At 43.3% G+C, this 124,239-nt stretch overlaps 5 protein-coding genes and 1 non-coding gene across 13 annotated transcripts; 5 read left to right on the plus strand and 1 right to left on the minus strand.

The window, feature by feature from the left end:
- Nucleotides 1-3,351: 3,351 nt before the first annotated feature.
- Nucleotides 3,352-3,433, minus strand: trnas-aga (transfer RNA serine (anticodon AGA)). Its single transcript has one exon. It is a non-coding gene; the product is annotated as a tRNA-Ser (tRNA).
- Nucleotides 3,434-4,153: 720 nt separating this feature from the next.
- On the plus strand, nucleotides 4,154-31,451 carry LOC147332047 (nucleosome-remodeling factor subunit BPTF-like). Of its 6 annotated transcripts, none has more exons than XM_086288448.1 (32): nucleotides 4,154-4,877; nucleotides 6,728-7,550; nucleotides 9,090-9,310; nucleotides 12,121-12,306; nucleotides 12,515-12,697; nucleotides 14,594-14,806; nucleotides 14,892-14,971; nucleotides 15,105-15,457; nucleotides 15,585-15,716; nucleotides 15,917-16,046; nucleotides 16,145-16,280; nucleotides 16,378-16,647; nucleotides 16,747-18,274; nucleotides 18,551-18,675; nucleotides 18,772-18,900; nucleotides 19,018-19,168; nucleotides 19,257-19,380; nucleotides 19,488-19,731; nucleotides 20,182-20,334; nucleotides 20,742-20,881; nucleotides 20,974-21,082; nucleotides 21,166-21,401; nucleotides 21,497-22,661; nucleotides 22,768-24,293; nucleotides 24,448-24,530; nucleotides 24,615-24,840; nucleotides 24,949-25,478; nucleotides 25,575-25,751; nucleotides 25,911-26,103; nucleotides 27,961-28,045; nucleotides 28,314-28,500; nucleotides 29,561-31,451. In XM_086288448.1, the coding sequence occupies exons 1-32, from the start codon at nucleotides 4,382-4,384 to the stop codon at nucleotides 29,574-29,576; spliced, it is 10,350 nt and encodes a 3,449-aa protein (XP_086144574.1). In that variant the 5' UTR covers nucleotides 4,154-4,381; the 3' UTR covers nucleotides 29,577-31,451. The 6 variants fall into 6 exon arrangements, with proteins under 6 accessions (XP_086144574.1, XP_086144572.1, XP_086144573.1 ...); XM_086288446.1 differs by having other exon boundaries at nucleotides 30,555-31,451; XM_086288447.1 differs by having other exon boundaries at nucleotides 20,745-20,881; nucleotides 30,555-31,451.
- A 1,804-nt stretch (nucleotides 31,452-33,255) lies between these two features.
- Nucleotides 33,256-36,732, plus strand: kpna2 (karyopherin alpha 2 (RAG cohort 1, importin alpha 1)). Its single transcript, XM_086288452.1, has 11 exons — nucleotides 33,256-33,384; nucleotides 33,610-33,733; nucleotides 33,827-33,967; nucleotides 34,404-34,492; nucleotides 34,607-34,875; nucleotides 35,009-35,097; nucleotides 35,260-35,523; nucleotides 35,631-35,864; nucleotides 35,961-36,143; nucleotides 36,233-36,382; nucleotides 36,480-36,732. The coding sequence occupies exons 2-11, from the start codon at nucleotides 33,677-33,679 to the stop codon at nucleotides 36,567-36,569; spliced, it is 1,566 nt and encodes a 521-aa protein (XP_086144578.1). The 5' UTR covers nucleotides 33,256-33,384; nucleotides 33,610-33,676; the 3' UTR covers nucleotides 36,570-36,732.
- Nucleotides 36,733-45,672: 8,940 nt separating this feature from the next.
- LOC147332049 (pleckstrin homology domain-containing family F member 2-like) lies at nucleotides 45,673-47,281 on the plus strand. The gene is made up of 2 exons (XM_086290551.1): nucleotides 45,673-45,934; nucleotides 46,203-47,281. Exons 1-2 carry the CDS (start codon nucleotides 45,688-45,690, stop codon nucleotides 46,796-46,798), a joined length of 843 nt encoding a protein of 280 aa, XP_086146677.1. The 5' UTR covers nucleotides 45,673-45,687; the 3' UTR covers nucleotides 46,799-47,281.
- A 4,994-nt stretch (nucleotides 47,282-52,275) lies between these two features.
- Nucleotides 52,276-104,922, plus strand: LOC147332050 (E3 ubiquitin-protein ligase SMURF2). Of its 2 annotated transcripts, XM_086288454.1 has the most exons (20): nucleotides 52,277-52,558; nucleotides 52,742-52,836; nucleotides 75,093-75,131; nucleotides 77,021-77,129; nucleotides 83,670-83,803; nucleotides 87,345-87,410; nucleotides 87,982-88,066; nucleotides 88,231-88,314; nucleotides 88,708-88,922; nucleotides 91,160-91,244; nucleotides 92,193-92,351; nucleotides 92,442-92,489; nucleotides 97,642-97,843; nucleotides 99,268-99,371; nucleotides 99,527-99,641; nucleotides 100,346-100,524; nucleotides 100,959-101,217; nucleotides 101,326-101,527; nucleotides 102,524-102,599; nucleotides 102,707-104,922. In XM_086288454.1, exons 2-20 carry the CDS (start codon nucleotides 52,785-52,787, stop codon nucleotides 102,804-102,806), a joined length of 2,313 nt encoding a protein of 770 aa, XP_086144580.1. In that variant the 5' UTR covers nucleotides 52,277-52,558; nucleotides 52,742-52,784; the 3' UTR covers nucleotides 102,807-104,922. The 2 variants fall into 2 exon arrangements, with proteins under 2 accessions (XP_086144579.1, XP_086144580.1); XM_086288453.1 differs by having other exon boundaries at nucleotides 52,276-52,836.
- Nucleotides 104,923-107,342: 2,420 nt separating this feature from the next.
- On the plus strand, nucleotides 107,343-112,756 carry LOC147332051 (putative ATP-dependent RNA helicase DDX5). 2 transcript variants are annotated; one of them, XM_086288456.1, is made up of 13 exons: nucleotides 107,343-107,508; nucleotides 108,234-108,405; nucleotides 108,517-108,613; nucleotides 108,696-108,829; nucleotides 108,947-109,012; nucleotides 109,153-109,294; nucleotides 109,393-109,553; nucleotides 109,658-109,830; nucleotides 109,920-110,030; nucleotides 110,121-110,182; nucleotides 110,275-110,334; nucleotides 111,599-111,820; nucleotides 111,998-112,756. In XM_086288456.1, exons 1-13 carry the CDS (start codon nucleotides 107,462-107,464, stop codon nucleotides 112,423-112,425), a joined length of 1,875 nt encoding a protein of 624 aa, XP_086144582.1. In that variant the 5' UTR covers nucleotides 107,343-107,461; the 3' UTR covers nucleotides 112,426-112,756. The 2 variants fall into 2 exon arrangements, with proteins under 2 accessions (XP_086144582.1, XP_086144583.1); XM_086288457.1 differs by having other exon boundaries at nucleotides 111,599-111,833; nucleotides 111,998-112,164.
- The last annotated feature ends 11,483 nt before the right edge of the window (nucleotides 112,757-124,239 follow it).

Raw genomic sequence — 124,239 nt, forward strand, 5'->3', positions numbered from 1 at the left:
TGATGTTTGATTCGGTGACACCAAGTTGCTCGGTCCCTGTACTGTAAGTCAGCAAACAATGTTAACTGCAACATTTCAACTGTGGTGTCTTAAAGAAAACAGGGCTCATTGTCCTGAAGGCAGGGATTCACTGGTAATCAGACATACCGACTCACTTTTGGACCGATGGGCACCGATAGCAGCCCATTCGTTCATTTTCATTACTGACACTGGATTGCCCAATCAAATCTCTTCACGCGACCGGCCCCTCCCCTACCTTCGCTTTGCTCTGACGCACCTTGTCGAAACAATTTAGTGAGAAAGAATTGGCGAAAAGATGGAGTTGAAAAACTGAGAGAAAACAATAAGAAGAAACTAATAATTGATGTAGCAAAATGTGTCGAATTAACCGACATGTTAGCTGGACCAGCAGTAGTACCAGCAACCAGAGGTGGGAATTAACAAAGTACAAATACTTTGTTCCTGTAATGAAGTAGAATTTTCAGGTACTGTACTTTATTTGAGTATTTATTCACGGATACTCCATACATTTTAAAACAAATATAATAAAACACAACACCATCACAATAATCTAGCTAAGTGTAAATTACAGTAAATACTAAATATTGAATGTTATTGTGCAGCATGCAAGACTGACAGTGCACAATGTGCTTTGAGGTAGCAGCCAAGAAAGGTGTAGTTTGTGTCTGTGAACACCCGTGCATACACCTGTGTGCACACCTGTGTGGATGAGCGTGCTTGTATTCAAAAGGTTTCTCCATGTAACGATCTGCTCGAGCGTATGAGGAACCATAGCCCAGTCCCCCAGCAAATGAAGCAGGCATGGAGGAGATCCAGGCCCCAGACATCCAGAGGCCCTCAGAGTGCGAGAGCCCAAGGAGGACCATCAGAAGGGCAACCATGCCACCCTCCTAGGAAGAGCTGAGGAGAGCCCCAGACGAGGGGTCACCTAGCAGCCACGGTGCAGAAGCCAGAGGGGGCTGCAGTGACGTGCCCACGGGCTCTGCTGGCAGCCAAAGTGGACCCCAGAGGCCAGAGGCCCGACCTGACATATAGACACAGACGTACAGGCACACACAGACACAAATGTGCATTCCCACCCTCATGCACACATATACAAATACTCGGCACTCACCCAACGTGGAGACAGACACAAATGGACACTGTACACACAATCACATTCCCCAAACATACTCTATGCCCCAGGTCAAGGGGGAAACCGCACCTATAGACCCAGGAGATGTTACCCTTTTCCCTGGGGTTGAGACAAGCAGACGCTGCTGGCTCCGTAGTAGCAAAGAGACCCCGCATCCCAGACCCCAATCAGACAGCCAACTGCTCCTCCCAGTCCCTCCGCCCCAATGGCTAACAGAGAATGGGGGTGTGTGAAGAGCCTCCCTCTGCCAGCTGTAGTGTTGCTGCATGCTGTTCTAAAGTGCATTTAAAACACTCGAGGGCAATGTGGTTCCTACCAGAGTGCAGCAGGTGTCAGCACAGCCCCTCCTGAAGACCTTCAATGTCTGCATGCATTTAAAATTGAGAAGTGGGCACCGGCGCCAGATGTGAGGTTGAATACACAGAGCTTTCTCTGGACGCCATATAACATGCCCACCCCCAAGGCCCTATATGTATGTGTTATGAGTGTGAGTAATGTGGATGTCAGGGTTGTGGAATAAAATTTATGTAGCATTGAGTGCAGGTGTCCTATGTTGTAGTCAGTATCCACTGCAGAAGAGGAGGAGCACAAGGGAAGTGAGGTTTCACTACAACATAATGTTTCAGCTGTTTTTCTATCGGCTCAAAAAACTGTGTCACAGTGTGTTGGTAGCTAAAGCTCCAGCTTTACCTTTTATCTCACAGGGGCATAAAATAAAGAAAGCTAACTTCACTATCAAAGAAAGCTAACTTATCTATCAGGCCGCAAGAAAGACAGGACCTGGGGGGAAGAAGAGAGGTTAGATTTAAAGATAATGACTGCTCAGTGATACCTGATAAACTGCTAAAACTATTTTTTATCACATATTTGATTTGTATGTGCAATACTAGCTTTGTGTTATTCAAAAGCTGCATGAAAATGCTGTGTAGGTTTGTGCAGGCTAACAGATTAGTTTGCAGTAGTGTGGTGAATTCACAGTAAAGCACTGCGATGGACTGATAGACAGTGGCTGTGGTGGTCAGTCTTTGGTTACATCATAAAGCAGATAATGATCTACATTTAGGCTGATGATGCTTAGATTCATTTACTGAATTGAATCGTTATACCAACGTATACTGTCTAGTATAAAGACACTGTACAGTATAATGTTGGTGTAGGAAATGGAACTCAGTCGAGAAAACTCTGAATCATCTGCTTACATCTTGTTGAATTCAGTTGTATAAATCCACAAAGAGCAGCAGGTTAGCTGATCACAGTATGAGTTGTTTGTATTTTCCCCACACCGAGCCACTGCAACAGATCTTTGTGTTCCCACGAAATGTTCAAATCTCACTGTGACCGTTCTCATTTTTCTGTTTAGATGGCAAAGTCACATTCTGCAATGTAGGCAACAGAATATATATTCTGTTAAGATGAGTATATTCATTAAAAATAGAAATTAAATTAAAGTGGTAGTGCCAGCCAGATGTTTGTAGCTGTGGGTGTCTGGACTTTTAAAGCACTTTTAAGAAAGTTAATGTTCAATTTTAGAGAACGACTGGATGGTTCGAGTAACAGTATAATTTTAGCACTTACAGATCTGACAGTGAGTGGTTCCCGTTACTCATCCAGTCTCAGAAAGCACTGGTTAAAGTGTTTGTGTATTTATTGATTTATTTTAAGTAATTGTGTTTTATGTATATTATGGTTTTATATTTTTACAAATGCTTTATATACTTATTTATATACATATATATATTTAATGGTTTATACCTTGTGTCGTGGGGGGGGGGGGGGGGTAGTTGTGTGTGTGTTTCTTGTTTCTTGTCTTGTTTTTATGGACATGAAGTCTGCCAATAAAGATTGAATTGAATTGAATTGAATAACATTTACATTCTCATGTACCACTATTATTGTTGTCTCATCAGATAAAATGACAAAAAAAATCCCTCAGAATTTTAAACTACAGCATCCATCTGCGTGTCCGCATGTGCAAACGATTCAAAGTTCCGAGTTTTATATGTGATGTGCGATTTGTTAAAGTGCGGTGGTTATGAGAATCACTGTGTGGCGGGGCGCTGCATTTCATTAAGCGCGTGTTCTGAACGCGACACGTCGTATTCAAATGGCTTGATTTTCGTGAAAATTCTCCGCTTTTGTGCCACGGCATGAGGTAATACACGTCGAAGATATCTTTGTTGAAATGAAAAAGATGACGTTGTCGGCAGGATTCGAACCTGCGCGGGGAGACCCCAATGGATTTCTAGTCCATCGCCTTAACCACTCGGCCACGACAACTCGTACATCCCAATCACACAGACGTCAACTCATAACAAAATTTCCGTTATACTACTAGTTACACAAATAAAGCATGTTTTGAAGAGTATCTATAAGGCACTGGAAGCTGGAACAAGCAGGGAAACAAGAGCCAATCTTAACTCAGTTTACCGCTTTATACTCGCCTTAATATAACCTCATCGGCTTTTTAAATCTATTTAATCGTGCCATATAAATAGATTTGCTGAATATTTTCTCTATGTAGTTATTAGAGTATCCTCTCCCCTTTTATTAATACCAAGTGTTTGTATTTGTTCAGTTCTTACGACTTAATATATTAGCACTGCACGTATATAAACTATTGCAATCTCTGAAAGTATGCATCAGCTGAAATCCTCCACACATGCATATGAGCTCATTGTCCAGTTTACAGCTCGTCGTAACGTGTAGTTTTACATTAGGTGCATTACTTTCGATTATTTTGTTGCCGTTTATCTCCCATCTTAACAAAACCTAAAGGGCGGCACTGAGCCATGGAGATGCAGAAAAACAGATGGCCTCAGTTATGTTCGGTTAAAATTAAAATGTGCGCTTATTTCTATAAACTAAACAAAAACAGAAGTGTGACTTTTAACATGAGACTAATTTGGAGTAATTGTCATTTCGGTCATTGTTGCCACTGAGCTGGAAGCAGTGACATCACGTGACTCCCGTAGCGAGGGCCTGCTGTTTGTTCAGCCAGAGAGGCAGAGGAGAAGAAAAAATGGCGGCTCTCGGCGCACCAGAACGGGACGCCGGGCTAACGTTTTGAGCTTTCACACCCGAAAAAGACACGGGGGCTTTACGGGGCCTATTGCACCGTCTGAATCCTCGCCAGTTCAGCTTTGTGGCGGTCCCGCTTTCGCTCGCGTTCGTGCAGGCTAAAGAGACGCAAACATTGGGAGCGTAAAATAATAGATTTCGCCTATCATGAGAGGGAAAAGGGGCAGGCCGCCCAAACCGCTACAAACCGAGGAGCCATCTCCAGCTGCGGCCCGGGGCTTGCGACCTAGGAGGAATTTGAAGCCCAGGCTAAGGGATAGCGGGGACGAGGACGCTGAGAGCCCCACAAGGGAGACCGTAAAGACGCCGAAAAAGAGAAGAGGGGGACCGTCGACACGGGGCAGGGGACGAGGGAGAGGTGCTGGTGCTAGAGGAGGCAGGGGTGGTCGTGGAGGAAGGCGGACGCCTGCATCCAAAGCGGTTGTGTACGATGACCACGAGAGCGAGGAGGACGACGATGCTGTCAGCCTGAGGTCGGAGGAAGATGAGTTTATTGAGGAGGAACCTCAGTCCGAGGAGGAAGAGGCCCTCAAGGAGGACTCTGACTGCCTGGAAGATGATATGCTTGAGGAGGAGGAGGATAATGCCAGCTACTGCACAGAGAGTAGTTTTCGGAGTCAGAGCACACACGCCAGCACTCCGGGTAAATAAGCACTTAAATATTGCCACGGGCACGGTGTCTGCACACACTTTGCAGGGGTTTGAAAATGCATCCCGAAATGTTGCTGATGAGTGCAGGAAGCAGTTAGGTTATTGTTCAAAATGGAGAATGCACACAGGCCGCAGTCCCCTCATTAAGGCTACTGCAGGTAGAGCGAGGCGGCAGCGGGATCACCAGCTTACCTGGTTGTCACAAACGTCTGTCACCAAATAGCTCACATATATTTCACCTGTAACACCACCGGCCTCTGGCTCCAAGTATCAAATCTGCAAATGCATTCATCTTAGCTGCTAACGTGCTAACTTTAGCAGGAAATATTAGCTTCTAGCTAATGTCTTAATAAGTCTGCGTTGGTTAAAGAACGACACCTGTATGTTTTTTAATCAGTGTTCGTAACATCCAGTGCTTTTTATGAGAGCAGTATGTTCTACTTTCTACTTTGAGTGTTTTATTAGGAGTACACAAAAGAGACTGCTAACTAACCTAGCCCACGAAGCTAGCATGCTTGTCATTTTTTTTGACAGCTTGGCTAACTGTAAATCAATCAAGTTCAAACTCATGAAAACACCGACAGCAACTGTTCTCGTGGTGCAACCGAGCCAGGAAACATTGTATTGGGATTCTTAAGTAGATGTAACAATATTAGCCAGGTGACAGTCACTGTTTTCCTCAGTGCAGGGAGGTGGAGGTTCCCTCATTTAGCTAATAATGACACTGGCCATGTGTCGACCCGGCTATGCCAAAGTATCGCTCTAAAAAGTTTCCCACCACTGCAGGATTCTCAAAAAGGTGTGCCGCTGTGTATAATGTAGATAGAAAGTAGTGAAAATAAAAAAAATCAACTATCTAAATTTGATTTTTAACACAAAAAAAGGGACATTTAAAAAAACAAAAAACCAGTTGCTCGTTTTGAGTTTGAATCTGGGTTCTCAGTGTTGTGTTGAATCGCAGCTTCTTTTTAATACTCGGTAAACCTGAGGAGAGCAAATGCTGTAGTTTTGAAAGTAAAACCATTCCCCATCCCTGCTTGGCACGGGGTTTCAGGGGTAGCCCTGCACAGCTGCCCGTGTTTTCTGTTTCACAATGAACCATGGGGTTTCTAGTGGGGAGCTTTATTATAGAGCCATGCTGCTATAATAAGGCTACTTCTCGGTTTTACATTGTCTTACTAAAAATATAGACCTTCCCTTAGAAAGATAGACAGTGATTTCTTTCCTTTCTATTCTCATTGAGCACTCAAAGCACCGTGTACATGCACCATATGTTGTTCCATAATCTGCATACGTATGTATCATTCATAGTCAATGTAGCCTTTAAAGATGCGCAGGTTCACTAAATTCTCCATAGAAAAGCAGAGAACCCCTTCCCATCATAAGCCAAAGGCTGAGGAACGGCCTAAACGGCGAGAGTCTAATTAACACGTTACAGCAGGTGTATTGCATAGGGGTTCTCCTGACTTTTTGTTGCCAGTATCGACTAAAATGATGGATGCAAGGTTTTACTTTTTGAACCAGACTTGGAAAGTTAACTTTTTTTCACATTTAGGGTAAAATGTTCTATTTTGTCTTTTTATTTGATTTTTTTTCTGGCACATAAGTTTCACAGGCATATTTGAAAACAATAATAGTTAGAACTACCTTAAAAAATACTACAGGTGAGCATTGTAATATATTGCAAATGTATGACAATTCAAAAGCTGGTAATATCCTTAACATAGTTATTACCATGACAGCTTTAAAAGTAATTGTGTTACTTTTTTCTTTTGTTACGTTGTACTTGGTACTTTGAGGTGCCGTATTTCTCGTTCACAAATCTCATCGTGTTTCCCACAGGGAGGAAAAAAGGCCGAACTCCCCGACCTCGAACTCCCATTCTTGAAGAGAAGGAGATCCCTCCTCTTGAGCTTCCCGACACCTCTGAGGACCTCCTGGTGGTTAATGAGGAGCTACTCAATGCCATCTCCATCTACGAGGTGCTACGGAACTTCAGCACGGTGCTGCGTCTCTCCCCCTTCCGCTTCGAGGACTTCTGTGCAGCACTGGTAGGCCAGGAGCAATGCACTTTAATTGCCGAGACCCATATTTCCCTGTTGAAGGCCATCCTGCATGAGGAGGACTCCTCCAACACTACCTTTGGCCCTGCTGACCTCAAGGACAGTGTCAACTCTACTCTGTACTTTATTGACGGCATGACGTGGCCCGAGGTGTTGCGGGCATACTGTGAGAGCGATGTGGAGTACCATCATGTTCTGAAATACCAGGAGGTGGATGATTACCCTTACAGTCCTCTTGGAAGTAAGATTAAGGTGCTGCAGTTTTTGGTGGACCAGTTCCTGACCACCAACATCGCCCGCGAGGAGCTCATGTCTGACGGCAGCATGCAGTACGACGACCACTGCCGCGTGTGTCACCGCCTGGGTGACCTGCTGTGCTGTGAGACCTGCTCGGCAGTCTACCACCTGGAGTGCGTGAAACCGCCACTGGAAGCAGTTCCAGAGGACGAGTGGCAGTGTGAGATTTGTGTGGCGCACAAGGTGTCCGGTGTCACAGACTGTGTGCCTGAGGCGCAGAAATGTAGGCCCTACGTCCGCCAGGAGCCCATTGGATATGACCGCCACCAAAGGAAATACTGGTTCCTCAACAGAAGGATTATTGTGTAAGTCGGAGCCCTCGTTTCCCTCAGTATTATTCTGTGCTGGTCTCTTTGGCTCCGGCAGCTTATTTCCAAGCAGCAAGCATTTGATCATTGTTATTTAAGGTGGTCAAAATCTATTCAGATTGTTATTCTCAAATCTGACTTTGCCCAATTGTAACTTGAATGATGTAACACCAGAGATATTATCAAACCAACCACTTTGCAACTTATTCAGAGAAAAGACTGAAGCACAGTTCGATGAAATGAGTGTCTGTTCGGTTATCTCAGTTGCACTGTAGATTAGATATGGCCGATTTGCAACATCTAGTTATTTTACAGTTTTAAATGTCCTAATAAGTTCAGTCATCCTTGGTTTTCTGGCTAATTTTTAGCTAAACAAATGTACTTACATCTACATGGTCTAAGTATAAATGGTACATTACAAGCTATTAATGAATGATACCATAAGCAGACAGGCCCCAGCTTTGAGCATACAATAAAAAAAGACCATGCAGACATAAATGTATAAAGTTGCATACCATTTTCTAAAAGATGATCCCTCATTAATCGCCCTTTTGTTTTCTAACCTTTAGAGTGAACAGCTGCAGAGAGAAAGTGAAAGTTGTTGGGAAATAATATAAGCTTTCATATATTCAGTCCTTTGTTTGTCAAGAAATTATAGAAGAGCCCTGCAATCCAAGCCCTTTATCTTTTAGTGCCAGTCATGCTTTTCCTGATTGCATCTCATGCCCGGAAATGATGTTGTTTGAGCATAGCCTTTACAAACAACAGGTGAAATCAATCTCAGTGCCAGGCAGTATTTGCCATAATCTTTTTAATCCCTTTGACTCAGGGGAAAGAAACTTTATACTTGAGCTGAACGCATGATAAAAGCAAAGAATCGAAACCTATTTAACACCTGGTAGTCATCATTTCTGGTGTGTGGTCTGGTGGTTAGCCCTGTTGCCTCACAGCAAGAAAGTCCTGGGTTCGAATCCACCATCTGGTCGGGGCATTTCTGTGTGGAGATTGCATATTCTGCCTAATGTCTGCGTGGGTTCTCTCCAGGTGCTCTGGCTTCCTCCAACAGTCCAAAGGTTAATGTAAACTGGCTGTAGGTGTGAATGTGAGTGCTAGCACTCTCTGTGTTACCATGGTGTGACCTGTCTTGTGTGTAACCTGCCTTTCACCCTATGGCAGCTGCTACACCTGAAGAAGATGCAGTGATGATGTTTCAGTTATTCTTTATCTTTATTCTAGCAGTCCAGAATGCCCACCCACCTGCTGTTCAAAGCTTCTGTTTACAAGAGGCAGCCAATCAGCACAAAGCTTCCTTGAAGGGGAAGGAGTTAAAACAGCTTGTTTCAGACTCTGTGTAAGACGCATAAGGATTACTGTGAACTTTGACTCATGCAAAGCTGCTCTATTGGAGCCCAAAAGAAAAATGTGCAATTGGAGTTCAGCCCCTTTAAATTATATTCTATTTAAACGTTGCACTGTCATAGCCAAGGAAATAATGTTTTTTTTTAATCTAATGGTTAGCCTTTTCTCTCTTCCTAGTGAGGAGGATGGGGAGCATGAGAAGAAAAAGATCTGGTACTACAGCACCAAGGCTCAGCTGGAGGAGCTCATGGAGTTCCTGGATAAGGAGTACTGGGAGATGGACCTGCATGCAACCCTCGAGGAGATGAAGGAGGAAGTCCAGGCTCACATGGACATCACAGAGGACCTTACCAACAAAGCCCGTGGAAACAATAAAGCCTACCTCACTGCAGCCAACGGTACACATCATGGATTTTTTACTTTTGTGCGATAGCTGCAAATGGAGGGAGCTCAGGCTCATAGTAGTGGATTTTCATGCTATAGAGATGTAGAATGTAGCGACGCTTAGCTTGAAATCATTGATTTGACAGTGATCAGAGCACGTGCGACTCGAGCTGTGATACGCTTGCATCCTTGCGCGTTTAGGTCCCGCAGGGTTGCACTCTGAAACACGTCGATGCTTCAGACGATGCTCTGCAGGCAGCAGCACTTTGCATCTCTGACAGTTGGCGCAGAAATGTTAGGTGCTGCCTTTTCTTCCTGCGTCGTGTTCTCTCAGACAGCAAGCAACTGTTTTCCCCTTCTGTTTTCCTCCAGGGAGGCAGTGGTTAGAAGACTTTTGATTACTTAGCCAGCAGTTTCCGTTTGAGTTTGACAGGCTGCCATGTCTGTCCTGTGTTTTCTAACAGTTTTCCTGTGTATGTCAGAAACTGCTAGATGCTGTGTATTATTAAGGATCTGCCAAAAGATAGAGGTTTTTGTCGGTATTCTGAAGCCTGAAGAGGAAGAAAATGTTTTGTTTTTTTTAAGCCACTGCAGACAAAAGAGAGTTATGAGTAAAGCTGGTGTTTTTCATCAGTTAAAAGCTTTCTGCAGCTGCACGGTGAGGCCTGCACCTGGTTCGTGTCAGTGGGGACGCAGTTGTCTCTGTCCCAGTGAAAACTAGGTTTATGACACATGATGTCTTTGAGATGTTGAACATTTGATAAAGGAAATTCCACTCCATCTTAAATCTTTATTTATGGGAATAACTTAATTTTTGCTGGATTAGTGAAGTTATAGAAACATAATGCGGGTTATACTGGAACTGAAAAGTATGATATGGATGCCTTATTCTGTAGTGGACTCTGGAGGATACTATTAGGGCTGCACGATTTTGCATAAAATGAGAATCACGATTTTTTGGCTTAGAATTGAGATCACGATTCTCTCACAATTCTCTTTTCCAATATAAATATTTATTGCACTTATTAACTGCACATCAACTTCGTAACAGTTGAGACTGAACATAAAAACAATAAATAAACATAAAAACAACAAATGTCTCACATTTTGTCGTTGCCACAAAATGTTGTACTGCTTGAAATTCCGTCTCCACCGTTGCTCGACGCTGCGTGTATAGAGCAGGTAGTGCAACAATAGAAAAATAGTTGCGGGACGGCACCGTGTTGCGTTTGTCTAGGGTGTTGATCATTTTCCTAAATCCCTCGTTTGCACAGTGTTGATGGGAGCCATATCTTTGGTCAGGTGATAAGTGATAGCCTCCGTAATTTCTTTGTGCCTGCGGGAGTTCGACGTGTATAGGGAAGCGCTGTATAAGGTTCCCATTATTGATGTTTGGGTGGTTGACCGGGACGGATTTTCTCCTGTCACTTTCTCGTCATCCCTGACGTGCTCTCCGTTGTTTTTTCCCTGCTAATTTTAGCATCACACGGCACAGCTTCTGTATCACGTGGTATAAGGCTCCGCCCTTGTCATTTGTTGAGCAGGAAGAGTGAGCGCTTGTTTTCATGCGGAAGATGAAGATGTCTGTCTAATAACTCATATATGAAATAATTAGTCAAGAAAATGATCATGAGATAACTCAATAAGGGAAATGTCAGACAGGCATGCATTGATTGTGATCTCCTGATACAGATTTTTCTTTGTGAGAACTACAACTGACTGCATGACATCTTTTCTTTAATTAACCTTATTATGTTCATAATAAAACCATTTGTTAAACTTTACCATTTCTCTCAAGCTGCAGTAAAAGTTACAGGATCTTCGTTTACTTAAACAACCCTGAAAATAAAGCGCTCACCTCCTAGAAAGTGGTACAAAGACCTGAAAATGAGTTGCTGTACGCTCACCTTTACCTGATATATTTCACCTACCACACAAAAGCAAAAGAAGGGCAAAACAAATGTCAGTGCTTGCATAATTTTCCATTGTCTTTATAACTTCACTAAATAAAAGCCTTTTCTCTTTTTCCACTCTTCGCCATAATTTTCTTTGAACCTTTGCTCATACCGAGGCTGCTGGCTTGTGGCGGGCCTTCACCTTTGGCTGGTTTTAACCACTTTTGCCTTTGTTAGCTTCTTTGAAATATTCATGTTCAGCTGGATGAAGGTGGTTTACGTGTCTGATTAGCTCTGTTGTTCCGAAACTTCGTGGTTAACCTTTTTCATTTTTGTTTTACTGTAAGTACACCACAAATGTAGTGGAGTACAGTAGGCAAAAAGAGAAGCTATTTTAATGCCATTTATACTTGCAGAATTTTTATTTCTATGCCATTCATTCATTATCCTTTTTTTTTTTCTTTTGTTTTGGTCTGCTGCACTATATTTGTCGGCTCGTTATATCTTCTGTCTTTTAAGAAACGATCAAGGAAATGCTAGAGCCTCTATGCATAATTTCTTTAACGCGGTTTTTAATTATTTATTATTTCAGTGATGCTGGAATGTAAGCCTCCTGTAAACAATGACTATCTGCACGTAAACATCTCACAAACATTGGTGGGGTTTGGTTAGATGCTGGTCTGCTCCTCACTGCTATTTAGTACGTCTAACAACATGTTGTCAGACTGTGACAGGCTGGCCGTAGTACATGTTTGTTTATTTATCCCTCGTGCCCCAGAGCAGCAGCTCTGAAATACCTCTTATTTTACTTTTAATGCTTTAGATTTAAGACTTAACAGTTTTAAAGTATTACTTTTCTACGTCATTTGCACATATGTGTAATTGTTGCCTTCCATGTCGAATGAATGAATGTTTCCGTTTGTTTGTAGAAGTTGTCGTGGAGCGTTTGAAGGTCAGGCGGGAGGCACGGGAAGCAAAGACTCGAGCAGAGGAGCCAAAGCAGGATTCAGATAAAGGCTCTGTAAATGCAGCTGACGCTACTGCCGAGTCCACATCGCAGCCCGACAACGCAGAGAGCAAAGCAGTTAAACCGATGGGAGAAGCTGGTTCACAAGGTAAAAAGTTTCTCCGATGTATTTTTATTTTTTTTATTTTTTTGTTCAACTGCCCACTGGAACTTTCTCCAATTCCTCAAAGTAAAGAGCTAGCCTCCTACACGCAGAAGCTGAAATTCTGTCTGCAGCATTATCAAAGCAAATTCATTTTTACCTCTACTTGACCCATTTTGACTCTTCCGGTGCTGTTCGTCTTGTCGCACCACAGCGGCTAGCGCTCCGCCTGCTGCAGAAGAGAGCCGCGCGTCAGATCCTGACCCGGGCTCTGCCGCGCTGGACACAGCCCTGCCTAAAACAGAATCCATTGAATCAAACAAGGAAGCGCAAGTTTCCCATTCTGGGAGCCAGGAGAGCAGCGAGTCAGCTCCAGATGCGAAGCGGGAAAGGACAGGTACTCAGACTCATGTTTGGTCTGCAGTCCAGCTGTCGTCCTGCACTTCACGCCTTGCTGCTGGGCTGTGCATCCATTATCATCTGTCGCTTTGTTTCCGCTGTTTCTTGCTCACCCTGCCTTCATTTTACCCCGCTCATCTGTTTTGTTGGATTTAAGGGTTCGTCTCAAACCTCGTCGATCACCCGTAAGAACTTTTTTTTTTTTTAAGGAGCAGAACTGGTCTGATTTCGTCTGAGCAGGCATTTAAACCAGAGAAAGAGTTTTAGTATCATTATATTTTACAGGCTACACCAGTTACCATCTACATGTGTCTGACCTGATTTATATCAGCAGATATGAGAAGGACCCTGCCCTAACATCAGCCATCATACTGGGCTCCAGTGTCACCATACCTGTGCACAGTAAAATCTTTTCATATATTGCACACATTTGGTTACGTTTATCAAACACTTGCAAATGTAGGAATAGAACTGTGGTTTTGTTATACTATAATATAAAAACTAATTCCTTCCTTAATATACTTAAGTTTTTTAACCATGCAGCTCAGCTGCAACACTTTTTCTGGTCTCCATTTATTTTTTTTCCACTTATAGCTTATTTGTAGTGTTGGCTGTCCGCTCTGTTACGGTTTGCCCTGACTTTAACGGGCTAGTGTGAAACGCTGTGATGCATATTTCCTAGCGGAGGCCGCTCTGGTGCATTCCATGCGTCTCGGTGGGTGTGAAAGAAAACACTGAAGATCTGGACACAGGGAAACATTTCAAACAAAAAAAAGCCTCAGTGGCAGTTTTTACACATCCATCTGTCTCTGAACATTCAAGACCTGACGACACTGGAGTGGCCATAACTGTGAGAAGATGATTTCTCCTTTCACGTCACTGCACAGAAACCCTTCCGTGTGTTTTGCTCCTACGCTTAGCTTTAAAAGAAGGCAGGTGCATTAAGCGCTGCTAGCAAGCTCTCCCAGTTATTCCTGGTGCATTTAAGTACTTATCCTGTGCTTTGTGTTGTCTGCTGCACGCTTGGTCTTGAAAAGCAAGTCGTTTTTTTCCCCTCTCTCTCTTTTTTTTTGTTTTTGGCACTGTGATAAACGGCGTCCCTGGCAGCAGCTACCACGCCATGTCTGTCACAAGCAGCTCCTTATTCTCTTTCCAATTTATGGCCATTTGGTCGGGTTCTTGTCGCTCAAGACAAAAGGCTCTTTCCGCCGTTTCCCCACCTGCTACCTCGTCAACAAAGAGCTCCATGTGTGTGCGCGCAACGCTCTCCCGTCACGACTCTGAGGCAGAGCCGACGTTTTAGGTTGCCGCAGGTGTTCGCCTCATTTTGGAAGTGTCATAGATTTCAGTTATTTTAGGTCTGAGGAAGCTTTGAATTGTCGACTAAGCATTCTTCTTTTATAACAGTTTGTTGGGCATATGCTAATTCACATATACATTTCTTTTTTTTCACCTTTTTTTGAGGATTTAATAATTGTTATTTTTGGTTTGTTCTTTTTGTTCACCAATGTTGTGTACATTTTTCTTTTTTTGATCAATTATTTACACACAGTTACCACTTACAGCTCACCGTCACTACCTGAGCTGCACCATGGGCTCTTTCTGAGGCTACCCTTCACAATAAAAGCTTTAGGCAGATGCTAAGATGAAAAAGACGTCTTTGTAGAAGCAAGCATAAATATGTGGCTTACATTTCTGATGGCGATGTGAATATAATAAGCACATTTCATAAATTTCCACATGCATGCACGGTATTTTAATACTTTAGTAGTGATGGGAGCAGGCACATTTTCCCACATGCATAGAGGAACTTTTACTTCCTAACACCTCGCACTGCTGATGCTGTTATTGTTATTGTTAACTGCACTCAGTCTTTTTTGGCATATTTCTGTAGACGAGGACTCGAAAGAGTCTAGCAGCGAAGTCAGGCGAGCTGGTGATCTGCAGGCACCAACTAAAAATCAACCACAACAGCCGCAGTCGTCTCAAGCGGAGGCAAATGGTGGCAGCAGCCAGGTTCCTGGATCGGCGAGTTCCAAGAAACCCGAGCCACCTGACCTGGCCGATAGGTCCTCTCAGTCCTCTTTTACCAGCCAGGATGGGACAGGTGATAATTAAATGGGCTTTTTCATTTGTGGTGAATTGCCTTTGCCTTGGTGATACTGATAGTGAGTGTGTGTTCTGAATAACAGAGGAGTATAACGAAAGGGTCAAGAATGAGCGAGGAGCGGCGCAGGAGTCTAATAACCATACGCCCAGAGGGAGCAAGGAGGTGAGGAAGAGGTTTGGTCCAGCTTCACTGCTGAAAAGTGAAATGTGCCGCTTTAGTCTGTTGCAACTGTCATTCTGTTTTTTAAATATAAAAACGGGTTTTTATGTGCCTTTGTCCTCTGCTCGTGTTTCAGTCATCGCCCGTTCGCTCAGACGTCGAGTCCTTGCGTCTCAGCTTCTTGAAACGGGACCTGACGGTGAATTTGAACAACTTGTTCAAACTTGGCCAAGAGGGTAAATACAGGGTCTACCAAAACCAGTACAGCACCAATGTCCTGGCCCTCAACAAACATCAGCACCGGGAGGACCACGACAAGAAGCGTCACCTCTCCCACAAGTTTAGCTTGACCACCGCGTCGGAGTTCAAATGGAACGGCTCCATCTACGGCTCGAGAAGCCTGACAATCTCCACCCTGCGTCTTACCATCATCCAGCTGGAGACGAACATCCCTGGACCGTTTATGCATCCCAACTGGGCATCACACAGGTACACCTGGGACCAGTGGAAACGCCCCCCGTGTAGTTCTTAGACGTGCTACGTTTGGGCAGAGTCGCATTTCAGATATGAACATCACTATCAGTAGTTTTATGCTGCTTGTGTTTGGTGTTTCTAGGACCAACTGGAACAAAGCAGTGCAGATGTGCAGCAAGGCCAGAGAATTTGCTTTGGCCTTGGCTATACTGGAGTGTGCCATCAAACCAGTGGTCATGCTGTCTGTATGGAAGGAATCCCTTGGACACACAAGGTAAACAAAACTAACGTGGCGCTGTGAAAATGTCTGTACAAACAGTAAAACACAACTAAAGGGTTATTTGTGAGTCACTGCACCTGGGATTTCTTCATTTTTCCTTTTTGGAGTGCACGGCTGACAAACTCGGTAATGACTTTCCTGTTTCCAATACGGTCCTTGTGCTTTATGTCTTTGCTCATGTTTTTTTAATACAGGCTACATCGTATGACCTCCATGGAGCGGGAAGAGAAGGAGAAGGTGAAAAAACGAGAGAAAAAACTGGAAGATGAGGAAACACTGCAGCAGGCCACATGGGTGAAATACACCATCCCCATCAAACACCAGGTACAAACAGCAGCATCTTAACTCTTCTCTGTGTTAATGTGTAAACTACCTCGTCTGAAAACTACTTTTTAACCTCCTCGTAATTTTTTCCAAACAAGGTGTGGAAGCAGAAGGGGGAGGAGTACAGAGTGACGGGGTATGGCGGGTGGTGCTGGGTCAGTAGGACGCACGTGGCCCATTTTGTTCCGAGGCTCCCGGGAAACACAAACGTAAACTACCGCAAAGAACTGGAAGGTAAGAGATGAAGTAGCTTAATTTCTTAATGGTACTTGATATGTTCTCCTGCGGCTGACGCTTTGGGTGCATAAACTATTTTTGCTGTCTTCATTAGCGGCTAAAATGAGGAAGGAAAATGCAGCAGACTGTACAAATAAGCAGAAAATGCCAACAGAAATGGAGACTCAGGCAATTCAAAAGATAGCCGACAAGGCCAAAGAACAAGCATCCGTCACAGAGTCATCTCAGAGGGCCTCGTGCGAGGAGGACCGTAAATCTGAGAACTCCACAGAGGAGGAGAAGCCTGCAGAAGAGGCGCAGGGAAAAAATTCTGAAGCAAAAAGAGAAGATGAGAAAACAGAGGTTTCTTCAAACAACAAGCAGGGTAAGTTTAATTTAAGGTTTTTTTTTTTTTGTTTGCCTCTATGCTGTCCATGAATGTGCATCTCCATCATCCACTAACCCCTGCTCTTCTTTGTCATAGATAATCCTGATGGCAAAGGCCCTTCCTCACCTGCTGCACATCCTGAGAGGGATGAACCAACCCAGAAACTCGAGCAACCCAAGGAGGAGCCTGCAACATCGAAACTCTTCGCTGACGTCGTGAACGTCAGTGAGGGCTTCCAGCTGCGCACAGTTTATAAGAAGAAAGTAAAGCCTTCCAAGCTGGACGGGCTCCTGGAGCGCCGGGTGAAGCAGTTCACCTTGGAGGAGAAGCAGAGACTTGAGAAGTTAAGACAGGCAGCCGCAAAACCTGCTCCTGTTATTAAGACTGAAGGATCAACCAGACAGCAGACAGCTACGACTCCGTGCGTTAAAGTAGAAGAGAAGGACGAAAGCCTACAAGTGAAAGATGGCATGGTTAAAAAGCTTGACTTCGATCAAGAGGACATAAAAGCAAAGACGGACGGCCTGGAGGTCAAATCAGAGGAGTTAGGACCCGACAGAGGTCAACAGGGGGAATTAAATTCTGTGCACGGAAACAGCGGGGAGGTTTGTGCCCATAAAGAGGTGAATGGAGGACCCTTAACTAACCCTGGCCTTAACAATAAAAACAACTGTATAACAGAGACATTAGAAAACAGTGAAAAAACACAGAAGTCTGAGAATTCAAAGAAACGTGCCTATGAGGAAGTTGAGAAAGACTCTGAACAGAGTGACACAGAGAGCATGGAGGTAACCCAAAGCAAGACCAGTCCAGTACAGGTGAATGGGAAAACTATGGTCACAGAACCCGTGCACTCAAACCCAGAAACCCGAGATCAAGGTGACGTCAAAGAGCCCGTCAAGTCCCTGATGAATGGAAACCTCTCGCAAAATGATGTATCCGATATATGTCACCCCCCTCCTATGAAAGTCCCAAAATTAGAGAACCATGTTGGAGAGAAAGGAGACTCTGTTAGTAAGAGTGAGGATGTGGCCATGGATACCAAGGAGGCAGTGCCTGTTACGCTTCAGTCTTCAAGCCCTTCTTGCCAGAATAATAAAACTACAGATAATTGCTCTAGTGGTGAAGGTTTGAAGTCCTCTGCCACCAATGACGTTGTCACGAAAGTATCTCAGAACTCCCTGATACCAGACACGCCCAGCAGCACCAGCAAGCTCGATGTGCCCGCAGGAAGTAGCGCCGTTTCCAGCTCCGCCACCCAGCCCAGCTCCGGAACGCCCGTTTCCCAGAAGACTAAACTTCCAGCTGCTGACACCAAAACGGGCGCCTCTGGTTCAGCCAGCTCCATGACAATAAGTAAAGAGTACTCCACCAAAAATAGAGTCAGCCTTCTAAGGTTCTCCAAAACTAAGAAGGCCCGCTCGGGCACAGCCCTGCCGTCTTACCGCAAATTTGTCACCAAGAGCAGCAAGAAGAGCATCTTTGTCCTCCCGAACGATGACCTTAAGAGACTGGCGAGGAAGGCAGGCTTCAGAGAAGTTCCCATCTTCAACTACAATGCCAAGCCTGCTCCAGATATATGGCCGTACCCTTCACCTCGGCCCACCTTTGGAATCACGTGGAGGTCCGTAACACATTTAACCTTTTCTTGAAATTACCTTTAGATCTGCTGCTACAGTATGATGTCATTGCAATAGCCAGGTTGCCATAGACTCAATCCCTCAAATAATTTAGCTGCTTCTTTAATGAAAGGCTCTCGTCTCACAGTTGGCTGTAGTAGTAGTGGCCTCTCAGCCACTGTGATGAACCCCAGTGAATAAGAGAGCAGCTGAAAAAAGTTTAATATAAACTGAATTACTGTTGGAAGATTTACTAACTAACAGCTTTGGTGACTGTTCAGGTACCGTCTTCAGACTGTGAGGTCGCTGGCAGGGGTCAGTCTAATGCTGAGGCTGCTGTGGGCCTGCCTGAGGTGGGACGACATGGCTGTGAAGCCCTCTGCTGCTGTAGGGACAACGCGAAAAGGTTAGAAAATTCTGAGCACATGTTATGTACAGTTTTCTGCTGTTTTTTTTATTTAAAATATGAAAATGTGGCAATGTGTTTTATCTTTCACCAAAGAAACAACGGAGACAGACATCACCACAACTGAGATTATAAAACGAAGAGACGTGGGGCCCTATGGCATCCGCTCTGAATACTGCATCAGGAAGATCATCTGCCCCCTCGGAAACAGAGACACTCCCAAAGGTAGAAAACGAAAGTCTGTTTGGGCATGATGTAGGATCTTTGACAAGCTGTTAATGGTCCACTTGAAGAAGATTTCTAAACATAATTAATTGTTGCTTTCTGACTTTTTGTGAGCAGAAACCCCCACTCCACAGAGGAAAGGCCTGCGCTCAAGTGCTCTGAGGCCTAAGAAGCAGGAGCCCACTAAACCGACTGGTCCTGTTGCTGTGGAAACGTGGGTGCCCGAGGAGGAGCTGGAGCTGTGGGAGATCAGAGCCTTTGCAGAGAGGTGAGGAACTCCCTCAGCGTCGCCTCTGTATGTTTCTTCATAGCGTCACTGTGTTAGTGAACACTTTACCTTCTTTGTGGTGCCACAGGTTGGAGAGGGAGAAGTCACAGGGCGGTGATCCCTCCAAGACCGGCAGTAGTCTGAAGACAGCGGAGGAGGTCAAGGCCCATTTAGAGAACCAGCTGAAGCAGGCCAGACTGGCAGCCCAGCAGGTAGAAACTCGGCGCAATGCAGTTACACGGGTGTAATCAGAGATTCTGGCTCTGGGTAAAGCGCCGCACCAGCAGCACATTTAAATGGTTGGACACATTTCTTTCAGAAACGTCTCGAGCAGCAGAGACCGACCACAACTGCCACAACAACCACGACAATGTGCACCACCACCTCAGCCGGCACTCCCGGCACCCCAGTATCGGTGGGCCAGAAGACAAGTCAAATAACTTCAGGAACCAAGATGGTGTTGGCCTCCAAACTGAGCTCTCCAGTCCCGTTCCAGCAAGACAAGAACTTCCATCAGTCTTTTGCTTCCTGGGTCAAGCAGGGTCAGGCTAACAACAGCTCAGGTGAGCAGCTGGAAGATGAGGAGAGGTTTAGTCATCTTCCTTTTTACTCATCATCCTCATCATCATCTGTAAGATGGAGGAACCGAGGAGGGTGCCATAAGATTTCTTCTGTTTTTTCTATTTAAGTAATATTGGCATCCATAAAAAATACATCATCTGCACGACTTCAGCGTTTTCATTATGAGTACGATTCGCATGCCAAAAGAATTTTGTGGTTCGTGGTGTCCACTTTGAATCCTGCAAAAATTCTCAATTCTGTATATCCTTTGAGGCATTCATGCAATACCGTGTGTCATTAGACTCTAAACCAATATACCCGATACCAAAATATTCAAAACATCAGCCTCCTTATATTGACTCCCAACAGTGGACACCACAGCCGTAGACTGGCTGTTGTGGTGGTCCTTCTTGGGTTACCCATGACCACAGGTGGCGTGGTGTGTCTTGCAGCCTCCACTGTGGCTGGTAGCATCACCACCTCAGAGCAAGCCTTCCAGATCGCTGGTAGCCCAGTGACTGTGGCTGGCCAGGTCCTCGCCGCCAAACTGCCACTGCCCGCTAACAGCAAGATTGTCACCTTGAACATGCCCACTACTCAAGGAGGTAGGGAGCACGAGAATGACATCCATTCCTGCCGTTTTTGGCGTATGTGTGCCCAAAAATGGATGGTGAAGTATTATGTGAAAATGTCAGACTTGCGTTGAAGTATTGATGCTGAGCTTAGATAATGCCACATTTTCTGTGTGTGTGTGTGTGTGTGTGTGTGTGTGTGTGTGTGTTTGTATTCTGAAAAGGTTCTCTGGCTAAAAGCTGATCGCTGTTTTGTAAAATCGTTTTTTTCTGGTCTTTGGCTTGTGTGTATAAACTACTTTAATCTAGTTAACTGAGTGAGGAAGACTTTCAGACACGCATACTCAGTGCATGCTTTTCCCTTCTGTTCTTGTTTACCTGTATCTATGTTCCTAGCACATTTCTGCTTTTTCTCCTTTTAACATAAATGTTCCTGTCAGCAGGTGTAGTGCAGCAAAAAGTCCTGGGTATATTCCCCTCTGGGCCTCCTGCGAACCTTAGGACATACAGCACACTACATCCTACAACTGGCAACATCAACCTCAGAGCCACAACCTCCACCTCAACCACCCAGCAACAGGTCTTTTGTCCTTCACCCTGCATTTTTCACTTATTAACTAAAGACACTAAGCATGATTACTGATGTTTTCACCCTTGGGTTTGTTTTTCTAGGTCACCACAGCAGGAGGCCAAACACAGCCCAGTACCGCAGTGAATCAGCCACTCACTCAGTCTACCTCTGTAGGCACAGCAGGGGTCAGAAGTTCAGCAGCTCAGCCAGGTTTGTGTCTGAATGCTACTTTTTATTCTCAGGTTAACATCCCCAACATTTCAATACAAATAATAAATCTTGATCCCTTCCAGGTCAGGTTCATCAGGCTGTGGCTCCGATGGGCCGTGGCCAGCCTGCAGCTGTGCCTGGTTCTACACCTGTGCAGGCAGCTTTGGGTCAGAGGGCTGCAGGTCCTGCACCATCACCGTGTGCTGCCTCCACAGCTCCTGGACAGTCTCCCGGAGCTCCTCCCCAGACACAAAGACCGCAGCAGGGTCAAGTTAAACTCACTATGGCACAGCTCATGCAGCTTACACAGAGTGCACAGGTTTCCCTTACTCTTTCTCTCTAAAAGTAATTTATAATATCTTAATCTTACAAATATAAAAAAAAAAAAAAATCCTTTTGTGTGCAACTCCACAGGGAGGAAACCCAGGTCTGACAGTGGTGATCCAGGGTCAAGGCCAGACCCAGGGACAGCTGCAGATCATCCCGCAGGGTGTAACAGTCATCCCCGGCCCCGGTCAACAACTAATGCAGGCAGCTATGCCCAATGGCCAGGTCCAGCGCTTCCTCTTCACTCCGATTCCACCATCATCTTCAGCTCCAACTTCAGCACCTGCTCCTGCTACCCCTGCCAAACCCACTGCAGTCCAGACCCCCCAAACCCAAATGTCAACTCCTCTTCAACCCAGAGCTTCTGCACAAGTCCAGACGACTCCCTCATCTGTAGCCCAAACCCAAATGACGGCCCCTTTGCCTGCCCCAACGCATGTTGCAGGCCCGACACAGATGCCAAGTTTAGCCCCCACTCCAGCTCCAGTCCCCATGCAAACCCAAGTCGCAGCCCCCGTGCCCACTTCCCCACAGGCTGTCGTCCAGGCTGCATCTCAAATGCACCTTTCAGCCGCTACCCCGTCACCTGTCCCTGCACTCTCGCAAATATCCACTCCCATGACTGCTTTGCCACAAGTTGCAACCCACTCCTCCACACAGATGTTGCCCTCCACACCAGCCTCAGCTGTTGCACAGCCCCAGCTGGCATCATCGGTTCCAGCCCTCCCAGCACCAAATGCAGGCCCGTCTATAACTCAGAAACAGGTTTTGACCTCAGCATCATCACAAGCTGACCTCCAACCTGTGGTCCAAACCCTCGTCTCCAGCCTCGCACCCAGTTCTCTACCTACACAAACCCAAACTGCAGGCTCACCACCAGGACAAGCTGTCCCCAGATCCCAAGTCCAGGCACACGCCTTCAGTTCTGCTCCAGGGTTATCCTCCACCCCAGTTCAGGTGCATGCTGCTGATCCCCTGCTCCCCCAGGTTGCTGGTGTAGCAGCAGCTGGTCCTAACTCTGTTCCAGTGCCCATTTCTGCCTCTCTTCCTTCACCTGTCCAAGCTCCCACCCCGGCCCTTGCACCCGTCTCTGCTCCCGTCATAGCCGTCATGTCCACGCAGATCGCTGTCCCGTCCCCAGCCAAAGCTCTTACTCAAATCCAAGCCACAGGTCCTGTCCCCCTCCATGCTGCTGTGGCAAACGCTGTTGTCACACCAGTTACTGCCACCTCAACAACACCTTCAGTGCCAGGTAAAGTGCCCACCATCATCAGCACTGTCCTGTTGTAGTGGACCTTAGAATGGTTTTGCTTTAGTTGACTTTAAAATTTTCTGTTTGCTTCTCTGTCTCGTTGTAGCTTTGACAGAGCAGAGGGCAGCTCAGCCTTCAGGATGGACTCCCACCTCGCCTCAAGCGCAGACTCCAGTTCAGCCAGCTCTACAGGCAGCAGATGCTGTTCAGCCACCCGCTCTGGCTGCTGTACCCGCCTCTGCCCCTGCTCCAATCGCCACTCACTCCCCCCCTGCTCCAATCGCCACTCACTCCCCCGTTACTCCGCTGCCTCAGGCATCTCTGACTCCTCAGTCTCAAGCACAAGTCCAGCACCCGGTCGTTGTGTCCGTGCAGCAGGTGGCACAAATACCGGTCTCAGCAGTGCAGGTTCATATGACGGGATTGCCGGTTTCCTCTGTCGTGACCACCATGAGACCCGCTCAGTCTCAGCTTCAGCCCCAAACCCGCACTCAGCTTCAGCCCCAGTTTCAAGGCCAAATCTGTGCACAGGTTCAGGTTCAGCCTCGCGGCCAAGTCCAACAGTTGCCACACATTCAGGCTCAAGCGCATCTGCAAGCACAACCTCAAAGTCACCCCCAGGTCAGAGTTCAGTTTCAGCCACGAGCACAGATCCAACCACAAACTCAGCAGCCACCCCAAGGGCAAGTACCCCCTCATGCTCAGATTCAACCTCAGGTGCAGTTTCAATCCCAAACAAAAACCTTGCCTCATGTTCAGGCTTCAACCCAGGCCCAGATCCAACCGAGGGTCCAACCTCAGTACCACCACCAGGTACAAGCTTCATTCCAAACGCAGCCGCAAACCCAACCTCAGGCTCAGCAACAGCCTCAGGTCCAACCGCAACCCCAGGTTCAGCCCCAGCCTCAGGTTCAGTCTCAGGCCCAAAGTCAGCTTCAACAGCAGCCTCAGATCCAAACCCAACTCCACCCGCAGGTTCAGGTTCAGTTCCAGCAACAAAGCCAGATTCAAACTCAGGCCTCTCAGCCGCCCCAGGTCCATATTCAGTCACAAGTTCAAACTCAAGTCCAAACCCAACCCCAGTTTCAAGTCCAGTCATCGCAACCAACTCAAGTCCCACAACAGCTTCAGGTCCAAGCCCAACCTCAAGTCCAAGCAAAGCTCCAAGTCCAGTTCCAACCTCAGAACCAAACTCAAGTTCAAACACAGCCTCAGATTCAGGTCCAGTCTCCAATCAGGCATCAGCTCATCACAGTTCCAGGTCTCCAGCAGCCCGTGCAGCTGCTGTCAGCTCTGCCGCCCCACGTTGCAGCCCAGATCCAAGCCCAGATCCAGGCGCAAGCGCAGCAGCAGGGTGGCACGGTTCCTCAGCAGATCAAACTGCAGCTTCCGATCCAGATCCAGCAAACCGGGGGACAGATTCAAGCCCACCAGATCCAGAATATGGTAACCATACAGGCACCGGCAAGTGTTCAGGAGCAGCTTCAAAGGATGCAACAACAACAGCAGCAGCAAGTTCAACAACAGCAGCTACAGCAAACACCAAAGAAGAAGAAACACCAGGAGGCTAAAAGGGAACAGAAGGAGCAGAACGCACAGGCGATCAGCCCTGGAGACGGCATCCAGAAGCAGGTATGAGTCAAAAGAAGAACAAAAATTAGGGATTTCTCACAAAATTTATGTCTGTGTGCAAATGTTAGTTATATAAAGACCTGTTTTAGACCTGACACTGTATTACAATCGAACATATATTAAAATAACTTCTTTGGGTTTTTTTTAATGTCAGGCGGTAGTGAAGCAGAATGCTACAGCAGAACAGCTGAAACAGAGGAAGACCCTGGCTGCAGCTGAGCGAGAGGAGAACCAAAGGTTCAGGAGCTCGAGTCGGTTAAAACTGTTTAAAACCGATGACGCGGATGAACCAGCGACTAACGCGCTCTTTTCTCTCTTCAGGATGATCGTCTGCAACCAGGTGATGAAATTCCTCCTCGACAAGATTGAGAAGGACGAGAAGCAGGCAGCTAAGAAAAGAAAGAAGGAAGAGGTGGTGGAGCAGAAACGCTCCAAGCAGAATGCCACCAAGCTCACCGCGCTCCTGTACAAGCACAAAGAACATCTCAAGGCTGAAATCCTCAAAAAGAGGGCCCTGTTGGACAAAGAGCTGCAGCTGCAAGTGCAGGTGAGCACATCTCCAGCCTTCTCAAACATATTTTTTTTGTCTATAGACAGAGAGAGTGGGAATATTCTTGTTTACTTTTATTCCTTACATGTGCTGTCTCCCTCTCAGGAGGAGCTGAGGCGGGACATAGCCAGGCTGCAGAGAGAGAAAGAGAAAGCTCGAGCTGCTATTGCCCAGGCTGCTGCAGCAACAGTCAAGGCTGCCTCTTCCCAGTCTTCCCACTCCTCCCAACTCTCTCACTCCACACATTCCTCTCACAGCACGCGCACAGTGACCTCACCTTCATCGTCCCACAAGCGGAAGAGAGAAGATGAGAGAGACAAAGACAGAAACAGGGAAAGGGAGAGGCATCACGACAAGAGTAAGAAACGGGACAGGGACAAGGACAAAGACAAGGAGAGAGAGCGACACAAAGACAGAGATAAAGAAAGAGATCGGGAGAAGGAGAGAGACCGAGAACGGGACAGACATCGGGATAGGGACCGGGACAAGGAGAGAGATGGGGACAAAGACAAGGACAGAGATTCCAACTCTTCAAAACACAAGAAGAAGAAGAAGAAGCTGTCTTCTACCTCAAAGGATCACAAGAAGGACACCAAATTGTACTGTATCTGTAAAACGCCCTATGACGAGTCAAAGTAAGCTGTCTTGAGGGGAGGGGGGGACTTGTAATAAGTCATTGTAATTTGACTGTGAGGCACTCTGCTGTCATTAAATCACCTGATTTCTCTCAGGTTTTATATCGGGTGTGACCTGTGCTCCAACTGGTTTCACGGCGCCTGCGTTGGCATCACGGAGAAGGAGGCTAAGAAGTTGGAGGACTTTGTGTGTAACGACTGTAAACGCGGGCAGGAGGGAGGAAGTAATGAGGAGCTGTACTGCATTTGCCGGACACCATACGATGAATCGCAGTAAGTCACCATATGGATGGCTTTACGTTAGCATTGTCTGCTCTAATTATAGCACCGCTTTTGTTTTTCAGTCTGTGTCAGACGTTTCCTTTGTTTGCATATTTGTGTGGAGTCTTCCTTCAGTGTGCTAACCGGGATGTGTGCGTCGCTCACCCACAGGTTTTACATAGGCTGTGATCGCTGCCAGAACTGGTACCACGGCCGCTGTGTGGGGATCCTGCAGAGCGAAGCCAATCACATCGACGTGTACGTGTGCCCGCAGTGCCAGTCGACAGAAGACGCCATGACGGTCCTCACGCCGCTTACTGACAAAGACTACGAGGGGTTGAAAAGAATATTACGCTCGTTACAGGTATGAAAGTTTTGGAATTCAAGACTGTCATTTTTTTTTTATATTAACAGTAACAAGGTGGTTTCCAATGTGTGGGCTGAGGTCAGTGAGAGGTACTTTCAGCGACTTCCTTATTTCCCACACAAGGTTTTTATTTACGGGGTCAGCACTAGGAATACACAGTGTTGGGCAAGTTACTTTGAAAAAGTAATTAATAGTTTATAGTTACTAGTTACTTCTTCAAAAAAGTAACTGAGTTACAGTATTCTAAAAGTAATTAATTATTTGAAAAGTAACTATTGCGTTACTTTTAAAAAAAAAAGTGTTTAAACCTCTGGGGTCCAGGGTATAATTGGCCATTTTTAACTACTTTTGATTTTCCCTCCACATTTCACCTTTAAAAACTATTTACTTTGCCTTGTTTGGTATCATTCTTTTCAGCACAACCTCACGTGTCTGAATTTACAGTTATGTTTTCATTTTGACATACTGTATTAACACAATTGATCTAAAATCAGACAAAAAACATAAAATCAGAGAAGAAAATATTTTTTTACTGTAACAACCACAAACATGTTTAATGAATCATTTTTCATAACTTTAAATGCAAATATACATTTTCAATTTTAAAATCATATGCACAAGTTTTGCAAACAACAAAGTTATTTGCATCCAATTACCTTTTACCTTGATTTTTTAAATAACCATTTTAAACTATTTACAGAACAATCAGCTGTTCTGCATTAAATAAGATGCCACACAAATTATTTGTGCCACTCCAAAAAAATAATTTCTGTCCACTATAAACATCACAGCCTGATACCTGACAGCAGGTGTATCACTCCTGTTTCTACCTGGAGACAGCAGTCGCCTCATTGTTCTGACACACAACACAAAACTATCCACAACACTACACACTAACTACACAAGACAACACATTAACTACACACTCCAAACACGCTAAACGTCACAAATCTCTCAACATCTCAAAACTCGCTCTCCCTCTTTTTCTGCTCTCTCTCTCTCTCTCTCTCTAAAACGTCCCCTGTTTTTTTTTTTTGCTCATAAGCAGCATATATTGTTTATCATGACTCTGGTTTTACGTGGCCTATCAACACAATTTATAAACTGGTATCTATCAGCTTGTTGCTTTGTCATCTTGAAGTGGTCATGTGATTGGCTTACCCCGACTACTTTATTCTTCCTCAGTCAAACAGCAGCGATTGTTTTGCCCCCTTAGCTCCAGGTGTTGTGCTAGACAGTGATCGTGATTACCGTCCGCGGGAGCGCGCGCAGCTGCTTAAAGCTGTAGCGTCCAGATTACTTACAGCTACTTCCGTGCAACTTATATAAGATACGGTAAGCTGAACACAGCTTCAACCATTGACTATAGAAAACAACTTTTGTACAGTGAATGGCTTCAACCGTCTGTTTGTTGAAAAATAGTAACGGACCACGTTTTCTTGTTAGCAACTGTAATGGCGTTATAGGAATAGTAATTAGTTAGATTACTCGTTACTGAAAAAAGTAATGCCGCTACTTGTAACGCGGGGATGGGGATGTTTTGAGTCAATCTCTATTTAGGTCTTTTATATTTCAGAAAATGCAGGTGGCTCCAAAACTGGGTGAAACTGTAAAATCTATAAACTGTAGAAAAAGTGAGTGAAAACTATGGATTTTTTGAGATTAAAACATGGCAACAAGACACAATAAAATACTTGCTTTGTCTTTACATTTAAGTGCTTTGATGCTATTTATGTGTGTGTTTGTTTGTGTAGTCAAGGGATGTTGACAGTGAAGTTTTATTTTATGCCTAAAGTAGTTGCAGTAACAAAACCGGCATCATTTCCTGAATTATTATTTTTTTCTCTTCCCCAGTCTCATAAAATGGCATGGCCTTTCCTGGAGCCGGTGGATCCACATGACGCGCCTGATTATTATCGTGTGATCAAGGAGCCAATGGGTAAGACTGTGTGACAAAAGGTCATTAAAAAAAAAAAAAAAAGACAATGCTTTTTAAAGTATTTACTCACGTGTGAATTCACCACGTACGGGAGAATTTTGTTTTAACTTATTATAATTATTTAGTTTCTCCTCCAGTTACAGCATTTATTTGCTGTTTTTGCCTCTCTTTGTCAAGTTTGCATAGACTAATTATGTGATAAAAAATTGTGTAAATGTATGTATTTTTTGTGATGTGAGCAATGTGTCGTGCTTTTCCTTCCTCGCAGACTTTTCCACAATGGAAACCCGTTTGCAAAAGCGACATTATCACAAGCTCACGGAGTTTGTGGCAGACGTGACCAAAATCTTCGACAACTGCCGCTACTACAACCCCAACGACACGCCCTTCTATCAGTGCGCCGAGACGCTCGAAGCCTTCTTTGTACAGAAGCTAAAAGGTTTCAAAGCGAGCAGGTGAGTTTAAGCGCTGCTGGTGCCGCAGACTCGGCCTACAAGTTTCTCTCCTCCGTGCTCGTCTGTTTGCTGTAAACACTCGACTGGCCTGACTGGCTTTTTCAGTAATTCTGCCATTTCATTTGTTTCTTCCTTAAAGGGGACCTATGATGGTTTTCCATATTTTCGATACTGTTATGTAATGGTTTATGCTTAGAGCCTATATAGGATTGTTAAGACTGGTACTGATATTTAGTGATTTTAAAGAAATCTGATATTCTGGCCAATATTTAGCATGAAACAAACAGATTTCCTGACATTCGTTCTTGCTAAGGTTGGATCAGCTGGTTGTTTGTCATGTTTCTAATCTGTATTGCCAACAGGGCAGTGCCCTCTGGTGGACAAACCACGCAACATTAACACTCATAACATGGTTGCCAGGTTTTTAGGGATTTTTTTCTCCCTCAGCTTTTTTATTTTACTATTTTTATGTTTTGTTTTTTGCCATTTCTCAGCTGTTATAAATGCCAATACCAGTATATCAGCTGTGGTGTATTTATGCTCATATTAAACACGGGTAAGGTTTCAAATAATGAGCAGGTATTCATCTGCCTGATGTCAGTGAGAGTCCTCTTTACAGGCATATAAGTCCCACCCACTGCTGTTACAAGGGGCAGCCAATCAGCAGAGTTTTGGCTTAAAGGGACAGAGCAGGGCTGAAATAAGAATTAAGGATTACTTTGAAGTTTCAAAGCTACTATAGTGGACTTTTAATAGGTCCCCTTTAATGTGTGCATTTATGGCTTTCCATTCACGGTTTCTTTTCTTCTTCTTTTGTTTTATAGCACTAGCATGTGTGTAGTGATGATGTTTTACTTGTGCTTTACTTGTACGTTGTAGTTGCTTGGCAGTACTAAAAACCCAAGAGAGCTGACAGACTTTAGGCCATTACATCCAGTGTCTTGGCAAACCCGAGTGCCATGTTTACATCTTGTATTGTGTATCATCTTGCATTTGTGTCTGTTCACTTTTGCTGCATGCCTTTTTGATTTATGCCATCCCATTTTCTTCTTTCTTACAGATTGTCAGATTCTTAAGTGGGCCAGTCTAGCTGGAGTCTGGACTGGATGCTGGGGTCTCTAGTAATATTGATATGAAAGCAAAACAAAAAGAATAAAAAGGCACAAGAACACAAACAAAACACCAGAAGTTTTCAGGAACCCGTTGTGTAATTGAGGGGCATGCTGTCTTCACATCGTAAACATAGACTGTATAGAAAAAATGAAAGTAGCCCCAACTTCAACTTTTTATCTGCTTTCTTTCTTATAGCTACAGAAAACAAGCCACTGACTTTCACTCTCAGTCAACAGTCTCAGGTTTTATTGAATGCAACATTGTTGCTGTCAAAACTGATAATGGTGAGCCACGGTGGCTACTTCCATCTTTTATATACAGTCTGTGATCCCGAATCAGGAGTCGTGGCCTTTTTGAACAATCAGTCACACTAACGAGGGTTGTGTTCAGTAGAAAATGCGTTTTAGTTTCTCATTCTTGTATTTATTTCAGTTCTACACCCGAGTTAATTTGGGAATTTTGACTCAACGATATAAAGCTGCATATTTTAATATAGAGAGATATTTATAAGACGTTTTGTATACTGCCTCCCTCCTTGAGTTTGATTTTTTTTTGTTGTTGTTGTTGTCCTGGCTGTTAAGGTGGTTGTCTTGAATGTATATACCCTTCTTTTATTTTTTTTCTCTAAATCATGTACAGCGTTTGTAAGATATGCCTGTATTTGACTGTTTTAAATAACGATGAAATAATTTTTAGATAGTATTATTTTATGAGACTAAAATGTACTAGACGGAGTAAGGAGTTAGAGCAAAGTAACCTCAGTTTGTAGTTGTGGAAGATTTCTTCACTAATAAAAAGCATTCCCAGTTAATTACACCAACATGGCTGTAGGATCCCATGCAGACCCCTTTGCATCCTCTTGTCTCTTGTCTGATCACTGTTATAGCAATAAACAACCTTGCGAAGGGCTCTCAACTTTCCCCTCTCTTCACGTTCTGTAGGTCTCATAACAACAAGCTTCAGTCTTCTGCAGCCTCTTAGGATACATCGCACATTGCGCGAAACAAAAATGCACTTGCCAAGAATATGGCTTTCCTGAACTGTAACTCTGTGATGGACTCTGCCTCACCCTGTGTTTGGGGTTTGCTCCTCTTCGCCGCTGCAGCGGGAGGTGGTGGTAGTGGTGGTGGGGGGAAGCTGGACAACCAGCTTGCTGCTTTCACGGGATCTCTTTTCCAGGCAGAGCCGCCCTCTGCTCATTTCAGCTGTAAGGGACCTGTTTTTATGGACCTGCTTTCATCAGAGGAGCGAGAACAACTGAGGCATTTCAGAAGAAAGTTTACCTCGGAGAAAAGACTCTTACGAGCTCTCATATTTCCATGTACTTTTTTTTTTTTTTGATCTGAGTCTTTTTATCTTTTTTTTTTCTTACTTGGTTTAAAAAGAAGAAGAAAAAATCCCTCAGACCATTTCTGTGGTCATCATGTCCAATGTAATAGAAACGGAATACTGTCAAACAATGGCTAGGTTCTACTCAGCATAATGAGTAGAGTTTTGTGTCTAAATTCATATATCACAGTGGAGCAATGTTTTTTCTCCCATTTCCACTCATTGTTTAGTCTGATGTGGCATGAAAGATCGTACTAATTATCTGGACATCGATAGTCTGCTTGGTTAAACTTCTATAACCTACTGAAAGTAATAAGCTATTGTAAATGAGTTGCTTTGCAGTAGTGACTGAGAAGGATGATGTATTTGAAGGTTCCTGCCCTGTTTGTTTAACAAAACAAAAAAACAAAAAAAATCATCAGATTTTGACTTGATTTTCTTTTCCTTTTTTTTGTATTACAACTGAAGAAATATTGATGTATATGGAACTTAATAAAATGGAAAACACAGATTTCCTTCCTCTGATTTTGACACAAAAGAGATTTTTTTTTTTTTAGTGTCTCTTAACTTGCAGACATAAATCATAATGTAAAAACTGACAGAAACTCAGGTTATGCTGTACATAACCTGAGTTTCTATATCAACTGAGTGATCAGCTGACAGAAAATTGGTTAATCTTTTTATAATTGTTTCCTTTTTATTTTATATGAAAATCCCAATAAATATAACCTCATGCTCGCTGATCCTGTACAGAAAAGTAACCGTTACAGTTCAAAACAATAGCCAGTTGTGGTCAGGAATATATATTCACTTATCGGCACGGATCTCATGGGCTTGTAATGATGTCCTCGAACTTTTCTTTATCAAGGGTGGAGTGATTGTACAGCGTCTCTTTAATGACTTTAAAAATTGATTTTGGATTTTACTAATCCATACAAGGTCAAAAGTAAACACACATTCCCACTATTATTTGGTTAGCAAGTTCCACTCCAGCCTGACCCTTTTGTTATCCATAAAGAAGTCCTTGGCATAGTTTTGGATATTTGACCACTCTTCTTGGCAGATGTTTATTTAAATTGGCTGATTTCCTGACTCCAGCTTTAAAGTGTATTCCACAAATTTTCAGTAGAGTTGAGGTCGGGGTTTTGAGGAGGCCGTTCCATAAGCTTAACATTGGCCTGTTCTATCTATTACAAAACCAACTGTGATGTGTGTCTGGGATCATTGTCCTGCTGGAACGCCCAGGTGTGTTTGAATTTAAGCCGGTTATTTATTTGAGCCGAAGTTGAAGAATCTGAAGGTCGTCCCCCAGAGCACGATGCTACCACCACCGTGCCTGGCAGCTGGTACAGTGTTCTTGGGTTTGAAAGCCTCACCTTTACCCCTCCAAACATCTCTTGTCACTGTGGTCAAAAACCTTAATCGCAAACAAGCAATTTTTAGCTGCGTTTGAATGTTTCCGTTTCGGAGCAGGGGCTTCTCTCTTGGTCGGCAGCCTCTCAGTCCACGGCGATATAAAACCTGTACTTATGTGCAACTGTTTAAACCCATGATCATGGATCCTGCCGTTGTTAAAGAATGCAACAAATTTGTTTAAATGTAAAATTATTCAGAGTTCTTCTGACTTTGATGAATCCAGTGTATATATCCTGTCAAATTATTCCTTTTCATGCTCGCAAAGAGAAACTACCGGTTCTAGTCGATCGTGATCACTAATGAAGCAGGCCAAATTAAAGGACGCTGTCGAACATTCAGCGCTACTTTTTAAAAGGTTTAAGAGAGTGCATGTATTCTTTTGAGCCTGTATTGATTACATATCCAACATAAATCCAAAACTTGTTCACCCAGTTCTTCTTTTTTAAAGTCATTAAAGATGTATGCTATACAATCATTGTATCCTGGAAAAAGAACATTTCAAAGAAACTATTAAAAGCCCAAATTTACCATGACATTCACGGCCATGATGTGTACATCCTCAGACCACACCTGTATTGTTAAACAATGGTTCATAATGTAACTTCCAGATTTATTGTTAATATATTTTATTACACGTACTTTTTAAATGTATTCTATTAAAGGTTAGTTAAGACATGGGAAGGTAGTTATTTTGTGGGGGTTGTTTCCCTGCAAGAGCAGCGTGATACTTGAACAAATATGCACAGATCTGGGAGCAGTGCTACCGTTCCAATATTCAACTCGAAATGTACAAAGTTGGCACAAAACCGACCCGCAGTCAGATCTGACGTGGTAGCGCCCAATACAGAGTTCTCGCGATATTTAAGTGACGACATTTCCTGTGTTCACCGTGATTTTTTTAAACGGCCCAATAAGAAGAGGCGGCAGGATGCTTCAGCTTGAACAGCCCAATCAGAAGGCTCCAAAGCAGGAATTTAAAGGTCTGTGCGGCGTTTTCGGTATGCCATAACTTCTGCTCGAGCACAGGTAAGCATGTGTTAACTCCTTAATGAGACTTTTAAAAGTGTTTTACGATTAAGTTTTGAAAAAGAAGTTGTTGTCTTTCTGCGTGTAGTTATTGCATCAACTGTATTTTCTACGTAAAACGCTTGCCCGATAGCTTAAGTCAAACAAGCAGTACCGCCATATGTCTTAATGCGCGATCACGAGGCGCTTCCGTGTGCTTAAGGACTTCTTCTAAATGTCTTTCAGGAATAAACACGACTAGAGGCTATTTTTATTTTTGCCCACCGCTGTTGACATTTCCTGTTACTTAAAAATGGCTGAGAACTCCCCCCGTCTGAACCAGTTCAAGAACAAAGGCAAAGATGTCAATGTGAGTTTCATCTGCACTATTCACAACTGCTCGCTGAACGGCAAGCTTGTGAGAATTGATTATTTTATTTATTGGTATGTGACATAAATGCAGGAGCTTCGACGCAGGAGGGTGGAGGTGAACGTGGAGCTGCGCAAGGCCAAGAAAGATGACCAGATATTCAAGAGGAGAAATGTGTCTGCGATGCCTGAGGATGCCACTTCTCCTTTACAAGAAAGAAGCCAGAACTGTCAGGTGAGCACTTGAAAGCATCATTTGCTGTTTTGCTTAAATCTGGCATTGAGTAAACAGAAAAAACGGATCTAGTCCCAACAGCTTGGTGCTAGTGCTGTGCAGTACTGCCAATTTTGATCTGATACTAGGGGCCTCTATTGCCAATATCAATAATCATTTTGTTTCAATGTCCACAAAACTAGAAATTGAGTGGGTTACATACTATCCTTTAAACTCGGTATCAATCTTATCGTGCTAGTCAATCAGTCAATACCAATACTGCTGTTGGGATCAGTACCATTGGGATTGATCTGCCCATCTGTTAGGTTTTTGTATGGGTTGGAGTTCGTTCAGTGTGATATTCATTGTTAACCCACTGACATGTCAAAATATAGCAACACAAAATCCAGTTTTAAATTTGCATGTCCAATAAACTGCTTTCTGTTGTCCTGTGCAGGGGCTCAGGCAGTGGACTGTCGAGGAGATTGTCGCAGGAGTGAACAGTGGGAATTCTGAGTCCCAGCTCCAGGCTACACAGGCTGCACGGTAATGACTGTGCATTAAAGAAATCATCCTTTTTCTTTTTTTTTCTTCTTTTTCCATAAATAAAGGCTACATAACTACTGGCACAGTAACTCTTATGTACCGTTTTGAATACAGGAAGTTGCTGTCTCGTGACAAACATCCTCCCATTGACCAGCTGATCAGCGCTGGTCTCATCCCCAAGTTTGTCTCCTTCCTGGGATATGTGGACTGTCCTCCGATCCAGTTCGAAGCATCCTGGGCTCTGACTAACATCGCCTCCGGGACGTCCGAGCAGACGGCCGCTGTCGTGTCAGGCGGGGCCATTCCTGCCTTTATTAGCCTGGTCACATCCCCCCACCAGCACATCAGCGAGCAGGCGATCTGGGCCCTTGGAAATATTGCTGGTAATTAATATGAAAATATTCATATTTGGTTTTTTGTTTGGTTTTTTTATTTATTTATTTTTATTTTAGTGGTGATAAAGTGAGGTTTGTTCATTTTTTATTTTTTTTAAATATATTTTCCCCTCCTTTTTAGGTGATGGATCAGCTCTTAGAGACAAGGTCATCAAGCATGGCGCTGTGGCCCCTCTGCTCGGTCTGCTGGCTGACCTCAGTGCATTTAGTGTGAGTGTGGATTCTGTTTCTCTCCCTGTTTATATCTGGAGAAAGTTTCAAAAGTTTGACATGATCAGACTCAATCGTTTATTCTCCTCCTTGGCCAGTAGGTGGTTTCCCAACTCAAATATAACTGACCTTGTGCTCTTCTCATATTTGAAATCTTTGCAGGCTGGCTACCTGAGAAATGTGACGTGGACACTGTCAAACCTGTGCCGCAATAAGAACCCCTCCCCTCCTATGACAGCCATCCAGCAGATTTTACCCGCTCTCGTCCGTCTGCTACACCACGATGACCCGGAGGTGCTGGCTGACGCGTGTTGGGCTGTTTCATACCTGACAGATGGCCCCAACGACCGCATTGAGGTGGTCATCCAAACCGGTTTGATCCCTCGTCTGGTGAAGCTGCTTGGCTTTGAAGTCTTGCCTGTGGTTGTACGTATAAAGTCTTGCTTGAGTTTCTTTTATGTCGTAACTTCTCACCCAGTCCCCCTGATGTGCAGCGACTTGTTCTCACTGCATTTCCTCTCGCCTTTCCTCAGACTCCTGCACTCCGCACCATTGGCAACATTGTGACTGGGACAGATGAGCAGACACAGGCGGTGCTGGATGCTGGAGCCTTGGCCATGTTCCCCCCACTGCTTCGCCACAAAAAGGCCAACGTTCAGAAGGAAGCTGCCTGGACTCTGTCTAACATCACAGCAGGAAAGGACTCACAAATCCAAGAGGTCATCAACGCAGGCCTCGTTCCATACATGGTTGAGCTGCTCGCACGGGTATGCTTTTTGTGTGTGTATGTAAAGGTACATATTTTATACCCTTTATTTATTTTAAATTAAATGATCTATGTTCCTTATGAACTTTGTCTGCAGGGAGACTACAAAACTCAGAAAGAGGCTGTATGGGCAGTTACAAACTTCACCAGTGGGGGCACTGTTCAGCAGGTGGTCTACCTGGTTCAAGCCAATGTGATTGAGCCACTTCTGAATCTCCTCTCCTCCAAGGACAGCAAAACTATTCTTGTCATCTTGGATGCCATTACCAACATTTTCATGGTGAGTTGATATTTATATTTTTGCAAGATTCGATGATGGGGTTTTTTGTTCTGATGATAAATGACATCACTGGTGTGTTTTGATCTTAGGCTGGGGATAAAATCGGTGAGTCCGACAAGCTGAGTCTAATGATCGAGGAATGCGGTGGACTGGACAAGATTGAGGCGCTGCAGTCACATGAGAATGAGATGGTCTACAAAGCCTCCCTGAACTTGATTGAGAAATACTTCTCTGAGGAGGTGGGTTATAGTCCTGGAGAGTGGTTTGCAAAATGAGCATTTCTGTGCCTTTTTTAACTTTAATAAGAATAATTATTTTATTTTTATTTTTTTAAAGGAGGAAGTCGTGCAGAGTGTCATCCCAGAAGCAACCAATGATGGCTATGCGTTCCAGATCAGCGAAAGCCAGAGCACTTTCAATTTCTAGATTGACTTCTAATACCTCTCCTCTCCCTACTGTACCATCATTTCTATTGTGCGTCCTTTGTTCATGTCTGTGTGATGTTTTACTATTTTTGTTTGTATGTGTTGTACATACTGTTTTAACATGGCTGATGAAACAAGTCTGTAAATAAAGTTGTCAGATCGTGTGTGTGTGTGTGTGTGTGTGTGTGTGTGGTTTTAGTTTATTGTATCTAAACGGAGTGCTGTAAAATGGTAAATGGCCTGTATTTGTATAGGGCTTTACTACTTTACTACTAGTCCCTAGGGACCCCAAAGCGCTTTACACATCCAGTCATCCACCCATTCACACACTGCTGTAGTCTGAATGACTACAGGGAGTGCAGAATTATTAGGCAAGTTGTATTTTTGAGGAATAATTTTATTATTGAACAACAACCATGTTCTCAATGAACCCAAAAAACTCATTAATATCAAAGCTGAATGTTTTTGGAAGTAGTTTTTAGTTTTAGCTATTTTAGGGGGATATCTGTGTGTGCAGGTGACTATTACTGTGCATAATTATTAGGCAACTTAAAAAACATATATACCCATTTCAATTATTTATTTTTACCAGTGAAACCAATATAACATCTCCACATTCACAAATATACATTTCTGACATTCAAAAATAAAAAACAAAAACAAATCAGTGACCAATATAGCCACCTTTCTTTGCAAGGACACTCAAAAGCCTGCCATCCATGGATTCTGTCAGTGTTTTGATCTGTTCACCATCAACATTGCGTGCAGCAGCAACCACAGCCTCCCAGACACTGTTCAGAGAGGTGTACTGTTTTCCCTCCTTGTAAATCTCACATTTGATGATGGACCACAGGTTCTCAATGGGGTTCAGATCAGGTGAACAAGGAGGCCATGTCATTAGTTTTTCTTCTTTTATACCCTTTCTTGCCAGCCACGCTGTGGAGTACTTGGACGCGTGTGATGGAGCATTGTCCTGCATGAAAATCATGTTTTTCTTGAAGGATGCAGACTTCTTCCTGTACCACTGCTTGAAGAAGGTGTCTTCCAGAAACTGGCAGTAGGACTGGGAGTTGAGCTTGACTCCATCCTCAACCCAAAAAGGCCCCACAAGCTCATCTTTGATGATACCAGCCCAAACCAGTACTCCACCTCCACCTTGCTGGCGTCTGAGTTGGACTGGAGCTCTCTGGCCTTTACCAATCCAGCCACGGGCCCATCCATCTGGCCCATCAAGACTCACTCTCATTTCATCAGTCCATAAAACCTTAGAAAAACCAGTCTTGAGATATTTCTTGGCCCAGTCTTGACGTTTCAGCTTGTGTGTCTTGTTCAGTGGTGGTCGTCTTTCAGCCTTTCTTACCATGGCCGTGTCTCTGAGTATTGCACACCTTGTGCTTTTGGGCACTCCAGTGATGTTGCAGCTCTGAAATATGGCCAAACTGGTGGCAAGTGGCATCTTGGCGGCTGCACGCTTGACTTTTCTCAGTTCATGGACAGTTATTTTGCGTCTTGGTTTTTCCACACGCTTCTTGCGACCCTGTTGACTATTTTGAATGAAACGCTTGATTGTTCGATGATCACGCTTCAGAAGCTTTGCAATTTTGAGACTGCTGCATCCCTCTGCAAGATATCTCACTATTTTTGACTTTTCTGAGCCTGTCACGTCCTTCTTTTGACCCATTTTGCCAAAGGAAAGGACGTTGCCTAATAATTATGCACACCTGATATAGGGTGTTGATGTCATTAGACCACACCCCTTCTCATTACAGAGATGCACATCACCTAATATGCTTAATTGGTAGTAGGCTTTCGAGCCTATACAGCTTGGAGTAAGACAACATGCATGAAGAGGATGATGTGGACAAAATACTCATTTGCCTAATAATTCTGCACTCCCCGTATAGTGTATTCAAAGTAATGGCTGTTAGTGAGTTTAAATGCTTTTTAAGAGTTTGTGTTAATAAACTTCCAAAGTCACAATGCATTAGTTATAAACCCTGGAAAAGCTATGTAGAGCTTACATAATACATATAGTATAATTTCCTAAAACAGATTCTTTTAAAAAAAAGTTCATTCCAAATTTCTGGACCTCTGCAGGTCATAGATTTCACAAAAAAAGCTTAGTGGATTTGATCTTTAAGTAGAAGCATGATGTGCTGACAGTATAACTTAACTGGTGGTTATTTGAATTGGCTTTGTATGGAGCACTAGAAGTGGGACACGCATTAGAATAAAGAATTTGGTGCTCCAATTGTGCAACAAAATATGCAGTAAAATGCCTAAAATTTTATTTAGTAAGACATTACTAAATTTATCATTTAAGTAAAGTAACACTAAATATTTCAAAATTAATCCAATAATTCTTTAAATCTGATGGATTTTGCAAAGAACCACTAACTCAAACACTGAAAACATTTTAAAACCCATCCGTTCTTTTATTTCTGACCTTTAAAATGGTGAATGCAGTCCTCATTTTCAAATCCATTTCCCCACTGTTTCCTTTTCCTGTTAGCTCATGGATCATATTAGAGGCAAACTTGTGGTGTAACGGGCCCATCTATTAAATCTGCTATGCCCTGCAAGGCCAGCTGATGTGTGACCATAGTGGGAGGTGGTCTATTAATCAACAGATACCTTTTGGTTTTCCACAGTCAGAGTTTAAAGATGGTTGGTTGCATCTCACCTAGTCTGTGAATTTTGGTGGTTAGTTGATTTTCTGGGTCCACCTCGGAAGTTGGATTGATGGGAAAATGTCATCAACCGTCAGTGATGCAGGTGGTCGCCAGTCTTCCCCATCCATCTGAAACGTGGCTTCTCTTTTAGACTGGTTTCCACTCCATAGTTGAAATATGTCAGACATATTATCTGAGACTGGTAGACCAGGCAATGGTGGCTGTTTGGTGAAACTGTGGAGAAGGACTACTGGCTTCTATGTGATATTTCATCTCCAGCACGGCCGTCTGTAGTCGCCAATTTTTTTCCTGCCTAATAGGTTTTAAAACCTCTACTGAAGCAGATGTAACAGGGTGGTGGATATTATTGTTTTTAAGACAGATAAGGGTTAATGTTTAAAACTGCCTGCGCCCACCTCAATGCACATCCCCGCAGTAACTCAACCAGTAATTTTTGTGCCGTCTGACGAATAGGTTCAGCTCTGTTGTCTAAACACCAAGAAAAATTGCCTTAAGAAATCTGAAAAAATACCTCAGGGGTTGGAACAGGTCTCTCCAGAGGTTTGGGAGGTGACAGTGGCGAAGGAGCGAGCAAAGGCTGTGCCTGGGTAGTGACAAGTGGAGGATTAATAGTGTGAGATGGGTGAGACGCAGAAGAAACAAACATATCCTAGAGTTCAGCAATCTTTTGCACAATGGCATTTGACAGAGCATGTTTTGATGTGTGCTCAGCTTCTCTTTCTGTAGATCCAGAGAGCGACTCAGCACCTGAGTCCGCTGAGTCCATGTGAGCCTGGAGAAACCCACTCTCAGAGACCCACTCAGGATTCCCGCGGAGAGAAACGGAAGAGGTGAGGAGATGACACAAGCCAATGCATACAATACCTCAGATTATGAGCCAGTAACACTAACTAGTTCCAGTTCAACAACCATCTTAAACAGCAGGCAGCTGAGATGATTACCAACAGGTGAGTTTGTTATCTGCATCTTCAATGTGCACTTTATTTACATATACTGATAGCAGGATCGCTTAAGTACCAAGACAAGCACCAATCCATGTAGTACAATAAATAACAGCATTCTTTCAGTGCAAAACTACACAACCACAGATATCACTGCGAACCTTGAGTGGTCAGTAACTGTGCTATTAACCAGCTCATTAACATGACAGGTAAAAAAACAGTTTTTTTCAAACCACTTCAAACGTCTCCTGGAGCTCAGTAGCAGGATATCTAAACATGCATCTGAACTACAGTTACCATTCTGTACACACCGCATTTCCACAGCATCCAGCGATACAAACCTCATTAGGGAAGTAAGATTTAACAAGTTATGTGAGAGTACGGAGGCACAATGAGACAGCAACAGCCAGAGATGCTCACATTAGCCACAACATTAAAACTGCCTGCATAATGCTGTGTACAAGCCCCACTGGGGTGTGGACACAGGCACCTTGGGATGTGAAGTCTAGCACTAGGATGTTGGCAGTGGATCCTTTGGGAGCTGATGGTTGGGGAGTGGGTCCTCAGTGGATCTGGCTCCAATGTGTTCCTTGGATTCTTAATTGTATTTTGATCTTGGAAGTCTGGCAACACCTTGGCTTGTTTGTTATGTTTCTCTGGCTGCTCATGTAGTCGGGGGCTGTCACTGTGAGGGAGTGTGCTCAGTCTGTAACAGTGTTTGGGCAGGTGGTCCACGTCAGGATTACTTCCACATAAAACCCAGACCCGTTAAATCCTAAATAAGTAAGTATAAAGGGCCACCTGGGAGGAAGTAAGTCAGGCATTCTGCAGGTTGATGCTTGGACTGCACAGCAGTGATTACACCTCTTTTCTTACATGTCTTACATCTCTCAGCTTGATGAATGTTACAAGTTCAGACTTTCTAAGGACATATGTGATATTTGAATCTTGCAAAGTAGCTGGCTAATGTTTTTGTTAGCAGTCTCCAACAGTGCTGACATGGAAAAAAAAAACTTTGTTTGCATTACATTCAGTTTTTACAAATATATGAAAAATAGCTTTTAGTTAAAATCGCTGCAAAGGATTTATGTGGGGCTTAGCTATGCCTAACAGTTCTCTGATTGCCGACACAGTTTACTCAACTAAAATTTTGGGGGGTTTTGGGTAACCTTTAAGTGCTGCAATTCAACTGCCTGAAACCAGCATGTGATCAGTCGCTATACTGCATTTAAAACATCAGCCGTGCACCTGTTGAATACAGAACAGCTCATTTGTGATCTCTATGAGTAAACCCAATGAGCATGTGTCCCCACAGACCCCACAGTGTTTTTATCTTGCTTTTCCCTGACACCTAGTGGACACTGATGGGCATGTGGTGTGTGATGTATATGATTGAATAGAAAAGCCAAAATTTGTGTGGGGTGTTATAAGACATTTCACAGTGTAAAACCACTCTGACCTATGGCACACTGCATACTGTGAAAAGTGTTAATGCTGTTTATTTACTTTATATACTGAACAGTATAACTACTGTATATTTTATCATCATTAGTTGATTAGTGTGTTTATTGGACTACAATTAGGCCTCATTTATACCAAGGTAAGCACTGGAAGTATCCAACTCATTATAAATTCATAATAAATGCTAATAAAAACTGGAAAATTGCAAAAAGATTTCTTTTAGTTTCCATTTAATGGCTGATCTGTTAGAAAGTAATGTATTTATCTCACAGCTTACAGAATGAGAGTTCATAGGTTAGGAGCTTTAGTGGCCCACATGTTGTGCTCAAGCATTTGCACTAAAAAGGCGATCAGTGTGTTTGTGTGCATTACGCTTGGACACTACACTATGTGTAATCTGTCCAACAAAACCGCTGCTGAGCTCTTCACCTCCTTTTAGAGTCACAGTCGCAGGAGCAGGGAGGAAATCAAACTCCAGCATGAAAGATGTGCCGGCTTTGCAAAACTCCTTTTTTCCCTAAGAAAGACCTGCAAGAGATTTGGAGGTGAGACACTGTAGTAGAGAGGCATCCCTCCTTGTTTACAGTGACAGGACTTAGGAGACAGAGGCATTAGCTACTCTGCTTATTCACATTTCTTAAATCTGTTAGTGTGATAAAACAAAGAGTACCTTGACCATTGCTTACGCCAACCATATTTTTTCTAGCCTGCTCCTAATATGTATTAAAGTCTGGTTACCATGTAGTTAGATGGATGCTAGGAGCTATTTTCTTACTGTAGTACCAGGCAGACTGCACATTTATATTTTATTATGATTGCCTTTCGTGCTATTGCAGCTATATGATGACCCAGAGGTGTTCAGGCTCAAAGCTCATTTAAATTATCTTCAATACTGTCAGTTTCAGCCACATCACTCAGGCTGCTAGTTAGAGACAAAATCCTCTGACTTGTATACAGTGAGTTTGTTTCTACCTCATTGTTCATTTCTGGCAGCTTATGTAAGAGTTTGCTGGCCATAAGCTGAGTGATCACAACTGTCCCCAGTTACATATAACATTTGATTTAAAAGCTCCAATTGTAGTTACTAGTTAATATAAAGGGACTTAATATTAAAATCCCAAAAATCAAATGACCCCCTATGGGCAAACACTTGGCAACACTGATAAGGAAAAATTCCCTTTTAACAGGAAGAAACCGCCGGCAGAACCAGCCTCAAGGACGGGCAGCAATCTGCTGTGACCAGTTGGGAGTGAGGGGAAGGAGACAGGACAAAAGACACACTGTGGAGCCAGAGTTTCATAATAACAAGTATAAACATAAAGACATGAGTGAAGAAAAAACTCAGTGCATCATGGGAACCCCCAAAAAGCCTAGGCCCAATTGCAGGCTGACTAAGGGAGAATCCAGGGTCACCTGATCTAGACCTAATTATATGCTGGTGTGGCACTATGTTAAAGACAGAGACATGAAAATAGTAGCCCCCCATTTTATTTTATACTCAAGGACATTTTCTTTTAGTAAGGCCACTGCAATGTAAGTTTTACTGTTGTATAAGTTCCGCCAGCAGAGGGCGCTCGGTCCTGTACGGGCGCTCGGTCCTCGGTAGCTGACGCTACACTAGAAGAAGTAGTGCCAGTGGTGAAGAGGCAGCGTACGGCCTGCGCGCCAAAGAGAACTGATGGTCTTATTTTTCTGTTTTTACAGTTTTCTGTAAAAATAAATATGTTGCACGGGAGATGAGTTGGCCCATCATTTCAACAGTGTAACACTGGAAAGTTTTAAGTCTAATCTTAAAAGTAAAGAGAATGTCTTTCTCCCAACTCCAGATTAGGAGCTGGTTCCACAGACACCATATAAGGTGCCACACGTGACCAAGCTTAGCCAGTTACAAAGGTATTTTGTGCATCTGCATTGTTCAAAAACGGCAATAAGCAGCAATGATTATAACAGAAATTAGAGTTTAATACAACATGGACTTTGGTGTTTGTTTAGCTTATGCAAATTATTATTTGACATGTCATTTGGGGGTATGCAGCAGTGAAGCTCTAACACGACGAGCCCATAAGTTGACACGTCTTTTATTACACTGACCTTGATGCATTGTCCTGGTTTTAGTTCTTATGATTTTATGTGAACATGTTGGATATTTTTTGTCGTTACAATCACTGTGGACAAGTTATTCAACCGTGCGAGTGGTTTAAGTAGTTTATGGACATATGAAAGGGTTTGTTATTTTTTAAATGTTTCATGAACTACTAACTGATGTCTGCATTACTGTCATTTTTGTGTATACCGCCGTGACAGAAGAGTCAGTCAGCCCCGGAAAAGGAAGCGAAGCCCAGCATCCAGTTCTTCCCGACCTCCAAAGACCTCAGTGCCTCCCTCTGCAATCTCACATGATGACCTGCCAGTGTCAAAATAATTGCCCCCCAGACCCGAGCCATGCAGTACCGACCACCAGCCAACCAGCTCCAGTGACAGCCCTTTAAAAATCCACAACCTCTCAGTGGAAGATTATCAGCGAGTCTACCATGAGGTGGTAGATAGCATGCTGACGTACGTTTGTCTCCAAATGTCCTGTCACTTTTTAAAATCGCCAGCTCTAAAATGGTTACAGTATGGTTTTTGACCACATGCATCATTTTGATTGAATTTCTTCTTGCAGGTCCAAGAATGGCCGCAAACGTCCCTACAGTTTAGAGCTGGGGAGAAGTATTAAACAAAAGCTGTGGGAGAGACTGAATCGTCCTGTGGTGGAGACATCAACCAACGAGGACGGACTTGAAGAAATTGACATTGTGTATGGGCAAAAAGTCAAAATCCCACAATATGATTTTCTGTAAATAGTTCACATGTGACTTTGATTAAAATATAATTTCTGCACAAGTTTGTGTTTCTGTGTATTATAGATATATTCCACTGTGTGTTTGGACAACTCTTTAAGGTCACTGCTGAGAAAATTCATAAAACCTTCATAGGACTTTTATTTTGAAAAATCACTACTTATATTATTATTTATCTGACTCAAAAGGGCTCATTTGAAGTCCTTCTTGACCATGATATATATTCAGGCACTGTGAACAAAACATAACATCCAACTTTAATTCACTCGCGCCTTTGTCTTTTTAAAGACAACACATTACTTAACTTCCTTGAATAAAGTGCAGAATGCTAGAGATTTATGTCATTCTGTTTGCATACTAAATATTCAATAATCATTCATGTTCTCTAATGACCGGTGCCCAGTGTTGTGCCAAAAAGTGATCGTTTGCCAAAGTGATTTCTGGTATTTGCCAAAAGATAATTGATGGTAACAGATGTAAATGACTTGCTGTCATATAATCTGTCAAACGTTTCTCTCATGAATGAGATCAATTCATTTTGATCCAAAAAGAAACTTCCTTTCATCAGATGTGACTTTTATTCAGCTTTCATTTATTCAGGTAAAAAGTGTCACTGACATTAAAAATGTCGTTTTCAAACGAGGTCTGGCCTGGAGGGCTGCAGAAGTTACAAAAAAATCACAGTCCTTTAAAAAACTGTGATGTTCTTCAAGTGGCCGAAAAGGACTGGGTGGATCTTTATAATGTAGGTACAATAAAGCAGATTCATAGAGCTGCTTTAAAATTTGATATAACATATAACCCATTTTTAAACTCTGTTTACTGCAGCCTATTTAACAATATAAGCAACTATATAAAAACATAAAAAGAGATCTAGACATAAAAAACACGCAAAAAGTGATTGGCATACGATCACTTTTTGGCACATCAGTGCAGCGAGGTTGTAATTGCTGCTTGTAACCATCAGGGGGCAGTATCGCTAGAGTGCAGTCTTGGAACCTGTAACGAGAATCACCCTTCATTATCATTAGAGTTACATCTGCCTCACTACTCCCTTTTCTTGCCTTCCAGTATAACATGTTTGTCACTTGGCCCGCCCCGTTACATCACCACCAATAGTTTAAAAAGGCACTCTGGAGTTCAGACACTATCAAGCTGCACAACTTGTTCACGCCAAAGAAATGATGGATCACCCAACCTTTGAACGAGAGAACCAAGAGCGTGTGCAGGCGGTGGAGAGTTCATTCCATCAAGCAGGGAAGCCCTTGTCCAAGCCGGGCCGGATTCTAATCGGAGAGGGAACTGTGTTTAAGCAGGGTCGCAAGAAGATACAGCAGAAAATCCTCTTCCTCTTCACTGATATTCTGGTGTACGGCAGCATTGTTGTGCCTGGTCGCTGGTACAAAAAGCAGAAGATCATCCCTTTAGGTGAGACATTCATCTGCGTTTCCTGCAGCTAACCTACTGTGAGAAGATTAATGTGAAACTGCCAAAAAACAATTTTATGACTGAAGAGAAAGAAATATAGACAAAAGCTTCAAGAAGAGCCAACACTATTGAATACTGTCCATAATATGACTGGCAAGTAGAAAATAGCAAGTGTGCTGTGCTAATTTAACTTCATATGTTCAGCTTTCTGCTCATACCACTTTATCCATGTAATTTTTATGTTGTTATCAAATCACTATGATTTTAGAGGACATTGAGCTGGAAGACCTGGAGGACAGTGACATATTCAAGCATCAGTGGCTGATCCGAACACCGAGCAAGTCTTTTTTTGTGTCCGCCCCTTCATACGAGGAGAAGAAGGCCTGGATAGAGCACATCAATGAATGCCGGTCCAGCCTAATGCAGGGCACCAGCCGCAAACCTTCCAAGAAGTTTGCTGTTTCCTGGATTCCTGATCCGGCTGCTTGCAAATGCATGCGGTGCCTCTCTACAAAGTTTAGTGGGGTCAATCGTCGACACCACTGCAGGAATTGCGGCTTCTTGGTCTGCAATTCATGCTCCAAGCAACGTGCCGTTATCGATCACATCCACCCCACTAAAAAGCTGAGGATCTGCAGTTTCTGCTACAAGAATATTAATGAAGAGAAGTTTCGCGACAGGGGAGACAGCGCCGGGAAAAGCAGCTCAGAGGAGGAAGAGTTTTGTCCTTCTGGTGAGGAAAATGAGAAAGTGGAGGAAGGAGAGATAGGGCTCTATTCTCCCAGCAACTGGCTGGACACCAAAAACGGGACTTGGGAACGACTGAGCATTTATGATTACCCAAAGTCAATACCATCACAGTAGCCAATAAACTGCAACAAAGACGCTTTTGAATGGATTCAGATTACAGAAAGTTGATTTTCTTACATGAAGTTACATAAATGTAAAGATAAATGTGACGACGTATTATTTGTTTGTGTCTATTTGTGTTTTAATCTTAGGCTGTACACGCAACAATTTGCACTGTAAATAACAAATCAGGAGTGAGTCGAAAAAATCATTTTAAAAAGACAAGAATATATCATCTTTGTACATATTCAGTGCCATTAACCATGCTAGTTAAATGAATAATGCTCCATCTGCCTGTCACTTTGCTGCTGGAACAGCTGAATTTCACAATAAAGGATATTTCTATTCCAAAAAGCACTGTCTTCTCCCTGTGCATGTGACTCTGAATGCATGTTTCTTTGTTTGAATGCATGTAAAGTATTTGCATCCAGTATCTGCTCTTTTGCTGCTCCTTAACCTCAACAATAAAGTGCAGATAATCAATTTGTGAGAGATGTTATTACAACACTGAAATCTCATCATTTAGTAATAAGTCCTCTGTTTAGCCCTCAGAGTCTTATTGGAGCATATTACAGTGTTTTCTTTTACTTCTGTGACTTTTTGGGGTTTTTATTGTGCAAGTCAAGGTCAGTGAAGTAACCGTATATAGTTCCTCACCCACTTAGGGTATACATTTTTCCAATAAGCATGTATATAAAAACCATTCGGGAAAACACACAGAACCTTTACAGCACCATTGATTTATCATCATTTTTCTTCTCACTGGCATTTTTCATAAATATAACATACAAACATACATATCAAACTGTAGCACGTCCTAGTGTTACAGTACTTGATGACGCTGCTATAATAATGCGGTAATAACAGAATGTGGCTAAACATTTACACTTCTTTTCAAAGATTTAAGTTCATTCTAGTTAACTCTCTGAATCGAGCACATCCTAATACAGTAGACAGCTCCAAAACAAAAGCGAGTACATTTTTGAGTCAGTCAGCCAGTTTTGAAAGAACAGTAAATCGACTGAAAGCAAAATACTGATGTAGAAACTGTAACTATGTAACAAGAAGTAGACAAATTGCCTTCTAACTAGTGGTGGTTTCTGCACATTTTTTGTATGCAACTCAATTAAAACTAAATAAATTATAAATATTGAATTATTCCGTTAATTTTAGCAGTAATAAGACTTACAGTAAAAGTAAACACCAATATATGTGATTTAAGTATAATAAAACTATTATAAGGTCACAAAAAATAAATGAATAAAGAAAATGATGTATAAATGGGTCAAATCTGTCACTGGATCACTGTACAGTGATATGCAAAGTTCTGGCAACATCAAATATCCTGTTTACCTATGTTCTATGTTTATTTATTTATTTATTTATTAGGAGTGTTTTTTGTTTTTCTGGAGGTTTTTTTTTGTTTGTTTTTTGTTTTGTTTTGTTTTGTTTTGTTTTGTTTTGTTTTTTGTTTTGTTTTGTTTTGTTTTGTTTTTTTGTTTTTTTGTTTTTTTGTTTTGTTTTGTTTTGTTTTGTTTTGTTTTGTTTTTTTGTTTTGTTTGTTTTGTTTTGTTTGTTTTGTTTTGTTTTGTTTTGTTTTGTTTGTTTTGTTTTGTTTGTGTTTTGTTTTGTTTTGTTTTGTTTTGTTTTGTTTTGTTTTGTTTTGTTTTGTTTTGTTTTGTTTTGTTTTGATTTTTTTGTTTTTTTTGTTTTGTTTTGTTTTGGAGATATCATGGCTCCTTAGATCCGTCTGGTCAATGTCTAATACCTGCTGCTAATTTTAAGTAAACAGGTCACCGTCTTTATACTACACATTTCACTAATTTCTAAAAGTTAAACAATCTTTTAAATTTTTCTAATGCAAGGGTTTCATTAAGTTACCCCTGTTTGATGTTATGATGACCAGTGTTGGTCAAGTTACTTGAAAAAAAATAATTAGTAACTAATTACTGATTACTTATCCAAAAAAACTTAATCCCGTTACTTTACTGACTGCTTATTTTCAAAAGTAGTTAGTTACTCAGTTACTTAGTTACTTTTTAAAAACATGATACACAACCTGAATAGGCAATAAAGCAATAGACCTTTCAGCCCAATTCTACTTTTTCTGCATAATACATCATACAAAATGTAATCAAATAAAAAAGTCTCTTTTCAAAACTTGTTTTATTAGTTTTAATCTTTTAACTTTGTGCACATTGCATCAAGCAAAAATTAAATTATATGCAACAGTCTTTGACAATTAAACCTATTTTCTGCATATTCCAGAATATAAAATAAGATATATTTTTTTCTGTTTACACTCACTATTTCAAATAGATGCAAGTAAAACACTCCCTTACTTTACTCATTACTTGAAAAAAGTAATCGGATTACAATGATACATTACTTGTAATGTGTTACTGCCCATCTCTGATGATGAGAAGTGTGTGAGTAGCTAAGGCCAAAAACACCCAGTTTCCTGAATTCTTGAAGAACGCTGAAGTTTGAAATACTTCAGGCTGATCGAGCTGATGCAGTGATCTCACTGCATTATCTGCCACATAACCTGATCTTTGCTGATTGACTGGAAGAAATTCACCTGGTTCTACGAAATCACAGTGAGTCATAACGAGGTCAATGTTGATGTCCATTTAAGTTACCAAAAATGGCTCCTTGTGCAGTGAAGGGTTTATTAGACTGAGAGGCAAACTGCTTCTCGCTCAGTCACGTGGAATGGTTTCCACAGAACCCATTTAATATCAGCACTAGTACTGATATACTGGTCAACACAGAGCATGAAGTACAAATAAATACTTGTCGGTTTAAGAAAAAATACATGAATCCCTTTTGAGAAGTTTAATAGAAGTACAGCCACAAAGACTAGAACACCTAGTGTTCAAAAGTAAAATTACCACATTGTCGGGATGCTTGGGGCTTCCCATGCTTTAATTACAATATGATCAGACACATAGAGCTATTTGTCTGTTTGTATATCTGTCAGCGAATTTCCTGAAAGTGGGTGAAGAGGTGGAGCATGAGGAAATGAAGATCTTGGTACAGATTCAGACTGCTTACTTGAAATATGAAAAATAGGCCACTGGCTTTGGCAGATGATGTGCTGCTTTAACTGTTGAAAGTTTATCCCCTCACCTGTCAGTATCTTGGATATATTTGGCATTCTTTTAATTATTATCATTATTATTATTATGTATAGCAGATATGATAATGTTGGGGAGTAATATTAATTGCTCTTTGAGGTTGACTGATTTATGTGACCATCCTGTGAGAGAAGATGTGTTTTTCTACCCTTCTGCTACCAGCCTGAAGGCCTGTCTGTCTGTCTGCGAGCCAACAATGATTAAATGATAAATGGTAAATGGACTGATTCTTATATAGCGCTTTTCTACTCAAAGCGCTCTGTCATGTCATAACATGTCATAGTTTCAGGTTTCTGCAGTGTATTTGTTCTGTTTGATCCTTGTTACATTGGCTGTGTTTATGGTTTTTCCAGCCTCCGGCCTGAACGTTTGTCTTCATGTGTTAGTTTTTCATGTTTTTATCATTTCCTGTTTTAGTCTGTAGGTTCGGTTTTTTTCTGTCTTTTTCAAGCCTTTTTCCTGCTTTTGTTCCTCTCATTTTTGACTGAAAGCCCCATCGTCATTACTCTCACCTGTGTTTCATCGTATAATTAGGCCCGCCAATTTAATGCAGTTTCCTTGTATTAAAATATCTCTGGGATTAAATGTTAAGTTAAAGGTAGTAACTTTCTTTAAGCTGACAGAAAGAGTCTGACCCCTTTGAGATCAGGTACGCTGTATGTGACCCACAGTGTAGTATAAGTTTGACATCCCTGGTTTAGATCCAGTTTGTAGTCTGGATGGGAGGAGTCATTTATGGTGTTGTGAGCCTTCTTCGAGCTGCTATTCCAGGGTATGTTGAGAGTGGAGGAGAGCTGGGCATACAAGATGCCCAGCTCTCTGTGATGTGGACTCATAGAAGCTTAAAGCTACAGACACACTCCACCTCTCTCCCTCTGATGTTAAGTGGAGTATGGAGCTTTCCCTCTGTTGTCTGATGTCCACAATAAACTGCTTGGTCTTCATGGAGTTAAGGGTGACATTGTTATCTCCACACTAAGCAGCCTAATGTTCCAGCTCCTTGCTGTAAACCACCTCATTTTTCCCGATGATCAAACCCACCGCTGTAATGTCATCTAAAAACTTCACATTATATTTCAGTCATACATAGGAACTCAGAAAACCTATAAATGAAGCTCCCAGCACACATTTTCTCTGCTGATGTTAATCTCACAGGAGCCTTGATGCCTGCTCAATAATCCAGGTAAGTAAATCCCAAAAGGTTGATTCTGCTCTACTGGACGTAGCGTTTTCAGTGGGAGAAACGTTTCATCACTCATCCAAGGGACTTCTTCAATCTTTTGGGAATCTAACAGAAGGTTTGGAACTCTGCAGCTTTGAGTTGACAGAGCGTTGGTGATTTTTACACACTATAGACTCAGCACTCAGCGAGAACACGTTCTAAAAGTTCATGGCTAAGTTGCTGTGGTTCCACTTTGCAACAATAGCACTAACAGCTGATTGTTGTACATGTAGGACCAAAGAAATTTCACAAACTAACTTGTTGCAACTGTTGCATCCTATCACACTATCACACTCAAATTCAGTGAACTCTTAAGAACAACCCGTTCATTCACAAACAATATGTTATAAAGGCAGACTGCATGGCTTGGTACTACATTTTACACACCTATGGCCACAGGACTGAAAACATCTAAATTCAAAGATTCAAAGAGTTTGGCCCAATACTTTTGTCAACGTAGTGGATAGTCTTGACTTTCCCCTTTGTTAAGGTGTTCACCTGTTCACCTGAGTGACATATTTCCTTTCATTTTTGTTAATGATGTTTTTGTTACTTACTTATTTAGGATTGTTTTTTAATTTCTGATATTACTGCTTATTATTACAGATCATTAATTAGATACCCATATACGGTGGCCCTGAGAGGTCAAATGCAGTGCAACTTAAGAAAACACTAATAAATAGAAAAAGAGCTAAGGTATCCGTGTTAGTGCTGCGTGACATTGCAAATTTTGGTATTGATTCAATACCAAGTAAACACAGAGCCAGTATTACCGATACCAAAACTGATACTGATAATTTTAACCTATAAAGGCAGCTTATGTAGGGATAAATAGTGCCTCATAATTTATGAAATGAATCATCAATTTGCAAATGCTGAACACACTTTAATGACCGCAAAATCACTGTGATGTTTTACTTTCCACTATGATTAGTTGACAGCAAACAACAACAAAAAAATCTGTCAAAAGAATTTTCATATATTTTGACACCTGGAATGTAAATGTGCCCGTCTTTAAAACAATTTGGGCAACTTCAGACTGTAACTACGCCCATGTTAAATTAATAAAGGGATATAAACACAGGGAGCTGGGCTTGCCTGTGCCATCAAAGGCGGTCCTACTCATCACCAACCCTTGTTGGAGGGGGCTGTGTATATGATTCATAGTTATATGCCACATGTTGGAGAAATGCTTCACTCCCACAAAGCGTGTTGTCGTCACTGGTCAGCTCCCAGCAGCAGCCTCCTGAAGGGGGATCTACCCCGGAGGGCTCCGCAGTTCAACTCTCGACGAACAGAGGAGGACTCTCACAGTCCGAGGAAGAGGTTCTCAATGAAGATGTGAAGATAAGCAGCGCCTCGGCTCCACCACCAGCTCGTTCACACGCTCCAGCAACGGCGGCCTCATTTCCAGTAAATGCAATTTGCAGCAGCCCTCCACTCGGGCTTTTCTTTTTCCTTTTCCTTAATTTTTCTCATTTGTGAGCGATCGCTATGGCAGTTCAGTCCACATCCGGGCCACAATGCTTTGACTCCATTATTGTCTAAAACTGGCGGAGAGGTTGATAAACCTTGTCATTTTTTACATTTAAATAGACATTTTTTTGGGACGCGCAGTGACGGCTGGGGTCGAGAGGAGATGTCTAACCAAGGAGTTCGGCGGAATGGCCCCGTGAAGCTGCGATTAACAGGTAGCCTGCAACGCTTTTAAATCCCCACGTATTCCCACACACACACACCAGCTAGGAAGGCTCCGTGTATTTGCTGGCTGGGAACAGTTCACATGGGCTACGGAGTTGGCTCGCCGCCGGTGCTTTCTGCTCTCATTTGCACAGATTTGTTAGCAGCAACAGTGTATTTAAATTACTAGCTGACTTCACAGGGCTAAGGCAAGCAGGAAAAGCGAGGAAAACGCTTAATGAGGATATTGTTGCTCTTGGAAATAGTCTCAGCCTCGTGATTGTCGCCAGTAAAGCACCACCAGCCATAACAGTGGTACCCGGGTCGCTCAGCTCCAGTAATGAGCCGCCTTCCAGTTGTAGCTGGTTGACGCTTATCAAACCTTAGTGTGTATTAGTGTCTCACATTTATATTCCAGCTCGTAAAATTCCATTATTTTTAAACAAAGGGGAGCTTTACAAGTGTTGTGCTGTTCCGCTGACAGACGGGCTCGCACAAAAGTTGGCTAGCTGAACGTAGCATTCCCGGTTAGCTCTAATCAAGTCTTTATGACAGGACAAGCTTCGGCTGAGATGATAAGCAGCTCAGGTCACTGGAGTCTGAGCAGTGAGCGAGCAGTGCGCCAGAACCGACAAACGGCTGCCCCCCTTTGTTTTGGTGTCGTCGTTAAAGCAGGTTAAAGTTGTATCCGTGAACCCGTGGCCCCCTTTGTACCGCTACGTTATGATTCACTGGGAAACACTTGAATGTCACTTTGTTTGGAAGTAGCATGTAGCTGTGCTGGTCTGCTCGGACCTGTCGCTCTCCTCGGCATCAGCACACTCAGGAGGGGGGGAAATAAAAAGGTTTACACGAGAGCAGCTCACTGTTTTGACTGGAAGAGGGGGTCAGACGGCTGCCTCCTGGGTCTTTTTTTGTTTTGTTTTGATGTGCGTCCAAGGTCCGACCTGAATCCAATTAAAGGGCTGTTTGTTCCACCAGGAACTGCCGAGGGAAACATTTAAGTTGGTGATGTTTCTGATAGGAACAAGTGGAGATAAACAGGGGATCTCAGTGAGGTGAGTGGGATACATGCAGAGTGGCAGAAGACAGGAAAGCTTTCAGCAACAGTTTCACAATGACGCAAAAATTAGATACTGATCATCCATACAGTTGTATATGAGTGTGTATTTGAGAATGCGTTGCCTTCAAAACTGTTAGGATCCCAGTCCTTACTTTCTCTACAGTGATGTTCCTCTGAAGTAAGGCTGCTAACAGAAACTAGACACTGTTATTAACATATAAGCTCGACATGTACAGAGCCCTGCTTATATAGCAGAGCATCTGAGACCCAATGACTACAGCTGGCCTCTCCCATTCTCTACCGAGGATCTCCTAACTGTCCCTCGCTCTGATTTTAAAACCAGAGGTGATCTTGCTTTTTAGGTTTTGGCATCCAAGCTGTGGAACAGCCTTCCTCAGCCTGTCAGGTCAGCTGATTGTGTTATTGGTTTTAAAGCTGAAAACACATTAGCTTTCCCTTAGTCTCGTCCCCTTTATTTTCGACCCTTGTTTACAACTATTTGCATGTATTGAAGTGTGAATAGTTGATTATATGGCTGTCTATGTGTCCGTATTTTGGATCGTTATACTTTGATGTGTGGATTTTACTTAAACTGTGAAGCACTTTGTAACTCTACTTTGCAAAATGAAGTTATGTCATTTTTTTTAGGTACACAACTTCAAATTAAAGTGGACCTTTAAAGTTAAAAGGGCTTGTTGCAGAGAGTATATGAACTGAGAAGCTATACAAGTTAAACAAGGATTATTTTGAACCCCGTGTCATGCAAAGCTACTCTAGTAGACTTGCAGGGTTGAGGAAAAATGCGACTTTGGAGATGAGCATAATAAAAGTCTCGGTTGTGAACTAGTTTGTCACTGCAGTCGTCTCCTGGTGGAATTCGAAGAATCTGAGTCCACTGTAGGGAAAAAATGGTGAGAGCAGGACATTGCAGCGCACCTCTCCTGTTTAAGCTCAGTTAAACTTGTGAAACACTCATCAAGAGTCAATATTAAGCTCCCTACTTATCAATCAGCAAGAGAAATAGAAACTACTACTTGCACACATGTATGTGTTTGGCTTTCAGGATCCTTGCATGCTTTGTTTTGTTTTTTCAGTAACACCAGCTATCCATGGAAAGTCCCCCCCCCCCCCCCCCCCCCCCCCCAGACTTGTGTAATCTGGTGCTATCTCATCCATATGGTCCGCTCTGTTCCTTCGCTCAGGCCGTCGCGATCCCTTGTTCTCCAGCTCGTGCAAAGCGGAGCTCAGAGGAAGTTCTCAGAATCAGAATCAGAATCAGAAAGGGGTTTATTGCCAAATGTTGAGCAGGTTTACAACATTAGGAAATTGCTATGTCGTAGCTGCGTGTTGTCATCTCCAGTGGAGTTTTTTTTTTTTTTTTTTGACATAGCTCTCTGATTAATTTCTTCCCCCGACAGGTTGTGAGCGACGAGTTGCTACATTTAAACAGGCCCAGAACTGTTTGCGTCGTAGGCTTCTCTCCTCGCTGACAAGCCTCCTGTCCATTTAAAGCAGATGTTGCAGATGTTTGCCGGCTATTAAAGCAGGGGAAAAAAAATATCACAAGCAAGCTGCTAAAGCCCACACTTAGGCTCCTGAGGGCAGGTTTCCATTATAACCTGCAGCTGATGTCTGCTAAGTTATGTCATGAAACAAACACGGCTAATGGCGTAACATTACATCACATGCACCTAAGTGAAATTGCTGAGAAACGACTCGTCTTATCGTCCGATGCATCTTAAGCTCTGTCATGCACGCCTGGCTTCTGGCATAACTTGGGATGCTTTCCATCATCTGTGCCTAAATTTTTTAAACTTTGCAGAAAAGAGAGCACGTCATTTGTACCCTCAGCAAATATAGAACCACAAGCTCGCCTGTCATAGAAGTAAAATCAGACACATAAAATAGATGGTTAATAATCAGGCACAGTTGGAGCGATGTCCTCATGAAAAATGCTTCTATCTGGAAAGATGTGCACCAGAATAATAAAACTGACCGATGTTTAATTTAATTTTTTTTTTTTGTCTCTTCTGGTTAGGTCCTTTACGGGTTATTGCTGTTGTGTCTCAGCTCTGAGTTTACATGTGACTTGTTAAGCATATGGTTTGCTCATCTGAATTCTTTGGCGCGGCGTGAACCGCCGAAGAGAGCTATCTCAGTGGGATTCCCTGCAATTCTCCATTCGCGTTCCCACCTCTTCCTCTCTGAGTCACTCCTGTTCTTTCCGACTGTAAGCCTCTTCCCTCTCAGACCAGGGTCCAAAGCATATTTCACTCCCACCCTCTCTAACCGAGCTTCCTCATCACTCTCCGATCGTCCTTCTGTCTGATGCACTTTGTGTTTAGTTTATTTCTTTCTTTTTTTTCTGTTTTAAATAACCACACATGAGAGTTTGACAGTGCTGTTATTTTTCATGAAGTGGTTTGCAATATACCAATGAATGAACATGCAGAAAAAAACACACTTATTTGAAAGCTGCAACAAAGGCCCAGTGTGGGTTGGAGTGAAAGACTTGGGTCTTTTTTAAATTGCAAGTCCTCGCTTTTCAGTGCAGCTCATCGCCTCCAGATGGGGGTCTTTTGGATGCTGCTTAACTGCAGAAGAACCCCCCCCCACACACACACACACACACACACACACACACACACACACACACACACACACACACACACACACACACAGCTGGGCACCGATGAGGCTGTGGAGGCACACAGGACCTGATCATCAAAAATGTTTTAATGTGGTCTGAGCTGGCTGCTCGGTGCATTCATGTGGCCTCAGTCAGAGCCATTTTTACAGAGTGGCTGTATGGAAGTGATTTGGGTGCATCTGGGTGTTCAGACAGGATACACTGTAAATACACAGTGATTAGCTGCATGTGGTGAAATGTTGACTCTGCTCGGCCCATCGCGGTCATGCATCTTGAGCAAACATTTCCACATTTTTACTTTTTGTTTTGTTTTTTTCTAAGCTTTTGACAGGTTGTAAAAGAAAACAAAAGAATAGCTGAAAAAGACCAGGGAGGAGTGGGAGAGGTGGAGAAAATAAAACAACAAGGGTGGAGGAATGCAACGAGCAATTATGGCACATCATTTGTAAACACCCCCCCCCCCCCCTCCCCCCTCCGCTGTGAGCCTCCCATAATTTTTAAATTGTCCCATCAATTAATTGACTGGCTGAAGTTGGCTTTCCTGTTGGTTCAGCTGCTCCTCGATGAGGACAAAGCCTTCTTGCGGTTGCTTTAGCCCTCAACTGCTGCCAGCAACGGCCCAGAGGAGACCAGATGTAGCAGGCGGGAGAGAAGAGTGGGCAGCTTTGTAGAGAGGAAGTGCTCCCCAGACTCGAACACTTGTCCAAACGTCACCCCCGACAGGTGGGGAGCAGAGCAGTCTAGATCCCCTTATGATAATAAGTAAAGTGAAGAACCGCAGTCGTATTACTCAGCGGGACTTCAGGCGTCTAGTGTGTTGCTTGTGTCACTGGGTGGCTCGCAGATGTATGTGCTCGCTGAATTATAACAGTGTGTATGGGTTTGATTAGTGGGCAGCGTGTGTGGTTTGGGGAGATTAACTCTTCCTGCTGAGCAGAGCTTCAACACCTCATATTGGTTGCTTTGTGATATTAATATTCGAACAAACAGTATTTTCCTGTATCCACACACTCTGTTTTATTTGGTGTCTGAAAGAATAGGGAAAATCAGCCGCGGTGTTCCCTGTTTGTACTCAAGTTTTCGACAGCAGAGATCCTCAGCCGGGGTGGCTTGTATCCGAAGGGGATTAGTTCTAGAGATACCAGTAGGGTACAGAGCTCATAGTCCTTTGAGAAGCAAAGCAGACCACTCATGATCCATCCTGGTAGCTTATCTACAGCTGTTATTTGGGGAGTAACTTTTTTTTTTACATTTCGATCCAGATGTTGAAGCTGTGCGACAGATATTTGGGAATTTCAGTGCGGCCGTTTGAGCTCTTGTTGGCAGAGTTGGGACCACAACTGAGACAATTCAGGTCCCCGAGATGCTCAAGTCTGACACGCAGGCCCTCTGTGTGCCTCAGACTTCCTGTATTGGAGGTTGCAGGCCTTCATGCCTTTTATTTGACAGCAGCACTAGTGGCCAGGACAGTGGAGTTATCAAAGGCAGAATCAAACCAGTGTTGACCCAGACAAAAATCTAGATGAATAAATGGGACTAAAGGCCAAATCGGAGGGGGAAAAATGCACTGCTTTTCTCAAGCTTGTGTGGTTGCCTCACATGTAGGTTGTGCCGCCTCATCTTCTGACCCATTTAAACACTAAACACACACACAGATGTACATCTTTTGCACTGTGTGTCAATTGGCCCTCCAGGTAGAGAAGGATGATCATGTCTGCTGTTATCTTGAGACAGGGACGACCTCCATACCTATGTTTTATGTAGTGTATGTGCTCGAAGCCACGGTTAATTACAGTTTTTAAAGAATTTAGATTAGCAGGGTATATTCAGGGTCCGGGATGAGTCAGATCAGGATCGCTACACTCCAGGATCGCACTAGTGGTGTGGCTTCTGTGGGCCTGACAGGGAAAAAAAAAAGAGTGCACAGAGTGAGACCATCTCTTTGGCCTTTGGAAAAATGCTAATCCTTCAGGGTGGTTTGGGGAAGACCTTCAAAGGCCTGCTCTCTTAACCTGGCTGTGGTGGTTAATGGGCTTGAATTGGATTAGTGGTGCGTGTGAGGGAGGGACGTTCCAGTGAAAACTAAACAGATTCTCGCCCGCAGGCACTTCTCCTATCATCCCCTGCATAGCTGTTATACATGCTGTCGGTCCCAAAAGCCCAACCCTCCCAACCCCAGCTCCATTTCTTGCCTACTTCCCAAACTGGTTCTCCCTTTGAAGTTAGAAACTCCACTTGAGGGTATTTTTTCCATTAGAGAGTTGCATGCATAACCGATATCAGTCCAGAACCCTGTTTGACTTTAGATGCCCTTGCATGTCTAAAAGAAGTGTATACTGAAGAACAGTATCCATCAGACATTGTGATTATATCTTATTTTACTGACAATTTGAGGGTAACTTGGGTCAGAATCACCCATGTGTGCATGAAGCTCGAGTTGTCTTTCACCTGATGGTCAGGATGTCTGCGATTATTTATTTATTTATTTTTATCACTCAGCAGCGTGCCCAGGTGAGATCACTCAGCACGTTTGCACAAAGTCTCATTAGCACTGATAAACATCGACGCATGCATGTAACCTGAGATTAATTCTTCAACGTGCTAGGTTGACTTTAAACTCTGATGGACAGGGGTTGACAAGATTATCTGTGTAACTCTGACTAACTTTAAGCAGATGGGGTGCTCTCTAGTCTCCCAGTGTTACCAGCTGTTGGTGGTGGTGGTGTTGGTGCTAAAGCCACAAGACGCCAACAGCTGACTGGAAATGTCTGTTCATGCCTTAGCCTGACGTTTGAGCCCCCTTGAGTGCTCTTAGGAGACAGGATCAGAAGAGAGATGTTTATATTCACACCAGATCACATTTCCAATGGCATCTCCTCTGAAGCTGAGAAAATACACCACTGGATTCCTGTGCAGTAAAAAAATCTGACCGCATACGCACAGACAAGTAACTATGATATTTTAGCAGTGGTGCTTGCCTCAGAGTTAGAAAAATCCTAAATATGTGCAGAGGCTCGTAGTTACTCACTATTCCCGGTCTACTCTCGAATGACTGTCTGGTTGATAAGCGTTGCGGTTTCCTTCGCAGGAAGTCACTTAAGATATCAAACTCAAGATCCAGCCAAAACTGGGAGTGCCTGATGAGTCAGCGCTCGGGCAGATGCTACAGACACTGAACTCACTCATGTTTACAGATGTAGTCTGATATCTGCTTTTAACCCATATTATTACAGGCAAAGTGTTTGATGTACAAATGGCTTAAGACTAAAAGCGTTTTTTTTAAAAGACCAATACAAACCAATACAGCAGGAGACTTGTGCACTAATTGTGTAGGCATACTTAGTTAAAGATAAACACGTCTAAGCTTGTCTTTGAAATGTCTGCATATCTATACACTTTAGTAAGTATTGGAAAAATGGGTTAAACTATATGGAATGTGCATTTGATGCCTTGAGCTAGGCGCTTTTCTAAACATGAAACAGGAAATCATCAAGTCATCAGGGCCCTGCAGTGCGTGCCTACTCATTATTTAGTCAGCACAGTTTCTTTCATCTACTGACCAAACAGGACTCCGTTTAAATTGTTCTCTCTGTAGCCACATTGGGTTGTAAAATCTCTGCCACTGTTGCCACACGGTTGTTGTTTTTGAATTATTCCAGGCCTGTATTGACCGCCACTGGTATTGCGGGTGTATAGTGCTGTTAACCCCCTCATCTGCGCTGGGTCTAATAGTTTTTTCTGGTTGATATCCAACTTCAGATTCTAGTGATGTAACCAGCCACCAACGGTGCTGCTTTTTTCCTCTCAACCAAAATATTTCTTTTTGCAGAGCAGTCCAATGCAGAAAAACGATTATCAGCAACAGGCTTGCAGAGTTTCCTGCACACAGACTTTATTTTATTGTAGGCAGCAAAGTATATTTGGTGACTCATCTTAGCAATTTTTCCAACTGTCTGAGAGAGCAATTCTATCTGCACTCGGTTTACCGGTGGATGATCCCCCCCCCCCCGGTCTTATTTTAAAAGTTCAGCTAGCCCTGGCCTCTCCATCTCGTATTTCTGCTGTCTGTCCAGAGAGCTTCTCATCCCACGGTCAGACACGGTTCAACTCCACCATCTTGCACCGCAGCTGGTGATTGTACTTTGGCTCTTAAAATCCTGAACCTGCAGCCAGTGGAGAGCTGTATGCACGAAGCTCACCGAGGTTTCAGAGCAGAGCAGGGACTTCCTTGGCCAGCTGCAACCCAAGGTGATGGCGTCTCTCTGCAGGATGAGACTGACTGTGCCTTATGCTGTTTCATTATTCATTTACAAGCTTTCAAATTCTACTTTAGATATTTTATTTTGGCTGCTGTAATACAGGGATTTCTCAACTTTTGAGCTAAAGCATATCGTCTCATATTTAACAAAAAACAGGAGCATCTTAAACAAGTATTACTTAATAATTTAGAAAAGCACGGGTGTGCCTCGTTCCTCGCACACATGGATGCCCTCACAAATGGTTTCAGCATGGCTAAATTTGGGTCAGACATGATGACGCATGTCCTGTTGACACTTGTCAGGCACTTTAAACGCGACTCGCAGCGCATTGTAAAAGCCGTTTATTGCATGCACCTGCACACAGCGGCATTCGGCTCTAGTTAATGCTGACAATTACTGTTAATGAACATGTGACGTCACAGCGTTAGTCGGACATTGCTGGCGTGCAGCGGAGCGCTTTCATCTACGATGACCGTGCTGTTATTGTCCCGAGATCCACCCAGTGCAACGCATCCATTGGCGAAGTGCAGAAGGGAAAATATGGCATGGTGGTAATGATGTAACGGTGCTCCCAGACGAAGCTGTGAAGTCATTCTTAGAAACTAAAAGTCCCCGGGAAATTTTGGAGGGAGCACGCGGTGGTCCTCAACTTCTGTTAAACAAGTTGGTACTAAGCACCCCTCCACTGCAGCTTGATCCAAGCCTCTCCTCTGCTCTCCTCCATTACATCAGAGTGGGCAAAGGAGCCAAGAAGCTAGAAGAGCCACGCAGCCACTCAAAACAGCTCAGGTCCAAGCCAACAGTGGTGCAAGCTTGCAGAAGCCCGAGCGGTGCCTCTGCTCTGCTCCGCTCACTGTTTTGACTTCTCACTTAGTAGTGATGGTACTGTGGAAGACTTTACTCGTCTGGATGGCTCTCTGTCAGGCACATTGTAGCACACAGAGTGGAAAGAGAGAGTGATGTACTGTGCAGGGGAAGCAGGAATGCCACAGTGCCATTGTGGCATGGTTTCCCACTATTTGGGAGCTGAAAATAGGAGGGCCGGACTCCTCTGTTATGCAATTGCAGCGGACTGTATCACGGAGGGAAAAGGTGACGTGAGGCGGATGAAATGCTCTCACATTAAGAATGCTGCCAGCCTCTTTCCTCTCACGTGTGGATGTGTGTGGCAAGTTTTCCCCATGTCATACAACAGGTTTTTTGCAAAGGCAGCTGACCTGTTTGATAATCTCCCTTTGTGTGTATCTTTGTATCGGCATCTTCTCTTTGTTTAAAGACTAGTTTGGTCAAAAGGTAATCTTAGTTCAACGTCACGAGGTCCTATTGTGTGTTTTCAAGCATTTAAAGAGTCATTTTTTAGGATTTTGTATCACAGTTAAAAAGCTGTTTTTTGTTTCCGGGACTGGGAGCCCTTATATAAGAGGAAAATTTAGGGCTTAACGTCACTTCACAATGTGGACACACACTTTCTTACACTATATAGCTGCAATAATCATTTGTTACACCCTAAAAGCCATGTGATAGTTTTCGCGGCTGCGAGTGTGCTAGAGTCCACTTGTATCCAAGTGATACAAATTTTTGTTATCAGATGGTGAGCTCAAGGCTCCTTGTGGATGTCTGCACCCCTGCCAATGTTTTGCTACCGTACTACAAGCAACAACTACACATGCTCCCGTCAGCCCAGATCCAAGCGGGCTTCAAAGAGCTATAACAGGAGCGACTACTCTTTCTCCATGGTGTCTGCAGCTGTCCATGTCCACTACAAAGTTTAATCCCCATCTGAGGAGTGTGAGGCATCACAATCATATCAGTTGCTGCTGGCCCTAAGATAACATGGGAGGGAGGCGTGGGCACAATATACTTGCTTTATTGGTGTAAATAGTCCCTGCTTGTGTGCACTTTTTAATGGTCCTCTGCAATTTCCTGATTTATGGCAACTTATTTTGCTGACTGCTCAGATTGCTGTTCTAACTTTTATTTTCTTTCTTAATGCATGGCGTGTTTCCCAAGGTGAATTTCCCCAAATGTCTTCTGTTAAACAATCCAAGCCCCTAAATATTAGTTTACTACAATAATGGACAAAAAACAGAAACTTGAACTGGATTCTGTGGTATTGTCTTCTTTCAAAGCTCCCGTGTTTAAAATCTCCCCACTAGATGTCAGTAGATTGCAGATTGCAGTCAACTGAATTTAGTTTTCTTGTACCTCCCAATGCAAGTGCATATTCCTTGCTACAGTGGCAGCTGTAGGACAGACAGTTCTGGCTACCGTTCATCTGTAGTGAGTTTAGGCAGTCCGTCCGCTGTTTACCTTAGCTGGAGGTTATTTGCTCTGGAGGAGGGTGTAAAACTGTGAAAGGAGTCTGTCATCAGACAGTAGTGAGCTTCACTGAGTCATCGATTTGTATCAGAGATACTGAGGTGAGTTGTTGAGGATATCCTGAACTTTTGTCTCAGTAAGTGCTGCTGATTTTGCTGTTGTTGGCTGCTGGTAGTGAAACCAAGCGCATCTAATTGTCAGACACTTGGCGAATAAACTTTCCTCCTTAGCTCACTCAGCCTAACATTAGCTAGTGTTGAAGTACGCCGACTTCACGGATTCTTTTTGATGGTAGCGATCAGGCCGAGACTCTTACTTCCAAAACCAGATGTATTTATTTGCGCTTTACAATAAAATACGGATGCATCCGGAGACCTAGCTAACTAGCCTGCTTCCGCTACGTTTAGCGAGGTCTGGCTCACAACCGGAAGTCAACACAATCTTATGGGTTCGGTGTCCCACCCATTGTACCACCCCCTTCAACTGTCCTGCCTCTGGTCTACCCCACCTCAGCACTATAAATAAAATCCTCTAAGTTTAAACCTAGCTCTGTAATCCTCTATACCTACAATGAAAAAATATACCATCATGTCCCACAAGCATCCCTGTTGTTATCAGCTGCCCGGAGACGGTACGGTATCATGTCTAACCTGCTGACAATAAGTAACTGTGACAATACATGCATGCTTTCGTGTCTTTAAAGCCTTGACTTTAATTCAGGAGATAAGGCTTGAGGTGAGGTTTTATCTAGATGTCTCTTTGTCTCCTGTCCTTCATATTTTCACTTCTTTGGTAAAGGGGACTTTACATATCATTAATCACAGGCATGATCCTTCATGTCTTGAATCTAAGTGTAGACACAAATTGATATTAATTAATATACTAGTTTTGTATTCATCTACCTTCGGCGTACCACGTATGTAACCCCTCTCTAGTCACATAGATAAAGTGTAGTTAGATGGAACAGTGATGTCGAATTCAAAATGGCGGTGCAACATGTTGACTTCCACAAATTGGCGCCTGCTTTTAAACAGGAGTAGTCTGTTATTCCAGTTACTGTGATTGTTGCTGTGAGACATAAACATTAATACAGTCACTTCCTTTGCTCATTAAATCTCAAATGTCACCAAAGAACTATTGGTGAGAGCAGCCAGCGCTTAAAATAAAACCAAAGCTTATCTTCCCACCTAATGACTCACCTCGACTGGTTGCCCAAACATTAACAATATCATATAATCACTGGAATTTAATACATCCTTTTCTAACGCCACCTGGAAGAACAGGTCTTCGCTTCCTCTGAGCGTCTCAAAACATTTCACGAGCGCTCTCATTACTTTTCCAGCAGGTGCTGAGTGTGATGTATGATGATATATGGCTTCTCATAGTCACGGCCTTTTATCCTTTTTATGAAAAGAAGCTCTGGGGGGATTTTATGTCTTCTGTGGTTTTTCTTCCCTCTAATTCCATCACTTTTTTTATGCTTCTGGTCACACTGATTTGGGTGCAGCAGATGTCCCCAGTCATCCTTTCCTCCTGCAACAGGAGTCCAGGGAATCTTGAGTTTTCTATCTTTGTTTGTGCCATATACAGTGGATGTCACAGGGAGTTTCTTTAGTGCGTCTCACTGCTGCTCATTTGTTGACATCGGTCTTTTCCCACCATGCTCAAGACACGTGCAACTTGAAAGTTTACCTTTTCTGTTTTTCTCTCCGTTTAAAATGATTTATGGGGATATTATGTTGTTCTTTTTCCTTTCTAATTTTCAAAACCCTTGAAATTGCAGGTCTGTTTGGAGGTTTTTAAAGAGATTTTCCTGGCAGCTAGCTGTTCCATGATCACTCTGCTACCAGTGACTTTAATATCTGTATAATGTGACCAGAAGTCTTATCAGATTTGCATATTACATAAGTGGATTTACTAAGATGTAAAAACCTGCCAGAGCAAAGTTATTTCCCAGTACCTACAAGCCAGTTTGTCTCAACCACATTTCCATAGTTAGTCTGTACCCCATGTAGAGTTGGACGGAGCTCCTGAAATTCTACCCAGCTTCCTCATTCTACTCTGCCTGACTGCAGTTTAAGGGCTAACGTTTAAGTGGTGGAGCCAGGTCTTTAAAAAGTAACCCACTTTGTTATAAACAGGGAAGCAGTGAACGAGCTCGGTAAATAGGTGGTGCGGTTGCCTCTGTGGCAAACATACTGCCCTTTAAAGCAGGGTCTTAAAGCAGGCCTTCTTTTCTCTTTTTTAAAATTTTGCATCAGCCTGAGAGATAATTAGACTCTTCAATGTTTCATCCATCATATTTATACTATGGAAAAGATGAGGAATGAAATGGATTTTTGTACATTTTTAGCATATTGACTGGAATTCTCAGTTTCCCAGGCGACTATGAACCTGTCAAGGAATCTAGTGCCGGTTAAATCCTATTATGCTGTTCCTTGAGACATCTGCCATGTTGGACGTGATGTAAACACGGGTTTCTGGCTCTCACCAGGTGAAATCGGTTGCAAAGAAACTGAACCACAAACCTCCTGGTGTTTTGGTTTTTTTTCCTCCTCATGCTGGTCTGCAAAAACACGCCAACTACTAGCTGAGCGGTACAGAATCTTGAGAAGTGGGACAAACTTGAATTGGAAACGGTTTGCCTTCAAAGTAAAAGATGTTCCTCAGAGCTGCAGCTAACATGTGCACGGTTTTTGCAACATGTTGGGGAATGTACATTTTTCCTAAACGACAGGCGGGTCCCCGAGGGGAAAAAGGTCACCGAATAGTCTGTAGGCCTGTATGGGTGGGGCTTTAGCGATTATTTTCCCTGATATATTTACTACCAGGTTACATGTCGATTAACAGAATCCTGTGCCCTCCTTGGTAGTCGCTTCAATCGCTTGCTGGGAAGTTGAGAGAAGATAATCTCAGGTCCCGCCCACTTTGCCTTGTTTGTGGTTATTTCACGTGTAGTCGCTTGAAGTCTAAACAAGAACTCGCGGACTTCCTTATGCGTGCCCATTATGGGTTTAATCTTTGTGGCACATTAGAAACACAGTCTTGGTTTAGTTTCTCTAGTTCCTCGAACTGTGTTGTCAAAAGAGCAATTGGATACATCACAGAGTCATTTCTCTTCAAAATGAACTTGGACTTGTTCCTGCTGGACTGTGCGTTATTTCCTCTTTGTGTCAGGCTCGATAGCTGCATGCCAGCGAGCCTGTCTCGCATGGAAGCTCCGGTACCCAGCTAATATCAGCTTCCCTTTGCTGCAGTTACAGTGATAGTGGTCTGAAGACATGGTGTTCAAGACTAAACATTACCCAGCATGCTGTCATTGGAGACGTATAAGGAGGCGGCTTGAAGATTAGCAATGAGCCGTCAGAATTCTTCATCTTGGCTTTCTCCCTCCGTTTAGGTTCAAAATCCCACAAAGGTTAGGGAGGAGTGGAAAAGGGAAAAGGAAGCCCTTTGTTTATAGAAGAACAATGCGGCGCATGAGAGTGCATGGCGCTGGGCCTGCAGTCAAAACAGGGCAGACAGGCAGAGGAAAGGTCTGGGCCTGGACGAGAGGGGAGGAGGAGATGGGGGGTTAATGCTACTCCCTGAAGATGTGTCAGACTGTCTGGCGATGCTGGGTCAGTGCACTGAACTGGAGGGACCAGGTGGACAGGAAGCGATGATCAGAATGTGGTCAACCTGAGTTGGCAGACCTACGGGGATTTCACGCAACCAGACGATCTGCTCATGCTCTCCATCTTCCTCTTAGCAGCCTACTTTTCCAGACTTTTTTTTTTTTTTTTTTTAACTCATGGATAGGGATGGGAATGGTGGAATATTACCAGGCGGTTGTCTCTGTTCCCACACCCCCATTTCCTCCACCTCATGGGCTCTAGTGTAATGGTTAACCGCAGAGCAACAGACTAGAGGCAGTGCGAGCCCTCTTTTTCTTTTTCTTTTTTCTTCCCCCTACAGCATTGTGTTCCTTTCCCATGCTTTGTTGTGTTGCTTTGAGTGAATGTAACCATTATAGTTTCTACATATGTTTAGCTCACAACAGACCAAAGTCAATTCCTAGTCCTGACCAGCATTCACTACCACGACCTCCACCCTCCCCACCTCCCCTAGACATCACGTGACCACTCCCTTCCCAGGTGTTTGGCTTGCGTCTGGTGGACTTCATTGATTCGTCTGCACAGTAGGGCTCTTTGTGTACCAGCCTGTGAGAAACTGTGCCCATCCTCTCCCCACAGGTGGGACTTTTTAAACTTCACCCCCAAGGTCTCCGTCTTTGCCCGCATGGAGCGGCTGTCGCCACTCTGCGTATTTGATTTTTATTAAGAGACAGGCCGGCAAAGGAAGGAGCTAAGTCAATGCAAGCCGATAATCAGTTGTATGCTGTGTTTGTTTAGCTTTCCCAGCTGTCCTTTGGGGGGTTGGGGATGGGTGGGGGGAGGGAACAGCTCTGTTTGGGCTGTAATGTGAAAAGCCATTATGTGACTAATAAGTTGCAGTCAGCCGAGGCGTTTCCACTCGCTCACTGAGAAATTAGGTTTTGTTTTTTGTTTTTTGGAGGTACTCTGTAAATCTACAGGTGAGCCTTGAGTGACATAGCATCTTGATTTTGATTGTTTAAAATGTTTTTTTTCCCTCTGCCTGCAGTCCTCAAATCATTTTTTACCCAGTTCTTTGTGGTTTATTAAAATAAGAAAGTAAAATGGGCTCTCAGGCTAAGAGGTTGTAGTTTTTTATCAGATGCAAGGAAGTGAAACTTATGATCCACTTTCAGGACAGGAAGATGGGGACGGCCAAATAGTCTGAAGTGACACATCACGACTTTACCCCAAAAAAAAAAAATCCCACTCAAAGTGAGAAACTCGAATGACAGATTTCCGACTACTGTGGAAAAAGCGCACATGCCCACTTGTCGTTCCTATCCAGTCGTTCGTCGTGGTGTGAAAGGCTCACAGCCTCGTGATTGTAATGTTAAATGTTTGTACCCATATCGTGCTGCGAGTGTCTCAGTGGCATTCATCCTGTCTGTAGTCTCCACAGTGGTGTCCCCCCCCATCAGTCCTATCAGTCAGCGCCGCAGTTACTGGCTGCGCGAGCCGCTGCGACCGGAATGAGAAACACAGGCAGCACAGAGAAACCCTTCTCTCAGCTTTGCCTCGATACTTGCCGTCGCTATGACGACAGAGGATTTTAGATGGGCCCGAGATGCGAGGGGTTATTTGATGCTTTTCCGGAGTGAGCGACTGTGTGCCTATGTGATAGAAGAGCAAGTCAGGAACAGTCGCGTGACGATACAGTCGTCCCATAGATTGCGTGTCTGTGTAAAATGCAGATAATGGTTCGCTCAAATAAAAAAAGATTAATATTTAAATCAAAAAAAGGGTTCTACGTACCAGAGCTACAACATTTACTCTGATAGCTGATCAGTAAGTCCTTAAGCAAATTAATCATCTTATTTAAACAATCACTTCAGTGAGTTAAAGTGTCACAAATATCTCTAGTTAGAGCTTTTCACATGTAGTGACTTTTCATTCTTAATTCATACTGGGGTTTTTAATCTAATCATACATTTTATTAAATTGGATACAAAATCAACACAGAACAAGGATGTTCAAAGACACTGACTAGCACTATATTGCCAAAGATATTGGCATCTCGTCTGCCTTCACACACATGAACTTGAGTGACATCCCATTCTCAATCCATAGAATGGATTAATGTGATGTCGTCCCACCCTTTGCAGCTATAACAGCTTCATGTCTTTTGGGAAGGCTTTCCAAGAGGTTTAGGAACGTTTATGGGAATTTTTGACCATTCTTCCAGAAGCACATTTGTGAGGTCAGACACTGATGTTGGACAAGACGGCCTGGCTCACAGTCTAATTCATCCCAAAGGTGTTCTGTCGGGTTGAGGTCAGGACTCTATGCAGGCCTATCAAGTTCTTCAACACCAAACTCGCTCATCCGTGTCTTTATGAACCTTACTCTGTGCACCGGTGCACAGTCATGCTAGAACAGAAAGGGTCCATCCCCAAGATGTTCCCACAAAATTTGGAGCACTCCTTCCAAAACCTAAGAAATAGTCTGGCACAAGTCACTAAGCCATTCCATTCTTATTCACTACATAGATTGATTCTTATATAGCGCTTTTCTACTCGGAGCGCTTTAGACAACATGCCACATTCACCCAATCACACAAGCACTTCTATGCTTTTAATTGCTTACTAACAAACATTCACACTCATTCATACTCCGATGGATGCATCGGGGTTAGTATCTTGCCCAAGGATACTTGGTATGCAGACTGGAGGAGCCAGGAATCGAACCACTAACCTTCCGATCAGTAGATGACCTGCTCTATATATTTTAGGATTAATATTACCTTCAAAAGATTATGGAGTTAACACTGTGTCTGTCTAAAATCTGTCTAAAGTGCTTTATAGCCATGGAATAGTCTAGCTGGCCTCTGAAATGTAAGAAAGTGAAGTCTGTTCTTTTTTTTCTTTTTCTTTTTTGTGGGTTGGATCTTTGCATCATGCCTTTCTTCCAGCTTTATGTAGATGGAGAAAGAACACATGATTACATTTATCTGTGTGTGAGTTCAAGAAAGCCCGTCAGCGGTGACCCAGAAAAATAGCAGATTTACGATGTTACCCTGTAGGTGAGAGCTCACCCACTTACTTTACTTAGAAAAGGCATCGGTCATCATCACCTCATCCTGTAATGACATAAATTTGGATGAAAAGCCATTTCACTTAAAGTCATTACATAAACCTTTTGCATAAGAGGAAAAGAACCTGTTTCTCTGTATGTTGGGTCATTTAGCTACTGATGATGTACGGTGTCTCTACAGGGGGTTGAGCATTGCAGAGGCTCCCCAGTTAAATCTGTAGGCCATGCCAAAAGCATTGAGGGGAATGCCCAGTCATGAACTCACAATAACGGCAATAAAATATTTGTGTGTAAAGCCGCAGGGGTTGGGCTCTGGGGGTGGATGAAATTTGCCTAGAACGTACTTGATGTTTATCAGGCTGTTTTGATTGAAACCACTGTGTAGTCTTGCATAAACCTTGCAGACGGTGCCTCTGGATTTGCAGACTGGCGTATTGTGGTCTGTTAAAGAAGGGTGTGTGCCTGTTACCAGGTTATCCCTCTCTCCACCTTCCCTGGTAGACACCATGGCAGGATACTGGAAGGGTGACCAATAGGTGTGATTGAATCAAAGAGAAACTATGTAGGTAGTAACACACCCTCTCACTAGTGATGGAGGGGAGTCTGGGAGGTTGCCAATCCAGTCTACATGTTTTATAGACTTGGAGAAGGCTTATGACGTGGTTTCTCAAGGGATTCTATGGGAAGGTGCTTCGGGAGTGCACTTTCACATCCCGTCTGCAGCGTTAAACGAGACGTGTTAATTGTGGTTGTTGGACTTTGCCAAGGCTGTACTTTGTCTCCACTCCTGCTTGTGGTCTTTAGAATGTAGGCTTCCAGGCAAAGCTATAGTGAGGAAAGCATCTGACATAAGGATCAGTAGGTCACACCTCTGCTTTTTACTCACCCAAAGGGCTGAAAGAACAAGACTGAGACTACAGGTGGCTCAATTTTCTTTACCGGGCGGTTGGAAAAAATCCAAAACTGGATGAGAACTTCAAACATTGCCAAAAACTCTCTATAAGTGATTCCTCAGGAGGAGCTATCTGGAAATAGTTTGCTCAGGGTACTGCTGCTTCCCATGTAGTTATGGCAACTCTTAATTGGATGAAGGAGTTGGAGGATGGATGTGTGGATGAATATGTAGGAGGACAAATTTCATTTTCTCATCAACATTGAGCTTTGTTGAGTTCCTTTCTACACTTTGGACTCTCCTGCCTGACAGAACCCACACTCAGCTCCTCCCCCCGTGTTTATTTATTTGATGTTTTTTCAGGCTAGAATCGGAGGATCACAGCACTTACAACAATCTCATTAGAGAGACTTTACAAGCTGGAGGTGTGTGAAATTCAGAGCTTGTGAAGAGTGACGGTGATTGTCAGAGCGAAGGCGGCAGCCACCCTTAGAGAAGTTTCATGAAATTAAATGAAGCCAGTGCTTTTGCAAAGTGTGACAGTCGTTTCAAACCAAGGGTCCCAAAAACCCAGCTCGCCCTTTATGTTACCCCTCTGGGAATCCTTTGATTCCTCAGCACTCGCAACATCAATCACTTCGCTTCACAAAGACAGAAAGACTTTGCTGATACCCTCATTTGAAGTCTTTGGGTTAACTAAAGGAAATAGTGCGCTCAGTGGCTGGCAGTTCATTTGTTTGCATGTAGACGTTGAGAAGGTCAAAGCTGCTGTCATGTTGAACTTTAGAGTGGCTGTTTCCTGGAATCAGGGCATATCAGAACTGGCAATCCTTTCATTCCGTTGTGTCTTGTGGGTGTCTGATCACACACATTGTAATCCTTCTAGTGTTTCAAGATCTGTAAATTATGGCTCCACTTAGGTTTATGTACATTTTTACTTTTTCTAATGACTGTGTTTGGATGGATGGCTGGATGCCACTCCATCCTGATTGATGTCCTTTGTCTCCCCTTCTCGCTGCACAGCAGCATCAGACCTAACTGGCTCTCTCGCTGCTATTGTCTCTGTGCATCAACCATTCCAGCGGTTTTCCCCTCTGTTTTCAGCTGTCGTTCGGCCCCTTTTATTTTTCCATAAGAAGCCTATATAGGTATAATTGTAGCGTTGCCTTCCTGCTCTGTGGCTAGTTGAGTGCTGCTTATGCCACTTACACAAGGGTCTGCAGCTTTTTCCGGCTGTGGTTGTCTTGCCGTTCCCTTGAATGGATCTCATAGGGTCCTAACTCTTGCTCCTTTGGGCCTGGACTTTAATTAAATGTTTTGTTGTCTATACATTTCCTTGCTGAAGAGTCATATTTCTCAGTCTTTTGCTAGTCATTTCCTCAGTCATGTTACAATGTAAACATCAACTGTCTGAATTCATTTCACTATACTAGATCTTTTTGGAGACCCCATCATCTGTTACCTCAGTCAGCCCTTTAGTGCACCACGCACACACACAAAACCCATGCATTCACTCCCCAGTACTTGTTAATAATTAATTAGATCGTTGGAGAGGAGAGTGATGTGTCTCGGGGAGCATGCGTGTGCTCACATGCTTTCCTCTGTGTTCAGGAAGAATGTGACCGAATGTGATGTGTACCAGATGTTTTAGAAATGAGGTGGGTTTCGCTGGAACGTAATGCATTCCCAGGGATGTTTGCGGAAAGAAATTCTTCCTCATCTGTCGAGCATGTTCTTTACCCCCCCCCCCCCCCCCCCCACACACACACACACACACACACACACACACACACACACACACACACACACACACACACACACACACACACACACACACACGATGGCTGTTTTTAGTATCATGTGCATGCTCACTTGTGTCACTTGTGTGTCTTTCAACACCATAAAGCTGATTGTCGGTTCCTTTAATTTTGTCCATGCAGCATGTCAATAATATGGCTTTCTCCTTCTGATTTCTTGTGGTAAAATTCTTTGAGCTCAAACCAGACTCAGATTCAGACTGATGCTTGACATAGTGCACGTTTGAGTACATGCGGCATGGGGGAGAGGAACAGGCAGTTCTGCTGCAGGCTTGAATGGCACAACCTGCTGCCCTCTCACCTTTAACATAAGAACTAACCAAGCCAACTTCTTCAAGGTGAATGAGGGGCAGGAGCACAGAAGCCTGAATCAAATACATGTGAAGCATTGCTTAGACCAGTCTGTTGCTACTATCACAGTTTTTTATGTATGCAGTTACAACAGCAATGATGAGTGGGTTTTTTTTTTTTTAATATATTAGAAAGATTTTAAAAAGAGTTGACTACATAAGAGAAAACATGCCAACATTTACACTGTCCTAGCATGACAGTTCAGCACCACCCCAACTGTCCTCTAAAATTTGCTTTTCTTTTTTCCTTATTTTTCTGTACTTTTAAAATTTGCATTTGTTAGCAGTTATAAATGCCAACACTAATATACTGGCTATTGGTTAACTGAAGCCCAACCTTGATGTTGGGGCTGAAATATTGGTCGGGCTTTACTTTTTAAACAATACTGAATTTGATGACATTCATAGAAGTAGTATTTATTTTAAATTGCACTGGAATGCATTAGTTTTAAGTAGGTTTACATAATACTAGGATTTGAGAAAACAGTTTACAACATTATATTTGTTATATTACAAGGAATTCTTCCTTCCCTTATCACCCTACTGGTTGCGGCAGATGGCTGCCCCTCTCCAAATCTGCTTCTGCTTCTTCCTGTTAAAAGGGAGTTTTTCCTTCCCACTGTCACCACGTGCTTGCCCATAGGAGGTTGCATTGGGTTGCCTCTGTATTATTGTTGGGTCTTTACCTTACAGTATAAAGCACCTTGAGGTTAATAGTGTTGTGAACTGAATAGAATTGAATTAAAGGAACTTTATGGCTTCTCAGGAGCCATACTTAGTATCTCCTCAGGTGCTTTTGAGGACTTGAGTTTCATTTTGTCTGCTCAGAAATGTAATTGTACTGGCATAAAAACATGTATATACCATTGATAACACAATATGACTAGCTCTGCACTCTGTACACCTTTTTACGCAGTAAGAGCAAAGCATCCAAATAAAGTTACAAGCAGCAAAACAGATTCTGGAGTAGACTGAACTTTAAATGACAACATTTACCCTGTGTAGTGTTTAATTAACAAAAAGAGGCAAAAGTGAGATTAGTTACTTTGTGTCATACTTTGCATCAGCTAACCATTTCTTTTTTTGGCACAATTTCTTCAAAATAAAACTAACTTGGCGCACTTCCCTCTGTACTAATAGTGACTGACTGAATCATAAACCAGACTTTCACTGTTTTATGTTTGTATTACTTTGGTGTAATGTATCATCCCTCTTTGAACCCATGACTCAGCCACATCAGTGTCCAGACCAATTAGGGGCAGCTTCTCAGAAGGGCTTTATTCCTGAGAAAAGCAAAACTATTTCCATGTGCCTGACTCACCGGCTGCAACCGTGAGCTCCAGACACCCAGGTGGTTACTGAGCTTCCTAATCCATCCACACTTGCACAAGAGGGAGTAAGTGGCTCTGCCTCATCACCTCAGCAACTGCCACAAAGGCTCTCAGAGTACAACAGTACTATCGAGTCTGCACAAATTTTGGAAGGGAGAAAGAAAGACTAAACAAACACTCACTCCTGCAGCTCAACATCATGTTATAATGAAAAGTGCAATGTGGTGTTTTTTTATTATTTCTGTTTGTTTTAATGACACCAAATCTTAATTGTGCTGAAGTTTCAACTTTAAACCTCCAGCAAGGGAGTTGGTTTCTCTGCTGCTGTCGACATGTGCTATAAATACGCAGTCTAATCAAAGGAAAGATTGTTTGTGTAATCTGTACCAGCCTTGGCTTGTGTTTGGCTCACAGCTGTAATGTAGTCGTTCTCAGCACACTGTTTTCCGACTCGAATCCTAAACTAGACGAATCGTTCCCTGCGGCCTACCCATGCACATTCCTGCCACTTTTCTAACCAGGGAATTAAAAGAAAATGCATAAAAATAAAAAAAGATATCCACAGTTTCAGATGGAAGAAAAAACCCTTAAGTTGCAAAGTTGTATATTGCAAACCAGACCGGAACACCTCCAGAATTTTTTTAGGGGTGGCCGTGTATGGGGGCCACTAAAAGTCTTGGGGCAGCACACTAAAAACAGAACAGTGCAGGGGCACAGCAGAGTGGCAAACAAACAAACAAACAAACAAACAAACAACAAAATTGTTACCAACATAGGACAGTCTTGCCAGGGATCAAGGGCCAGCAAATTTTGGGGGGTGGCCAGTTTTCCCCCTTGGTGATGCCCCTGAAACCTGATCTTGTTGGGATGAATATTAAACATATATCTAATGCTTGACTTTTTGCTTTTGTTTTTCAGTCCTCTGCGCAAAAAACCTGGTGAAGAAGGACTTCTTCCGTAAGTATCTATTGCCTTTTATTTATCTTTTCATCATAAACCTTTTAAACCTTATTCAGACTTTCATTTAACCAACAACCATGGGAATTTGGTATGAAAGTGAAAGTGGTATGAGGACACTTTGAGCTGACAGAGAGGCCACTGTTTGCAGCTATGCTAGTATTTAAACAGTTTCATTTCAACAGATTTTCTCCAAATGTTCCTAATATGCAGTGTGTTTGGTAAATTTGTCTCGTATCGTAGAATGCCTTTAAAACCCTATAAGTGTAAGTTTTGTGCAACTGTTGCTTACTAGGTTCTTCAGCGTAGGTGTCAGCAAGTGTCACGTTTTGGTGTGTTTGGGTCAGGCTGTCATGGTGAATGAGCGTTTAAGACCCTCTGCTCGCTCAGGAGCTGAGCAAACATTCAGTTACGTGGAGAGTGGTGCTGCGAACATGGATACATACACCACGAGAGCCAAGTCTGTATATTACAGTGTACTTATGTGAACATGCTGATCCAAGCTACAACTACTTTATTTGTAGATAGGAAAACATCAATCATAGAGGCCAGGCGCTTTTTGTGAAATAGTCACGAAAAAGTCTGTTTTGTGCTCAGGCACAATTTTGTTTTTTTGTTGGGTTTTTTTTCATGACAGAATGGCTTTAACATGTATTTCATGTCTGCAGCTTGTATTTTGCCCAGACAAAGCAGGGATGTGTCTCATGCTCACAAGTGAGGAGTCAATCCGATTGCAGGATGGGAGAGGCTCTCTGGAGAGCAGCTAAAAGACAGGGAGTGCCACAAAGCAACCTGGCCAGTGAGCCAGCCAGTAACCGTAGCTGGTTAGCAGCAACTGAACTTTCAAAATAAGAGGACGGAAGATTTTCTGTTACTAAGTACATCACAGTTCTCTAAGACGGATACAAAATACAAGTCTCAAATCTAGTCATTGTGGGAAAGCTGCTCACCATCTGCGCTGCTATCATGCTACTCTGCTACATGTGCTGCAGACAGTACTAGACTGATGTAACGAGTGCAGCTGGAGCCGGTAAGCTAAGTAAACGGTGTTATGACACTATTTACAAATTCCCCTGATCTTTGTTTTCTCCCTATCAGAGAATTTTGGAGAACATATACAGCAGGGATGCCAAACATAAGGCCCGCGGGCCAGAATTGCCCCGGCAAAGACTCCAACCTGGCCCGCTGGCCGTGTTTGTAAAATGTTAATACATTTTACAGCTTGTGCTACTAATAAAGAACACCTCCACCGTCTTTCATACTACACCAAAGTAATAATCAATTAAAATAACAGCTTTTGGGTTCCCCAGTGTTTTTACAATTTAAGTCCAACGAGTTGTGTTGATAGATTTATTTAATTAAATAGAGCAGAATATATTTAGCTGCGCTTCTTTCTCTTTTATTGAGATATCGTAGGGATTAAATGTGCAGCTAAACTTACGCAGACAGAAAGTGGATTTTTACTTGTCCGGCCCACTTTAGATCAAAGTGTGCTGTATGTGGCCCCTGACAAAGAATAAGTTTGACACCCCTGATATACACCAATCAGTGATAGGCTGCTACAGGCTAGTAGCACTGGTCCCACATTCTCAAACTGTTCTGGAGCACAAGAACTGTAATTATCATTTGCACCATTTATACTGTGAATTAATCATTTGTTATGTAAGGTGTCCCGTGCATCCTTGCACTGCAATGCGTTAACACCAGAGGATGTCAGTTGTCATAAGAATAGAAAAAGTTTGTGGAAGTAATAAAATGGTAATCTTTAGCCTGCCTGGACTGGTCCTGCAACAGAAATCAGTGTTGTGTTGATCACTGCATGTGCATTGTCTTTGTGTCTTGTTAAACTGTTTATTCTTGTGCTGCGGTGTGCTCTTTTCTCCCCGCAGGCCTGCCTGATCCATTTGCCAAGGTGGTCGTGGATGGTTCAGGACAATGCCACTCTACAGACACTGTGAGGAACACGCTTGACCCAAAGTGGAACCAACATTATGATCTGTGAGTCTCAGAGTCATTTTTCTTCTTCTTCATTTATTTATTTATTTATTTATAACACTGAATCATTTCTGACATCTGTTTGTAAGGATTTAAAAAGTCTTCTTTGGTTTATTTGAATACCTCCCACCGCCCCACAGACTAAATCTGATTACAAACAGCAGTTTGAGGCCATGCTTGGCTTATTGCAGTGCCTCTCAATTAGTATGCCTTTCTTTTTATAACCTTGAAGTGTGAGACTTTGCCAACCGATGAAAACAGCTCTTGCATCTGGCCTCTCACTTATTTAAATACTGTGTAATGACATAACCCTTCAGTCGAAAAATGTCCCTTGGAACAGTATTTAAGGAATCAGAAAAGGAGGGCCGTCTCCAATAGTATTTTCTTCCATTGACTGAAACACGTGCATGTCTTGTTGTACCCCGATTGCCTTTTTCCCAAAGATGGAGTGTCCTGCGAAAGTAACCTGGAAAAAACAGAGACAGAGCGTGAGTGAAAATGTGAGAGTGAAAGTTTCCAGTATTGGCCCAGTGTTTATCCAAGCCGTCATGCGTAGCCAACAGCGAGAGGAAGCACGTGTCTGCGTTTGTTTGGTTGCTGGGGATACAGGACCCTCTCTCTACAAGGCCCCACGCCTGTCGCATTTGACAAGAGGGAAAAAGTCACGCGCACGTACGCACACCTCGGGGATGAATTGTTGGAGTGGAGAACACAGACTCGTGGCTCAGTGGAAACGTCTCTGCTCTAATTTGTCCCGAGAGCCTGCAGATATCGTAGACTGGAATTTATGTGAAAACGACTTGGGTTTTTCTGCACCGGTGATACGTTTACCATGACTGTATCCCGTTTTACTGTCTGTGTTTATTCTCGTGGTGAACAGCAGAAGGACCCTCAGGTGGTGTGTTGGAGGAGAGAGGTTTTAATTGACTGAGAGCAGCTTCTCTGGCTGTCTGGCTGGCTCACACTTATTAAAATAGGGCCTGCAACACCTGGTGTTCCCAAAAGAGCCTAGTGCATTAAAGCTGTTGGCAGTGACTCTTTTTTTCCATTTGTTGTGTGTGAGGGTGTAGAAATGATGTGTGTGTGTGTGCTGGGTCTTCATTTCTTGGGCATGCTGCAGAGAGCAAACTGGCCCATGGTCTGTGACCCTTCAGCATTGTTGCAGGATGTTGCCAGCATGCCAAGAATAGTAGACGCAGTCTAGCTAGCTGCCTGGGTCGCACAATCCTTCTGCTTGCTCTCGGTTTCTAAAACAGATCCGTAACACTCATAGGATATGACTGAAATAAAGGAAGTCTAAGCTGAATAACTCCTGTTGGGGATTAGTAGAGGCAAGGATACTGTAATTATGAGTAATAAAACCGTTCGTCTGGAGGACCTTCATCGTTGTAGTAAGTGACGGGAAGTGTCTTCCTGCATTTTTGCACTCTTTTGTCATGCTGTCACATTTATTCAATTAGGAATCCATCAGATATAGTGTTATTAAATAATACATCTGCAATGTTAAGTGCCCTGTCTAGACTCAAATTTCTTTACACCCACCCGCTTATCCATTCCCCTCCCATCGTCTGAGCTCTAATTCTGTAGAAGCGACAAGTTCAAAAGAACTAATAGCTGGCTATTCCAGTTTCTCAGCTTTCCAAGGTACTACCAGTACTGTGCAAAAGTCTTGTGCCACCACTCATTTCTTTAGGTACGGTAATTAATTGAGACATGTGCAAACATACATACTAATATAAAGGCATAAACAGAATTTGTACAATTTTGAGTGCCAATATTTGGTATGATGACTTTTATTCTGAACTCTTCCATCTTGTCATTTCTTTAATAGTCTTCAGGAATAGTCGTCTGCCTTTCTGTTTAAATGACCCCACACTGCTTCAATAATGTTGATGTCTCGGCTCTGGGGAGCAGAGTCCTTGACTGATAGAAAACACCATATATAATTCTCCAGCTATGCTTTTACTACATTGGCAGTGTGTTTAAAGCCTTTGCCAATCAGACACTTTCCTGATTGCATACATTTCTACATTCATAATTACATCAATTTTTACAAGACCCCAACATCACTGGCTCAAATGCAGCCCAAACCATGACAGAGCCTCCACCATGCTTTACAGATGTACACACACTCCTGACCACTTGTGTATATATTGACTAGAATTTGAATCAAAAATGTCAAATTTGGATTCATCACTTCATCAGACCTGTTGCCACTGATTTCAGTCCAGTTTTTCTGTAATTTGACATACCTCAGCCTTTTCTCCTGCTGCTTTAAGAATAGCTTCTTGTCAGCCACTGTTCAACTGAGTTTTTTTACTGCAACTTTTTGTGTGTGTCAGATGTTGCTTGTCCTATTTAGCTCTATCCACTGATGTTAGGTACTACTTGACTGGCAAATGACTGACCTTGCAATATAATACATTATTAATTCTATAATAAAAATGGTGTATTCTATTACTTTGAGCTATTTCAGTTCCAAATCTGTCATAATTGCTTGTGTCTTTTGGTCTTAAAATATCTTAAACACACATTTGCTAACAAAGGACCTTAAAAGATATCGTCTTAAAATCAGTTTTCTGTTTTGCGAGGGTTTTTTTCCCGTTAAATCATTGGGTTAAGTGGTTTTGTTTTCGAGTCCAACTCCTGACTGTTGTTTGTTGCTTTGTTTTGGCTGGGATTTGGTTTAGTACATGTAATACATTGAAAGAAACCCTGAGGATAATGCTGAAAGCAGCCTCGCTGGGAAGCCTGCTTGTTTAGGTCCAGTAAAGTCTAACAAGAAATGACTTGAGAGCGATGATTGCACTTTGTGGTTAATGATGTAACTGTTGTATCTGTAGCAAGCAAGCTGTTGTGTATGATGAAATGGTTTGGGTTCCTTAGAATACTTCAATTTAAACTTTTTATATTTGTTAAATCAAAGAGGTATTTTATTACTGCCCTTTTTTTAAGAGTCTTTAGGAAACAGATTTATTTTTGTTGGTGTTCGTCCACAACACAAATATCTGACACTGATTCACAGGTCTGGGATTTGTTGCATTTGTATCTCTGATTATGAATTTTTCATTTTGGTGTGTATTTTTTCTTAAACCTAAAATAAAACCAAAGATTCCTCTACTTAATGAAAGGTGTATTAAAAAAGCACATAAGGCTCTTTAAATCTGCTGCTTTTCCTTTAATGCCAGTTTTCCCATTGAGTGTGTGTGTGTGTGTGTGTGTGTGTGTGTGTGTGTGTGTGTGTGTGTGTGTGTGTGTGTGTGTGTGTGTGTGTGTGTGTGTGTGTGTGTGTGTGTGTGTGTGTGTGTGTGTGTGTGTGTGTGTGTACCTATGACTGTATGAAAAATCTTAGCCAGACTAATGAATTTTATTACAAGGATCCAGATGACTTTGGTTTGGTTATAATACTTCCCTCCTGTCATGTCTGTCTGACATAGTAGCGCTCTCTCTCACATCGCACCCCAGACAGGCATTTGGCACTGACTCAAAATGTCCAGACGTCTTACTCACAGCCTCATTGTTTCATATCCCTTTTGGTAAGCAGCATGATAATTACAGTGGGATGCAGTTCTCCGAATCGTACAGACGATTAGTTTTAGACTGAAGGAGGGAGCCCACCCGAGCAGATGTGCCGCAACAGGTTCACATGCTGAGATTTTATCACACTGAGGCCTGACACACGAGGAGGCAGACACGATAAGGAAATAATTCCACTTATTTAGACGCGTCTCTCATTGCCAGCACATCTGTAACTCTGTGTGTGCCTGATCATGTCCTTTACTTGCATAGTGGTCAAACCAGTTAATCTTTTAAAGAGAAAATTATGCCCATTTCCAGCTCCCTTTTAAAAAAAGAAAAAAAAATTTCATGGAGTCTACTGGCCTATCCCAATTATTTTTCCCAGTTCCCCCATTCCCACTCCCTCAAATGCATCTTATTTCTGATTGGTTGCCCCTTGCTGACAGAAGATTTGACCCACCGAGTGGGAGGGGCTTTTGTACCTATAACCTGAGCTCAGTGCCTGTGGTGGTGATGATGATGATGATTATCTCTCTTTGAAATCAGACCACAGAGCCAGGATGATAAAAAGTAAAAAGACTGTTGAAATGGAGCATTTAAAGCAGTTTGAAGCCTGAGCTTTCTGGCTCTCAGGAGTTTGTACTCAAGCTGACCTCATTATTTGAAAGCTTGACCAACAATAATATTGGTGTAACAATGTACACCAGTCAGGTACAATGTTATGACCATTGAATAAGATTGTGTTGGTCCTCCTTTAGTTGCCAAAAAAAGGCCAGACCTACCCATCAAAGCATGGACTCAACTCGACCCCTGAAGGTGTGCTGTGGTATCTGGCACCAAGATGTTGGCAACAGATCCTTTAAGTCCTGCAAATTTTGAGGTGCTGCCTCCATGGATTGGACTTGTTTGTTCAGAACATCCTAGAGATGCTCAATTGGAGGAAAATTTGGAGGCCAAGTCAACCCTTAAAATTGCTATTGCTTTCCTCAAACCACTCCTGAACCATTCGTACTTTTTGGCCTGGTCCATTATCCTGCTGAAAGAGGCCACGGACATGAGGAAATACGGTTTCCATGAAAGGGTGTTCATGTTCATGAAGCAATTTGGGTAGATGGTACGTGTCAAACTAACAGCCACCTGGAGGACTCGAGGTTTCCCAGCAGAACATGGCTTTCCATAGGTCATCCTGGTCTCAGGTGTTCCCCAGGTAACCATTGCCCACAAATACCCAGCCATCCAGGCCGCCTTCTCTCATCGCTCCAGTTCTGATGCTCACATACCCATTGTTTGTGCTTATGGTCATGTGAAGGGGTCAGCATGGATACCCTGACTGGTCTGCAGCTATGCAGAACCATACACAACAAACTCCATCTAACGCTGGTTCTATCAGAACCAGCGTTAGATGGAGATAAAGAGAGATAATCATTGTTACTCACTTCACCGGTCAGTGCTCATTTTCTGTCTTACAAAAAACAATCAGGCATAACATTGTAAGGAAAACTATAATAGGACCTTGTAATGTTCTCAGTACTTGCAGTACAACCGTAGCAATCGCTGTCAGTCATAACACGGGCTAGTTTTTTTACGCTAAGTTTGTGTAGTGTTTACCTACAAAAACTTGTATACCTATACCTGTTATTATTTCCCTCTTTACTCTGTCTCGTGACACCATTCCCATTCAGTTAGCTTGAAATAACAAATAGTATCACAGTGAGACTAAAGCTGGGGTTTTTTTTACACAGGAACTACAAAAGATGTCAGAAGAATTGGGTCAGGACATTGTCTGAAGTTTTCTTTTGTAGATGTAGCCCACAGCTGGAGATCATTTACATCAGCCATGAGCCGCCTGAACGAGGCAGAACACAGGACAGCCAATCAACAACCGCGAATTCACCTGCAGCTTTTTTCACATCGCCACAGATCGGTGCAGTCGGGCATCACAAAGCCTTTGTACTGGAGCTGCATTTACACTTGCAACTCCTTCCACTGCTGTCTAGAAAAGCTCATGTCTAAAACAACCGTAGACCATCAACCTCTGAAAAACAGGAGCCTCTATGATGTTTAATAGGGTGATATCCCCTCAGAGCTGCTAGCGCTGCTGCAGAGTCGGTCTTGCTGTGTGATATTTCATCCTATAATTATTGACTTGTCATTTAAATTTTTTTTTCATCCTCTTTAAGTGCAATCATTAACCATCTTCAACCGAGATTACAGTGGGTTTTAACATTATGTCGAGGGCTTACTGTACAGCTACTGCACTTCTTACCTCATCATAAACTCATAAAGTCAAAATAGTTTACTTTGAGGCAAACAGCCTTCAAATTATATAACTAATGTTACGGCCTTCCATGTTTGGCAGAGCAGTTAATGACTGTTTATACCCAATCATAATTTCAGTGCTGCTGGTTTGATCAAAGAAAGTCATTTGTACTTTTCATATATTGAGGAAAATGGTTTTCTTAAAATGTCTTGTGTGTAAATTGTATAAGCCAAAAGAAAACTCGATGTCAGCCCAAGTTTAAAAATCCATTTTGTAGCAAAACGTAGGGCTTATTTCATTTCCCCTGCACGCTGGGAGAGTATTTAAAATGACGACAGATCAGGGGGCATTTTACAGCTAAAGTGGTTTTGTTGCTGTGGTGTCATCGCAGGAGTACCGTGGCCTTCTGTCCCACTTTTATTGAGGATGGCTGGTGATAAATGATTCAGAGAATCCCACTCCACTTGTGGTGCTTCGTCTTCTTCTCAGGCACAGAGGATCAGAAAATCCCTCTGAGCTTGCTCACCTACCTCTTCCACATCCATGTGTGCCGACTCCGCCTCGCTTTGTAGTCCTTGACAAGGAGTTTTAGTAGTAACCTCCGTGACGTGGGTGCGTATTTGCTGTAGTGCCGGGGAAATCCTCAGGGAAATTTCTATTACCTTTCACCAGATGTCTGTTTGTTGAGCAGTAAAAGAGAGTTTCTATGGCACATCTCATTAAATACGTGTACCTATTATATCTCCTTTTCTCTTTCCCAACAGATACATTGGAAAATCGGATTCCATCACCATCAGCGTGTGGAATCACAAGAAGATCCATAAGAAGCAAGGAGCTGGCTTTCTGGGCTGTGTCCGCCTTCTGTCCAATGCTATCAACCGCCTTAAAGACACAGGCTGTAAGTGCCAGTGATGCTTTAATGTATCTGCCGCACATTATGATGTTTAATTTTCCCTTTTTTCCCTAAACCCTCTTTAACAGTGTAGCTCTCTGTGGATTAACAATATATTTGGCATTTTGTGTCAGCACAAGTAGCAAAGTGATGTACTTTAATGCGTATAGATTTCTGCATCCAGGTTAAGATTGTCTTGTAATATTCAAATCTCCAGCCCAACCTTATACCTCTGAAAAGCTTGTACAAACATGACAAATGACAGCTGCTGGTTATAGGTTATACTTCATTATCATTATGAACATTATGACCAGATGGATCTTTTTAAAATTTTGCCAACTGGCCTCGTACTTTTGGCCCCATAAAAGCAACTAATTATATTAATTGTTGAAATTAGCAGCTCTAAGTCTGCGTTCATGGATCTCTGTGGGAAAAGGATGGACTGCACTGTTTCTTGTCTAATGTGCGTTGGGATCTCGTACGTCAGTAGTCGGAGAATGGATTGAGAAATTGACAGGCAGATCATGGAGTATCTTCAGCGATGTGGAGAGATGGGAGCCTCAAGCTGCGGGTAGTGACCTAAAAAAATAAGATCACAGATACAAGCGGTGAAAATGAGATTCCTCCAAAGAGTTGGTGAGGGATGAGGCGTGGAGCTCAGTCCTTCAGAAGAGACTTAAAGTACATCTCTTCTGCAATGAGCCAGATGAGGTGGGTAGAATGCCTCACAGATTCTTCCTGGGTCAGGTGAAGTGTGCATGTCCAATTGGTGGGGGGGACCTGAGGGCAGACTAGAACAGGCTGAAGGAAATCTGTCTCCGGCTTGGCTTAAGGCCGCCTCAGGGGAGGGGGTGGTCAGTGTAGCTCTGCTGAGACTTTGATTAAAGGAGCACTAAATTCCCAGGAATTAAAGAAATGTAAAATATTTTGGAGCATAGTTAATAGAAGGATGCTTCCTAATAGTTGTCGGTTGATTATTACGAAATGTATATTTGACATATTAAAATAATTCTGATTCAGATAATGAAGGTCCTGAAGACTAAATGTGTTAATAAGATATGAATACAGGTTAAAACGTGAGTCCTCTCCAGGTTGTTGTGAAAATTGATAATAAACATGCTAAAATACTGCTGCATTGTACTTTTCCTTGACATCCAGTTGCTTAATACATACAGAGACACTGTCAGGCTCCTACTTAATATATTGCATTAAATTATAATGCATGTGGAACAGGATATCCGTAATCTTTGTTTTTTCAGACATTTTCTTTAACGGGACTTCCTTAAAATTGAGATTTAAAGAACTCTTGCTCTCCTCACACTTAAAAGAGGGCTTTTCCTTCCAAACTGACTGTTAATATGTTCATTGCATTAATTAGCAGCTGCTAGGATTAGCCTGTGCTTTGCTAATGAGACAGAGGGACTTGATCTCAATGAAAACAAGTATGAAATCACAAACTTTAAAGATGATCTATTACAGTTTTCCTTATACTTGTCACACATGTGTAGTGTGACAAATGCTAAAGGCTCAGTTTCAGACTGTTTTTTGTGCTCGTGGCTCTATATGATGTAGTTAAGAGCAGATATTCCTAATATGGTCATCTCAGTCACAGGGCTCCACCCACATGCTGTTCAAAGCTTTTGTTTGCCAGGGGTAGCCAATCGGAAGAAAGCTGGCAGAGGAGGCCAACCTCAACAGCAGGCTGATGTGAGGTTTATTTTATCTGGATCTTGTACTTTAAAATATGTCTGGATGACCTCAGTTTTTTTTTCTATTAGCTCTTTATGCGTCATTTGATTTACTCGGTTTATTACAATCTGCTGGAGAAGATGACAGCAGTTAAATTGTCATTTACGGCCATCAGACCTCCACAGCTCACTGAAGCTGGACTATCTGTCCACACCGCTGCTGCCAGAGCTACGCGACTGCAACTTAGAGTGGCTCCATTTAGTGCCCTGTCTCACTCGCTAAGCCTGACAGAGGCCAGACCGGGGTGTGAGAGGGGTCAGCACTCTGCCCCTGCCAGAACAGGAAGAGCCATTTAACATCACCCAGCAATTACGGTAAAAATGTCTCATGTCAGAAGCTAACTGGATAAATGAGACGAAGGTCTTAGTTAATGGCTCCCTATATAAAAGCCCTGCCAGATTGTTGTAGCTTCAGCAAAAGCGGTCTGGAGTGAGTCTGAGCCAGTACCTGCTCCATGGGCCTGCGGTCTTGTAGGCAGAACCGTGAAAGAATCCCACCAGTTTTCCTAGAAGCTCCTGACATTGTTGTTTTCCTGGAGGGACACAGGAAACCTGAACCTTGTGCCACAGCTGTGAGTGGTTTGCCTCCCGCTTTTCCCCTCGCTGTCTCTCTCTCCCTCTCTCTCTCCTGGCCTTCTCCTCACCCCTCGGGTTTCTCCTCGAGTCTCCTCTGTAGACTGGGAACATGTGCGCGCGCACACACACACACACAAATGCCATTGTAACTAATCTCGCTCTATCTCCGTCTGCCGATCTAGACAACCGGTCATTTCACGCAGACATGCATAATTGTGCAGCTATTTAAGTGTAAGCATAGATATGTAGTGTTGTGGTCTCTCCCCTTGTGTGCGTTTGTCATTCTTTTGTCTGTGTGTGTGCTTTTACCAGCACTTGCCATTCAGTCCCCTCCACAAGCCTTACCGAGGGCACAGAGTACAACTTTTGTGTATAATTGTAGAGCGTCTCGGGTTGACTGTAACATTTATACATAATTGCAACGTTTATGTTTCATGTCCTCTTGTATATGACTGTGCAAGTATTTACATGTATACACTTTCATCCAACCTCAGCACGAGTACATTTTCTGTTTTGTCAGTGGCTGCTGACCTCCGGCCAGCCTCGTAACGCTTCGACCGTTGCCAGTTTTGGTCCCTGTTTAGTCTAGACACACATCCTGAGCTGATCTGCATGACACCCAGACAACAGAGAGCAGATAGTGGCATTTCTCATGTCTGCAGGCAACTTCTTTTTTCCTTTCTCTCTTTTCCGCCTGATCTCTCTCCGTTTCTCACTCACTCTCAAATTCCGCAGACTTTAAGAAGTTCAGACAAAGAGTTTCCAGACTTTGGCAGAAGTTCATGTCCACGCTAAGGCTGAGCGGAATAGTGCAGGCTTTGTACTGAAATTTGTCAAATGTTTGACCCCAGCATTTGAACTGAAGCCCGCTCTGTACCGATGCTCAGTGAGTTTCTGTTTTTTACTGCCAGTGGCTGTTCCACGGAGCAGACCATCTGTTCCAGGGCACAGCCAAGCTGTGGTCTGCAGACAGAAGAATGAGAGACAGATAATGACGGAGACTCTGAGTGATGTAAATGATACAGAGCAGTGGGAATTATCCAAAGTGTGCGGGGAGACGAATACATCCCAACACACGCTAGTTTACATGTCTTTCTGAAGTTGATGAATCCTTTTTTTTTCTTTTGTTCTTTTTACTCCTCCTTTCATCTCTATTCTCATTTCCTGTCTGTCTGATTGGCTTCTTCCTCTCCTCTTTGCCTCTCTCACTCTCTCCTGAACAGATCAGAGACTAGACTTGAACAAACTGAGTCCCAACGACAGCGACACAGTCAGGGGCCAGATAGTGGGTGAGTACGGTTTTGTGTGCCCGCTGTAAAACTATCCGGTGATACTTTATAACTTCCTTTGACAGAGGTTGTAGAAGAATCGCAGTGTTCTGTTTTGCTTCTCACGTGTATAAACAGCTCAAAATGAATGCGACCTGCCAAATGTTGCTTGAAAATCTGCTTCTTTTGTCACACACAAAATACATCACTGAAGCTCAGATTTACCACGTGCTCCCGGCAGAAGTTTAAAAACAAAAAAAGATCTGGAAGGAAATGCATTTTTGTTTAACCAGACCCTTCAGCATACCTCTGATTTGAAAAAAAATAAATAAATAAATTAAAAAGAAATAACCTTTTCCCTGCTTCTACTAAAGACACAAAGTTCCATTTTGTGCATGGATAAAATATCTGTGCCTACGCTGTGAGCTGCAGTCTAGTAACGTGTGTGTGTGTGTGTGTGTGTGTGTGTGTGTGTGTGTGTGTGTGTGTGTGTGTGTGTGTGTGTGTGTGTGTGTGTGTGTGTGTGTGTGTGTGTGTGTGTGTGTGTGTGTGTGTGTGTGTGTGTGTATCTGTCTGCCATGTGTTGCTGTAGTGAGCCTGCAGTCGAGGGACCGGATAGGCACAGGAGGTCCTGTGGTGGACTGCAGTCGGCTGTTTGACAATGATCTTCCAGATGGGTGAGTGAGTCGGGGAACTCTCTTGTCTTCTCGGAAGAGATATTATTTTTGAAATTCATATAAGAATACGATATCTGCATGTAGTGAAAGGGGGCAGCGCGTCTACTAGATGCTTCTGTGTCTGCTTAACCGTGTGCTGTGTCTGTGTACGTTTCTGCTGCCAGCTGGGAGGAGAGGAGGACCGCGTCTGGGCGCATCCAGTACTTGAACCACATCACACGCACCACACAGTGGGAGAGGCCTACCAGGTGAGTACACTCTGCAGCCTCTGCAGAATCTCAAAGCCAGACCTCTTAAATCAAACAGCAGCAGGCTGATGGAAATCCACATCACTGGCCTCAGTGCTCCCAAACTGGGGAGCTCTGGAGAAAAATTGAGTGGGCTCCTTGAAGGGGGGAAAAAAAAACAAAAAAAAGGTGTCAGACAAATTGCTTCAGACAGTGGCGTTAAATGATACGGAGGAGCTGAGAAGAGCAGAAATGAAGGCATCTCTTTTTTTCCTCTGCCTTTTCTTCTTAGGTTCTTTTTTTTTTTTTTAATGTCTCAAGCAACCTCTTTTGTATTTATTACTCGATTCTGACGTCAGCCACACTCTTCTGTTAATTATTGAACTCCTCCTACCTGCCTTTTTGCCCTCTCAGGCCGGCATCGGAGTACTCCAGCCCCGGCCGTCCTCTAAGCTGCATTGTGGACGAGAACACGCCTATTAGCACGAACGGCGCCACGCCCACCACAGCGTTACCGCCGAGCAACGGCGACCAGCGAGCGCAGGAGAGACGGGTCCGTTCGCAGAGGCACCGCAACTACATGAGCAGAACCCATCTGCACACGCACCCTGACCTTCCCGAGGGATACGGTTAGTATTTGTGAACATGCGCACAGCCTGGTGAAAAGACTAAAAATGTCACATTTACATGCTTTTTGCAGGTTGTGCACCGTTCTGAGTAAGTGATTGCAGAAGATTGACAAACTGTCCTCATTTGCTGCAAATGCACTGAAAGAATTCCTATACGAGTCATGGCTTCCCATAATGCACGGGGCATTTCTTCTTCACTGTTTATTCGCCACTCTGAACGTAATCATTAGTTGTGATTCATCTCTGGCTCTCTTCCACAGTTTGTCTCTAGTCCTTTCTTCTTCCCCTCACCCCCAACCGGTCTAAGCAGATAGCTGCCCCTCCCTAAGCCTGGTCCTTCTGGAGGTTTCTTCCTGTAAAAAGGGAGTGTTTCCTTCCCACTGTCGCCAAGCCATTGCTCATAGGGCATCTTCTGATTGTTGTTTCTCTGTTTTCTTTTCTGAATTTTTTATATCTTTTATCACTTATAATAAAATCATTCTTACTGGTGGCAAGAGTCATAAACTCCTACTCCTCCTGACAGACAAACAGGTTATTAACTAATCTGACTAATCAGTTCAGTTCTTTTGAAATGGTGAAGTTGAACTTGAGTTCTCTGAAAAGATAGTCTTCCAATCTTTTAAAAAAAAAAGTGATATAATTCAGTGCACTGTGCTAATAGTTCTGCACTTGACCCAGATTTTCTAATCTTAATGCAGATAAATCTCCAGCGAAAGCCGCCTCCACAACAAATAGTGCCATCATTCTACTGCTGTTGTGTTAATTGCTTGGCCCTCCTCCCTGCTCAACGCTGAGCCCAGCTAATCTGCGTCCTCATTCAGTCGGCCGCTGCTCACATGACTCTGCAGTTCGACACAAGGAGCCTGAAATACTGGCTCCGTTTTAGACCATCTAATTGAATTGATCTAACTGTTAAAAGCTGGCTGCAGACACAGTCTTCCCCCCTCTGTTCCCCTGATTTTTTTGTTTTTTTGGAAGCAGACAATCAAACGCATTCATATAAAAGCAAACACACACAGGCTGTGTTTCCCTGCACAGCTCAAGGGAATTTTGTTTATCCTCACAGTAACATCATCTGCAGGATTTGGGAGCCAGAGCCATAGAAGCGTATCACAGCTTTGCCCTCAGTCCCTCAGATTGCTATGCTTGGTCCTCTACCTCCTTTGCTCCCCATCTCTGTACCTCTTTCTCTTAATCGAGTTAACATGAGTGCCAGAAGAAGCAACCTCGGCTGGACCGAAAACAAGTAAAGATTATGATGTTTAGGCATCAATTCATTCAATTTTTTCTGATAACACCAAAAGCTGCTGATTCAGAGAGTGACCTTTCATTTGCACATACAGCCAGTGTAACAAGACCGTGAGAAAGCCTCCTGTACTTGCTTAGCATGTCTGAATAAAGCTCTAAGGATCCTGTGGCTTAATTAAAGGAGCAGCTAGAGCGAGGGGGGTTCATTGTACAGCCTGCAGGACAGAACAGACCTGCCAAAAAGATCCAATCTGGCCTATTTAGATGACTTTCCAGGGGGAGGGTGTATTTATTTATTGATTGATTTTTAAATTGGATCTATGAATTGACTTTACAATGTTGTTTCTTTGAGATTAGGCTTGAACCGGCCCATAAACTGAAACCGCACTTGGAGCTAGACAGATCCAGCAATATAAGTACGTCCTCACTCTGCCCTTACTTTGTTAATTCTTCGGGGTTTCACGTAAAACCTGTCAGCAGCTTTTTGGTTCCCGCATGAGCCAAGAGATGTCTGCCCGCGCCTCGAGCGTGCAGCGCGCTCATCGGCTAAGTGGTGGGTTTGTAAGGTCGTGTGTACGTGCGTATTAAAGTAGGCTAGCACAGCCAAAGGGATGCCAGCGAAGAGCTCTCTCTTGGCAAGCAGCTCCATGGAAATATATGTCATGCCATGATGAATGAGCTCACCAACTAAAGAGTCAGACATCCCCCCCCTCCAGTCTCTCCAGCGTTCATCTCCCTGTCTCTCACCTCACCCCCTCCCTGCCGCCACTTTCAGGCTGCCTTTTGGGATCTCCACTGACTCGAGCAGTTTTTTAAACTCCATCTGTCTATCACGCTCGAATGCAGACGGGGGTCGCCCAGTGGCATACAAACTCAACTCTGTTTTTTCAAATTCGTCTGGATGATTTGATGCACATTTAATTGCCTAATCTAAGTGTTCAAGCGAACATATAATGAACGATTAATTGTATGTTTTTGTCTTACTACAGAGCAAAGGACAACACAGCAAGGACAAGTTTACTTCCTCCACACTCAGACAGGTGTCAGCACGTGGCACGATCCCAGGGTACCCAGGTATATTCTTCACAGGACGTCCAAATGCATACACATAACACTAGTTTAAAGCCAAAAATGCTTCTAGAATAAATGTAGTCAAACCTGTTGCTTGGCTCCACTTTTCATGATATGCTGCTAGAATCAAAAGTTTCAGGTCACTGCACACAGACTGTCTGTGGTAGACAATTGGCTATTTTAATTGGGGGGAATGGGGAAGACACCAAAATCACTTATCCTTCTTTCTTATACTTCACGGTCCCCCTGACAGAATCCATAGCTCGTGTTATTCCCGGTCGCCTTGCAGTGCGCCGTAAACCTGGAGCTGATTATGAGCCTAACATGCTGTGAGAAGACCCATGTCACGGGGCTCTGAGAGCAATTCGGTCCTCTGGCATGAGTACCGAAAGGCCCGAACCACATGGCCAACAGCACACAGGTCTCACTCAGTCATACCAGAGGCTGTTGAGTAACACCCGCTGAGGCATGTGCATCTTATTGATTACCGTATTCTGAAAGAATGCACAATCTCTAAAATGTGTAGAAACAGACTTCAGTGCGCTCGCTCAATAAATCACGACTGATCACTTCTGTCTTGCATCCAATGAGATTATGAGTGATAGAGGATGTTTTTATTGGTCTAGATAGGAGCCTGTCAGGAGCCACAGCTTGTGAGGCTCTGGTCACTTTGGCTCCAAATCTTAAAAACTGAAAGGTTAGCGCCAGCGTAGCTGCAATTTCTGAACGTCTTGGTCTCCCTGGAGTCCAGCTGAAAGGCTGAAGGGCAGCTGTAAATAGTTTTAGATGGGAGGAAGAAGAAAAACAGAATAAAAGTGATTTCTCAGACATTCAGAATCCCGCTGTCTGCTTTAATTCTTTTCAGTGCTTAGTGCTTTCACGTGTTTCATATCTACCCTACATTAAATTTGCGCTTTCTAACTCTTTGTTTGCTGTTTTCGTACACCTCAGAGATCTGAGTAATGTAAACTGTGAGGAACTGGGTCCTCTACCTCCGGGATGGGAAATACGGAACACGGCAACCGGGAGAGTGTACTTCGTCGATCATAACAACCGAACCACACAGTTCACAGACCCGCGCCTCTCCGCTAACCTGCATCTAGTCCTAAAGTAAGCATGGGACGCTTCAATCGGGGAAAAATGTGAAATAGACCGATGCAAAAGCAAAGATTTATTTTTCTTTCCATTTCGTCTCTGCAGTCCAAGTCCAAATGGTTCTCGAGGAGGCATCGAGAGTCAGAATGTCAGGTAAGGGTCGGGCTTTGTGCCAGCAACACACACACACCCACACACACACACAAGCAGACACTGCCAGACTTCATTCGTATAGTTTGCCTCCCTCTGAGCCAATGTTTTTGCCCCGGGATCCTGCGTGTTCACCACCTGCAGACGTTCAACACCCAGCGCACTGCTTCTGCTGAGCAGACGTCTGTGAGCACTCACCCACAGAAATACATACACAGGGCACTTCCCCCGCACGCTCTTTCTTTTCAAATTTCCAAATTCCTCAGTCCATGCAGAGGGTTTTGATCGTAAAGGCGTTTTAGCACACTATCCGTCACAAAGCTGTCTTTGGCCAGACATCAAATAGCAGAGTGGAAACCGAGGCTGGCGTGTCTGCGGCCGAGCAGCGTCTCAACGTCCAGGAGGCGAAGCATAAATTCTATGCCCAAAGTAAATGAAGGAACTGTAATGGCCCGCGCTCGGTGCATGTCGGCGTGCGGGGATGCACATGCTCAGAATTTCTTCCCCTGCGCAGCTGTTCAAACACACACTGCGTAGAAGCATCAGCAGCCGCCGTAGAATTACCCAGAGGCCTTTGCTCTGCAAAAGCTGCAGAAGTGTACGGGCGCTTTGGTGGGCTTTCTCCGCCTGACCTCATTCCTGCTCCGTGCAGAGATGGAATGCATCGACACGGAGATCATGTTTCTTTCTTCTTTTTTTCCCCTCCTTCTCTTTTCTGATGGATCAAAGGACGTGTTTGGGCTTTTGGATTAGCTGGGCCCTGTGGCCCTCCTAACAAAGTTAAAAAAATAAAATTGGTTGCTTTGCATGCCACATTTGTTTATAATAATTTGTCATAAGCATAATTATGACCAGATGTATAAAGGAGAAAAAATGGAATTTTGATTGTGTATAAATTATGATATGAAGATTAGCTAATAAGTGGGTGTGTGTTTTTAAAGTAAGATAGAAAAATGTCTGCAGTTATTGGAGTTCTTGTGCTGTGTGGTTCCTCTTTTTTTGTGTGCGTGTGTTAAGTCTTGGTTACTCAAGAACACTTGGACCTTGGTCTGAGATATGCAAAACCTCCATAAATCTATGTTAATCCTTTCTCTTTACAACTACCATATAATAGATCATCTATAGGCTTTTTTACGTTCTGTCACAGCTTTGGAATGACTTTCTAACTCGTGACAAAAGTCTGGAAAACACATCATTCTTCATGCATTTCCTTCAAGACATCTGCCTTCTATCAGATTTTTAAAAAATGTTCACCCTCCGTGTGCTGTCACCCCAGAAAAATGTTTGAGATATATATATATATTTATATATACATCTGTCAGTGTTATAGTTTATTGCCCTCTTTTTATTTGCTAAAGAAACATCCTGAGCATCAAGAGTGTGGTTTTGGTTAAACTTCCTCTGTGATGTTGCAATCCTCTGCAGATTCCAGCCGCTTGAATGGTCAAGGTCACTGTCCAATAGGTAACCGAATCCTCGTCTGGTTTTAAGACCTGGCTGCAGAATTGCCCGTCTGTACAGTTGCATGAGAAATGATATTAGCCTCTCAGACGTTTGTGATTTGTTGCGCCGCGAAAACATTGCTTTTATTGCAACAACTTGTCTTTGCAGTGAGCGTCTTCAGGTAACATGCACCAGAGTCGTGCTCCTCGGTGAGCTTTTGGAAGGAGAACAGAGCCGTAGGGCCGACGACTGTGAGCGAAAGAGACAGAGAGACGGAGCAGGGACGTTTTGATTTATGGGGGAAAGTGCAGCGAGAGATGCTTGTGCCTCCTCTCCTGCTCCTTCCCTCCCAACATCTGAGTGTCTACAGTATTTTGGGCTGTCAGGAGAGTGCCCTTCCTGCCTTCCCTCCCTCTAAGTCTAGTCTGCAGGAAATAAAGGGCTTCACAAGGAGGTCTTCAGTGTCCTATGGGGCCCTGTGGCTTTCTGGGATAGCAGGAAGTGATTGAAAAGCCAAACTGGATTCTGCCTGGCAGTCACCAAAACCAAACTCAGTCACTTTTTCAAGAAGTTGTCATTGTGGTGCAGGGGAATGCAAGCTGTTGGGTGGATAGTTTAAGGTAGTAGTGCTGAGCTAAACGAACTCTGGACACGTTTTTAGGTCTCCTCCCTGTGTTTCTTTGCCTCACTGAAAACCTGATAAAAGTTGGCGTGGACATGATTGTTTTAACCTTGGCGTCCCTTTTGAGTGTTACTTCCTACATAGCCATACTGTGCCCGCAGACTGTGGTGTGTGCATGTGTGTGTGTCAGCCACCCTCTGTGCTCAGCTCCACAGTCTGGTGTTTATGACCCTGCTCATGCCTGCCCCCCCGGGCCACTGAAGTGCAAAAGGCCACTGTGTAAATAATCCTTTAGTGAAGGCCTCATAGAGGCTCTTTTGACTCTGTGTGTGTGCTGTGTACCCCCCTCTGAGGCGTTCTTCCCAAACCAAACTCAAAAGTTGTATTCTACACTGGAGTCGGGAGCTTGGTCATCATTAGCCTCAGACAAAGATCACAGTCTCGCTATTGATCGGGCGGTAAGAACTTTAAAAGGCAGCAGTGTTTAAATTAAAACATTAGTGTTTTATTCTCTGCTTACTTTATACTTATGTAGAGCAGTCTGATGCAGACATTTAGATCTAAAGAAGATTAACATGACCACCCAGTGCTTTGTGAACGACCTCTGTTGGATGAGATGGTGAAGCTATTACCTAGCGAGCTGAAACATATAGACATAGTACTAAGTAGCATCAAATAAAATACCCAAACTGTCACACAGACTCACAGGTGGGTTGTAGTTACAGTTAACCATACCACAGGCCATCATTCTTGACAGACAAGTGCTTTACAAATGCTTCAAAAAAACATCAACCGCACGATTCAGTTCAGTGCCTTAACTGAAAACGAACAGCCTACTCACCTCCAACCCGTCAATCAAAGTGGCCGTGTTCCTAATAATGCACAACTTGAAGCTTTTATAGTTTAAAGAGCGAGTTATAAAGAAAAACACTGAACACTTGTCAAAAATGAACCATAGAAACTCTTTAATTGTGAACATTTTCAAATGCTTTGGTCTTAAAATTAGGTAAATATGGCTTCAGATGTACAACGCCCAATGCAGATGCAGTGTGTCAAAATCCAACCTTTTCACTGGTTTCATAGGAATTAAGAGAGTAATGGCAGCCAGGTGCTGCCAATCAAGTGTAGTTTGTTAACTGATGATTAGCAAGGGTGAGGGTCTTCATATAAACTGAGGTTTTGTCAGTTCGGGCCTTTCAGGTGTGTGTTAACACAATGCCATGGAGGAAAGAGACCAGCACTCATCGTAATTAAGCAAATGTTGCTGCCCATCAATCTGGGAAAGATTGGTTTTAAAACCCATCATTCTACATTCGACAGATGGATGGATGTAATATTACAAATATGTAATATTTGGTGAAAATCAAACGCAGTGGTGTGGAGGCGTGATGATTTGGGCTTATTACGGGACCTGGGCACCTCACAGTCACTGAGTCGACCATGAACTCCTCTGTATACCAAAGTATTCTAGAGTCAAATATGAGGCCGTCTGTCTGACAGCTAAAGTTTGGCTGAAATTGGGTCGTGCAAAAGGACTCTGATCCCAAGCACAGCAGCATTGTGCCGTTATTAGGATGCACTTAATTTTTTACACATTCCTGCATTTCAGCTGAATGTTTGTGTATTAATATGTGACACAGCGTAACAATATGTGACCTTTTATTATTCATCCCAGGTTGTATTTGGCTGAGGCTACATCCACACTAGCCTCAGAACGCTCCACGTCCACACTAGCCCGGATAACTATCGTTTTCACAGAGTTGTGCGTCTACATTGAAACGGCTGAAAACGCTTACGTTCCAGTACTGTGCATGTGTGAAACGCAAGAAGATTCGACCTGCCTCATTACTGTCTGCTGTTTATTTACTTTCCGGCTCTTTGAAGCGTCGCTGCAAAATGTCGAGGAAAAGCACCGAGTTTTTTAAATGGGCTAACAATGAGGTGGAGTTGTTGCTGCAAGTAACACAAAAGTACAAAGTTGCAAAAACGAGTGAGAATTAAAGAATTTGAAGAAAAGCTATCTGGAGCATGTACAAACTGTTAATCTTTGAGAGGACTGTCAAAATTGAGAGCAAACAAAACAACTGCTGTATAATGCCCTCTACTATCTTAGTTTAATTGGTCACACGACTAAAATGTGTCATCCTTTTCGAAAAGGCTCCGGGTTCGCTGTCCACACTGTGAAGCGAAAACGGCATTAAATGTATGCGTTTTCAAAACGCTGCATTTTCCTTGAACTAAAACGGCGTCTCAGTGTGGACGGGAGGCCAAAACGGAGAGAAAAAGATGCATTTTGAAACGAAAACGTATTAGCGTGGACGTAGCCTAATTTTAAGACCATTTTCGTGTTGTGATATGTAAGACTTTAGACCTGACTGGGGAGTAGCTTTAGTGAAGGCCGACTGTGACTCTTCTGTTTAGCTGTATAGATCCATGCTTTTCTTTTTCCCTTCCACACAACATTTTCCATATACCAAAGCAGACGGTAAATCCTGCCTTGACTTACTTTTGACCAAATATCTAGTTGCTGCTTTTCTACTTTGTAGGCCAGTATGCGGTATGACAGCGTGTGTAGGCTTTTCTCTCGCCGACTGTTGGTGACAAACTTTTGGACTTGTCAGAATGTGCCTGCACATCTCTGAGGGATGGCCTTGAGGACCTTACATTAGCTCAAGTTTATGTGATGAGTCAAAAACAACAGAGTATGTATTTTTTTTTTTTAAAAGACAGTTTTCAATTCAGTCATCTCTGTGTGCGAGGTTTCTGCCAGGTGTGGGGGAATGTATGCGTGCGCACGTTGTGATGTCTTACCTCCAGTAATCCCACCTCCACCTACTATATGTCTGTGTGTATGTGAGGAGCTGTTTGACTTGATGTTCTTACCAGATGACCTCAGTGTGTTTACTCCTCATTCCCTGCACTCAGCAAAGGACTAAGAAAGTACGCGTTTTTGAGCCTTTTGGCTTTTCTCTTGTTATTCTTGCACTAGTGCTTGCTTATTTTTCTCTCAAGCGATGTGTGTCTTTTTGTCTCCTTCTTTTGGCCCGTTCTCATCTTCCTCTGCCTTTCCGTGTGATCTTTCCCCTGCAGTCGTCAGAACCAGTTGAAGGATCAGGCCCAGCAGGCTCTGGTGTCCCCCGGTCAGCTCCCCGAGGAGGCCGAGTGCCTCACGGTGCCCAAGTACAAGCGAGATCTTGTTCAGAAGCTCAAGATCCTTCGCCAGGAACTGTCTCAGCAGCAGCCTCAGGCCGGCCACTGTCGCATTGAGGTGTCCCGCGAGGAGATCTTTGAGGTGAGTAGGGAAAGGAAAAGTCCTCGTTACAACTAAAGCTTGCATGTTCAGAAACTGGTACGTGATTTAAACCAGGAGAGTATTCACTTGAGAGCCAGAGCATGTGCGAAACATTTGAAATGAGATTGTGGAAATAATAAATGCGCTCCGTTGCACAACCACCTGATCCTTTAACCTAAAACTCCAGCCAACATATTGACATTTGGCAAAAAAAACCTCCCCAAAAACACACAACAATCAATGCCCTCAATTTCTCCATAATGCTACAAAATTACATGCCTTGTAAGTTGAGCAACTACCACAATTACTTGTGTACCCGCTGAGCAGCTTGTAATTGCACACGTTATTTATAGGTATTTTTCTCCCCTGTTCTCCGTGTGTGCTCCCATAAAGGTCGTTGCCCATAGCAGTTTGGCTGTAAGAGCGATTTCTCTCACACACACACACCTGCACGCACGCACACAGTTATCTATGATGTGTGAAGGCAGTCTGTTCAAAATCTAAAGCAGACCCTCTTGTTCGAGATGAAGTACATTTTCTCAGCGGGGGAGGGTTTTTTGGGGTTTTTTCTCCTTCTTCGTTTTTTTTCCTCCCGTGTCTTATGACGTGCAGGGCCTTCACCAGAACAACAACACCTGCAACAGACTGCATGACCCTCATAAAATATGCACTGGAATGTGCTGGAACAGCCACGTCTGTTAATCTGAACGAAGACATTTTTGTTGGCTGATCTCGATGTGAGCGAGAGAGAGGGTGGAGGTGGGGGGGAGGCGGGGCAGAGGACATCTTGAGGTTGAGCGAGACATAACTGCATAGTTTCTCCAGACCAGCTGAAGCATTAAATTATGAGTGAACAGGCGAGTGTTAGGCGGTGGACTGTCAGAGCTGTCTCCGTGTGTGCTTTTTCGGCGCAGATAAGACATTCCCAGTTCTTCCCCAGCACCCTTCAGCTGTCTGCTCCGTCTGGAGGGCACAGCGGAACCTGGCTGTGGAAGAGGCGGTGTTATTATAGTCTTACGACTGTGTTTATTATAACTGCCCCTAATCCACTTTAAATGAATCCCCCCCACACGACACTGTGAGCCGGTCGCACGTGGGAGGAACGCTGATTTAGGTCGTTCTAAATCCTTGGAAGCAACTGCTAAAAAACCAAAAAAATGCACTGCCATATTAGCATAAAAGACCTCAACATGGCTTCTGAGCCATTGCCTTTCATTTCAATGGCCACAAAAGCTGCAGGTGTAGGATCAGCGGTCAGGGCTGTGTTCTTGTATGTGTGCTTCATGACCAGAAGGTAACGGGGGAACTGGCCACGCGCGATTTTTGACAGCGGCCGCAGCATTACGCGAGTCTTCTCAGTGACTCTAACATCAGCATCTAGCTAAGTCGACACTGTTCCTGACATGTTTGTGTCTGCGTTGCAGGAATCCTATCGGCAGGTGATGAAGATGAGGCCAAAGGATTTGTGGAAAAGGCTGATGGTGAAGTTTAGAGGTGAAGAGGGGCTCGACTATGGAGGAGTGGCGAGGTAAAGAGTTTGACCAACTGTGAATACGGCATCTGCCTCCTGATACCCGTCTGTTTTGTTGTTAGGTGCTTTTCCTGTTTAGGTCTGGGATTACAGTGCAGAGAGTGTAACTGCTTTCTGTTCTGTTCTTCCATGCTTGTTGTACCCCCGTGCAGGGAGTGGCTCTATCTGCTGTCACATGAGATGCTGAACCCGTACTACGGCCTGTTCCAGTACTCCCGTGATGACATCTACACTCTGCAGATTAACCCCGACTCTGCAGTCAATCCTGTGAGTTGCACATATAACCTGCAGCCATGTTGGAAATATGCTTTTAGAACCAAGTGTCCACAAAAAAGATGGGATTTTCTTTTTCTTAAATAAATAAGTAAATAAACACACATAAACATCTTTCTTATTTCCTATTTTTTCTTCTTCTTCCTTCTTCTTCCTTCCTTCCCCTTCTGCCTTCTTCTTCTTTCTTCTTCTTCCTCTCTTTTTTGTCTTTTTCATTCTTTCCTTTCTTCTTCCTTCATTCCTCTCCTTCTTTCTTTTCGTCTCCTAATTTTTTTTTTCTCTTGCTTGGTTCCTTTAGATGTTGCCACTGTCACACCAAGGCCGTCCTCTTTCATAACAGCTTGCTGTGCAGCTGCCATCAGGGACTTCTTGGCGTTTTGTCTTACCTTACACGGCGTCATTGCGCTATGTTTAAGCTGGTGTCATTTAACATTAATTAGCACTTTCATGTTTGCGTGAGTGGAGAAGCAGCCTCTGCGTAGTGTGGTTGAGATGTAGGTTCACCTTCGTTATTTACTGCTTCTGCCATGTAGAAGCAGCTTCATATTACTGTACATTCCTCCTGTCAGAGAGGTGTGTGTTTATGTTGAGCACAGTCTGGGGGAAGAGTCCAAAATACACTGTGAACATTCACGTCTGCAGATAACTCGCCGCCATCTATTCATTTGGAAACTGAAGTTTGTTTTGTCTGCCTTCAGGAGCACTTGTCATACTTTCACTTCGTGGGCCGTATCATGGGAATGGCAGTGTTCCATGGCCACTACATCGATGGGGGCTTTACTTTACCCTTCTACAAACAGCTGCTGGGTAAACCCATCACCCTGGATGACATGGAGTCTGTTGATCCTGACCTGCACAACAGTCTTGTCTGGATCCTGTACGTACAAGTCAGAGCAGCGTTCCTTTTCTTTTCATTTTTTGTTGTGATTTCTGGATCATTACAACACATCACTCACAATTTTATTCCCATTATGTCAATACATGTTATGCAAAGGGGTGGGGTGGGGGGGTATAACTGTGTTTACTTCTTCTAACTTTGATGACAGCGCCCCCTATGGTTTAAAACCAGTTTTTACATCAGTGGTCTGTTAATCACATATTTTCAGACTCATCAGAGTCAGAATACTTTAATAATCTCTAAAGAAATTATGTAATGTGACATGATGTCAGGGCATTACTCCGGCTTAGCATTCTACCTGCTGGGTTTACTGATTACCACTTATTTAAAATGTTACATTACTAATGATGCCTTTTTTTTTTTAAGCCTGTTTTGACTCTTCAAAAGTAATTTAAAGGTTTATCTTCCTCCAGGGATAATGACATCACAGGTGTGCTGGACCACACCTTCTGTGTAGAGCATAATGCTTATGGAGAGATCATCCAGCACGAGCTCAAGCCCAATGGGAAAAGCATCTCCGTCACCCAGGACACAAAGAAGGAGTACGTGCGGCTTTACGTAAACTGGCGTTTCCTGCGAGGCATAGAAGCCCAGTTTTTGGCTCTGCAGAAGGGCTTCAACGAGGTCATCCCCCAACACCTTCTCAAGGCTTTTGATGAGAAGGAGCTAGAGGTAACTTAACATCTCCTTATTTGTGTGAGGATGTTATGTTGCTCAGCTTAGCTTGTGAGTCTGTTCACTCTAATTGAGGACTTTCTCTCTCTCTCTCTCTCTCTGTAGTTGATTGTGTGCGGCTTGGGTAAAATCGACATCAACGACTGGAAGTCCAACACACGACTCAAGCACTGCACTCCAGACAGCAACATCGTTAAATGGTTCTGGAAAGCTGTGGAGTCTTTCGATGAGGAACGCCGAGCCCGGCTGCTGCAGTTTGTCACCGGTTCCTCCAGGGTCCCCCTGCAAGGTTTTAAGGCTCTCCAAGGTAATACCATTCAGGATGAAAACATGAAACACAGGTGCGTGTTGGAGTGTTTGCCTGTCTCTGTCTGGATTTCTGCGACTTGATATGCACCCTGGTCCGTCCTGGCAGACAGATCTGTGCACAGACACATCACCCTGGCATGAGCAGTACACAGCGATCCACATGCTGACAACACCTTACATAACGTGATCGTCCTGTCTTGAGTAAAATATCTGCAGACGCCAAAAGACAACTCTCATTCTTACATTCTTAAGGAAGGAAAAGAAGGAGAAAAGGCTGAGATATGCTGAATTACACAAGAACTAAATGAGAGTAAACAGGTCTGATGGAGTGATGAATCCACATTTGGTTCAAATCATTGTCAGTATATATGGAGGAGATCAGGAGAGAGGTACAGCAGTGGGTCTCTACACCCATCTGTAAACCATTATGGAGGCTCTGTCATTGTTTGAGGCTGCATTTCAGCTAATGGTGTTGGAGATCTTATTAAAACTAATTATGAACACAGATTTTACCATCAGATTTTGATCCAAAATACAAACTTATCTAGAAAGCATCTGATTGGCCACAGCTTAATTTTTCAGCACAACAATGATCCCAAACACACAGCCAGTGCGGTAAAAGCAAACCTGGATACACAATCACACAATGGAGCACAATTAGTCGTGCATTGGCCTCAATGTTACTGAAGCAGAGAACAGAACAAAGGAAACATCCAAAAAAGAGCTTTGAATGTCCTTCAGGAAGCCTGGAGAACTATTCCTGAAGACTACTTAAAGAAATGACAAGAAGCTGCCTAAGAGAGTTTAGACTGTGTTGAAGAATAAATGAGGTCGTACCAAATATTGAATTCAAGCTGGTTACAAATTGTAAAAACTGTTTTGTTTTTTTTAAATTATAGACTACATTTCCATGTTTGTTCTGTTTATGTGGTCCTCAGTTCGACACAGTACAATGCAGGTATGTAAATATCCTTTTTATTGCTGTTGTATACAGGTGCTGCTGGCCCCCGACTCTTCACCATTCACCAGATTGACGCCAGCACAAACAACCTGCCCAAAGCCCACACCTGGTGAGCAAACTGTTGACATTATAATAGTTTTAGTCCTCTCGCTTTAAGACTCGTTGCTCCGGCGTTGACCCACGATCCTAAACTCCATCTCACCCTCTGTCTTCCAGCTTCAACCGGATTGACATTCCTCCCTATGAGAGCTACGACAAGCTGTACGACAAGTTGCTCACTGCCATCGAGGAGACGTGCGGCTTTGCTGTAGAGTGAGTCTCCGACGCTGGCGGAGCTCACCGACGACCAGAAGCAATGTGGTTCGGCCACGATGAGCACCCGTCCATTCCAACTGGGGTTCATTGATGGATGCTTCACAAAGGGGTGCTCGAACTTCCCAGAGGACAAGCTAAGGGGGAGGGTGGGCAAAGAAGACCTCAAAATGTCACCTGACTCTGGGTATTTTTTTAAAGACACCCCCCCTGCCCCCTAGCCCTCCTTAATATCTTATTTTTATCTTTGAAAAGGATCTCTTCAGCTGCTAATAACTCAAACTATTTACTAACTTGTTGAACTGGCAAAATTTGCTGGCTCTTCCCTTTTTCTAAGTTCATTTTAGCATTTAAAAAAAGAAACATATTCCATGTAGCAATTGTCGATCTTGCCAAGCAGAAAACAAGGTCAGTCCGCTCTGAAACAATGGCCACTTTAAACAAGACTGTTGTTTGCTAGAGCACAGGGTCACAAGTGGTTACAGCACAACTACTTGGAAACACTAAATTTGGACGCCGAGAGTGCGTGACTCGGGCTGTGTGGTGCCTCGCGGCGATCACGCTGGGGTTATCTCTAACGCCAAGGATGGGAAAACTGGGGATGTGCGTGGATGAGAAGGGCAGGACTCGAGACTGAATTACAATCGACGGTTTACAACCTTCTCCAAAGACAGCAGTGGGGGACCAGCGCTCCTGTGTCTGCATACCCAGAAAGCCTGTTTTCACCAGTTTTGACAACTGTCCGTGTTCAGAAAAAAAGAGTAAATGGATGAATGGCTTGAAATGTGTTATTTTTATATAACAGGGAAAATTGAGAAAGAAACACTAAAAAAAATAAATCTATATAATATATATAATTTATTGCTGTTATATTTCAGAAACCCCTTTCCATTGTTTCAGAAAAATAAAATCTTTGTTAAGTGTTGCTGTTTAAATTATAGAAGACAAATTGTGAAAAACAAAAATTAAGCTTGACTCAATCTCACTAAAGAATGCTGTGGTTTATCTCTCGCCGTGACCCCTCGCACTGTACGAGGAGACGTTTGTCAGAAAGGGCAAAACAAACAAGGTCTTTGACACACATGCGATGTCCTCTCAGTGCCATAGCTGTTCTGAATGAATGGATCTTTGCAAATATTGAGCTGACCCTTTAAATTCTACTGATTTTCATCCTGGAGCGACAGACATGGTGATGTGAGCCCCCACCCCCTTTTTTTGAATTTTTATTTAAACAGTCATTTGTAGCTGGGCTATATTAATGTCACAATGCCTGCCATTCATTTCTAAAGCTGTCCAAACTCTGTTGGTGTCTTCTTTGCGCTGGCTCCATATTGCTATTGTTTTTTTGTTTTTTAAAAAGAAGAAGAAAAAAGAAAAACCTCTACTACCTTGTAGCCACGTGGTGCTAAATAGCATTAACACTTGTCTTGTATCAGCATCCTCGCTCACTGACATACTACTGCTTAAAGTGCACAATACACTACTCGCACTCATTACCTGTTTGTGGACACCAAGAGCTCTACTTAGCCACGTTCTCAGGAGATGTCAAAAGTAGTTTGGGATGTTGGTTTGATTTGAAATTAATTCTATTTGTCTCGATTTCCTGAATGTTTAAGGGGACCTATTGTGTTTTTCCTTCTTTTGTGTCATATATCTGCTGTTACAGTGGGTAAAGTTTCAAATGTAGAGGTCACAGAGTAATCCTTGTAAGCCCAAACCTCAGACTTCTCACTGCTAAATGTTATGTTTTATGCTTCTTTTTCTAACACTCCTGCCTCTGTGTGAGTCACTGAGGAGAGGATGCTCAGACACACAGCACCGCCCACCTATTAAAGTAAAGCTGGCTTGTTTCAGATGGTGGATTGGACTGAGGCGGGTGCACTGGGCCCAGGATCATTCTGAGCTGTGAAATCATGCAAAGCTACTCTAGTAGAATCCCATAATAGGTCCTCTTTAAGGTGTTTAAAAAGTCATATTTTCAGTGTGCCCACAGAAAAGCATAAGCGCACACTCACTGTTGCATGTCTCCATCGTTTGTTTGAACGTGAACTAAAATGAGACAAGTCCTGTGTTTTTTGTTTTTTAGCCTGCTTTCGCTACGTTTTAATCCAGACAGGAGGGGGTGGGGGGGTGTTTTCTACAATTTTTGAAAATGAAACTCTTGAATGTTTTTAAAAGATGCTGCCTGTCTAGCAATCTCTACGACCGTGGACTGTTCTTAACGTTTGCATACGCTTGAAAAGAAATACATTTAGACCGAGTGCTCGCAAAGTGAAAAGTGTCCTCAGATGGTGCTTTTTGTACAGTAATTAAAAATATCGTTCGTATATGTGGATCAAACCAACTGTAATTTATCTTTTAACTTAAGCAGAAGAAGACGTTTTTTTCTTGAACCGAGTAGAGGAATTGCACACGAACAGATGGAGGTTGCCTCTTCTTCGGCGACCTCTGTGCCAGATACTCATTCACCTTTAAGTCCAGTGCACAGGCTGATTTGCCCAATTGTCTTTCTACACTACGTCGCTCAGCAACGCCCCACAGCTGCCTCTCCATTGAACTACACTTTTTATTCAATAAGTTGAGAGATGCCGCTTTTTTTTTCTTTTTTCTTTTTTTAATTTTTTTTAATAGCATGATCCACTAGCAGGACTATATCTCTCATAGCTGACTGATGCAATTTGATGTATGTTAACACTATCATTTTGTAAGAGTATTTTATTTTTGTGTGTAATTAGTTCTAATTAAACTTGCCTTTGTCTAACAATGTAAGGCCTTGTACAAACAGATGTCCTGTGGTTTCTTCAAGAAGAGTGTTTTGATTATGATTAGTATTGGGGTGGGGTGGAGGGTACTTCAGGTAGTATTGATCCTAAACAATCACTTTATTTCAGTTTGATTGCATCATTAGCACCATCTAATATAAGAATAGCTCATGTGGGTGTGCAAAGTCTTTATATGTGAATGGGATAAGGCTGTGACCACCCACTGAGACCACTCCAGATTAAACGGCTGGTACTTGGCTGGGGAGGGGGGTTTCAACTCCTCCTGTAGATTGGTACAGGAAACTGACCTGTTCTCACTCTGGGGAAAAATACTTGTGTAATATAGGGAGAATGTAGGTCACACTGGTTGTGGCTTTTACACATTTAGACATACAGATAAGAAGGAACCAGTCTAAACAAAGATTTGTAGATGTAAAAAAACAACCAATGGGAAAGTCAGCGGGTATGCAGAGATGGCCTTTTAGCAGCAGCATGTAGAGGACAGTGATGTACATGATTTCCACAACCAGTATTTAAAAATAAAACCCTGTCAGACAGTATCCAGCTTCTTTAGTTACTGGCCTGGTGAATTCATAAATAGCAAATCACTGTAATCCAAATAAAGGTTTGTGGGGGGAAAGTCGCAGAGATCAAGTGTTTCCTGGCTTGGGGAGAGAAAAATGGCCTGTGTCAAAGCCCAGACCTAAGTTCTGATTTATAATGGCACCCTAGACACTAACAAGATGTGGCTTTATCAATTTCGGCCCATTGAATGGTTTTGATCTTGGGGAGTGCAAATAAATGTAAAGAAGGAAAAAGAACATTAGACTTTTCTATGTGGGTTTGGGTTCAAAATGTTGACAACACTGGTAATGGAGAACTGGATTATGGCTCACTTATCTTAACTAGCCAGTTAAGTCGAATATTGCTGGGTAAGGTAGTTCTTTGTTTTTATATTCATCGGGCCCCAATGTGACCAAATATCAAAGAGAAATTAAAAATGCATGTCGTGGAAGAGTTCGGGTCTTACAAAGTTACAGCTCCCTAATCAGAGACACAGATTTGTTTAGTCTCTCTTTGTTAACGGTTATCCAAATAATGTTCTGTATTCTTTTGTTGCTATGGGATAATTTCTTGTCGGGAAAAAACGCTTTTCCCTACTCTTTAAATATTTTCTCTGATTATTACAATACTATTATTATTATATCACAATATTTTCTAGTTATTCGTTCGAGTATATGTAAAACACAAGTTTACACGTGCTGCGCGGGGTGTGGCTGACTGTATACAACATACGATCAAACAAACAAAAAAGTTTATGTGGTGAAACCTCTAATGACGTCACTTACAGTAATAAGTCGGGAGTTCAAGCAAGCCGCGTGACCGCTTTTCTGTCTCGTACATATTCTTCCGCCAGTATATGATTCAGTAACCGAGGTCAAAGCGATCCTGAGTTTTTTCCTTTTCTGACTTGTGCTTTACGATTTAAGAGAGATTTTTATAAGCATGTTATTCAGGAATAAAACACGAAAAACATTTCTTTGAGTTATTATTTCTGAAGCCTTTTTGACGTTTCTTCTATTTTGCCAAGCTTAGCTTCTAAAATAGATTTAGTAAAACTCTCGGAAAGACAGCTTATAGCTTAAAAGTTATGGTGAGTTTACTTCTTTGTTGTGTGTTATTGTGTGTTTTATTCACATTTTGAGCATTAAAAGTCGAACCCCGTATGGCGGATGAATACATCCCGGGGGGTGGAACTTCCTCTTGTTATAAAAACCGGACCCCGTTTTTGCGATACCGGCATTTCAGCGTCAGTGCCGGTCGGAATTTTTCAGTCGGCGGGCCAAGTCTGTTGTATTTATCCTTTTCCTTTTAATTTATACGGTTTGTACACAAAATGCCTGGATATTCCGACAGAGATCGTGGCAGAGACAGGGATAGAGGGTAAGTACATTATTTGATATATTTAGACTTTATTTTTTTAATCACCGTCTAGTAAAAATGTCCAAAGGCTTTCGTAGTCGAAAAAAAGAACCACTCAGCTCAATATTGTAGTTTTTGTCGATGAAAAAACAGGCAGAATTTACTTGAATTAACAGAAAGTGTCTCGCTTTGGAAAAACAGGCTTTTGACCGGTATATTTCAAACCCAAGGCCTAGGCCGGTGAGAGAAGCCCGCTGTCGTTGTCTTTGGCTCAAGGCCTAGTTTGGCCTCGTGCCCTGGCACACTGGGTTTTCGTTAGCTTCAGGATACGTTAGCAAATTCGGAAGGAAGCAGGGAGCTAATTCAAAATGTTGGTGATCGGAATCGCTTGGCCTCGCGTCCTCCCCACCTTTTGTGATTAAATCTAGCCTTTTCTGAGAAATGATTGTGGTCAGCGCGAGTGATGTTAGTAATGCTAGCACAGCTGGCTAGTCGGCTTTTCGCCATGTGGTAGCGTGAATGCGGATACAAAATGCCGGCTTTTTCGCCCCCTCTTTGTTCCTCTGCTGGCTGGAAAGTATATAGCAGCTATGTAATTTCAGAGAATGACGCAGTTAATAAGAAGTTTTCTATATTATAATAGTCGGTGTCTAAAGTGACAGCGCAAGTCGTATTTTTAATAATAACTGTAAGGAGACTGAGTTTAAAAAAAAAAACTTACACAAAAACTACTTTATTAATTTCAGTTATGGCGGTGGGCCTCCTCGTTTCGGTGGAAGCCGTGGTGGTGGTGGCGGTGGAGGAAAGTTTGGCAATCCCGGTGACCGACTGCGGAAGAAACACTGGAACCTGGACGAGCTCCCCAAGTTTGAGAAAAACTTCTATCAGCAGCATCCAGACGTTGCCCGGAGGTCTCATGTACGTATGACATGTTTTGTAACGCCTCTCGACATGTGCTCTGCCCTGCACGTGTTAGAAGTTATGCAATTGGTTGTGACCACTGATCTTATTTTTCTTCACTCTTTGCAGCCAGAGGTTGAACAGTACAGGAGATCCAAAATAATTACAGTGAAGGGGAGGGATTGCCCAAATCCTATCATGAAGTTTCATGAAGCAAGCTTTCCCTGTAAGTTTGAAAACAACTTAGTGAGATGGTATTGCAAACAGGTTAAATTATTTCAATTAACATTTGATTTCTTTCTTCTTAGCATATGTGATGGATGTCATCAACAAACAGAACTGGACTGAACCTACACCCATCCAGGCTCAGGGCTGGCCTCTGGCTCTTAGTGGCATGGATATGGTTGGCATTGCTCAGACTGGTTCTGGCAAAACTCTTGCTGTAAGTTCAGTATTGTTTTGTCTTTAAACAAATTGCAGCTTTAATCATCTGAGCTGACCAGATGATTTAATATTTCCTTGATACTTTTCTTACCTATGAAACTCTTTTGACTTGCAGTATCTGCTGCCTGCAATCGTTCACATCAACCACCAGCCTTTCTTGGAACGTGGAGATGGTCCAATTGTAAGTAACGACATGCTTTCCGTGTGTGTGTGTTAGCTTCAGTACTGGCTTGAGTAGGGGTTTTCGTGTTTTCTTTCTCAGTGTTGAAGTTGTGTAGCCATTTGAGCCATTTGTAAAAAGCTATTATCTTCCTCTAACAGTGTTTAGTGCTTGCCCCAACCCGAGAGCTGGCACAACAGGTGCAACAGGTGGCCGCTGAATATGGCAGAGCATCTCGTCTAAAGTCCACCTGCATCTATGGTGGTGCACCTAAAGGACCCCAGATTCGTGACCTGGAAAGAGGTACTGTTGCTTATTTTTATTTTTTATTTTTTTGGGGGCGGGGGTCAAGTGCTTGCCCTGTATAGTTAAGATGTTAACTTCTCATTATTACTTTAAAGGTGTGGAGATCTGCATTGCCACTCCAGGCAGACTCATTGACTTCCTGGAGGCAGGAAAGACCAACCTCCGTAGATGCACGTACCTTGTGCTTGATGAGGCTGACAGAATGCTGGACATGGGCTTTGAGCCACAGATTCGGAAAATCGTTGACCAAATCAGAGTAAGTTTCTGCATATATATCCAAGTAGACTTGTTGGAATAAAGTGATTCCCTGCTAGACATGTAATGCATTTGCTTTTTTTTTTTTTTTTTTAATATTTGCAGCCTGACCGGCAGACTCTGATGTGGAGTGCCACTTGGCCCAAAGAAGTTCGCCAGCTAGCTGAAGATTTCTTGAAGGAATATGTTCAGATCAATATTGGGGCACTGCAGCTCAGTGCAAACCATAACATCCTGCAGATAGTGGATGTGTGCAATGATGGCGAGAAGGAGAACAAGTGAGTAACTGTTCTATAGTAAAGTGCCAACTGTAAGGTGACAGGATGTGTTCCTCAGTTTTACTTACGGAGTGTCTGATTTCTTGTAGGCTCATTCGTCTGCTTGAGGAAATAATGAGTGAAAAGGAGAACAAGACCATCATCTTTGTAGAGACTAAGAGGCGGTGTGATGACCTTACCAGGAGGATGAGAAGGGACGGGTAAGTGTTAAAACTAAACTACTGCTTTAAAGTACTGCTTTTGCTGAGATGTAGTAACACAACTAAATTTGAACCCTTGTTTACTTTTAGATGGCCTGCTATGGGAATCCATGGAGATAAAAGCCAGCAGGAGAGAGACTGGGTGCTCAATGGTAAATTTATTAAACCACTGGTTAAACTGAGATTCAGAATAAAAAGTGCGCATCATGGTTGAGTCTTACAGCGTTTGGTTTCTGTTTTCTAGAGTTCAAATATGGGAAGGCGCCAATTCTCATTGCCACAGATGTTGCATCCAGGGGTTTAGGTCAGTATCCTCCATGATGTGTTTAATACCTATATTGTACCTCTAAAAAGAGAGTGTATTTGCTTTCTTTAACTTTTCTGCTTCTTTCTGAGTTTCTCCCCTGGCCTTAAGGAGCAGTCTATGTGGCAGGGCCTTGGCATGACAAGCCCAGGTATCCAGAGGGGGAAGGAGGATTCTTGGAGGTGTCCCGACTGGCGAGGCACGGGTCTCCCAGTTGTGCAGATGTACAGAGGTGACCAGGCCCAAGTGCAGAATAACGCTCTGGCCTGCCTAAAAGAGGGGGAAGTTGAAGGACTCCCCATATGCTCATCTGTTCTCTGGCAATGGTTTGGACTGCTTCACACACCCAGGCTCTAACTCTCCCAGCTCGAAGCCCACCAACACAGCCTCTGATTGTCTTGCATTTGTTTGGGCATGGCAAGTCATTAGTCATATTAGGTGCTTCCTTATTAGACTTTTAAAAGCATGGGTGGCTTAATGTTGCAGTTTCCTAAACTTCTGTCTGAAGAGCAGTCTGTCAGATCGGTCATACCTTCACCTCTGTAAAGACATGGCTACTGGCCCTTTTGGTGACAGTGGGACATGCTAGTTGGACAAACTTGGACAAAATCCAAGCTCACACTCCTCCCTCGCCTGCGTTTCAAAGTCATGTCGAGACCTGCCAACGAGAGACATTGTGATCAAGTGAACAGTGGGTCTGGAAAAGCTGAGAAGGGGTGCACTTGTAGACATCCTGCAAATGGGTTCAGAGCTACAGTTTCTTGCCAAGAGATGCACATGTGAGCTTTAAAACAAAGGTCTCATGTGTGCGTAACAAAGGGACCTCGGTAAAAGCTAGTTGAAGCACACTCGGAGGCAGTAGTGTGCATAGCAGCCCTACTGTGTAGCGACATGAGGTCACTTGACAATATGAGGGGCGTGTTCTGCAATGGGAATGGACTAGTGAATGCATACTCCAAGAATGGTAAGGCTGCTGATCCATTCTTTTTTGTGTGGTTTGGCAGTTGCTTAGCAGGGAAGGTTTTTATTTTCTCACTGGATTAGGAGCTAACGGAGTGTGCATCGTTTCTCTCTTCCCACCGTAGTCTCCCCGAGGATTATGTGTCTAATGCCAGTCAATTTGCAGCCTTTGTGGGTTAACCAGCAATCCCACCGTCATGACCGTACTAACTTGCCCTCTTTTGTTTTTGATCCGGTTGTTGTGGTGGCGCCGGTGCACATTTTGTGTGCTGTCCTCTTTTTATGCCACACTGCAACATTACAGATGTTGAAGACGTCAAATTTGTCATCAACTTTGACTACCCCAACAACTCCGAGGACTATATCCACCGCATTGGCAGAACGGCTCGTAGCCAAAAGACAGGCACAGCCTATACCTTCTTCACACCAAACAACATGAGGCAAGCCGGCGACCTCGTCTCTGTGCTTCGAGAGGCCAACCAGGCTATCAACCCAAAGCTCCTCCAAATGGCAGAAGACAGAGGAGGTAAATCTAATTGGTGAGATACAAAAATGGTGATGAGTCTCTTTAACCCGCTCCTCCTTTCTTTTAAGATTAATTTCTTTATCACGACTTGATCTTTGCGTCAACTTTGAGTTTAAATTGCTTTCACTAAAACGTGTTCCTGTATCGCTTTTCTAATGTTGCCACATCTCTTTTTAGGTCGTTCAAGGGGAGGCAGAGGTGGTGACTATCGAGATAATCATCGAGATAGGTATTCCTCAGGAAGGCGCGATTTTGGCAATTTTAGGGACAGGGACAACAGAGGCTTTGATAATGGACCAGCTAAGTCTTATGGCATGAGTTCTCAGAATGGAGGCTATGGGGGCAACAACGGCAATGGCTTCAATGGAGGAAGCTACAATGGTAACGGACAGTCAAACTTTAGTAGTAACCAGACTGGGTCATTCGTAGGCCAGAACAACTTCCAGGGCCAGCAGTTTGGTGCTGGTAAGGCTGTTGCGCAGAATGGTGTGAGTCATCCCCCATTCCCCTTCCCCCAGGGACAGGCTCCGCCACCGCCGCAGCAACAGCAGCATCCTCCACCGTCACTGGTGCCGTACCCCATGCCTCCTCAGTTCTCACAGTAAACTTGTCGTACACTTGAAAGAAGTAATTTATTGCTTTTTGTCTGAGTTGTATACTTGATCCAGATTTTTTTTTTTTTTTTTTTGTATTTACACAACAGGGTTACAACAACTCCAACCTCTGTCAAACCTTTTTAAGATCTGCAGTGCAGCACTAGTGATGTTGCACACATTTTTCCTAATGCTATTTAATTTGTTACATTCCTGTTTAGTTAAAATTTTGTACTAGGTAAATAAAAATGTATCAGTTTTCACGTGTATCATTGAAAGTGATGTTAAGTTCCTTTCTTGAAAGTGCACTGCATGATCTTTCAAATAAACTCCTGAAAAGACAGTTTTGTGTCTCCTTTACTACAACATGAATGTTGCTGAGTCATTAGAGGAGCGGTATTAGTATGACTCTCAATGTCCAGCAGATGTCAGGGTCCTGCAAGAATTCAAGCGAAGTGTGCAATCAGGTACAACAATCCCTTAAACCAGCATTTAACCTAATGACAATCAGGTGTCTCAGGGTTTTTGTGTTACTGATGTTGCCATAACAGGAGTAAAAAATAAAAATCACCTTGCTTAATCTAGTAGCTGAAATAGTATTTGTTTTGCAGGGAGGGTGGTGCCAGGTGAAGGCAAAATGGTTAAAAGGGTTGCATCCCACCACAACTTAATGACAGTGTTCATAAAACATGAGTTTTGGGTTTGTATAAATGCATTAATGTTAAATTTTGAATACCTGTGGAGCTGCTAGTAGGCTGAGATGAAGCAATGTCTACATCTGCTGGTAGAGAATTGAATAGCAAAGTGATTTCTTGTCTACTTCAAGTTATGTTTTACTGCAGTATGAGCAGAGTAACGACTACTGGGCAAGCTTTTCCATGCAGTGCTCCACTTGACTATCAGCAAAATCTGTTATTTCATATGTTAGCCATCTCTTTTTTTGTTTTTTTTGCCTATCCCGTTTGGCTCTTTTGCCATCAGAATTGTTGTCTAAAGGCAAAGAAAGATGCCCAACGGATTTACTTTACCAAATTGACCATCCCAGCCTTGCCGTAATGGTCCATTTGATTCACCTTTTATTGTTTATTTTATTTTCACTTACTGAATACGGGACAGACTTGACTGGGGGAAAGAAGGGGAGAAAGAAAGAGGGAAAGAGAAACAGCTGAGAAGAGGGACGGGGGAGAAGGGCAAAAGACAAAAACCAACAGAACGGGCAGAGAAAAAAAATGCATATATCAATCACCTGGATCACCTGCTGAGAAAGAAAAAAGAAAACAAGCAGAAGAGAACAAGAGTAATAGAATAAACAACATCACAATGATATATGGGAATATGACAGTAAATACTAAATGTTAAACATTATTGTGCAGCACATAAGATCAACAGAACACAGTGTGCTTTGAGGTAGGAGCCAAAAAGGGTGTAGTTTGTGGGTGTGATCACCCGTGTGTACACCTGTGAGCATGGACGCGCTTGTTTTTTGTTTTTTAAAAGGTTCCTTCATGTAATGATCTGCTAGAGGGTGTGTGTGGGGGGGGGCACAGCCCCGTCCTCCAGGGCATGAAGCAGGTATGGAGGAGATCAAAACTCCAGACATCCAGAGGCCCCCAGAACACAAGAGACCAAGGAAGACCAACAGAGGGGCAGCCGCGCCACTGTCCCGGAAAGAGCTGAGGAGAGTCCCAGATGAGGGCTCACTCAGCAGCCGCGGAGCAGAAGCCAGGGGGGGTTGCAGTGACGCGCCCGTGAGCTCCGCCGGCAGCCAGTCGTGCCTGAGTGACCGAGCCCCAGGCCGAGAGGCCGGGGGCACCCCACCTCCGAAGTGGCCCGAGCGAGCCCCAGGCTCCAGGCCCCGATAAGCGGCCGCCAAGGAGTGAGCCGGTGTGTACCTGGACGCCCATCCCCGGACACAAAGAACCACCAATGCACCGATGTCTGAGGGAGTCCGCCACTGGCAGGAGAAGTGGTGGTAGGGGGAGATAGGCCTCCAAACCTTGGAGGGCCTGAGATGTCCCCAGAGAGGTGGCGTCTGATACCCAACCTGACATATAGACACAGACATACAGGCACACACAGATACAAACATCCATTCCCACCCTCATGCTCTCATATGCACTTACTCCACACTAAATCAACGTGGAGACAGACATAAAGAGACGCTGTACACACGATCACACTCCCCAAGCGTACTCTACAAACCGGGTCTAGGTACCCTTGCCCCTGGAGGGGGGAACTTCACCCAGACCCAGGTGGTGTTACCCTTTTCCCTGCGGTGGGGGGAGGCAGACCGCCCCGACTCCGCAGCAGCAGGAAGGCCCCATACTCCAGACCGCAGTCAGACGGCCAACTCCTCCTCCTAGTCCTAGCCCCCCTGCTCCAGCAGGTCGCAGAGAATGGGGGGTGAGAGAAGACTCCAAACCTCCCTCCACCCGCTCATTGTAGTGTTGATGCATGTGTGTTCTAAGGTGCATTTAAAACCCAGGAGGGCATGGAGCTACCTGCCAGAGAGCAGCAGGTAAGCGCATGGTCCCTCCTGCTTATGGAACGCCAGGACTGCCATAATGAATTAATTAAATACACCATTAAATAATTAATTAAATGTGGCAATAATTAATTAAAATTGGAATTAATTAATTAAATAAATAGTTATGACACATGTAATTAATTAATTATTGACACATTTAATTAATTATTTATGTATTTCACATTTTAATTAATTATTGACACATTTAATTAATTAATTATTGACACATTTAATTAATTATTTATGTATTTCACATTTTAATTAATTATTGACACATTTCATTAATTATTGACACATTTAATTAATTATTTAATGATATATTTATTTATTTCATTTTGGCAGTCCTGACGCCTCACCCATCAAACTCAGGGGGCGGGGTTAACGCTGCCCATGCAGCTTCTCTAACATTTGATTGGTTGCCGTGCAAAGTAAGTCAAAACAGGTCGATCCTAGAAAATCGATTGCTTGTGTAGACTTGGGGCAGCCAGTTATCCCAGAATGCAGATCAAATCACAAGCAGCAATGGTGGTGGTGTAGTTTTAAAATACCCCGTTTTTCTGTCACCAGCTACACTTTTAACAGTGTTTTAGCCGCGAATGTCGCGCCGTATGTCTGGTCAGGTTGTCAACATAGAACATGTTTGCAAAAGTGCTCAGATGTTTTCAGAGATTTCACTAGCTCTGCTAACAGTTAGCATGCAGAGTGCACCCAGGGGGTTACGTTAACCGGTTTGTTTACATATTCCACTCTCCGTGTTCCACATGTTGCATTCGCAGATTCTCATTTTCACCGAACGATCGTCTCTTTCCGCCTGGTCTTGTGTCTCTGTGCTTCTGTAACATAAAGAACGAGCTGACATTTTTCTCACGAAACCAGCGATCAGCTCAACAGACCCTCAGTTTACCTGCATGCATCCTCCTCCTCATCTGTCAGCTGTTTAACACCTGCTGCTAATTCAAGAAACACGCCTACGTTACCTGGTGATAGTCACAGTTTAACTGGGCAGCCGGTGCTCGATATAAAGCAATGTCAGCGCATTTTTCTGCACAAGATAAGTAAATATAGTGTTTTCCCCGAGCGCAGAGCTGCTGGAGCTCGTTTCCTTACAGAGCACTTTATAGGCGAACAGCTTCATCAGCGGCTGATGTCCAATCACCGGCACACAGCTTTGAAACCTCAGCTGAGTTTTAGCTCTCAGTGGTTAAACGCTGGACTTCATTCACTCAGGTTCTGTCTGTCGGGTCACGTTTACTTCGCTGTTTTATTTACAACTGAGCAAATCGGTTTGGCTGAGGTTAAAGTTACGTTTCATAACTGCATAGTTTCACAGACGTTTAATGGTTCACTGGCACATGTGTTAGACTGAACTATCATCTAAATATCATCTGTTTTTTAATAGTTATTCAACTGTATTCTAAGCACCAGCTGTCTGTTAGAATGTGATTTTTTTTCTCTCTCTGTTGGCAGAGGTATAAAAATGCGCAGGAAAATCTGACATGCATGGCGAACTTCACCGACGATATTTAGGGAGGAATAAACACACATCAAACATAAATGAACCATTTGTCTGTCTCCATAATTGAGAGAATTTTCTCTTCTTATGTCAACTCTCTCTCTCTTTTTTTTCTTTTTTTTTTCTTTTTCGGTCATGTTATGTTTACCTGTCAAAGGCTTGTTACAAACTATGAAACACATTGTGCAGACTTCTGGATGTTAGAAGAAAACTAATACTGCTCATGAATGAGACTAAAGGCAGGAAGGTGTCCTTTAAAACTAAACATGTTAATAGGACCTCCCTGTTTATATCATAGTTTATGATATAGCACGTGTATTTCAGTAATAGCCTGCTGAGGCCACTATACGTGCTGGCCTCATATCAAATGTGAAGGCAGACTGAGTCTATGTTTGACGTTTTTTATATCTAATCTTCCTTTTCAAACATTTAAACAGCAGCGAGTCTGCAGCTGAGGGAATACAAATTCAAATTGTCGGAACAGGTTTGCTCGTTTCTTGGATTCATTTGGTGATTTATTAAATGTATAACTGTTATTCTAATCTGCTGCTGAGTCTCTTACACTTTTCTTTATGCTGTATATTTTCACGTCTCTGGAATAGTTGGCAGTTAGATAGTCAGCTGGGAAACTTTGTGTTAACTCATGGAGCTGAGGATATCGTGGATGTGCTGACCTCGCTCCGTGGTGTACAGAGCGAGGTCAGCATGATTAATATTCACAATAAAAATATTAGCCGAACATCATGAAGTCTGTATGTGTTTCATAGTGTCGAACAACCTTTGTACAGTTAAAGCCATGACGGAAACACCAACGTTATCTCTTTTATGTGTTTATACACAGGTCACGCTGATTACTGAACAAAAACCCAAAGATCAGATGTTAAACAGATTTATTTGCTCTCTCTCCTCCTTAAACATGTTTTTAATGTTAGTTATAATTCAGAATTGGCGACTGAAACACGTAGGACACATAAGAACATCAGGAAATAAAACATCGATAAATATAACCTCAGTAAAAGAAGTCAGCGGGGGTTACTACAGCTGTGTACCGGGGCCTGCGCTTTGTCGGTGGGATTGCTTGCGAGGCGAGCGGGTCTATCCCACGCTTTGCCGTGAGACTGGGCAGACATCTCCGAAATCATCGAAACACTTTTGCAAAGAGGCTGTATCTTGACAAACCGACCAGACACATGAAGATTAAACCACTACATTCTCGGCTAAAAAAATATTAAAACGGTATTTGGTAACACACAAACAGGGTTTTTCAAAGCTCAGTTCTGTTAGCTTCCACATGCCGGTTGTTGTGTGCTAGAAACAATGGCCACCAGGCCAAAGCAATGGTTTTGACTCGATCAGCGTTAACCCCGCCCCCTGAGTTTGATGGGTGAGGCTGACAGATAAAATTATTTCATGATGAGAGCCAGGCGTCAAGACTGCCAAAATGAAATAAATAAATATATCATTAAATAATTAATTAAATGTGTCAATAATTAATGAAATGTGTCAATAATTAATTAAAATGTGAAATACATAAATAATTAATTAAATGTGTCAATAATTAATTAATTAAATGTGTCAATAATTAATTAAAATGTGAAATACATAAATAATTAATTAAATGTGTCAATAATTAATTAATTACATGTGTCATAACTATTTATTTAATTAATTAATTCCAATTTTAATTAATTATTGCCACATTTAATTAATTATTTAATGGTGTATTTAATTAATTCATTATGGCAGTCCTGGCGTTCCATACCTGCTAGCCCTCAATGTCTACGTGTATTTAACTCATTCACTGCCAGCCATTGGCAGTGAATGAGTTAAACCCATTGACTCATTCACTGCCATTGACGGCTATAGACGTCAATGGCAGTGAATGAGTTAAAATTGAGAGGTGGGCAACGACGCCCAGGGTGGGGTGTACACCCTGATGGTACTTTGGATTCCGTGTATCGTGCCCACCCCCAAGATCCTATATGTATGTGTAATGAGAGTGTGAGTAATGTGAATGTCTAAGTTGTGGGATAAAATTGAGGCAGAGGCAGCCAGAAGGGGACAGGGGGGGTAGCCTCCTCTGCACCCTGGTGACATACCCCTACTCCAAGGCCCTGCATGTGTGGGTGGTTGTGGTGGAGCGGGAAGAGGGAGGCAGCTGGAGATGGGGAGGGAAGGAAGGGAAACTATATATACATATCATCATAAAATGAAAATGACTCCCCCGCTGACCCCAGTAGGCACGCCCATACTCCGCGACCCGCCAGGGAAAGGGGGCCCAGGCCCATCCAGACCGGGGCCCAGTGCAGCAGCGCCTCCTGGCCCCACAGAGCACGGGACAGTCCACCCAACCCCACCACAGAGAAAACTGCACCCACCCCACCAGCCACTCATCTTCCAGACTACATAAGACAATAAACACCCAGGCTGAGATCTTCCTCCACCTCTCCTGTATCTCCCCTCCTGCAGAGGGAGCTCCTGAGGAGAGGAAAGCTCCTGCAAGATGTGACAATCTCCCCCACCAGTTGAAGAGCCCCCCAGGTGGCTCGATGCACCGGCGGCACCCTGCTCCAGGGCTGGGCCCCCATGCATGTTAGCCATCTCTGCAGTGTTAAGATGGAAATAGGCAGTCTTGAGCTGTGTATCCCACTCCGCGTTTACACTCCTTATAGCAGTTGGCACATGTTTGGCTACTTCCTGAGAACATCCAGTTATCCATAAAATGTACAAAACAAAGTGTTATCCAATATCTATCTTTAGGCAAGCACATGTTAGGTTCACAACTACAACCTTCTATTTAAAATAAGTCACAGGTAAAGAAATTTTGTGCAGCAGAAATATTAGGAACAAACTAAAGGAATCAAGTGTACTTATGTACACTACATAAAGATATGGAGATATCACTGATTTTGCTCATTTAACTCCTTTTTTGATTAGGAAGCACAACTGTTCTGTCATAGCTCTAGTAAGACTAAGCATTGCAGTCTTTCTCATTAAGGTTAAAAGAGGATGCGGGTCCCAGTTATCACAGCGCAGCTGGTGCTCCACCCAATGAATGTATATATTCATGATAAAGAGACTGAAATCTGGTCACAGGTCAGTGGCGAATGATTACAGATCAGATCTCTGGATGAACAGTCCCCGCTGCTGCTCACAGGTGCTGTGGGTGCGGCTGATTAAACTGCTTTCTACATGTTTACAGAACCATAACGTAGAAGTATGTGAGGAACGCACGCTGTGTAAATACTACAGAGCCAGAGAAGAGCTCTTTTTTTTTTTGTGACAGCCACACCTCAATGCCGACAGCATTATCTGAAATGAACACACGCTTGTCTTGTATGTTTTTTTCTTTTCAGGACTACAACCTTTTTTACATTGTGAAATCAATTTACGGCAGGTACGTTTGATTGGGAGAACAAGCTTATCTTTCATGAATTGCATAATGTGTCATTTAAACAGATGGGCTGGGTTTAAGGACAGAGGTGGATCACACCATTGCTGCCTTTGAGGAAGCTTAAAATGTGCCTATGACCTCACTGCCCTCGTCTTACTCATTGCTTGTGTCATTCTGCACTTTTTTTTCTAGAAACAGTTCATGGCAAAACACTTCCACTGATAAAAGTTCATCATTAACCCTGCTGCTTCAAAGCAGAGCTGTCATAGTTTTGAATGAATTTTTATCTTATTTGAAATGAATTAGATGCTTTTTCCTCTTAGTTTACTATAATATCCTCTCTTCTGAAACATCTTCTTAATGCTTATCCAAGTCAGGGCTATCCTAGTTGTAATTAAGTGTGGGTGGGGTACACCCTGGACAGGCTGCTAGTCCACCACGAGTCAGACAATCATTGACATTCCCACCCTAACACTGTCATCTTAAAGCTGGGGGGCACAAGGGGACCAGGCTGAGCATGTCTTCTAGCAACATATACTCACATTCATATATACTTCAACTGTAGTAACAAAGGCATTTCTCAAATTAATTTCATCTAATTAATTATAAACAAAGAGTAGAAAGCAGTCAGCCATATTTTAAATCAGGTCATTTAAAAGTTTGTTAAATGACAATTATTTATTGCCCATTAGAGTAAAAAAAAAAAAAAAGTTACATAACAATAAAAATATCCATTATGAAACTTAGCTGCCCTTTAACGTTAAAGCACAAGTTAATGGTGCTAATGTGTTTCCCTGAACGCCAGGAAGTGGAGCAAACCACTGTGAGGTGTACGCTTCTATAATGAAATTCAAATTCATTTTATTATATTATTTTAAATCATATAGTTACATTTACAATTACGCATTGATACGGTGGCCCAGTGAGGCAACTTAAGCAAAGACCAGTAAAAAGAAATGCACATGAAACACGACTGATATGGAAGAATATGAAGCAAAAGTAAAAAAAATATATATATATATATATATGTATATGTATGTATATATATATATATATATTTAAATATATATAAAAAAAACACCCAGCACGCCCCTGCGGGCGGTTTATCCTTCAGGCTCGGGTCCTCTACCAGAGGCCTGGGAGCTTGAGGGTCCTGCGCAGTATCTTAGCTGTTCCCAGGACTGCGCTCTTCTGGACAGAGATCTCCGATATTGTTCCCGGGATCTGCTGGAGCCACTCGCCTAGCTTGGGAGTCACCGCACCTAGTGCTCCGATTACCACGGGGACCACCGTTACCTTCACCCTCCACATCCTCTCGAGCTCTTCTCTGAGCCCTTGGTATTTCTCCAGCTTCTCGTGTTCCTTCTTCCTGATATTGCTGTCATTCGGAACCGCTACATCGATCACTACGGCCGTCTTCTTCTGTTTGTCTACCACCACTATGTCCGGGTGGTTAGCCACCACCATTTTGTCCGTCTGTATCTGGAAGTCCCACAGGATCTTAGCTCGGTCATTCTCCACCACCCTTGGGGGCATCTCCCATTTTGACCTCGGGACTTCCAGGTTATACTCAGCACAGATGTTCCTGTACACTATGCCGGCCACTTGGTTATGGCGTTCCATGTATGCCTTGCCTGCTAGCATCTTGCACCCTGCTGTTATGTGCTGGATTGTCTCTGGGGCATCTTTACACAGCCTGCACCTGGGGTCTTGCCTGGTGTGATAGACCCCAGCCTCTATGGATCTTGTGCTCAGAGCTTGTTCTTGTGCTGCCATGATTAGTGCCTCTGTGCTGTCTTTCAGTCCAGCTTTGTCCAGCCACTGGTAGGATTTCTGGATAGCAGCCACCTCCTCTATCTGCCGGTGGTACATACCGTGCAGGGGCCTGTCCTTCCATGATGGTTCCTCGTCTCCCTCCTCTTTCTTGGGTTTTTGCTGCCTGAGGTATTCACTGAGCACTCGGTCAGTTGGGGCCATCTTCCCAATGTATTCTTGGATGTTCGTTGTCTCATCCTGGACTGTGGTGCTGACACTCACCAGTCCCCGGCCCCCTTCCTTCCGCTTAGCGTCCAGCCTCAGGGTGCTGGACTTGGGGTGAAACCCTCCATGCATGGTAAGGAGCTTTCTTGTCTTTATGTCAGTGGCTTCTATCTCCTCCTTTGGCCAGCCTATTACCCCAGCAGGGTACCTGATCACGGGCAGGGCGTACGTGTTGATGGCCCGGATCTTGTTCTTACCATTCAGCTGACTCCTCAGGACTTGCCTGACCCTCTGCAGGTACTTGGTGGTTGCAGCTTTTCTAGCGGCCTCTTCATGGTTCCCATTCGCCTGCGGGATCCCCAAGTACTTGTAACTGTCCTCTATGTCTGCAATGTTGCCTTCTGGTAGTTCAATCCCCTCAGTTCTGACTACCTTCCCTCTCTTTGTTACCATCCGACTACACTTCTCCAGTCCGAACGACATTCCAATGTCATTGCTGTATAGCCTGGTAGTGTGGATCAGTGAATCGATGTCTCGTTCACTCTTGGCATACAGCTTGATGTCATCCATGTACAGGAGGTGGCTGACAACTGCTCCGTTCCGTAGTCGGCATCCGTAGCCAGTCTTGTTAATGATCTCACTGAGGGGGTTCAGGCCTATGCAGATCCCGCACTTGATGGTGACTTGTGCTATGGGCTTGGAGTTGGCCTCTAGTGTTGTACGCCACATCCCCATTGAGTTCCTGATGAAGGCTCTTAGGGTCCCATTGATCTTGTACAATTCTAGGCATTCCAGTATCCAGCTGTGGGGCATTGAGTCATAGGCCTTCTTGTAATCAATCCAGGCAGTGCACAGGTTGGTCAGTCTGGTCTTGCAGTCTCGGCTGATTGTTCTGTCTACCAGTAGCTGGTGTTTTGCGCCTCTGGTATTCTTGCCAATCCCTTTCTGTGTCCCGCTCATGTATTGACCCATGTGCCTGTTCATCTTAGCCGATATGATGCCTGACAGGAGCTTCCATGTAGTACTGAGGCAGGTTATTGGTCATATATATATTTATATATATCTATCTATATCTATATCTATATGACTCCTATCTCAGTGCGATCCTTCGCATGTTTTGGTTTCTGTCTCTTCGGAAGCTGTTCCATCACGATATTGTGTACCCAAAAACATTTCTGTTGTATTTTGTGTGCTTTTTTCTGCATTTCTAATTTTAGTTCATTTCTAAATATGCCTCCTAGTGTTAACCACTCAGGGCTTTGGTACACTGAGGATAAAAACACCAGTTTGCCTAAAAAGGGGGAAGCAGCCCACTTGAGGGAAGGGGGAACCCGAGACCAATTCTTTAGCTGTGCCCTTGCCCCATAGACTGTGGTGAAATCTGGAGCAACCTCAGAATGCATTGAAGCTGCTGAGTATTCCCTCGGTGTTAACTCTGTTTTTGTTCTGTACAAGGATGTAAATCTGGCTCTTCAAGCTCTTTAATGTTCCAGTGACTTCATCAGGTAGTTAGTACATGTCAGATGTTTGATTGCAGAACAGGGTGATTTACGGTGTTAGGCTGTAAGGTTATTATTAGGTCGAAACCTCAACCAAAACTAAAACTTGGTATGGCTGCAGGCTCAGGCAGTAACCGTCTGCCGGTTCATTACTGTGGGAAAAACATTTCATGCTGTCACTGTTGATCTTGCAGATTCAAAGTGCTGCAGGGGTCAAAGTGTCACGTCCATGACCCCAACCATGAGCTGCTTTTCATGTCCGACCACCTCTGTTTGATTTTACTTCGTTTTACCTTTTTCTGGCTTCTACTCAATCCCTCCCTGTCCTCCTGCGCAGGTATGTAGGAGTTGGTTTCCTGAGTAACTGCTCTGGGTGTGCATCAGACACACCTACAGCAAGCATGAGACAGAGCAGCGTGCTGAACTAATTTCTTACACCCACGTTAATTACTAAGCATGCTGCATACTTACACAGGCACACACACACACACTCAAGATACAATGCATGCTCTGCAGCCCTGCAGATTATCTTTGTTATCAGCTCTTTTCTTTTCTTTATTTACCTCTTTTGGCAGCAGGTGAAGTTTGCATTCCTCACATTAGACCTTGACTCCTGTCCGGTAATTTCACAGGGTGTGTGTGTGTGTGTGTGTTTGTGTGTGTGTGTGTGTGTGTGTGTGTGTGTGTGTGTGTGTGTGTGTGTAGGCACAGACGATATAGAAATTTATATGCTCACCCACGCTGAAAGGTGAAAGGTCAACTATTTAGAGTACCACCCAACATTTAATGAAACTGAGTATACAATTTAGATTTCATACTCTGTCTTTTCTGTTTTTATTCATACTTCTCAGATAACAAATACTGAAACGTAGCACAGTGAAAATCTAGGTTAGACCTTTGATTGTCACATCTA

This window comes from Aulonocara sp. 'chitande type north' Nkhata Bay, linkage group LG4 (genome assembly GCF_057382095.1).
Source record: "Aulonocara sp. 'chitande type north' Nkhata Bay isolate Kocher_YH1m ecotype deep benthic linkage group LG4, A_spYH_male_GT1.1, whole genome shotgun sequence".
Classification (NCBI taxonomy): domain Eukaryota; kingdom Metazoa; phylum Chordata; class Actinopteri; order Cichliformes; family Cichlidae; genus Aulonocara; species Aulonocara sp. 'chitande type north' Nkhata Bay.

Excerpts from the sequence above, each read along its gene's own strand:
- LOC147332047 (XM_086288446.1), top strand. The coding sequence starts at position 4,382 with ATGAGAGGGAAAAGGGGCAGGCCGCCCAAACCGCTACAAACCGAGGAG. Across the intron at positions 12,307-12,514 it reads GGGAGAAGCTGGTTCACAAG|CGGCTAGCGCTCCGCCTGCT; the intron begins GTAAAAAGTTTC and ends GTCGCACCACAG. Across the intron at positions 19,381-19,487 it reads CCAGACTGGCAGCCCAGCAG|AAACGTCTCGAGCAGCAGAG; the intron begins GTAGAAACTCGG and ends CATTTCTTTCAG.
- kpna2 (XM_086288452.1), top strand. The coding sequence starts at position 33,677 with ATGGCTGAGAACTCCCCCCGTCTGAACCAGTTCAAGAACAAAGGCAAA. Across the intron at positions 33,734-33,826 it reads ACAAAGGCAAAGATGTCAAT|GAGCTTCGACGCAGGAGGGT; the intron begins GTGAGTTTCATC and ends ACATAAATGCAG. Across the intron at positions 34,876-35,008 it reads GGCCCTTGGAAATATTGCTG|GTGATGGATCAGCTCTTAGA; the intron begins GTAATTAATATG and ends CCTCCTTTTTAG.
- LOC147332049 (XM_086290551.1), top strand. The coding sequence starts at position 45,688 with ATGATGGATCACCCAACCTTTGAACGAGAGAACCAAGAGCGTGTGCAG. Across the intron at positions 45,935-46,202 it reads GCAGAAGATCATCCCTTTAG|AGGACATTGAGCTGGAAGAC; the intron begins GTGAGACATTCA and ends CTATGATTTTAG.
- LOC147332050 (XM_086288453.1), top strand. The coding sequence starts at position 52,563 with ATGCAATTTGCAGCAGCCCTCCACTCGGGCTTTTCTTTTTCCTTTTCC. Across the intron at positions 97,844-99,267 it reads CCCGCGAGGAGATCTTTGAG|GAATCCTATCGGCAGGTGAT; the intron begins GTGAGTAGGGAA and ends TCTGCGTTGCAG. Across the intron at positions 99,372-99,526 it reads GACTATGGAGGAGTGGCGAG|GGAGTGGCTCTATCTGCTGT; the intron begins GTAAAGAGTTTG and ends ACCCCCGTGCAG.
- LOC147332051 (XM_086288456.1), top strand. The coding sequence starts at position 107,462 with ATGCCTGGATATTCCGACAGAGATCGTGGCAGAGACAGGGATAGAGG. Across the intron at positions 108,830-108,946 it reads GTTCTGGCAAAACTCTTGCT|TATCTGCTGCCTGCAATCGT; the intron begins GTAAGTTCAGTA and ends TTTGACTTGCAG. Across the intron at positions 110,183-110,274 it reads GAGAGACTGGGTGCTCAATG|AGTTCAAATATGGGAAGGCG; the intron begins GTAAATTTATTA and ends TCTGTTTTCTAG.